Source organism: Python bivittatus, unplaced genomic scaffold (assembly GCF_059951505.1).
Source record: "Python bivittatus isolate LINGU-HERP-01145 unplaced genomic scaffold, Pbiv_v1 ctg000340_np1212, whole genome shotgun sequence".
Classification (NCBI taxonomy): domain Eukaryota; kingdom Metazoa; phylum Chordata; class Lepidosauria; order Squamata; family Pythonidae; genus Python; species Python bivittatus.
This window is the reverse complement of record NW_028277056.1, coordinates 17,556,425-17,686,381: the sequence shown is the minus strand read 5'-3', so window position 1 is coordinate 17,686,381 and position 129,957 is coordinate 17,556,425. Positions and strand designations below refer to the sequence as shown.

At 38.2% G+C, this 129,957-nt stretch overlaps 2 protein-coding genes across 2 annotated transcripts; both read left to right on the top strand.

Annotated features, from left to right (window-relative positions):
- The first annotated feature begins 13,635 nt into the window (after nt 1-13,635).
- Nucleotides 13,636-100,537, top strand: CWF19L2 (CWF19 like cell cycle control factor 2). Its single transcript, XM_088140635.1, has 18 exons — nt 13,636-13,756; nt 29,208-29,318; nt 38,843-38,950; nt 40,237-40,356; nt 44,700-44,819; nt 45,848-45,935; nt 47,151-47,266; nt 49,348-50,021; nt 51,847-51,943; nt 52,293-52,382; nt 63,847-63,972; nt 64,830-64,967; nt 78,436-78,648; nt 79,594-79,710; nt 92,315-92,470; nt 93,417-93,497; nt 99,551-99,652; nt 100,276-100,537. The coding sequence occupies exons 1-18, from the start codon at nt 13,673-13,675 to the stop codon at nt 100,414-100,416; spliced, it is 2,682 nt and encodes an 893-aa protein (XP_087996761.1). The 5' UTR covers nt 13,636-13,672; the 3' UTR covers nt 100,417-100,537.
- A 23,918-nt stretch (nt 100,538-124,455) lies between these two features.
- LOC148216052 (vitelline membrane outer layer protein 1-like) lies at nt 124,456-126,256 on the top strand. The gene is made up of 3 exons (XM_088140634.1): nt 124,456-124,677; nt 125,192-125,286; nt 125,890-126,256. The coding sequence occupies exons 1-3, from the start codon at nt 124,507-124,509 to the stop codon at nt 126,179-126,181; spliced, it is 558 nt and encodes a 185-aa protein (XP_087996760.1). The 5' UTR covers nt 124,456-124,506; the 3' UTR covers nt 126,182-126,256.
- Nucleotides 126,257-129,957: the final 3,701 nt, after the last annotated feature.

The following is a 129,957-nucleotide window of genomic DNA, read 5'->3' as shown; positions in this document are numbered from 1 at the left end:
TTTTAAAAAAAAAATCTCTGCTCAGAACAGGTGTAGAAGTGTTGATCAACAGGATATCTGGAAAAAGAAATGTAAGGAGCATTTCCCCACTCAAAAGCACCCCATATAATATAACTGTTCCTAACCACTGAAATTATATGGGTAAAGGTGGATGAGGTAGGAACTAGCAGTCTCCACATCAAAGATGACCATTACAGAAAGAACCCCCACTTGGCTTCAAGGCTGCCAAGTACCTCATCAATATGGGTGGAAGAAAGAACCTTGAGTTTAAACATATGGGAATTAAAGTCTTTGATGTCTTTGCATTAGCAGTAGGCAAACAATTGATTTATAAGACTTTATTCTTCTATACATAAACATCTTAAATTATCAGAACCCCATCTGAGAATTTTCAGACAAGTCAAGCCAAGGAATTAAGCTAAGCTGTGGAGATCTGTGATTTATGTCTGAGCCCAGGTCAGGATGTCTGACAGATACTAACAAAGATATAGGATATACTACTTGCTGACTCCAGTCTTCCAAGTGATAGTATCTTCCAAGATAAGACCATATTTTCATTAGGTAAGCTGGTATAAAATGCTGATGAAAACTGCCTTGTGTTGTCCTTCTAGTCTGGTAATGTCTACTTTGTGTCCTAGCACAGATCTTCCTCATCACTTCCCTGATTCTATCTAAGCAGAGATTCACCCTGGAATATTCTGCTTTACCACTGAATCTCAGGTAAGTATGCACTGGATTGATCCCTTAAGGGATTGTAATTAGAGCAGAAAATCTAGTTAAAGCAAAACAAAAACCACTTATAAAACCTAAAGATTGTCTCAGTAGATAAATGTTCCAGGTATATTATGGAGAGACAGTTAACTTTAATCTTTCCTATAAAATATCTTTCTAGAATAGAGGCTTTTTTTTTTTTAAATTAAACACCTGACCTTAATCAGAGCTGTTAACATTATTCCCTATTAATGATTGGCTATGCCTGAAGCCATCTGGAGTGTGAAATTTTAATCCATCTGTTTAAATGTTATAGTGAAAGTGTTGTATGTGTGAGGTCTCTGAATTGTGAAGATGTTGGCCTTACTTTATTACGTGTATCAATGTGCCTGAGAAATACACATATTTCTCTCAAATGGTTTGACTCATGAAAGGAAGGATGTCCATGCCCCCCCCCCCTTCTCCTGGAGATTTTAAACATGGCGTCTCACATGGTGAAAATAACTAACCTTAGAAATAGGGAGTTGAGGGGCCCATCTTGCTATTTCTCAGCTCTTGACATAATGTAAGCTGAATTCAAAAATTGTACACAAAGGAAACTGTGCTGTTGGTTTTTTTACATCTCACACAAGTGCAAAGATGGAACAAATCACAGCTGGCAGAATTTTCTCTTTGGTACAACTCTTAATAGTACAGAAGATTCTTTTGACAACCTTATGAGAGAGACATGAGGTGAGAAATTTAAGGATCTCCAGCTGTTGAGAACTTCAACTCCCAGCAGCCTCAGCCACTGTAACCAATAGTGAGAGATACTGGGAGTTGTGATTCTGGGATGTGATATCTGGGATAAAGCCAGATCATGGATTCTGCAGTAAACACAATGACTATATTGGGTCTTCTCAATGTTGTATACATCATCCCTGTCCATCAAATAGTTTCTTTCATAGGGGAGGGGTCACTTGGTGTCCTAACTTTCATCTCTGTTTTGCTGCTATGTGCATAAAAGAGTTAAAGATGGAATAACCAAAGTCCCTTTGGGACTATCAATGTAATTATGCACAGTATATTTCCAATAACTCTGGAAAGTTCTGTGATGTGTGTAGATATAGATATAGAATATGTAGATTGTTGATATTAAGTCCTCTGTTTGTTGTTCATTTCTCTATTCCTTACTGTTCTACCTGTTTTTTGCTTTGTTTTACCAGTCAACTGTTTTGATGTTTGCTGATGTTTAATAAAGAAACCCTAAGCTATATATACATTTGCAAGCTGAATGGAGTGTTGTTTCTGCTTGCTCTGATCTGGATACAGGAATTGACTGGGTGTGTGCTGGGTTCAGACTAAGCTGGAAATTACCCACTGTAATTTTCTAGCACTCATCAAATTAATATGTATGGCAGGCTTGAGAATATCTGGATCTTACCACAAAATGATTCTTACAAATAGCAATATGAAAAGAGTGGGGGGGAGAATGTCAATGAGTGTATACAGGTAGGTCTCATTGTGACAGGAAGTAGGTACAAAATGCTGATTGGAGAGATTTTGCTAGCTTTTCTATGCCAGGAGCTAACATGTCCCCATCCCCCCTAAGCTAGTTTTAATGTCCCCATCCTTGGGGAAGATACTTTGAGAAAGAACATACTCAGTTTCATCGCACAAGTGAAACTGACATTTTTCTAAGGTTGTGGTGCTCAAGAGTAATGGAAGTGAGGCTGAAATACACGTTGGAATTTATTCTACACAGTCCTTACATTTGTAAAGATCTCTGTATATATCTGTATGTATAATGCATCATCTTGCCACCAAGGGACTCAGATTCAAGTCAGCCTCATCTGTAGATACTCACTGGGTCACTTCGAGCCAGTTACTCTTTCTCAGCATGATTGACCTCACAGGGTTGTTGTGGGGAAAGGAATGCTATGTATGCGGTCTTGAGCTTCTCAAGCAGTGTTTCTCAACCCTGGGAAGTTTAAGTTGTGTGGACTTCAACTTCATGCTGGCTGGGGAATTCTGGGAGTTGAAGTCCACACAACTTAAACTTCCCAGGGTTGAGAAACACTGTCCTAGAGGATAGTTGGGATGCAAATCTATAAAGTAAATACAAACTGAATAAGTCACTAAAATTTAGAGGCAGAATTCCTTTTCAAGCCTTGGAGTAGTAGAAACAAATTTTTGGCTTTTCTTTTGGCTTTGGGGGAAGGGTATGTTAAGGAGTAACATGAGTGCTTAGCTTAGGATTCCAGATCCTAATCAAGGCACCATCTGACTCCCAAACAGCTCAGTTCAGCTTTCTTTCTTATTTATTTAACAAATTTACATTGCTGCTGATCTATCCAAGGAATTCTGAGTGGCAAACAAAGATAAGACATAACCAAACTATGCCAATCCAAATCAAAAGAAAATGGGTGGACCCCCCCCCCCATAATGACATTATTAACATATCAAACAAAACCCCACCCATGCCAGAGTGCCATTTTCTTACCAACACAATTGTGCATTCCTCTGTCTTTCAGTCTTCTGTGTTTTTATTTGGAAATGGCTGTATTCCTACACACTGGTTAGTGGGATCTTCAATCTGAAGGTGGGGCAGGAGTAGTGGGGCCCCAATTTCACTTGCCCATTGATGTGTCACTCTGAGCTTTCTGAGCCTGTAGGACTATAACATGAAGGCATTCTTCAGAAGATACTGTCACACAAAATCAGTCATTGGGAGGAGAAGCTGGATGATTCTGGGCTGAATGGGAGCAAATGATGAATGTTAACATTCAAGGGGCTGGTTGTATCCTTATAAAGCCCTTCAGGTCATGGGGCCAAGATACTTGAAGGACCATCTCTCTGATTCTCTTTAGCTGCCCTATTAGACCTGCAAGAAGAAGTATGCTTTGGGTTGGCTGTGTTCTTTGATATTTGTTATTGTTGTGGTTTTTCTTTTTAATTGTATGCTCCCCAGAGTCACTGAGAGTCAGGCAGCCTGAAACAGAGTGAATGAGTGAGTGAGTGAATGAAAGAATGTCATTCTTTGGAGGCATGCCTTTTCAGTGGCAACGCCCACCCTCTGGCACACTTGAGCATCTGAAATTAGACTGGTCCTCCCTTGCTAAACATCTGGAAAAACCAGGCTATTTGCCCAGGCAAAGTCCATTGGAGTTGAGCGGCCAATAAATTTAAATGAATGAATGAATGAATGAATGAATGAATGAATGAATGAATGTTAGTGTGGCTGGTTATTTTTGGGGTTCTAGGCTGCCATTCCTTTTTGATTATTATTATTATTATTTTTTGCTTATTTATATTGTTGAATTTTATATATTGCTCACCCCTCAAAGTCACTTTGGTGAGAGGGGTGGCTATATCCTACTCCAACATATGGGACGTTAGGACTTATTCAAAGGTTCCACTGTGGTGTTCCAGGCCTAAGTTTCTTTTTTACAATCACTATTTACAAGACTCCCCTCAGGAAGCAGTTTGCACATTACAGAGGCACGTTTTGCTAACCCATCCCATGCAGCTCAGCTGACAGCACCTCCTGCAAGGGGGAAAAAAAAAACGTAGTTCAGGAAACCCTTTACAATCACTGTGGAATAGATATACATTTTCATTGTTTTCCTTTATGCTATTGTTGCACAAGTTGTCATAGGCCTGAATCTGTTACTTTAGTCAAGGTGTACAATAGTCCCACTTCTATCTCTGAAAAGGATCAAAAGTACTCAGTGGAGAAATGGATGGTTTGGAAAAGCAAGGAGATATAAATAACTGAATGAGAGGCAGCTGGTTTTCAGCCATATGGAGTGCCAATTTCTGTACTGTTTCTCTCCACATCACCTTCCTGGCTTATGAGGTATGACATGTATGTTCTCCGAATGCTTTCTGAAGTACAGTGTTAAGATTCAGGCTGAGAACTCATGCAGAGACATCCAGAATTTACCCAGTAAACTCCAGCTTTTCCTGTCATTTTCTTAAACAGACCTCAAGCTCCCAAAATAATTAAAAAAAACAAACTTTTCACTTTTGCCACGTTGGTGAAATCTTGCTTTTCTTTTCCTCCCAGACATTAAATAATATCTCCCACCAATCCCCCCCCTTTTTTTACAATGGCCTTTTCTGTTAAAAAAATGTGTGTGCAGTTGCTCATTGTGGAAATCGCCAGTGGCTCACGCTGTTTCTATCAGGGAGTGCATTAAAACTCTTGCTAAATGGGAAATGGTGACTCACTTTGCAAAGGTTAATGCCTTCCTGCTGGAGTTCATGTCATCTGAGACCATTGTCTTTTATTAACATGATCATTTCCCCCAGCTACCAGGGAGGATGATAGAACAAAGGTGAGAAAACATAATCTGCTTGTAAATGTGAAGCTAAACTTAGATAAGATTTTCAAAGTAGATAACTGGAATAGTGCCCTTTTCTGTTCTTCATTTTTTTAAACTGCTTTCTCTAAGGGAACTACTGGAATGGTCTCTAGGGCATTTTTCTTCTAAAATGAAATAAAGGACTTTACTTTCTTACCTCCTGAAGACTTCTTTAAGGAATGCCTTGGGTGATCATTTCATTGTTATTCATGATCAGGTTTCTCTTAAATAACAATTCCTGCCCTAATTTTATTTTATTAAAACCTCAGTAGATGAGTTGGACTGGGATTGGACACTTTCACTCACAGTGTTTATTACAGGGCATGGCATTGAAGGAATGGTGTTACTTTTATAGTTAGGAAGGGCGGATTTCTGGGGAAGAAATGGTGAACTGAAGACAATGGTAAACTGTGGCGGAATGAAGAACCGACAAATAGACCGTCTCTTCGTAATTCTTTTCTGGACAAGAAGAGGACTTGAGATTGCCCACAAGTGCTCCAGATAGTTGCTCCTCATGAGGAGACTGCAAGACAGCAGTCTCCCATGAGTTTAGAGCTCTGGCGGACAAGGGAATAACCATCTTGCTGAAATCACAGTCGGCACCTTCAAAAAGGACACTGGGTTCACATACTCTTTTTCTATCACTTTAGGAAATTGCTTGTTAATTGCTTTTCAGCTATTAGGAACCTTTGGTTTGACATGTTTTACAGCACTGGGTGAGTTTCCTTCAATCCTTAGTGAAAGAAGTTGTAAGTACAAGTTTACTTAATTTTTTTTCTTTTGGAATAAACAGCAAAAGGGTGATTAGAACTTTGATTTTGGAAAGTTACAAATGGACTAAGGATCTAGAAAGATTTGAAATAAAATGTTAGAATTAATTGTAAGAATCCTTTCTGTGGGAAAATGTTTTTGTTTTGATTTTTTTTAAAAATGATAGTATGAGACTTTGAAGATTGGACACTAAAGGGAACTAGAAGGAACTAAAGATTACAATTAAAGGAGAAGAACACTTAAATTTGACTTACTAATACGGAATGAAGCAAAATATTTTAACATTGGACATACTGAATGATATTTATTTAAAAGATGTTATGAAAGAGGAACAAGTTATATCTGACAAGATTGAGACTGATTTGAAAGTGGATTTAAAAATGACAGGCTACAAGAATGATATGGAAAAAGATGCTATACTGGACATACAAAAGAAGCCAGATGATGTCTTAATAATTAAAATGAATATACAAATAACAAACTAAGACAGTGACCTGGATAATTTTCCTATATTGGATTTACAAAAGAGGCTTGTTAAAGCTTTGAAGAATTTTGTGAAAAGGGACAAAGAAAAAATGAAAAGAAATCAAGTTCTAGGACATTATTTGAAGGGACTAAAGATTAAGATTGTTAAAAGTAAAAGTAAGGAATATAAAGTTGGTTTATTTGATCAATGTTAAAATAGATATGTTGTAATCTCTGATAACTCTTAATGGACTTTTGCTGATATCAGGATTGAAATGATGAGGCTTTAAGGATTTGTTCATAGATAAGAGATGGATATGGAAAGAAGAGATCATTTGTTTTATTTTAAGAGAAGGTGATAGATTACTAAAATTGTTTATACTTGTGATGAAGGGAGAAGTAATTTCTTTATATATTTCTTTTCTTTTTCTTTACTATATTATTTTTTGTTTCTTCTCTATTTTTCTTTCTATTTTTTTCTGCACTTTCTATTTTTTCTTTTTCTTTGATTTTTTTAGCTTGTATTAATTTTTATCTTTTTAATTGTAATTTTTAATAAAATTACTATAAATAAAGGAAGGGCGTAGCAAGAATAGCATTTGGCTACAGTGGAATCAATGATTGAATAATATCAATTAGACTTTGGGACATCCCTTTAATATGAAGATCATTGAAGTTTATGCTCCAACTTTTTTTTTTTTTTGGTGCCTTCAAATCATTGTTGACTCCTGGCAACTGGCTGGACTAGTCCCTGCAGTTTTTTTTTCAAGCTTTTGGAAGTGGTTTGCCATTGCCTCCTTCCTAGGGCTGAGAGAGAGGGACTGGCCCAAGGTCACCCAGCTGGCTTTGTGCCTAAGGCAGAACTAGAACTTACGATCTCCTGGTTTCTAGCCCGGTGTTTTGACCACTACACCAAACTGACTCTCTTTATGCTCCAACTACCAATGCAGAAAAAGAGGAGGTTAATGAATGTAATTGGATTATATGGCTTAGGAAATGAAAATGAAGCAGGCAAATGACTTATTAATTTCTGCCAATCCAAAAATGTTTTCACAGCTCATACAGTCTTCAAACAACCAAAATGATGCCTATATATATGGACATCACTAGATGGAGTACATAGAAATAAAATTGACTATATTATTGCTAAAAGGAAGTGGTGGAGCTCAGTGATAGCATCAGAGTCATAGCCAGGTTCTGACTATGGAACAAATCACAAACTGCTTATTTGCAAGTTCCAAGTTAAGCTAAAGCAGCAGCAGTAGAAGCCAACCAGTTTCCATGATATGATCTTGAGTATATATAGGCAGTCCTCATTTACTGACTGCAATTGGGACCAGCAACTCCATCGCTAAACAACGTGGTCGTAAAGTGAAAAGTCACATGACCGTGCCCGACTTACAACATCAGTTCATCAGTTCCAGCTGTGGTTGTTAAGTGAATCACTGCAGGTTATTAAGTGTGATGTCACATGACTGCGACTTGCAACTTCCTTCACAGCCTCCTTCCATTGACTTGACTTGTCGGAAGGAGGCTGTGAAGGTCGCAAATGGCAATCGTGACCGCAGGACACTGCAACCATTGTAAATGTGCGGTGGTTGCCAAGCACCCAAATTGTGATCCTGCAACTGCAGGGACAATGTGACAGCCTCAAATTTGAGGACTGGTCATAAGTCTCAGCTTTTTCAGAGCTGTTGTAAATTTGAATGGTCACTGAACAAGTGGTTGGTGAGGACTACCTGTACACACTGTTTTCAAGGAGAACATCAGGAATTACTTCGAAGTCTTTGAACTTCATTGATAGAGAACTAGAGGAACTGTGGAATGAAATGAAAAAAGTTAGGGATAAACATGGAAAGAGACTGCCAGATATGAAGAAACTGGAGGTCAGAACAAATTGTGGAAATTGCCAAGAAGAAAAGCTAAAGCAAAGAAAGGCAAAATCTCAGGAAGGAACTTAACAAAGAGTTTCAGAGAGCTATTAGAAGAGACAAGAAGTAATATTATAACATCTATAAAGACTTTGAAGATGCAAACAAACATGGAAAAAAACAGGAAAGTCTTTCAAAAGATGGCTGGTGTGGGTCTTCTGGGCTGTGTGGCCGTGGTCTTGAAGTCTTGTTTCCTAACGTTTCGCCAGCACCTGTGACCGGCATCTTCAGAGTGCAGGAGCACAGACAGGAGCTTTCAAAAGATCTTTAAACTCAGAAGGTTCCAATCTCGAATTGGAATGCTAAAGAATGCCATTGGTCAGATAGTAACTGATTCAAAGAAAATCAAACAAAGATGGAAGAAGTATACTGAAATCTAACACAGATTAAAATCTTAAATGGAAAAAGAGATGCTAGATGTTCAAACTGTCTTTAGAAAAAGCTGAGGAATACGAAACATGATTGCTGATGCGTGCTGGATAATTGAGAAAGCCAAAGAATACTAAAAGAAGTCAGTATGTGCTTTATAAATTATAGAAAGCCTTTGATTGTGTTGATCATGTTAAGCTGTGGAATGTGCTTACAAAAATGTGATTCCATCAAACCTCATATTTAGATGTGCATTCTGTGCTCTATTTTGAATTCCAGACTCAAAAGGAGCATCCCCCTCAATTCTCTAATTTAAAATTCAAGATAAAAATTCTGAAACCCACAGAATATATCATCTTTGAAAATTGATTTTTTCCTTGGATTGGGTTTCCAATCCAAACCCTAGATTGACACTGTGCCCAGTCCATTTGTCATCACAAATGCAGGGGAGTCTGTTCTAATTTTGTGATAGCCCAAGGGAACATTAATCCCAAGGAACTGTAGAGGATTTCCAAAATGGAAGGTTGATATGGGTAAATATTGTAAAAATGTTCTCTACATAGAAATAAATTCAGCATTTGTGTACACATCATGCTGTAATCTGCTTTTGAATTATTGACCCTGCAAAATCACATTTATTTTCTTCTCCAGAGTGTGCATGTATGAAATAAATCTTCTTTAGCATCTCAATTTACACAGCTGAGTGATGAGGTTTGGGAAATTTGCCTTTTCTTATGTAGAATTGTATTGCTTGCTCGTGAACAGATAAGTGTTTATGGGGTATGTGTCTCTTTGAACGCTATGTTTCATAACATTTCAGCTTGGTATCCTCCTTGACATTTCCTTGTGACACTTGTCTTCTCTCCAAACATCTTCAAAATTATAAAATGATAAATTCAACATTTTGGTTTAAATGGGTATTTAAAAGCTGAGTAACTCATCGACTCTGCTAAGTGCAAGGAGGTCCCAGAAGTTGGAACAGATAGTTGAGTGAAAGGACGAAGTAACACCTCCTCCATTATTTATACAGAATCTGATTATTTTAATCTTCTTTTGACACTGGAAATGAACCAGTGTCTTCACTGTACTTATAGGCAGTAAGCTTTCTTAGGATGCAGGGCAATTATTTAGTAGAAACAACTCAGTAATCCAACATCTCCCTGTTATTCCTGCTCCCAAAGGGGGAAACTAAAAATATCAGATTGATGGAATGGAATGAGTTGGATTGGAATGGAATATTTTGGGAGGACATATCTGGCTGGATAAAATCCTGATTCAACGCAGCATTTTGTAGCAAAGTCTATTTGTAATTTCAATTTGGGAGGGGCATTTTGAGGCAGTGCTTTTGGTGTTAATCACATTTTGCCGTTAGCTGTAATAAGTTATATTTACCTATCACAAAATGGCTACCATGATGGGTGTGGCAATCACAAGTTGCTGACTTACAAGACGGCAAACTGGTGATGTTGCTTTACTGGACACATTATTGGAAATACAGCTAATGTTTGGCGTTGGGGTTTCATTTTTCATTCATTTTTTCATTTTTTTCAAGGACAATGGTATTATTGTACTCTGTAATATTAACACATTAACGTCTTAATATCACAAATCTGTATTTTCTGGATTTAGAAGTCCAGAAAAGATGGAAATAAGTCTGTTTAAATTTATTTTGGTAAGTCATTAAGGATTAACTATAAAAACAATTCATAAATGATTCTACACAACTATAAAACTGCATTATATTAATCAAAGTCTCTCTGGATTATATTACGAGGTTGTAATTAAATTTGTACATGACTATCTCTAGTGGCAAGCTCATTTAGTTACTCATTTTGGTTATAGGTTTTTGAGGAAATTGGAAAATTACAGAGCAGTCTTTAATAATTAATGCTAGTATAATTTTATTGTCCACTTTCCCCAGGTCTTAACACAAGAAATTAATTCAGTTTTTGTTGTTTGCTAGGGTTAGGGTTAGGATTAGATCATCCCTGTCTACACAAAAAGAAGAGATGCATATTCAATATTTCTGTTTAAAATTGTGCATCTCATTTTAAGATTATAAATTAATCAAATCATGCAATTTTTTCAGATTTATTCTTTTTTTATAAGATGTTGATCACTGAGGTTTGATTGATCAATTATTTGCCATCAAGTCTCTGTCAATTCTTAATGACCACATAGATAGATTTTCTCCATGATGATCTGCCCCTAACCTGATCTTTCAGGACTTCCAATAGTACACCCATTGGATTTCTTTTATCTGACTGTTGTCTTGGTTGTGGCTCTTCCTCCTGATCCTAAAGGTTATTCCTACTGCCCATTACACCTTGCTGCTGGTCGCCTTCTTCTTCTCTTTCTGTCCACCTTTCCCAGAATTAGACCCTTCTCCAGAGAGCTAGGCCTTTGCATAATATGTCCAAAGTAGAATAATTTGAGTCTGGTCATTTATGTCCCAAGTGAGAACTCTGGGTTGATTTGTTTGATGATCCATTGGTTTGTTTTCTTGGCTGTCTACGGTATTCTCAAGGGTCTTTTCTAACACCAAAATTCAAAAGTGTCAGTATTCTTCCTATCCTATCAAGCCCAACTTTCGCTTTCAGAGTGTCACAGGGAAAACCATGGCTTGCACTATTCTGAACTTTGTAGGTATAGACACATCATGGCATCTGAATATTTTTCCCAAGGCCTTCTAGCCTGCAACATATTTCTTGACTGCTTGTTTCTTTATAGTTGATGGTTGATCCTAAAAAGCAGAAACTATCTACCACTTCAATATATTCATTGCCAATTCTAAGGCTGGTTGCTGTACCTGTTGTCGTTAGTTTGCTCTTCTTTATATTTAATTTTAGTCCCACTTTCTTCACTGTGCTCTTTGACTTTTATTACTAGAGCTTGCAGATTCTTTGCATTTTCAGCTGTCAGAGTAGTGTCATCAGCATAGTGCAAGTTACTGATGTTTCTTCCTCTAATTTTAAAACACTCATCTTCTTCCAGTCCAGCTTCCCTTAATATATATATATATTCAGCATAGAGATTGAATAAATAAGGAGAGATTACACAGCCTTGTCTCACTCCTTCGCTGACCCAGAGGCAATCTGTTTCACCATTTTCTCTCCAGACTATGGCTTCCTGTTCTGTGTATAGATTTCGCATGACAGCAGAAAGATGTTCTGGGATTCCCATTTTCCTAAGGACATTCAATAATCTGACATGGTTGACACAATTAAAGGGCTTTCTGTACTCAATTAAGCATATATTCACTTTTTTTTTTTTTGGTATTCCTTGGACTTTTCCAAGACCAGTTTGACAGCTCTTAGAGGCAGGCCAAGTCAAGGAACAGAAACAATTGGGAATTCTCTTTATTGTTGTTACAGTATAATAACAGAATCTTGAAAGCCTCTCAGAGCTTCCCTCTGTTTATTACTTATGTCCAACAAAATCAAGGTGGGGTTATTTTGAGTTTCTTTCTCATGCTTTCTTCTTTCCAAACTGTTATCTCCTTCCTTAATATTTGGTTCCTCCTCTCCCCATTCCTAGAGTTAGATCTACATTCCATCATACAGCTCGAATATCTGGCATTTCCCTTTCTATGTAGAGCTGTAATCTGCGTTAGATGATCCTAAATATTATTTTGCTAGCATGTGAAATTAAGGATATGATGCAACAGTTTGAAATAATTGCATAGTGTACTATGACTGGATTCATACATTGCACTAAAATAGTTGTTTCTTAAACAACATTTACTCAGTAAATCACAATGAGCTGATGCGCACAACAAACTATTGAAGAAATCACAATGAGTAGTTCACACAACCAATGGTTTACAAACCACAATAGCTGGATTGGCCCAAAGCCCAAATTAAACAAGCCAGTTATGGATTAGTGTATTACACAAATCCAGCCATTATGAGAATACATAAATAGTACTGAAGAGCTATTTTCATGATAGTTAAGAATTCTAGTCTAGAACCCAGTTGGATTTTAGTCTAGCCCTTCCTGAGTGATGCCAGCTGATGCCAACACAGAATTATGGTTGTTCCAGTTTAAGACAATTTTAGTTATCCCGTCACAGTCGTAATTATTAACATTCATAGCCTTCCACTCTTTGTTCTCTCGAACCAAAACTATTTATCAAAATTCAGTCCTAGTTCCTTCTTTTAGATCAGGATTCCTCAACCTTGGCAACTTTAAGATGGGTGGACTTCAACTCCCAGAATTCCCCAGCCAGCAAGGCTGGCTGGGGAATTCTGAGAGTCGAAGTCCACCAGTTGCCAAGGTTGAAGAACCCTGTTTTAGATGAAGATAAATGCAGCCACTCCACTTGGTTTCTTGTGTGCTGAGCTGTTTGTTTTTGCTTCACTTCTTTAAAGACATGTTGTGTTCTCAGTTGGACTCCAGTGCAGATTTTTGCATTTAAAAAAATGTTTATCCAACAGAGTAGCGTTAACCTAAATTCCCCTTTTTCTCCCCAAAGAGGCAAGTTGTTCTGTATGACGGAGAAGAGTTTTCTGAATGCTGTTAGTCTAAACCGGCGTTTCTCAACCTCAGCGGCTTGAAGATGTATGGACTCCAACTTCCAGAATTCCCCAGCTGCTGGCTGGGGAATTCTGGGAGTTGGAGTCCACACATCTTCAAGCCGCTGAGGTTAAGAAACACTGGTTTACTCAGTCAGAACTACTCAGCTCAAATACTTTTCCGGACAAGGAAAAAAAAAAAAAGGCTAGTTCATGCTGCAACGTCTATGTGAACCAGAAGCTTTAAAAAGGCTGCCCACCAAATCACATATTACCTAGAGATAATGAAAACCACTTCCATACTACTCCCTACAACACATTATGGCCGCCTACATCAGGCTACCACGAATAAAGATGAACCGGGCGAGAGACTTTAGAATAGCAACATTTTCAGCATTCTCCACAGCGGCCAAGAAGCTGAAACCGCGGCCACGCACGCGCGGAAAAGGAAGGCGGGGGCAGTCAATAATAAATTCCATTCTTTACGACTCCGCGCTACGCAGGCGTACTAGCGAAAGTTTACTCTGCTTTACGACAGCAACTCCTTTCCCCCCCCCCAACAATCATGGCGTCCGGGTTTGAAAGCGAGCGGGTCTTAACGGCGCGTAAGGAAGAGAGGCGTCGCCAGCGCGAGGCGCTGCTGCAGCAGGTGAACCACCGGCTCGGCTTGTCGCTCGGCGTCTGGGGCCGCTTGCCTCCTTGGGGAGTCGTGCGTCTCTGAGCTTTAAACCCCAGATTTGGGGCTCGCCTTCTCTGTTGTCTCTTTAGGACGGGACCGAGCCCTCCCGTCTAGACCCCTCAGCTCTCGGCTGCAAGCGTCGCCATGAAAATAGACCTTTCGTTTTGAAGGACTGGCCCTTATGGCAGATCAGTCGCCCGGTGTAATAATAGGGCTTCTTTATCTTGCTCGGACGTTTCCGGGAATTCTGGGAAATGAGGCCGTGGAACTCCGGGAGAGATGCTCCCGTAAGCTGCAGTCACTGGCAGTTTTGGGGTCGGGGGGCAGAGAGACCCCGAGATAATGCCCACTTATTTATTAGTTGTAGACTACCCTGTACCCAACTCCTCTGAGTGGTGCACAAAGTAAAGTAATTAAAATAAACCCACTGTTACTTTATTCTCAGGCATCTTCATAAGGAAGTATGTTTGCCTTTGTGAATATTTATCCTCCTGTATATTCTTATTTACGTGTATGTTCTATCGCTGGGCTTTTGTGATGTCTTTGGAAATGGAGAGAAATGGTCTTGTATGAAGTCCCTTTCCAATTGTAGGCAGAGTATTAATGTGGAATAATTGAATCATTCGGAGTGGGTATCATAATATGTCTACCATTTTTGTGTGTGTGCGCGCGCGCTCCTGGCCTCCTTTATCTAATAGGTAGATGTAAGTTTTAAGGTAGATGTAAGTCCAAACAGCTGTATCAGTTGAGTTGGACAGGGAGCAGGGAGACTCAGGTACAAGTTCACCCTCAGCCATAGATGCTTATTAGGTGACTCATCCCAACCTACCTTACAGGGTTATTGTTGTGAAGAAAAATGGGAAGAGGGAGTTATAAGGCCTTGAATTATGAACAAAAGGTAGGATAAGAAATCTTATCAATCAGTAAATCATTTTCTTCTTTAGTCCTTGATGGTCTTAGAGCCAGGGGAAAGAATGGACAAGTCCTTCCTGATGTACATATAGAAGTGTGTTACTTGCAAGTCAGGTGGTGCCCTCAGATGGAAAAAGATCCAAAGAAATGATTACATTCAGAATTTGTGAGCTTCTTTATTAACAGCCACATCATCAAACTCCTGCAACATACTTACTCACAAGCTGCAAGATTCTTGGTAAGATTGAAAATTAGGGGAGGCAGAACCTATGCTTTAACTTCACAACATTCGTTTGGCAAGGACTGTGTCAAGTTAAAAAAATAAGCTGGATTTTATAAGAAAGTGTATGTCAGGATTATCCCATAAATGCTATGTTGCCCAACAATCAATATGAGGCTTGGTAAAAAACTGAAAAGAAGAATGCACTCATGGAAACTTGGGAATAATTAATTCAGGCAGCCATGGGATACAATCCTTCAATTTTTTTTGGCAATATATAACTATTTATGCAAGGAGATTGTTTTCTGTGCTGGTTTCCCACCAGTAGTGTGGGAAAAGTTCTACAAATTACAAGCATAGTGTGGGCATTTTATGGTTCCTGCTCTTACATTTGGAGATGTGAAACAGTACTGTAGTGCATTTATTTATTGCAGACCACTCCAATCCCAAAGGATTCTGGGCAGTTCACAAAAAGCAGAAATAAAGACAGTGAAATAGTATAAAAATAAAGATTCAAAACCAAAGTAAGATTACAGACATGCCTCTGGTGGTGTCCAGAATGAACTCAGGCCAAAAATATGCTGGAAAAGTCAATTTTTAGAATCTTGTGGAAAGCAAGAAAGAACAGAACCCAGTATGCCTCTGGGGAAAGCATGTTCCATAGCATGGGGCCTAACATCTGAGAAGGCCTGCTGCATCACTCTTTAATGCTTACATTAATCTCTCTATATTGAATGAATAGCACAGAACTTCCAATATTCTTGCTGATAAATAGCAATCCTGCTCTTGCAGATGATATGTCATTTGGGCTGTGGTGCTGGAGAAAAATGTTGACAGTACCTTGGAGAGCAAGAAGAACCAATAATTAATGAGGCAAAACCAGACAGTTCACTGGATGTGCTAATAAAGCTAAAGTTTAAATATTTTGACATGTAATGAGGAAGATTTGGAGAGTTTGGAGAATACACTGATGCTTGAAAAATCAAAGGCAATAGAAAAAGAGGGTGTAAGAAGACAAAATAGCTAAGTAGTATTACTTATATGAGCTTGAGATTACAAGAACTCAGTTATGGACAGAAAATCCTTGCAAACTGTTGCCAATCTGATCACAAAGAATCAGAAGTGACTGAACAATAGTGACAAAATTATCGTTAAACAACTAGCGGACCTGAAACTTTACTTTCCATTTATATTTATATATTTATGTTTATATATATTATCTTCTGTCCCTTTGTACTGCTCAGAATAGCTATAGTAATTTTATATTTTACATCCTTAATGTAGAAGTCAGATAAACTTTCATATTTAATGATGGAAAGAAGTAATTTATTATTTATTCAGGAATATAGTTACTTTGCATGGGAAAAGCTTGGAATTATTCTTGATTAGTTAAGGGCCTCCAGGAACTATTTTCATGTGTGTTATATAATACTATAAGGCTGAAGTATTAAAGATTTATATAATGTTCAGAAAACTGTTGAATTCTGTGAATTTTGTGGGAGTTGGAAGGAAAAACCTGAACACCTCAAGTAAAGACTGATGTGCTATAAAAGGAAGTAAGGGTATTGCAGTAAGAGGCCTTCTAAGCTAATAATGAAAATCAGAAAAATGATGGCTAATAAAGTCCACAGCCTACATTTTTATCTCATATTCAGAATACGGTAAGTAAAGAAGATGATTTGAATCTTGAGTATAGAAATACAAATATGATTTAATAGGAATAATGGATGTTTAGTAGGATAGACGCCATATTCGGACTGTCTGGGCTGTGAGAAGACACTGCTTATACATACATTCAGTTGAGCTGCCCTGAGAAAACATCTCCCCAGTTCCTGCTTCCAAGTTGCCTTGTCACCTATGGATATACGAGATGAGTTAGAGGGGTGGATGGAGAGGCTAGGAGGGAATTTGACCATTCGATTCAGTTGTCTTTTTGGGAGGCTAAGAGGTCTGACATCTGTTGTTTTTCTATTTCTGTTTGCAAATCGCATTCATGTACCTCAAATTTGTTAGAGTTTGGGATAGAAGTAGAAGTAAATGTAGGAATTGATTTATTTACAGCTTCAGCGACAGAAGGAATTTCTCAGTTTTTGGCTGTTTAGCTGATTTAGAAGGTAGTTGCAGTCCAGGGCTGGCTCCATGGCATTTCTTCCTTTTGCCCATCCTACTCAGGGAAATTAACTCACCCAGCCTGTGATTTCTTCTCCTTTCCTTCCTTTCTGCCTTCCCTGCTGGTTTTCTGCATTCTTTCTTCTAGCCAGTGGGCTATTAGTTGTTTGGATAGTTAACCTTCTGTGTTATATGAACAGCAATTAATGGCCAAAGGCAGGGAAGACAAGTAAGTTGGATTTAACCAATTGCCATATTGCTCTATCCCATTATTTTGGAATATAATGATTGAAGGATACAGTTTGTTCAAAAAGAATAGAAACCATTGAAAGGAGATAAAGATATCAGTAATTGAAGTGAAGTAATTTGAAAATATTGTAACACATCTTGGAGTTCAGTTAAATGGAAGAATGAATAAGAGCAAATGTTGACTGTTGTCACTGGTATAGTCATGGAGACGATGTGAATAATGGTTTTAAGAAGCAAATTACGGTTTTTCAAAGAGGTATGTAGTGATTGTGTGTGTGTGTGTGTGTGTGCCTTCAAGTCAGTGTTGATTCCTATTGACTGCTTGGACAAGTCTCTACAGTTTTCTTGGTAAGATTTCGGAAGTGGTTTGCCTTTGCCTCCTTCCTAGGGCTGAGGGAGAGTGACTGGCCCAAGGTCACCTAGCTGGCTTTGTACCTAAAGTAGGATTAGAACTCACAGTCTTTCAGGTCCTTAACCACTACACCAAACTGGCTTTCTCAGTAATAGTGATAGAGGACTTTAATTACATTGACCTCAGTTATGAGACAAATTGTCAGGCTGGCAGTTCCAGGAAATCCCTGACTTATCTTGCTGACAAATTTCTGCTTCAATAGATGAGAAACACACAGGAGGATTTTTAATCTGACTGATCAGTAGAGAAGATTTAATCAAGGAAGTGAAAGTAACCAGAACATTAAGGGAAAGTAACTGTATAGTGTTGGAATTCTTGATTTTAGGAGAAACTAAAGCTAAGTGTAGTTAAACTTTTAAAAAAGTGAATTTAATAAACTCAGAGAGCAGCGATAAACAGGATTCCATGCCAGTAAAAGCTAATGGGAAAAGGTGTTCATGATTCTGATGAGAAAAAAATCAGAGATCAGTAGGAAAAAACAATGTGACTATCTTAAAAGTTCAGTGAAGATCTGAAAACCTAAGAAAAGGACACATAGGAAATGTGAAAAGAATCAGATAAGGATGTATACATGCAAGTAGTCTGGAACTACAGCAGTAGTGTCTGGAAAACTGAAGTTCAGAATAAGTGAGGTTGGCAAAAAATGCAAAATACAATAAAAAGGGCTTCTTCAGATATGTTTAAAATAAGCAATGAAGGAAGAATTAATATATCAGCTGCTCAATGAACAGAGCAATATGCTAATAAAGAACCCAGTCCTAGATCACGGGGTCCTTCAGACAGTCACTCAAGCCCTGGTCACCTCAGGGCTTGATACTGCAATGCGCTCTACATGGGCTGCCCTTTAAGACTACACAGAGACTTCAGCTGGGCCAGAATGTAGCAGCGCGGGTAGTGTTGGGCATGTCTCCAGATGCCCATGTAACATCTCATCTTCACAAACTGTACTTGTTGCCAGTTTGCTTCTGGGTGTGATTCAAGGTGCCAGTTATGACCTATAAAGCCCTACATGGCATAGGGCCTAGTTACTTCTTCATCATCATCATCATCATCATCATCATCATCATCATCATCTTTCTTTCGGTCATTGACCAATAAAAATAGATACAATAAAACAGACAACAATATTACCCCTTTCATCAATAACTACTAGCGACCATTTGTGGGCGAAGCTTACACATTATGTAGCAAAATTTTGCAACTTTTAAAGAAATAGATCTGTTTTGATTATTTAACAAATAATGCAAGTAAAAATTATTTGAATGCCCGGGGAATTTAAATAAAAGAGGGGTAATCAGCTGAAAGCGAATGTCCCTATAATACTGACAATACAAAAGAACATGGACTGTGGTTTCAGTGGCACCTGTACCACACGGGCAGTATCGAATATTATAAGGGATTTTCCTGTATTTTCCTTCTAAAACAGCTGTAGGGAGAGCATTAAATCGAGCTAAGGATAAAGCTCTCCTGAATTTTGGGACTGTAATATGATACAAGTATGAGACTGGTTTGCTCACTAGAATTTGGTTATTTGCAATTATATTATGGGTAAAAACAGCAGTTTCTGCTTGGCCTTCTGTATCTAAGATCCTTTGCCTTAGTAGTGACCTGGCTCAGTCAAACTCTAAAGTCAAAATGGCATCGTTGGAAAACCCATAGAGACTCAGTTTCTTGTGGATAGCTGTTTTCCAGGTCGTCTCAAAGTTATCTTCCAGTATTAGATGGGTCAGTCCACTGGGGTGGCCTGGTTACTTGAGAAACTGCTTGTCTCCCATAGTATCTGCCTAGCCAGTCTGATCTGGCAGGGTTGGAGTACTCCAGGTTCCATCAATTAAACAATGCCATCTCTTGTGGACCCCGCAAGTACACTGTCTCTGTAGCTGTATCTGGTCTCTGGAATAACGTTCCTGCTGAGATTCAAACAGCCCCCACCCTACTGATATTTCAAAGATTTGGCTCTTTACCCAGGCCTTGGGCTAGGATGATTGATGCCTCTTTCCTTTGTTTCCATCCAGGTTTGTTTTCTCTGCCAACGTTGTTTTTTTGTTTTGTGGTGTTTTTGTGCTTTTTTTTTAATATATAAACTTTCTTAAAATTCTACAGATAAAATAAGCATAAAAAACCCACAATACATAAACATATACAAAAATATAAACCTACAAATACAAAACTAAATATCTAACTTAAACCCCCCCCCCCCGATATACTGTAGTCCACTTCTGCCCTTGACTTTCCTCATGGATCCATTAACCATTGCTTATTATTGTGTAGCTGTAGTCACTATTTAAATTTTCTGTTACCTCTCCTTATTTAATCTATAAAGCCCTTTATCTTCAAGCTATTTTCTCTACTTTTGCAATATAATCCATAAACAGACTCCACTCTTTAATAAAAGCCTCTGTAGATTTCTTTCTCACTAGGTTTTTGTGCTTTTTGTATTGTTCTTTGTTTTTAGATGTTTTTAACAATTTGTAAACCACCCAGAGTTGCTGGGAGTTGGGCAGAATATAAATTTAATAAATAATAATAATAATAATTATTATTATTATTATTATTATTATTATTATTATTATTAACAAAGAAAAATCATAACTTCTGGGTCCTATTTTTGCATTTTCTTTTCTGGGAACCTCTAGGGCCAGATGAATTGCATTGTAAGGTAGTGAAAGAATTTTCTGAAGATCTGGCCATACTGAAGTTCCAGATACTGGAAAACAACATGTATTGTCTCTGTCTTGAAAAAAAGAAAAAGGAATAAATGAACTACAAACTAGTCAGTCTGACAGCAATATCTATGCAGCTTCTAGAACAATCCATAAAAGGATTGATCTGTAAGCACCTTCAAAACATTGTGTTGGTTATCAGAAGTGAATATGAGATTGTCAACAGAGAAGATTTGCTAGACAAACTTGATTTCATTTAATTGACTGTGGGAATTCTATGATATATCTTGATTTCAGTAGTTAGACCACTATGCTTCACTTGTTTTATTAAAGACTTTGATAAAGGATTGAAGAGAATGGTTATCAGATTTACATATGACATACAATGTGGTGGGATAGTTAATGATCTTGATAAAAGAAAAGGGCTGTAAATAACAGTGAAATTTGAGAGAAATACAAAGTTCTTCCTATAGAAAACAGAAACCAAATACACAGGTATATGATGGAGGATATCTGGTTTAGTAACAATACCAAAAAGATCTTGGAATAGCACATTACGAGGTGATGTGAGCCAGTCTTGTGATGTAACTGCAAAACAAAATCCATACAGAAATCCAGTTTTAGCTTATACCAATCAACATACAGTTTCCAAATCCACTTTATTTTGCATTTCTCAGACCTCACCTCAAGTCTTATATTCAGTTCTAAACTCCACACTTTTAAGAAGTATTCAGGAAAACCAGAACACGCTCAGAGAAGGTCAAGAAAGACGAACAGTGTATTAGAAACTAAGCATTATGAAGAGGGATTGAAAAAATTGAGAATAGTCTTAAGAAGTCTCAAGAGGAGAAGTCTGAAGGCGAATATAATAACACTCTTCCAGTTCCTTTAAGGATGAAGCAAGGAAAAATGTCAAGACGTGTTATTTGTTGTTCTAGAGCGCAGGACAAGGAATACTGGATTCAAGTTAGAGGAAGCAAAATTCTGATTGTTAGGACAATCTTCCTTTTTTCTTTTAATTGAGTTATAACTATGTTTTCACTTACTTGATGCGTATCCAAGTACATGCCATTCAGTGATGCTTCTCACTGTGGTTTTTTTGTAGCTGATGAAAAAGACTGTTGGGGAAACCTCACACTCAAGGGTTAGAATAGTTTTGTAACCCAGGATGCAGTTCTTCCTTTACAACTTGATTACAACATATATTGACTTTGGGACTTGAGGAAAGAATTATGGGCTAATAGATATATGCTACTATACTTTGGAATCAGTAATCAGTAATCATCCAACATGAACCAGAAATGAGTAAGTCATTAATTAAGTCATTTCTCAAATTAGCCTCAAATCAGTCCAGATCTAACCTCTAGACAGTTGCTAACATCGCCTGATAAATTTGTTCTTGAAAGTTACTGTATTCAGGAAAGGAAAATGAAAAGGTTTTACTCTAATCCAGTTGTTTCCATGTAGCCAAATATTGAAGTTCCTTTTCTTTGGAAACATGATCCAAATCCTTCCCCTTGGGAAAGGATAATGTTGGTTGGGTAAACTGTAAGTAGTTCAGAATTGTACTGATACTATTGATTCATGAACCATTACCATTTGTCAATAACCTATCAAGCAAGCCTTGTATGAACAGAACCACACAAATTTTAGCTAATATTTTAATGTTAATGCTAAGTAAATGTTAATGTTAGGTGTTAATATTAATAAATAAAAGTATGTTCTTCATGGTTTACTAGCTTTTTTTAAGTTAACGGATTACATAGATTACCAGCAAACAACTCTAAAAAATAATTCACTTCCTACACAAGGTGATTCTATGACCTATATGTTTGTTTATCTTCTCATTAAATTAGAATATATATTCAAAAATTAATCAGCACTCAGGCTGAACACCAAATATTTACCCTCTGAAAAAAGGAAAAAGAAATCTAAAATTATGCACTGAAGTTCATTTGCATAGTTTTGCATTAAATTAAAAAAAGGCTTTAAGAAAAGGTGATCCTATTATTGAAATATTTTTGAAAGTTTTAGGTGCTATCTATAATCTTTCAAGATATCTTTATAGTAAAATACATAGGTATATGTAATATATTTATGGTTGTAGATATTGTAATAGGATATATTGCCCTATTTGTTAATTTCAAACCTAGCTTGTGTTGAAAAAGATGAAACTTTGTTCACTATTCTAAATTCACTAGTCCAGTCTTAGATATCTCAGTATTTTGGCATGTAACTTCAAATGGGTTAAATGGCTCATTCCTAAGAAAGTCTGTTTAAGATTGCAGTCTTAATCAAATGATTTGGGTAGCACTGAAGAATGGGAATAGAATAAGAACTGTATGTTATCAGTTTGTGTTCATTTTGTGATGTCCCATTTTTACCATTCCATCAGTTGAAGCTAATGAAATTAAGTACAGGTAGTGCTCATTATCTACAGGTCTATTACCCTTAATTTTATGTGTCTACAGTGGCTAAAAAGAGAGCAGATCTTGGTATCTGAAATAAAATTTGTATCTGGGGGTTTGGTTTTTTGTGCGTGTGGGGTTACTTTATGCAAAACGGTGGAGAGGCTTTTGTGCATGTGAAATATTTGCTTTTTCAAGGTCTTATTATCTGGAGTTTCGTTATTCCCAGTTGTTGGGCTGGAATGGAAACTCTGTGAATAATGTATAGGGAAATGTATCATCAGAATATCATGATCTGAACTGAGGATGCCTATCTTCAGCAAATGTCTTACAACTCACATAACATATAGGTGCAACTGCAGCACTGTTTGGCTATTATGGTAGTATATGAAACAAAAACTGCTTAGATGTTTAATGTACTTTTCCATTTATCTTCCATCTGATAAATGGAAGAGTATATTGGGCCAAATATTGAAGGATATTGCTAAATGCAGGGCAAGATGTTTTGTTATTATACTTACGAATTCCCTCAGTGCTGACTGCCTGAGGGAATTATCGAAAACCTATTTAGAACAGGGTCTCTGTTCTTATGTAGAGAGTATCGAAATATGTGAAAAGGAGAGTGACAAGACCTACTTGTGTTCTGCTCACTGGTTTGTGACAGTCATCAAAATATAAGCTAGTTTAGGAGAACTACAAGTTCCAGGATATTTTTTGAAAAGAGTGGTGGTGCCTGAGGGAATGTCAGAGGTGCATCTGTTGGAGCATCTTTTTGTGGCAGAACTAGTATTTATTTCATTTAGATTTGTATATTTATTTTATAGAAAGTTATTTCATTTATTTATCAATCACATTTGTTTATATCTATATATTTATATCTTATATCTCTCTATATCTATATCTATAATTTTATTAAGAATTTTGATTATTATAGTAAAATCTAGTATAAGTTAAACTTAAAGAAAAGAGAATAGAAAGGAGTAAAAAGTGCAAGAAGGAAAGAAGAAAGAAAAAAGTAAGAATATAATAAAGAAAAGGAATATATAAAGAAGTGACTTTCAGCCTTCATCATAAGTATAAACAAATTTTGTGACTCTTCACCCCCCTCTAAGGTTACAAATGTTTATCTCTTCATCCCATATCCCATCCCTTATCTATAAACAAATCCATAAAACATCATCTTTTAAGTCCTGGTGTCAGCAGAAAGTCCATCAAGGGTTGCCAGAAATAACAATATACGTTGTTTTAACCTTGATCAAATAAACCAACTTTATATTTCTTCCTTTTACTTCTAACAGTCTTAATCTTTGGTTCATTCAAATATTGTTTTAAGATTTGATTTCATTTCTTCTTTGTCTCATCACACAGAGTTCTCCAAGGATTTAACAAACCTCTTTTGTAAATCCAATAGGAAAAAATTATCCAGGTCACTCTCTTGGTTGTCATTTGTATTTCCCTTTTAAATTTTAAAACTTCAGCCAGTTTCTTTTGTAGATCCAGTGAAACATCCTTTTCTAAGTCATTCTCTTAGCCTGTCAATTGTAAATCCCCTTTTGATAACATCTCTATCTTGTCAGGTAAAATTTGTTCTATGTCTGTCATTTCTTTAATAACATCTTTTGGACATCATTACTGACACTGTTGACATTGTGGCTACTGTTTTCTGCTTCCTTTCTTCAAAAGTCTCCTTCAATATTTTCATTGTTAGAACGTTTTGCAACATTTTACAGGCTTGTAAATCTTTCCTCTACGTAAAATCTTTAGTCCCCTCTAGTGTCCAGTTTTTGAAATCATGAGCTTACTTATCTTTGTTTTGTCTTGTAAAAACCAAAATAGGATCTATTTCCCATGAGAAGCTGTTTGTTCTTTATAATTAATTCCAAAATCTTATTGTAAAATTTTCAATATTCCAATTTTATCTGGACCCTTAGTCCAGATAACTTTCTAACTTTATAAAATCAAAATCTTATTTATCTTTTTGCTGTTTATTTCATATTTTTTAAATTCTTACGTTTATGATTAAAAATTTCTTTCATTCAGGATTGAAGGCAGATGCACTTCATGTTTTCTGACTTGTCATTCTGAAGGTCTCTAGTAGCTTAGAAGTAGTTAATGAGCAATTTCTGAAAATGATCAGAAAGTGAGGTTTGTGAACTTAGTGTCCTTTAAAAGTCTCCACTGTGGATTGATGACTCCCCATCAATCAATGAATTTTGAATGCTCCTAAGTCTTGTGACTCACAGCTGAATTGATTCGATCACATTTGATTACCATTCTTTGGTAACAGAGGTTAAAAACAGGTTTCTCTTTGAAGTGACATTAAAACTTTATTGCCTGTAGAAAAGGAAAAGGTTATTTTACCATATATATTTTGCATATATTTTAAATAATATCTTTATAGATTTACTGGTCATACTCCTAAGTAATATAGTTAGAAATGTAGCTTTACAACTTATTTGGATTTATTTATATCAGTTCAGTTTAAATCGCTATTCAAGAAGCCTCCTAGTTCTTTTATGTTATGAAGTTTAACACTTCTTTTTTAAAACCAGTGTGAATGAACAGTTAGAATATTGTCAAATGAACAATAGAAAATAAAATATGTTAGGCTTTTTATTATCAAAATGTATTAACCTGTTTCCATTGAAGTTAGAGTAGTTTGTTTCTGGAATTTAGTGTAAATATTATTGAAAGAGAAAAAGAAAAGTGGGAGAAGGCTTTCCCTTCCTGTAGAGATTTGGGAGTGGAGGAAGAGATGGTATATTTAAATGAATGGGTACAGATAATTTCCTGTCCAGCGTCAGGTGAAAAACATTACCTATGTTTTTGAGGTCTTTTGGGCAGGCTTTAAGCTTGCAGAGAGGTACACTAACACCTACTCAACTGAGCCTGGTGCATAAGGTTTTAGGGCTGAGTAGTATTCTGAATTTGCTTCCAAAAAGGAACTTCAGAGTGCATAGGGCCATGGACACAGCACCTGTTTGCAGCTCTTTAAAGCAGACACATCTTTCCTTGGGATCACACGATCACAGAAAAAGATGCAGCTCTGTTAAGAAATGCTGACAGGTGGTATATTCATGTCCCTTCATGCTCCAAAACACCTTTTTGGATTTGAACACAGTCCTTTAAGATATGCATTTATGAATAAAGAGTCTTGCATTATATCCTGATATTTGTTTTCAGTGCCAGAAATGAACAGCACAAATGATCCTTCCACAAAAAAAGCATTGTGAAGCGGACAGTTTTCCCTGATTTCCTCTTTAGCAGATCATCCAGAGATCTGCTGCTAAACCCAAATATATATTCTGTCAAGCTGTTACCTATGTGATCTGATATCAACTAATACATAGATTCATAGCTAGAAAATGTGAAATATGACTAATTTATAATAAAAGGAGTAATCCAATGTGTTTTTTTAGTAAGAGCTGGATATGGTGCTGTACTCCTTCTGTAATGACTGCTGTAGCTGATGTTTTGAAATGGATAATTCAAGAGTTTGGATTCATTGACTCAGTGAAATATAGCCCATTATTGTGTTGGCATGAAATTTTAAGAAGCAGGATAGCTTCCTTCTGACTGTTCCTCTTGATATGTGAGCATATTTAGATTTGAGCATCTTATTAAACATTCCTCATGTGCCCGGGACAATAGAACTTAAAGGCATTGTCTGTAATATAAAGTGAAGTTACTGGAAGGTAGATACTAATCTATAAAGGCAAAAGGAAAGTCAGTGGGTATTTCTGTGGTTTTAGACAGTGCTAAAAAATCTGGATCAGAACAAAATGTTTGTTCTGCACAAGAGTTGAAAAATGTGCAACAATTAGGCTTGGTTTTGTACCATAACCAACAAAATACTGTGCTGATATCAGGATTTAATTATAAAATACAGAAGCAAAGAAATGAGTAAGGTCTGTGAGACTGCATTGGGCAAATGAATTAAGAGGTCACTGATCTTTGTTTCTACTTTGAAAGGAAAAGTAATAAACTAAATGTAGTAACTAAACATTTAGGATGAGGAAAGTGTAATGTATGTGTTAGAAGTTGTAAATATCTCTGATATGCTATTTAGAAATGTGATTACTCTTAGGTAAATGAAATTTGGAATACAGGTAATCCTTGTTTAATGACTGCCTCATTTAGCAACCATTTGCAGTTACAATGGTGATGAAAAATTAACCTTGCAACCAATCCTCGCAATTATGACCTTTGCAGGTCTATAAAGCAAAGGGGAACCAAAGTAAGTTCATAAGCACAGTCGTGGTTTCACTTTGCCAGTCCCAATTGTGGTTGCTAAATGAGGACCATCTGTATAAAGAATAATTTTTCAGTGCTGCAGCTAACTTAATGGGAATGAAGGGAATTGTTTACTATGCCTGTCCACTACCTACAATATGACAATATATTCTTTATTTCTTCATCTAACTATTTCAAGAAAAGGCTTGGATTTTATTATTCCAGAAATATGCTGCAATGCTAAAAATCTACATTCAGAAATTACGTTACCCATTTGTGTTTCATTTACAAGGAAAGATAATTGTACACAATTCTGTGTGATTAATGTTCATTTACTTATAAATGTATATGCTGCTTTTCATTAAAAGAAGCAGTTTATTTTGAAACATTAACAAACATATGAAATAGTAAAATAGAAACTAATTAATTAGTTGTTAGTTATGTTTTCTAGTTAGGTAACAGCATCTAGCCAACCTTGTCTGATCTCAGAAAGATAAATAGGGATTTGGATAAGAGATTCTCAGAAAATTCCAGGACTGTAGCCTGGATTGGGAAGTAAAAAAAAGAAAGAAAGAAACAACCTGGAAAAAGATGTAGGAAAACCAATTCTATAATGTTTCTAAGAAAAGTATACAGATCATCATCATCATCATCATCATCATTTATTTATTTATTTATTTAAATTTATTGGCCACCCACCTCCAGTGGACTCTGGGCAGCGTACAAAACTAGAAAAACACAAAAACAGTTAAAAACATTAAATCAAATAGCCCAGATTAAAATAATCTAATAAACAACAAATTTAACAGAACAAAATACATCCATGATCCATGATACATCCATGAAGTTACCAGGAATTGAGCTCAACCTGAAAAACTTTAATTTGTAGGGCAGTTGTGAAAAACCAAATAGAGAAAATCAAGGAAAGGCCTAAACTTTCCAATTTACCAGATGTCACATGTTATGTTAGGTTTGTTTGCTTATTTTTGTGTCTTCAAGTCAGTTTTTGACTCCTGGTGAGTGCCTGGACTAGACCCTGCAATTTTCTTGGCAAGGTTTTTCAGAAATGGTTTGCCATTGCCTCCTTCCTAGGACTGGGAGAGAGAGACTGGCCCAAAGTCCCCCAGCGGGCTTTATGCTTAAGGCAGGTCTAGAAGTGATAGTCTCCCATTTTCTAGCCAGTGCCTTAACCAGTACATTAGGCTGGCTCTATACTTGTTTATTACTGATTTCCTTTTGGGAGGGAAGAGAAAACAGTGTTTGAGCAACTATATATGAGTAGCATTTATTTTAGTCCCAAATCTTGATATGGTGATATGTACAAAGCTGGGTATCTTTTATCGTAAGTCCTGAGAATATTTTAGTAGGGTTGTGTAAAGCATCAGAAAGTGGCATTTGCAAAGCGTGTTGCACAAGTGAAGCATTTCCAGCCCTATCCTCTGGGGTGCTTAGCTCCACTGAAGCTTTGCTTCACTGGGAAGACAGAAGGGTTGTCTGTGCATGCACATGTGTGCATGGGTAGGGCTTTGCGAAGTATCCATTTCATGTGCTTTGCACAGCCCTTATGTGTACTTGCTATAGGAAGATTGTTATGCAAAATAATCAGAATGTTTTAAATTGAGAATAAAACAGACCCATTTGGGAAAGTTCCAATGGCATGTTTTAAACCTGATAAGCCACTGTTTTCTAGACTGTATAGGGAGGCTAAAGCAATTAGAACCATGTAAAAACATACAATAACAAGTAGTTTAGGAGGCATACAAGTTATTAAATAAATAAATATATAGTAAAAAGAAAAAAAAAAGTATGCCATTCTAGGATTCCAAGCAATGGAATCCCACAATGTTTAAAAATATATTTGAGGAAGTTAGCCTTGACTTGTGAAGATTTAGATTTCAGTAAACTTGTTCTTTAATAAATGGAATGATTTGCTGTAGGTTTTGGAATTTGATTTTCTTTTCCTTAAGTATTCATATGCATATTATACTTTTCAGATCTTATAATAGCTTTTGGTAGCATTAAGCTCACTATAATTCTTTTTCTTTTAAAAATCTGCTGGTCCCATGCTTCATTGATTTGGCAAAATCAAGTATCTCTGAGACAATGGAGTATTACTGATTTATTCCAGATTGAGTATCTTACTGAACAGCTAAGTATTTTTTTATATACATACTTGTAATTTGTTGAATTATCCACATCCTTTTTTCCATTTTAGGCAAAAGCTAATTATGAAAAAGATGAAAAACGCAAGGAACTGAAGCGATTGCGAGGGGAAGATACATGGATGCTGAATGATGTGAACGAGCGTTTAGAAGAACTGGAAAAGGTAATGCTTGTAATGTTAATTAATAAACATTTGCAATGGGCAGTACATTAATGGTTGTGGGAAAGCCAAATTTTAAAAGACACTGCTGACTTTGCTGTGTTTTTATTAAAAAATTTTAATTTGTGATTATACCAAAAATGTGTCAACTTGTTCCCATTCCAGTTATGCATTCAGATTAAAACTACAATATAAAAATACTGTTAAAAAGCATATTAAGTATTACATGATCCTGAAATGACTGTACTGTTAGTGCCATCACTGAAAATGCTTTTCATTCATCATCTTCCTGTGATCAGGAAAAAAAAAATCCTCTGAAGTAAAACAAGAATCCAGGAGAAGCAGCTGTTAAGTAGTTTAAATACATGCTCTGTAAAACTTCAGGCTCTAATTTAATGAATTTATAGAGAAAGTGAATGGGACAAGTGCTTCAAAATATAATAATAGGCAGTACAAGCCAAATTCAATCTAAGTTCCAGGATACCAATTTTCTTCTGGGTTGACAAAAATTAAATAGTTTTTAGAAAGAGAATTTGAATATCTTATGTTTAAAAAAAAATTCTTGAATATAAAGGCAAAAAGAAGAAATAACTGAAATGTTGAACTTGTGTTCAGCATGGATAATAATAATATAATTATTACATGTCTTTATCAAGGCATGGTACAAAACACCCCTCGCCCCCGATGATTACAAATAACCCAAATAAAATTGGCTTAGAACCCAGTAAACAAATAATAACACTAAAGGATCAACACAATACATCTGAAACAATGAGCTGGGCATATGACAGAGCATATGTATCTAATGATTTGAAAAAGGTATTAATCTGCACCAGTCAGCTAGGTGGAACAACCAGACCCTCCTCTTAACCATTAATTAAATTAAAAAGATTTTTAAACCCCTTTTAAAGCCTATCAAATTTCTATAGAGATGAAAGGAAGAAGAATCACTGGCCAGGTCCCTAAAGGCCTGGAACCTGGAGACTGACCTGGGAGTGAGAAACTGAAAGAAGGTCCTGCTTAGAGGAATGTAAAGAATGAAAAAAGGGTAGATGGTTATTAGGAAGTTTGTGATTGGATTCTCTAAGCACAAGCACCAGTAGGGAGCCAGTGAAGAGCCCTGCACTATACTAAGATATGAGAATAAGATGAAAGGATTAGAACAGCCAAGGTGCACTGTTTTGGAGTAAGGTCAGAGGATGGAGAGAGAAATTAGAAACTATTAGAATAATATAAGCATGAGACAAAGACATACACCAGTAACATCTCCTCTGCAAGGAAGCCCTGGTTCCTATGAACATTCATCAAGCTGTGGCTAAGAGTGGCAGTTGTGGCTAGGAGGGCCTTTGTGCAACTTCAAGTTGTATTGTCAGTTGTTCCCATTCCTAGATCGGGAGGATTTACTCTCAGTCACCTATGGCCTGACCACCTCCAGAATGGATTACTGTAATGCGCTCTACATGGGGTTACCCTTGAAGAGCATCCGGAAACTATAGCTGGTGCAAAATGCAATGGTGTGGACAGTTATGTGCGCTCCTTGATCATTGCACATTACACCTCTGCTCCATGAGCAACATTGATTGCTAGTTTGCTTCCAGTTTCAATTCAGGGTGCTGGTAATGACCTATAAAGGCCTCTGTGGCATGGGTCTAGGTTATTTGAGCGACTGCCTCTCCCTGGTTAAATTTACCCGTCCCATCAGGGCTGGCAGGAGAGGCATATTACTGGTCCCGTTTACCAAGGAATGTTATCTGAAAGGAGAGCTATTTCTGCCATGGGCTCTGCTCTTTGGAACTTAATTCCCGGTGAGGTTAGACCGGCCACAATCCTGTTGGCCTTTTGGAAGGCTCTCAAGACATGATCTTGTTATTGTGCCTGAGGATCCAGTGGTAATATGGAGCCTGTTAATTTGTTGTACTGTTAGTCATTGTATTGATTGCACTCTCCCACAAATTAAGTTTTAACTGGTTTTTAATTGGTTTTTAATGGTTTTTATTTTGGTTGTTTATTTCTAACTATTGTTTTTAAGTCTGTCAGCCTTCCAGAGTCTTGCGTGTGAGATGGCTAGCTATATAAATTGAATAAATAAAATTAAATAAAAATAAGTGAAATTAGTGTTCCTAGATGTATAATCAAAAACAAGGTGCACAGTCAAGACCACAGCACAGCTGGTAGAGAAAATTGGGGCAATTCAAGAATGCTTGAAGATAAGGAAAACTCTGTAGAGGACATACAGTCAGAATGAAGCACAACAATCTCAGCTTTGTCTGAATTCAGCTTAAGGTGGTGGAAAGTGCTAGTAAGACATTCTGAAACAGATAACCATGCATTAACATTAAGGACCTCAAAAGACTGAAGAATTTGAATATCATTAGCCTCTTGGAAGTATTATATAGGAAGTTTGTTATTGTAGTATATTTTAATTAATTAAATATTTATCTACTTTAATTAACACTTATTCTGTTTTTGCTGTAAACTGCCGAGAGTCACTCTGTGGTGAGATGGGCAGTGACAAATTTGAAATATAAATACATAAGTAAAAAATAACAATGTTATTGGAAGCCCTGATCATGAATCAAGACACCCAAGGAGCAGTGTAAAGGGCAACCAAAATAGGATCCAAGAGTAATACCTGAGGAACACCTACTACAAAGGGAAATATCCAGGAATGAAATCCACCATGTACAGTGGGGCAAAAAAGTATTTAGTCAGCCACCAATTGTGCAAGTTCTCCCACTTAAAAAGATGAGAGAGGCCTGTAATTTTCATCATAGGTATACCTCAACTATGAGAGACAAAATGGGGGAAAAAATCCAGAAAATCACATTGTCTGATTTTTAAAGAATGTATTTGCAAATCATGGTGGAAAATAACTATTTGGTCAATATCAAAAGTTCATCTCAATACTTTGTTATATATCCTTTGTTGGCAATGACAGAGGTCAAACATTTTCTGTAAGTCTTCACAAGGTTTTCACACACTATTGCTGGTATTTTGGCCCATTCCTCCATGCAGATCTCCTCTAGAACAGTGATGTTTTGGGGCTGTCGCTGGGCAACACAGACTTTCAACTCCCTCCAAAGGTTTTCCATGGGGTTGAGATCTGGAGACTGGCTAGGCCACTCCAGAACCTTGAAATGCTTCTTACAAAGCCACTCCTTCGTTGCCCGGGCGGTGTGTTTGGGATCATTGTCATGCTGAAAGACCCAGCCACATTTCATCTTCAATGCCCTTGCTGATGGAAGGAGATGTTCACTCAAAATCTCACAATACATGACCCCATTCATTCTTTCCTTTACACGGATCAGTCGTCCTGGTCCCTTTGCAGAAAAAGAGCCCCAAAGCATGATGTTTCCACCCCCATGCTTCACAGTAGGTATGGTGTTCTTTGGATGCAACTCAGCATTCTCTCTCCTCCAAACACGACGAGTTGAGTTTAGACCAAAACGCTCTACTTTGGTTTCATCTGACCATATGACATTCTCCCAATCCTCTTCTGGATCATCCAAATGCTCTCTAGCAAACTTCAGACGGGCCCAGACATGTACTGGCTTAAGCAGAGGGACACATCTGGCACTGCAGGATTTGAGTCCCTGGCAGCATAGTGTGTTACTGATGGTAGCCTTTGTTACTTTGGTCCCAGCTCTCTGCAGGTCATTCACTAGGTCCCCCCGTGTGGTTCTGGGATTTTTGCTCACCGTTCTTGTGATCATTTTGACCCCACGGGTGAGATCTTGCGTGGAGCCCCAGATCAAGGGAGATTATCAGTGGTCTTATATGTCTTCCATTTTCTAATTATTGCTCCCACAGTTGATTTCTTCACACCAAGCTGCTTGCCTATTGCAGATTCAGTCTTCCCAGCCTGGTGCAGGTCTACAATTTTGTTTCTGGTGTCCTTCAACAGCTCTTTGGTCTTGGCCATAGTGGAGTTTGGGGTGTGACTGTTTGAGGTTGTGGACAGGTGTCTTTTATACTGATAACAAGGTCAAACAGGTGCCATTACTATAGGTAACGAGTGGAGGACAGAGGAGCCTCTTAAAGAAGTAGTTACAGGTCTGTGAGAGCCAGACATCTTGCTTGTTTGTAGGTGACCAAATACTTATTTTCCACCATGATTTGCAAATAAATTCTTTAAAAATCAGACAATGTGATTTTCTGGGTTTTTCCCCCCCATTTTGTCTCTCATAGTTGAGGTATACCTATGATGAAAATTACAGGCCTCTCTCATCTTTTTAAGTGGGAGAACTTGCACAATTGGTGGCTGACTAAATACTTTTTTGCCCCACTGTACTATCCCCAAAAAACAAAAAGACAAAATAGACTTAAACCAATCGTGTACACCTCCAAAGATGCCCAGGAACTGTAACCTGGACAACAGTATCTGATAGTCAAGTTGTCAGATGTTGCCGTCAGATCCAAAAGACCCAGCACTAGTGTAAGGCACTGGGACTTGGCCACCAGACTGTCATTCAGAATTTGAGTAAGTGCCATCTTATTTGATTTGCCTGTTCAAAATCCTGATTTTACTGCAGGACAAAGTCTCAGGGCAACTCTTTCATGGACTTTAGACAAAAAAAAAAAAAAAAAAAGGAAGCAGAGACATTGGCTGGTAATGAGCAAAAAGGTGATCCAATGGGGTTTCTTTGCAAGCGAACTTAAAAAAGTCTGGAATTGAAAAAACAGTTCACCAACCTTTTAACATAAGACAAGAAAAAGAGGAGGATAAAGATGAGGATGGGAAGTATTATAAAGGGAGCTCTCCACAAATTGTTGAATGTCATTCTCTAAGACAGAGATAAATTCAGAAGCAGAATGTGTGGAAGTTAGAGAGGGTGATGGAGGAAAAGGATGAACAATATTCACCACTATAATAGAGAAAAATTCTGTCAAGCACTCAGCTGAAAAAGAGGAGTAGAAAACTATCTATCTCTGTGTCTGTCTTTATCACAAATGCTTCTGCGCTGCTTCAGTCATATGTCTTAGCTTACAGCATAACATTGAATACGTTACAATGAATCAAAATTGAGGACAATTATATTGTTATATAATTGTCCCCAATTGTTACATAACATTCCCCAGTTCAGTGGCGGTTGGTGCTAATAAAGAATGAAAAGTGGAGAAAAGCAGCTGAAAGGTCCTGAGCAGGGAATGAAGGTAGCTTGAAAGAAAACCTGTTGTAGGTAGTGAAGTAATTATCCGGAGCTTTTCGGTGTGTGCTTACAGCAACCCTCTTCCTCCCTAGGACTGCAGACAATCATGGTTGTGGTATCCTAGTTCTCAGTGCATATATGCAGGCAGGAGCAACCTGATCCAAAGCAATCTTGGTAATAGGAAGGAATAAACAGTTCAATTCAGTAATTGTCAGTGAAAGACTCCACAGAAGCGGAAGAAGCAGGATGAGATACATTTGCCAAAACAAGATTACATTGACTTCTCCTTTTAGCTAAGGTCATTATGAAGGAATTATTTCCTCCTTCCCATTGTATTCCTTGTTGGACTTGATTTGCTGTTCAGGATGACGTATAATGCCCTCCTGAATAACTGGTTCTGAAAATAGTGCTTTATTTAAATCTATATACTACTAAAACTCTTGTGTCTGTAACCTTCAACTGGGCAAAACAGTGCATCATAGAGCAACAATTTTTGAACCAAGGTACCTCAAATGAGCAACTTATAGAGTGCGTCCAAAATCTGGGAACCATTACTCCCACGGGATTGCAATTTGGGAAATTTGTGGCTGCTTCAGCACTGCTGCACTGCTGCGCCACCTTGGTCAGCCCAGGTCATGTGATTGTCATGGGCATATCCCTTACCCCTTTCCTGCCTCTCCCTGTCCCTGCACCCATTTGGCTGGGGGAAGGAAGGAAGGAAGGAAGGAAGGAAGGAAGGAAGGAAGGAAGGAAGGAAGGAAGGAAGGAAGGAAGGAAGGTTGGTTTCAAATGCTCCCTGCCATCTTTCCACAAGGAAGGTCAATGGGGAAGCCAGCAGGAAGTTGAAACTCACTCCCACTCCCACTGCTTTTTTGCCTGCCTGTGGTCATTCTGTTTCTCTGTTTAGGTAAAGAAATATCTCTGAAACATGAACCCAATGGGTTACAGGTTGTCTAGTAGACATTAAAACATTCAGTTCAATTGAATATAATACAATAGAGCCGAAGTTCAAATAAAATAGGGCACAGTCCTGGATTTCAGTGATACTTACAAAGAGTATGACAGGAGCCTTTTATCCCATCCTTTCATCTATGTGGGACTCATTTTGACTAAGTCCCTCTCTGAGAGAATGTGGCTCCTATTTTAAAATGCCTGTGTGTGTGTATGTGTGTGTATTCATTCCTATTTTCCTTTGCTCTGTTAATGTACATAGAGACAGTTTATCTGATAGAAAATTTCATAGGACAATCAAGTCCAACCCCTGCTTAGTGCAGAAATTTAGTCAAAGTATCCTTGATAGATAACATCAAACATCCACTGAAGAGAAACAGACTGCTTCTCTGGTTAACAAATTCCACTGTTCAACTGCTCTGGCCAAGAAGGCTCCATTTTACTTTATATGTTATTCATAATTTCCATCCATTCTGAAGAAGGACTTTTCCACAGCAGCAAAGCAAAGTATAGCAAGCAATAATCAGCTCCACCATCATCACAACATCAAATGGAGGCTTTGGCCCTACTCACCCCAAGTATATTTATAAGCATCAAGCCAATTGCTTCAAGATGTGTGGCCTTGTCAGAACAACTGTCAGCAAGCTTGTCTCACAAACAGAAAGAGTTCACACCTGCTACAGTTCCGGAATCCAAGGGGAAAAAAAAGATAAGCTGAACTTAACTACTTCAGTAGGGCAAGCCTTTCCTTCAGTAGCAACCAAACCATTGCTGGCTTTGGTACTAGTGCCATCACTGATGCTTCTTTCAATGATACAGGCTAGAAATTTCTCAATTCAGCATTCCCTTCCAGAGGTGCAGTTCATCAAATCCATACTGGAGGGCACAATTAGGGATCATTCCCACTCATTGTGTTTATCCTGAAATTCACCCATTTCCCAAACTTCAGAAGGTAGAAACAAGTACTCACCGAGTATACCTCATTGTGAGAGCCAGTTTGGTGTAGTGGTTAAGGTACCAGGCTAGAAACGAGAAGGCCATGAAGTCTAATACTACCTTAGCCACAAAGCCAGCTGGGTGACCTTGGGCCAGTCCCTCTCTGTCAATCTTAGGAAGAAGGCAGTGTCAAGCCTCTCCTAGTTTTTAACCTGATGTCTTAACCACTACACCAAACTGGCTCCTAATGTAAAGATAATATCCCCTCCCAAATCATCAATCTTCCTCTTCCTCCTCCATCATCGTCATCGTCGTCATCCTGAATTTTTGTATTCCACATATAGACTCAGGACACTTCACGGCATCATAAAATACAATCAAAGTTCAGGCCTAGGTTTGAGATGGAGATATCTTTGGTTGCTCTCTTGGATTGCCTGCATTATGACCTGGATTTATTTGTCTATATAAAATTATATGGCCACCTATCTCTTGATTATTTGTTCTTGTTAGATTTTATCTTTCTCTTTTAAAATTTAATAAAGTTATGATAAAAAAATAAAATTATATGGCCACCTATCTCAGGCAAATAACTGAGTGGCTATCAATACAAAACCAAAATAAAGCAACAAAAATACAATTAAAAGCAAACATAATAAATATATAAGGAATCAGGAATCTCATAAACAACTCTTAATCCCAAACACACACATATCAGGCTCCGTTCACAACTGGCCCTAACAGCTAAGAGAAAAGCCAACTTTTCATAGCCTTCTGGAATGTCAACAGGGTTGAGGCCATCCAGATCTTGGGGAGGCTGTTCCATTCTGGTCTTATTAGACCTCTCAGTGGCTTTTAACACCATTTACAGTATCCTCTTGGACCACCTGTAAGAGTTGGGGATAGCAGGCATTGTTTTACAATGGTTCTGTTCCTTCCTCAGTGAGTGGTTCTAATCGGTGCTGGTGGGGGAAGAGAAGTTGGCTTGGTGGCCCCTGACTTGTGGGTAGCTTTAGAGATGGACCACGTCTCCCCTAGTTTTTATCATCTATACAAAGCTGTTGAGAGAGGTCATTTGACAGTTCAAGTTTAATATCAATATGCTGAAGATACCTAATTGTACATTGGTATGCTGAATCATGAGGGAGATGGTGTCATTCTTTCCTGGTACCTAGAGGCTGTTTGGGTCTAAACCAGAGTTGCTACTGATGCTGCCAAAGTTACTCCTTGATGGGCAAGTACTACCTTTCAGGGAGCAGGCCTGCAGCTTGGGGGACTTTCTGGACTTAAAGCTCCTGCTGGATCAACAGGTGGAAGCCATGGCTAGGGTGGCCTGTGCCCAGCTTTACCAGGTCTACCTGGCTCAAGAGAACCTGAGTACTTGTAATTCATGCCCTTATCACCACCCAGTTGGACTACTGCAGTGTGCTCTACTTGGGGGCTACTCATAAAGAGTATTTGGAAACTACATTTGGTCCAGAAGCATTCGTCTGCATACTTTTTGGCTCCTGGTGTTGGGAGCGTATAACACCATGATGGAGTATAGAATATGGGGTAAATCAATACCCAGTCAAATCAGATCATCACTTAGTCTCACATACAGAGAAGGTACCTACAGTGATTGAGTTTGTGGTTATCTCTTTGGCCATTGGTCAGTGCGCTTAATCGATGATGGTGATGTCAAATGAAGAAGAGACATGTTGCTTAATCAACTAAAATTTCCAGTTAAACCAAGTTTGTTATTGTAGAATACATTTTTCGTATGTATGTTTCTAATGCATGCTTAGTGCCTTTCTATCCAGAAGCTTTGGATGTTATACAGTGGTACCTCGGGATACAAACTTAATGCGTTCCGTGACTCTGGACGTATCCCGAGTTGGTCGTAACCCGACGCAAATTTCCCCATAGGGTTCAATGTAAATCCGGTTAATCCGTTCCGCCCTCCAAATTTGGTCGCACCCTGAAGCAAATTTTCCCATAAGGTTCAATGTAATTACCGTTAATCCGTTCTGGTGTCCGCGGACCACGTGTCAGGAGTGGGAGAATGGCTGGGCGCCGCGCAGCGCAGCGGGAAAAAGGCCAGGCGCCGCGCAGCACAGCGGGAAAAAGGCCGGGTGCGGCGCGACGTGGCGGGAGAACGGCCGGGCGTGCCGCGGCGGGAAAACGGCCGCGGACCACGTGTCAGGGGTGGAAAAATGGCCGAGGACCATGTGTCAGGGTGGAAAAATGACCGTATCCCGAGGTGGAGTTTGCACATTGAGGTAAATTTTTGCGGCCGGAGCTGGTTGTAACCCGAAAAGTTCGTTAGTAGAGGCGTTCATATCCCGAGGTACCATTGTATATTATAAAATAAGCCATTAAGAAAAGTATCCTGGGACATTTTCAGCAGGGTAGTGGGAGATGTTTTGCAGTTTAAAAACAACAAAATATAGTGTGTCTTCCACATTCTAGTTATGTGGCCTGTCACAGTGATACAAATGTTTCTTTTTGTAGGAACATTCTGTTACAAAGAAGAAGCAGCATTCAAAAAAACATAAAAAAGAAAAGAAGAGGAAAAAGACTAAAAGAGAAAAAAAAGATGATTCATCTGATACCAGCTCTGTAAGTTTTATAATCCAAGTCACCAGTTGGTATAAAGCTATTTGTCACCTATATTAGTGATGGTACTTAGTTTTACATGTATCCTGGATATTTGATTTATAATTGCTGGTACGCTATAGCGTCAACCTATTTTTAAAAAATGGTAAGGATGCAAAGGTGACCATTAGGTCAGAGGAAGAATAACTCCACCTCTATTAAAATGTGGACTGAACAGCTAGTGATTATTGCAGCAAGCTAGCATTCATTTTTCCATATATTTGATGTAATATGGTAGAAACCACGTGCTAGAAAGAGCCAGATTTCAGCTGCTAGGCCTTATCTCATAGTGCTATATACATTTAGCATGGGTAATAATGAATCATTAGACACAATATTCAGAATATTGGGTTGCTTGGAAGACTAAATATGAACTTGTTTATCTAGCTGTTGCTTCCATTGAGGCTGTTCCATTGTCTGTAATATGTGTCAGCAATGCTATTTAGACTTCACTCTATATTATTACTGGATATGCTCTGCACAATTTTACAAATTCAGTTTAAGATTCTCCAATGGTAGAAAAACTCCCAATCTTCCACAATATAGTAACATCCAGATAATATTGGATTTCAAGTCCCTGATACTCAGTTGGATTAGTTGCAAAGCAGTGTTTTATATCTGGTGGCTGTGTGCTTTTTCTTAAACTATAGAGTTGCATCTGCCTATGAGAAGGGTTGTTTATTTCAATTGAAGTGAATGTCATTAACAATACTGTTGCCTGCACTTTGCTTGGGTTTTTCTTCTAAACATGTTATTATGCATAGACTATATTGGTGCGTCACAAAATTCCCACAAATTTTACAACCCTCAGAGGTCTGCCAATCATATGACTTCTAGCTGTGAAAATTTGTTGGTTTTAAGTGGTCATCTGTAACAGGATGACTGCAAAAGTAATTTCTTTGAAAAGTCTTTTGAGAGTTAACAACTTGTCCTTTTATGTAGTGCTATATTGTTAATAACAGTACCCAAGGGAACAAATTGGTGGCCTATTTTCAATGGGGAAAAGTGACTATAATAAATATCAGATGTACATAGTTACTTTTTATCTGAATGCCCGAGTCTTATAAATACATTTAAAAAGCTGCAACCTCCAATAATGGATATAATTTATTCTCTCTTTCTGGATCTCTTATTCATATAGAAAAGGAAATCAAGTTTTTTAAAATGACCTTTACATTGTTTCATTGACCTTTAAAGGCCTTTACAATCCTCTAAAACACATTTGATTATTTGAAAACATGTGTTCTTAGGGTTCTTCAGAAGAATGGGTGGAAGCTCCTGTTGCACAGCCTTCTAGCACTGAGGAGTCTTGGAAGGTGAAGAAAGAACCATCTGAAGAAGGGACAGTGGAAAACTCTATGTCAGTTCAGGTAAGCACCCTGAACAGGAGGAGGCATCTTTTTTGCGGACAAGAACTGTGCTTAACATTTTGGGGAAAAAGAGGTCTACAGTCAAGAGGGAAATGGCAAACTTGTTGGAGGGCCAGGATTTCTTGTTTTTCCTGGGACTGGAAAGGTTCTTTTAAACGATGTTAACCCTACTTTAAGATTTATCCTTTAGCTTTTGTGTGATCATGCCTCAAGAGATTCAGTTGCCCCCAACCCTGCTGACATTTCAGAAAGCTTTAAAAATTTGGCTGTTTTCCCGGGTACGGAGGTTGAGAGGTTAATTGGATCTGTGAGACTGATGTGTCATCTGCTGAGGATTTATGCTGGCCTTGATTGTCACTATGTATATGTATTATTACTTATTATATTTGAGTTTTTAACTTTATGTTAGCTTCTCAGAATTGCCATTGTGATCCAGTGATGATCATATAAATTGATTAAAATAAACAAAGAAATAAGAGACAGGTAATCATTCCACTGATTTTTCATAATTGTGATTGAAGGTTCAATGTCATTGCAAACAAAACTCACCAGTCCAGGGGCAGAAAGTTTCAATGGTCCGTGGGGTAATTGGCTTTTAAGTCTAGAGCCTGCTGATCCTGATGTTCTGAAGGTAGTTGGTAGATTTCCAGAAGTTCTAATCTTCTAAATCAGGAAGTGGTTCAGAGTATTCTGAACATTGGCACATTCTGGAAAAAAAAAAAGAATGTTCCAGGAAACACCAGGAAATTCTATCCCTGGGACACTGATTTCTCTAGTTCTGGCTATGTGCAGTCTTGGACCTTAGATTGTGTTAATCAATTATGTGCCATCAAGGAGTGACCACATAGATAGATTTTCTCCATTATGATATGCCCTAACCTGGTCCTCAGATCTTCCAATGGTGCACCCATTGCCGTTGTAACTGAATCCATCCACCTTGCTGCTGGTCATCCTCTTATTCTCTTTCCTTCCACCTTTCCCAGCATTAGAGCCTTCTCGAGAGAGCTAGATTTTTGCATGATATGTCTGAAGTAGGATAATCTGGATCTAATTATTTGTGCCTCGAGTGAGAACTTTGGGCTGATTTATTCAATGATCCATTTGTCTGTTTTCTTGGTCATCAGTGGTATTCTCAGGAGTCTTCTCCAACACCAAGTTCAAAAGCATCAATACTCTTTCTATTCCTCTTCTTCAAAGTCCAATTTTTGCTTCCATAGAATGTCACAGGGAATACTATGACTCACACTATTCTGAACTTTGTAGACACATCATGGCATTTGAATATCTTTTCCAAGGACTTCATGGCAGCTGTAGTAAGTGTTAGTGTGTATATATTTCTTGACTGCTTATTCCTTTACTGTTGATGGTTGATCCTAAAAGTCAGAAGCTATCTACCACTTCATTGTCTTCATTGTCAGTTATAATTAGTTTGGGTAACTCCTCCTGAAAAGGTTAGGTTATGAATTGCATTAGTCTTCAAGTTACCACAGCTCGTTCAGCGACCATTCAAATTACGACTGCGCTGAAAGAGGGTGACTTATGACTGTTCTGCAAAGTTGCGGCCGTTGCAGCGTTCCCATGGTTATGTCATCGCAGTCCGGGCACACAGGTGCCTGGCTCATGATTACTACATTGCAGTGAGTCATGGTCATGTGATTGCCTTGATGACACAAGCAAAGTCAATGGGGAAGCCAGCAGGGAAGGTCGCAAATCACTCCCTAAGTCGGTTCTGCCACGTTTTCTCCTGAGGACCCCCACTATGGAGCACGAGCACCTGCACCCACACTCCATACCGTGCACCTACCCCCAGCACTCCCAGTGTGCCCATGCTCCCCAACGCCTATCTGCAGTCTTCATTGACCCACCCATGCTTGCCAACGTCCACCCACAGCCCCCACCAGCCTGCCTGCTCTCTCAAGTGCCAGCCTGTGGCCCCCGCCAGCCCACTAGGGCCTGCCCTCGGCCCTTGCTGGCCTGCCTGCACTCCCTAGAGCCTGCCTGCAGCACCCACCCCGTGTGGCACCCCCCACTCCTCACCTTGGACTCCTACCTCTTCTTGCTTAATGACCCTCATAGTCCTGGGGTTACATGGCAACCAGGACTGCTGGGAGTGCTGTTGCTAAGCAATGCAGTCACATGACATCAACCACATCATCATCCCAACTGCCATTGTCACCTGAGGACTACCTGTATTTCCTATAGTTTTATTTTCCTGTAGTGTTTTGTTTTATTTTTTGACAGAAAAGGTTGTGGAAAATATGTGTGATAGTGTCTGGGTGAAAATGAAAACAAAACCCCTATTAAATTAAGAAAATGCAAGCGCTTCACCAAAATTTGGAATGAGCCAGTTTGATTTCTGAATATTCCAGTTTAAATTGTTTGAGCATGAAAGTGGCAGTACTTTTCCAATGTTGTGGGTCATGAGTGCACTGCCTTTAAGTCCCATCATGCTGTCTTGATTTTATTTAAGTCACACTTCACTGTAAATGTCTAACTAGCCACTGACCATTCTTGCCAGAGAGGCTTTTAGAGTGTAAAGACTGTAACAGCCACTATGTAGGACAGACAGGCAGAAGACTAGCAGAGCGCATCCATGAACACCAACTAGCAGTCAGAAGACATGATGAAAACTCCTTAATCTTACATGGGCAGACTCAACCATAGTTTCAACTAGGAAACTGTTAACATCCTAGACTAATCTAAATCTAAAAATGCTAAGGAATTCCTGGAAGCTTGGCATTCAGACAAATCAGCCATTAATAGACACATACAGATAAACCACATTTACACACCATTCAAAAGAGACAATAAAAAAGCTAAGAAGAAAACAAAAAGACCAGAGCACATCCTCTCCAACAGTCAACACCCAGAGAAGCAGGGATTAACATCAGACAAACAATAAAACAGAAAACAATACCCTAATCAGGAACTACCTAGGAGAAAACCACATCCCTATCAACACTGGCAGGACAAGCTACTGTATGTAAACAGGGAGCAAACCCCCCTCACTTACACTGATGATGTTACTAGTTGGGTAATTAAATGTCTGCAAGCAAACAACCAAGCTCAGAGAGCACCAAGCTCAGAGAGGCTTTTATTTTGGCACAGATTCAGCGCAGAGGCAGATTTTTAAAAACTATATTTTATTTCTGGCTCCTTTCCAGGAGTGATTTGGGGTTAGTAACAATTCTTAAATATTGTCTCAGTAAAATCAGCTGTAAACATCCATTAATATACATTGTGTACCAACCATTTCTTTATTAGTTTTTATGTTTAAAAAGTACTTTTGACAAAACATTTTTATAGGGCTTTTGGGAAAATTTAAGGCTGACTGTTTTCCTGTAAAAGAAATATTCCTCACAGTTGCTGGGTCAGTGTTGAGTCCTGTGTGCTTGAATGCCCTTGCAGGGTTTCTGAAGGCAAGTGTACATGTATTGTTTAGCCAAAAATTTAAGTAGATTGAGCTCATTTCGTTGTGTTGCATGAATTGTTAATATTATAATGCTTTGATGCTTATTGTGGATTATGGTTGCCAACTATTTTAATGCATTTGGAAATGGGAATTATTAATTATAATAATGGGGGCAGTGTTGATGCTCAAACATTGCCTAAATGCATACTGGGTGGCTTTCCCTCTTCATCACAAACAAATCTGTTAATTATTCTCTCCCTCTGGGTCAGTAATATTTTTTTGCTTATTTTGTGCTGCAGACCCTATTGTATAGCAGACAGCATCCCCAATTCATTTTATTTTTTCCTTTGGTTCTGAAATTGTTCTTCTTGAAAGGCTTTCAGCATGGCCCTTGACAAGCAAATACAATTCAGAGTATCCAAATTTGGCCACAAATAAATATGTACATTCATTGAACCCACTTAATGGTTCATCTGACAGCTTGAGTAGCTAAATGTTGTAAAAGATACATAGTGCACCTGACCTGTGATGCCCGATTGCATAAAGCAGATAAATGAAATGGTGTGCAATGAGTACCACCAATATTCCAGCATTTGTGTAAAATTGTTAAAATATGATATTCTTAACGAATAAATAAGTTCCTAATTTTCATATACGTTTGCATATATTCCTATTCCCCCACGATCCATTGTCATTACTTAAAATGCATTCTTTAAAACTTACATATGGAATATAAAAAATGATGGATTGGCCAGGCTTATGAATTGCTGTAAGTTCTTTAAATGAAATTATTCTCTTTTTAATCTCTTCAAAACACCTATCAACTTTCTTTATTCCATACCCTGTAATTTCCTTTTTTTTCTGTCATTAACATAAGCTGTTACTGAATGTGGATCTCTTTTAATAAGAAAAAGAGTTGTTGTTTTCATAGAGGGATGAGTGGATGACCTTAGATTTTATGTCTGTGAAAACACTGTCTTCAGCATCACTGAAGGCTGAAAAGCAGAAGGAAAAAATATTGGAGCAACAGAAAGCCCAGGAAAATGAACAGGTAGGTTTGGTTATTAATTGTGTAAAAGATTGTGAGAAACTGGCCAACGGCCAAAATGTGTATTTCTTCAGTTATCAGATATTAATTTGGAGATTTAATTCTCCCGAGAGCCAATCCAAGTTTCCAAGCTTTATTTATTATATATGTATAGCCATTGGCTATTCCATCCAGCAGTAATAAGTATCCCGTTTGTCTAGTTGATTCTTGCCAAGGAATGAAAATAAAATCCGAGGAACAAATGAAGCCTTACTTTTAGTGATGTATATGCTTAAGAAAAAGAGATTTATTTTTAATATAAATAAAAGTCACACTGAATACATTTCTTTACAAACAAAATGTGTGGACCTTCACTGAATTTTAATTAGATCACTTTGGCAGGTAACAATTGGCTTCCTGGTTTGTTTGTTTTTTAAACTGAAATGCCTGAATTTTTTTTTGTTGGCTACAGGGCTAGGGTTGAATTGTGGTCTCTTACTTTAATTGTATTTTAATTTTTCATCATATTAATGGGTGGAATGGCTTATGGCTACACATATATAATAAATAAAACTTTTCTGTTAATGTTTTCCTGTTAATAATTGACTTACCGCTATTGCCAACAAACTGTTTTTCTGCTATTTTTGACTTGATGTGGTTCTCTCAAACTTCTATATTTTACTTATTAGCCAAAATAAGTTAACTTTTTAGTAAAAGGATGATGAATAAGTTTATTATCAAGTTCTTGCTAATGTGATGAAAACAGTGGTGGAATTTATTTGTTAATTAAAGCCCAAGAACTGAAGGGCTAAACTCTCCATTTTACTTGAGTTGATGAATTTGATATGTGTAAATTCATTTGGATGCTTTTTCAATCACACTTTTCAAAAAATTAAAGCACAAAATTAAGTAAATACAGAAAAGATAGAATACGTAGCTCTGACATTTGTTCAAAATGACCATAGAGGTAAAGTAGGTTTGATGAGGCATAAAGGATCGTTCCATGAAGCTGTTGACTTTGTAACTTTTTGCTTTTTTAAACTGCTGAATAGTTGCTGCTTTCAGAAAGGGAGCTGAACCCATATTGGAAAGATGGTGGTACAGGCTTACCACCAGATGAAATATCAACATCAGTGAAAGGTAACATCTTCCTATAAACTTTGACAATCTCTTTTTCTAGAATGGCTGTCTTTCTCTTTTTGTAATCCTTCATTAATGTGTTAATGTTAAAAGAAAATAAAATGAATATTTGCTGGTAATGATACCTTCATTAAAATTGTAGCACATAGCTTTACGTAATATTTTAAATCATTTCTTTTCTTGTAATCTTAAGAGGCCTGACCTTCAGTTTCTGTAACAGAATTCTTCATTCTGAACTAATTAAAAAAAACCAACCCCCCCCCCCCACACAACTGATTGTACTAAGACATGATGAATTGTTGTCATCTCATTTGGTCTGTTACATTCCATTATACCAATTGCAGCTTTAAAATATTCAGAGACTGAACTTTGTGAATCCCATTTTAAGTGAAGTAAATTAAGGATGCTATTGGGGCAGAATATTATTTATGTAACCCTTTTTCATGTCTCTCCTCTCTCCTGTAGGCTATTTGGTCTCCTTATGGAAAGAGCAAACACAAGTGTGTGTGTGTGTGTGTGTGTGTGTGCGTCCACGCACGCGTGCGCATGTGTGCACGCACAGGACTATTTATAAAATTATGCAAACTCTGTTGTGTGCTAAATGGTAAAGATATTTGCTGAATTGCATATAGTGATGCAGAATGGAATAGAATTTAATAAAAAAAAGCCTAACATCACAATGTTTACAGCTCAAGTTACTTAAATGTCAGTATGTCGAAAGAAAGAAATACTGTAATTGCATGTGAGAGTTGAATTTTATGTCTTTAAATGTGCTTCTAAATAAAAATTTAGTAGAATATGAAAGGACCTTAAGATTTATTTTATCACAACTACTTTCCACAGTGAGTTATTTCTTGTGCATTCCCACTACATATGCCTAGTTTTTCAAGTAGAAACAGAATAATTTTTTTTCCCTGTGGTTATTCACTGAATATGCTACAAGAGTGATTGGTTTGAAGCTACAGAATCTGTTACTTCCGCTTGCTCTCTGGCATCTTCAAGAGAGGACTAATTTTTAAAGATAATTAGGTGGGCTGTGGTTTTGAAATGCATATAAGAATATGAACGCAAATGGGAGAATTGTGTCATTGTTAAGAATATTTTTGACTGGGCTAACATATGCCGTAACTGAAACACAGCGTATGCTGTTAGCACTAAGGCAATTGTATTAAATTGTAGTATATAAATACTGTATTTACTGTCATTATTCTGTAGTAACAGCAGTAGAAGATGGTGGATTAAGCTGGCTAAAGAAATCCTACCAGAGAATGAAGGAGCAATCCAAGACAGAAAAACGGGACTTGGAAGAAATTGTAGCTGAAAGATACGGGGTGAGTACTGAAAGGATGACAGTGAAAATATTTGTGCAGTGGAAAAAATGAAGCTTCTCAATAAAGTATCAATAAATTAACGTCTTAAATAAAACATAGACTAATACAGATAGTCCTTGTTATCTGGGATGGTCACATTGTTGCCTCACAAATATCAAAATCACAAAGAACGAGACCTTTAAAAATGTACTTTATGCATGCCTAAAAGCCCATCTACTTTTTTGCACACGGATAGAGTAACAAAAAAGTGGCCTAGACCAGTGTTGTCCAAACTTGGCCACTTTAAGATGAGTGGATTTCAACTCCCAGAATTCCCCAGCCAGCCATGCTGGCTGGGGAATTCTGGGAGTTGAAGTCCACTCATCTTAAAGTGGCCAAGTTTGGACAACACTGGCCAAGACCATGGGTGCACAAAAACCCTTTGCAAACATACGAAGGTCTGGTCTTTGTTTAGCTACCACGGATGTGCAGAACTGCGGGGAACAGGTCTGTGGGCCTCCTGTATAATGAGTTTGGCGATAGATATAAAATAACTATAATTCTATTCATGTGTATAAATACAATTTAGAAGTACAAGTACTTTATTTTTATAGTGTATAGCTTGTGTTGAAGAGTATTTTTTAAATTGGTTTAAATTTTAACACCCTTCCTCCTTGAAATCCAACAGGCCCTTATCCTCCTAGCCTTCCAAATACCTTGAAGATCTGGCTTTTCCCCTAATCATTGGGGCAGTGTGAGGCTGGAGACCAATGAAATTCTTTGTGGATGTGGGTGGGGGTGTTGCTTTTGGAGGCGCCTGCAGTTTTTGTGCTGTTTTTGTGCTTTTTCTTATTTTTATTGTAAGCCGCCCAGGATTATGGTGCATAAAATGGGAGGCTATATAAACCAAATAAATAAATAACATTTCATGGTGCAATCCCTTGTTTTCTAATTCTATCAAAAATTGATAAATATAGCTGATTTTTCTAACAGAAGTTATGCATAACCCTGGAGAATTGCTTTAGGAAGGGAAGAAGAGGCTTTCTGGGCCCAAACTGCACATGTTGACCATTATGTCTAAATTGCTTCTTCCAACTCATATAAGTGCACCAATTTGAAAATCAGTGCTAACTTTGTTCTAGTAGAAATAATTTACAGATTTGGCTCCAATTAATCAAATATACACTGGAGAAGAAAGAGAAAACGAACCCTGTGGAGTGTCCTTTGAAGTTTTCATAATGAAATTAGTGGAAATAAATGTTCTCACCCTGAGTGAATATGCGTAGGATGTATGGAGAAGTGTGTCATTTAATGGAGAAAAGGTTGGGTTTTGCTGCCAATATATCAATATGGGCTAATAGATTTAGTTTGCATTGGCTTGACAGCCTTGGATTCAGATGGCTCAGGGCTTGATATCCCCTCTCCAGCTATTTCTGCCTGTCTTTTAAGATCTGGCAGGAGTGACGTGTTCCAGGTCCCACTGATAAAAAACAATATAATTTGATGAGACCTTGTAGATGGGCCATTTTTGTGGCCACCCTTCCCCTTTGGAATAGTGTTCTCCTTGAATGGCTGAACCTACTGGCTTTTAGGAAACTGTGGAATACTTGGCTTTTTCAGCAGGCCCTGGGGCAGGCTGTTTTCTGAACTTGTAGCTGAGGTTGGATATTTAATTTGGGGGTTGGGGGTGTTTTCCATGACATGGTGTTTAATCTTGCTGTTACTATGGTGTTTCCTCTTCCATTTTTAACAGGTGATTATTAATTATTTTATGTTACCTAGAGTTACTTTGACGATTGAGCCAGCTCTTAAATTGATTGATAAATAAATAAATTCCTGTTCAGCTATGAAGCTCACTAGGAAAAATCTGCAAAGGACTAGTAGTTTGAAAAATAAAAAGAGTGATTGGAACCCTGAATTTCTTGGAGGGAACATTTGGGTAAAAATGGAATTTTTCATGAGTTATTACCAGGTTTGTGAAACTCATAGCAATTTCAAATGATGTTCATTTCAAAGTTAACATTACAGTTTTTCTTTCATGTGTTTATCTTAACAGTATTTTCTTTATACGAAAATAATGTGCTTTTTCATCTGTCTTGTAGTCAGTAGAGCTATTTCAGTCAAAGTTAAAAGAAGCTGAGACAGCTGCAGTCCAAAAAGAAAATGTTGGTAGAAGAGACTGGCAAAAATACAAATATTCAGAAAGCAAATGTACTTTGAGGGAGGGCAAAGAGAAGCAGGAGGAAAACAACCCAGAAAAGTTTTCATATAAAGAACAACCTAAAGAGAAGCATAGTAAAGTATATTCTGAGGAACAGAGAAATTACAAAGGAAATGGACTGACAGAGACTAAAGAATCAAGGCCAAGTAATAAAGAATCTACAGTAGCAGACTTGACGTATAGAACCAGAAAAGATCCTCATCCATTAAAACATTATGAGAAACCTTTTTCAAGCTCTCTGAAAGCTGCATTTCTGAAACCTAACAATGAGGGTGATGAAGGAGGCAGACAACAGAGAACCCCATCCCAATTATTGACTCCTAGTGGCATGAGCTGTGGTTTCCGGAAACCTGTAGATGATGCTGATGTGATCCCAAGATGGCGCAAAGCACAACCTAAGGGTGAAATTGGAAAAGCAACCCTAAATGAAAAACCATCCAAAGCTAATATGACTGTTACCAGCAGGGAGGAAGAGCCAAGAGAGAAAGGGGAAGAGATCTCAGAAACTGCAATGGAAACAAAGGAGCCATTGGAGAGTAAAACATCATGTTTCGGGTATTTAAATATCTTATTGTTTTGAAGGAGAGAATGGTCTTATAGTTGTATGGCTGCTTTATCACATTTTGAATTTATCTAAAATACATATACTTTAAGACCTGCTTGGAATTTTGGAATCATAGTATGGGCATTCTCATAAAATGGCAACCATGGACAATTTGAATGTTTAAAAAATGGTTACCATTTTTTTTTTAAATAGAAGACAAGCTGGAGAAATTGCTCCCCAGCATAATTTTTAGTTCCAAGAAGGTTGGCTTGCTTCCTTACATCCCAATAAGGGTCCCTAAACCTTTATTTCACTTTAAAAAATTGGGTATGTATATTGATGTTTGGACACATTTTCAAAGAAAGCAGTAAGTTGCAGCCACCTTCTATTTTTATTTTCACAGAATGTATATAGTTCCATGTGGGTCTCAGAGGCATCCTAGAGGCTGGTGCTGTGTTTTGCATCATGCCAAATTATTATTCATTAAAAGACTTGAAAAAAATATCAGCTGATCCAGGGAGCCTGGTGAAGCTAAGGGAGGTGTTTTTGAATATAATGGCACCATTTTGCCTTACCCTTGTTTTAAAAGTATAGGTAGCCATTATTATCTGCAGTCTTATCTGTGGTTCTACATATGTGCAGTTGATATGTGGGGATCAAAAATTAGTAAGCAGTTAAAGATTTCCATCTATCTGCTTAATGACTGTGGGTGATTACGACCACAGTGGAAGCGAGGTCGTAAGTCCATCGCAATCCTATGGGGTCTTGCTTAATGACTGCATCGCATAGTGATGGAGTTGCTGGTCCCAATTGTGGTTGTTAAGTGAGGACTACCTGTAATAGACTCTGAACTGGAAGTTCCTATAGATACACTTATCCACTACATATGATTTTATAACACTACACAAATAAAGAACATGTGGGGCAATTCCATAATAATTCATGGATGACTAAATGCAAGGAAACAGTTTACATTATTAAGAACATATAAACTCCAGTTTCTTTCTATAAGATGTATATCATACAATGTCAGAGTGCATTTTCAAGAGAAGATTTTTTTAAAAAAAATATTGGTTTAATTTCAAGAATTAGTTTGTCCTTGATTTAACTGGAAGTATCACACATTGCCATCATATCATTCTGCGAGATCTGCTGACTGGAGCATATAACTCAACAGGGGTCAGAAACACTCTTCATTTTCCCGGTAATATGCAGAGTATTTTGTTTTAGTAAGTTTTCAGTTTTAGTTTTTGCTATGGTTTCGTGATAAATCTTGAATGTTGTGCTGTTCCCTATTAAAATATACAGTACTCAAACTATGAGTGACCAGGTTATGTAAGTAGAGAATAATTTTCTTGTCATTCAGATGTCAAGCTACAGCTTCCTCATCTCTGAGTATTGATCACACTAGCTGGTCCTGATAGCATTTGCATTCCATGACCTCTAGAAGACTACAGTTTTCCCATGTCTCTCATGGAATATAGTTTGTAGAATAAAGAAGATGGAGCACTGCACAAATGTAACATGCTTGCATATTTCTTGAGGCTATGGCAGAGGTCATGTAAACTTTAAAAGTTAGCATCAAAACTAGGAGAACTATAATTTGGGATTTTAAGTAATAAAAATTCTTAACAAATTTTAAAGTGTTTTAAAATATATTTAAAAGTGCATGCAGTCTGATGTAAAATGCTCAGGGCCTGAACTGCAGTTTCTGAATGAACCTCCCTATAGGACTGTTGTAAGCCACTTTCTCCCAGCCAAGTTTTCCAACTGAGACAATGAATTGCATTTTCTCCTATTTGCCATGCGTAATGCCCTGTGTCTGTATTTGACCAGATCTGTTTCAGAGGATGAGAATCTGCACATTCTCAGTGATGAGGAAATGAACAAACTGGGAGCCAGGATTGTAAAAGCAGAATTGATGGGGAACAAGGTGTGTGAGACAAGAATATTGATTTAATTAGATTTTAGACTAATTGTTCAAATATTTTCATAGCCCTGGAGTCATAAAATAATTAAATCTATTTGTGAAAATATTCTATTACTATCTTCAGAAGCGACTTCTAAAGCTTGTCTTCATAATTTTAAATTGATTTACTGTTGATAAACATTGATCAGCTGTAATCAAGAGCTTTGGGTAGTTATAATGAAGCTTCTGTTTATGTGGCATCAGTAATTATTTTATAGGCAATGTTTGAAAAATTATTCATAGAATATTTTAGTGGAAAATGCATTTTATGTTTTTAAAAAGTTACGCTGTACAATATTTGTTCTGTTTGAAGGATTTAGCTGCAAAACTTCAGTCTCAGCTTGATAAGGCACGCAAACTAAAAAACCATGGAGCACAAGCTAAAGCAAGAGAATCTGATGTGGTAAGGGCTATGCATTATCTTGCATTTGTTTTGGATTAATGCTTTTGGAAACAAAAGATCTAATGACAGGTGTGCAACACCTAAAGCTGTTACACTGTTAAATATAGTTCCTAGCGTTGGCAGAGAATACCTACAAAACAATGAGAAATTATGGTGTGTGGTAAAATATTATCCTATGAAGGCAAGCTGTGAAAAGACACTGTTCAGTACATCAGATACTTAGAATTGTGGCATATTGGGTAACTTTAAATAATATACACATAGAATTGCTTATCTCTTGTATTTTGGAATACATATTGTTAGTTTGCCATCACTGGAGTCTACATACAAGAATGTTTTTTCTGATTTTGGTACACTGTAGTCTTTGACACTAATCTCCTTTTAAGGTGCATGGACTTTTTGTTTGTCTTAAGCTTTCTACAACATTTTGAGGCCATATTTCTACCAAAGATCTTGGTTAGTTAGATCTTGAGAAAATAGAGAGGAAGAACAGATTGGTAGTTCTCACAATGTAATCATTGGTTGTATGCAGTGGGAATATGAAAAGAAAATGGCTCCACAGCAGCTATGAAGGGGCTGACGCTTTATGAACTTGTTCATAAATGAGCTTGGAGTTTGGGTAGCTAGTAGAATTGTTGACAGAATCAAATCATTTCAAAGCAAAACAAAAGGAAACAGTGAAGTTAAAACTAAAGGAAACAGAGAAGAGTTCCAAAAGGGGAAAAAAAGAATATCTAGACTATGATGAAAATGGCAACGTGATTCAGTGCAAGAAGGCGTCAAGTGATGCATTTTAGGGCAAAAAATCCTAACATTCCGTATATGCTGATGGTTTTTTTTGCTGGTGGTAACTCCTAAAGAAAGATTTTGCTGGAAATAGCATTATGCTTTGCAATGTGTCACCTTCCCCCCCACACAACATTTAAAATAACAGTGAGTAAGGTTTTTGGTAAAAACCTATTTGTAACAAGGTGTGATTGCAAAGAGGTGGTGATGAGAAACTTGTTTAAAAAAAAAACATTTTGAATTTCTATGAGATTTGTTCCAGCCATATTTCTTTTCTAGGCAAGATGTTGGGACTTGTACTGACTCCAGGGGTTTCTGGATGGTTTGATGATGCCGATGAATTTCAGGCTGGCTTCAGATCTAAGACCTAAGTAGGACTGTGCTCATCTTAAAGGAATAATTTATGTTAGGACTAGATAAAGGAAATAAGTTTGCATTAATATCATTGATCATATTCTTTTTGTTAGAACAGATATTAGAAAAAGGCTTTGGATTTCAATATTAACTCTGTGCTGATGATGTTTGGCTTTATTGGTCTGTACTAATTATAGCCAATGAACCTCTTTCAATCAGAGTCTGATGTAAGTAGTAAACTGCATGAGATGGAGACAAAACAGAGGAGTTATTGTTCAGTCAAAAGATAGATAAGGGAATATGTCTCCAACATACAGTATACTGTTGGAGTTCACTCTCCCTAAATAAACAGATTTGCAGTCTGAGTATGCTTCTGTAGTTGGCATAAACCTAGATAAAGAGGTTTCAGTAATGGGCAAAGGCATAGTAAGGTTAGTAAACCACAAGCATCCATTCCTGTTCATCTTAGGATATTTGGATAAGTTAATAAGAAATCATATGTCTGAAATAATATATTTCCGTGACAAATGGAATTCAACCCAGTCTTACACAGATTGACATCTTCTGGAATTTAAATATCGTTGACCTTCAACTCTCAGCGTCCTTCCCTAAAACTGGAATTCCACGAGCTGTTCATCCATATTCAGAGTTCAGTATCATGCTGTTGGTGTTCACATTTAATATTAATAATGCAAAAGTTCTGAATGTTTAAATAAATGAAGAATAGTTAAATCAAATAAAAAAGAAGCTTTTTATCTCCCAATACATTTCAGAATTCTAATATGAAAACTTCCCTGTTGAGGTATAAGTTAACTCATTTTTTAGAACTAGCTAGTTTAATTAAATGAATTACATTGTTCAACAGTGCTGTCTTTCATATCAGCATGCAAGTAACAAAAGCAGATCTCTTGACTCCAGTGTAATTGTTCCAGACGGTACATTAATAATTATGTATGAGTTGTAAAGTGGAAATTAACTGAGTGAAAATCTAAAAAGGAAGGGTTTCTGAAGAATTCAAATTGAATACGAAGAGTATCTTTATATTTTCACATTTGAATGCATATATGCATTCTTATTTGTTAACAGCAGTAAAGTACGTATTTGGAAATAAGTGCATTTAGCAATGGACATTCTTAATAGACACTTAAGAACATAGTCACTTTGAGATCTTAAGAAAATTAGTGAATGCACTGTGCCAGTGACAGTATTTTTTAAAGATTTTTGTAAGATTGTGGTTATGTATGAGATGTTTAGAAGAGAAGTATATTCTTTTAATTCTTTTGTATTCTAGTATATACAGAAACATTTGGTAATTTATTTAGACTGTAAATGTTTTACTGATTTAGTTATCTATAGAATGTTACTGACAAATAATTACAAAATCCAATAACTGCAGGTAAGGTATGAGGTTGGATGACAGTTTCAGAATAATTTCTGCTCATTTTCTCTTCTGCTGTTCACATGAATTAGTGGTTCTTTTTTTTTTTTTTTCAGAAGGAGCATCAGTACATTAAGCCAAAAAAATAAAAAAGAAAAGAAAAAATGTGCCATTAAATATATTTATTTGAATTTTGGGAATGTAATCTGGGAAGCTAGTAATTATGAAAAGAAGGACCTGGACTGTGGTTTGACCACCTCTGGCCTAAATTAAAAAAAATAATAGTCTACCAATATGAATTAATTATGTTTACCAAATTACTTTGAATTTTATGCATACCTTCATGAGAGTAGGTTGAAGTGAATATAGTTATAAATTTATATAATTGCCATCTTAAGTACATAACTCTGGGCAGCAAACTATACATACAAAGGCAATATTTATTTATTTTTCAAATTTATATATGCCACCCATCTCACTGTATAAGTGACTCTAGGCAGTGTTACAAGTAAAAAACTATAAAATTTTAGGAAAAATATACAAGTTAAAACTACAAAAGGTTAAAATTAAACTAAAAAAGTTAAAACTACAGGGCAAACTAAAAAGGCGGAGAAAGCTTCCTCAGACTACCAGTCACCCCCAGTGCTGCGAACCCCCTTTGGGTCTCAGTGCAAGTTGGCAGAGCCAGGTCTCAATACCCTTTCAGAAGGTCAACAGAGTGAGGGCCAAACTTACCTCAGGGGGACAAGATATTCCAGAGGGCAGGAGCCATGTCAGAAAAGACTCTTCTTCTGGACCCCGCCAGTTGAAACTCTCTAGGTGACGGGGTCTATAACATACCCTTCCTGCCAGACTGGGTGGGACAGGTCACTGCAATGGGGCGAGACAGTTCCTCAGGTAACCTGGGCCCATGCCATGAAGGGCTTTAAAGGTCATAACCAACAAGTTGAATTGGACCCAGAAGCAGACCGGCACCCAATGCAGCTCGCGCAGCAGAGGTGTTACATGTGCAGTCCTAGAGACACCCATAACTGCCCGTGCCACCGCATTCTGCACCAGCTGTAGCTTTTCAAAAGTAGCCCCATGTAGAGCGTGTTCCAGTAGTCCATATGGGAGGTGACCAGGGCATGAGTGACTGAGAGAAGTGCCTCCCAATCCAGGAAAGGGCACAACTGGCACATCACATGGAGTTAGCAAAGGCCTCCCTAGCCACAGTTACCACCTGTTCCTCAGGCAGGACTCATGAGTCCAGGAGGATCCCCAGATTGTGCACTGTATCTGAGTGTAACACCATCCAGAACCAAAGATGGTAAGACCCCAGGTACGGAAGAGCCCTGAACCCACAGCCACTTTGTCTTGCCGAGGTTCAGTTGAAGCCTGTTGTTCCCCATCCAGACCCCCACAGCCTCCAGGCACCGCAAAAGAACATCCACAGCATCGCTTAATTCACCTGGGATGGAGACGTATAATTGAGTATCGATTATACATCATATAAAAATCCACAACCCATTAAAATAATACAGTCCAAGGAAAAAATGAGTAAGAATTGAGGTACCACATGACAATTCGATCACACACACACACTGGGCTTCCCTAACATCCTGGCCCTAGCCTTTGGGTGAATATAATGAGGCTTTCTACACTTGTTTAAGATTAAGCAGTCAGGCACCTTTATGCTCGGACTAAGCAGATAAACTGGTTAGGTTTAACTGTAGTTAAGATCAATGCTGCAATAAAACCTGTATAGTTAAAAAGGGAAGAGCTCTGTGTTTCTGTACCAATTTCCAGGCTTTTAAACTTGCTAAAATATCACCCTGGTATGTTTATCAGTTATATGCATTCAGTATCCCACACCAATTAGTTAGATTTCAACTGTTCTACTTTTAGAAGCTACAAATGCAGCAGATACAATATTGAGTATTTTTTTCATTTAAGGCAATAATTACTGTGGTTTATGTTGAATGTTCTTTTCATATTGGAAGGAAGTGACAGAAACTACTTCAAAGTTAAGCATATTGCAAGGTACTCAAAGTTGGTTCAGGCAAGACAGAGGTGCACATTAAATATATGCCTCAAATTGAAAACTAAGCAATAAAGTAGAAACATTAGGCAAGAAAGCACCAGCCTATTAGAAAGCCATCAAATTTCATGGGTTGCCAAATGATTTCTCAAAAAGAAACAGATAAGAATTTGAATTTCTATGAATTTTGGTCCCTTCTAGAATGTTTTTAGGCCTAAATCATCTTAAGTAAACTATGAGATGGGATGATTTATGGCACTTCAAAGAACAGTTTTAATTGTTCTTCACTCAAAAGGCATTTCAGATTTAAAAAGATACATGAAACAGTAGAAGTCAGGGAAAATGGAGGTACGATGATCCAAAATCACCTAAAAAAGGTAAGTTTGGGAGCCAATTCTAGGTATCATGGATACCACTGGAAAATAAGTGAAGTTATTAAAGAAGAGCAAACCTTAAAGGCCTTTTGCAAACAACCAGTAAAAAGATGGCGTTCACTCATTATAAGGATACCTTATGTGCAGTTATAGCAGAGGATGCTTTTTATTACAAATAATGATACATTAAATAAATTGAACTAAAAACTCTTAATACAAATAGTATTATTTTAATATTGTAGGCAGAAATGAAGTACGGTTCATCTGTGCAAGTTGTTTTTTTCAGTGCTATTGACCAAGTTTGTCTTTCATTTCATCCCTTTAAATCTGATCTGGTTGGTATTCTGAGTAGGTATCCCCCTGCATGGGAGTAATTGGCTCGTTCAGATCACAGCTAATGAGCAGAAACTGCCAAATTATGTGAGTTCCATTAAAGCTGATGGAAAGGAGGCAAGGCCAGACTGATGTTTTGTCCAAAGATACAATAGGCATATTCTATATGAACATAGCTTTGGGGCTCATAGGAGTAGTATTAATGAGTCAGATGGAGCAAGAAAGGTTTGGCAGTGTTACTGTATAGTGAAATGCAGCAGAATACTACAGGTCAATAGTCCATCTTGAGAAGCACTGGGAGGATTTGCAACAATGTGATTCTTGTTCCACTGATAGTACATATAGATGTTACCTGTAGCAAGGAGTAAGATGGTTTTTTCGAGGCAAGGGAAAGTTTTAGGCCTGTCTTGAAAGTCGTTACACCCCCTTTCAAATTATTACCACAATAATTTGGCAAGCTATTTTTTTTCTTTTGGGCCTTTCCATGGAAAACTCTCATCAGAAATGTAGTGTGCTGATTTGATTTAAAAAGCTCCATTAACCTTGGGAGCTTCTGTGCGGATAAGCCAAAGTTAGTTTATTACTTAAAAGACATTAGTTTTTATATTGAGTGTTATCTCAAGTGGCACAGCCTATGTTGGAGAAGGTTATAAAATCCACATATGTGGCTCAGTTTCAAAATCTAAAATATGCATTAATTAAGCAAGAATTGCTTTTTCCCTTATTCAGTGTGATCCAATTAAGAGTGCTTAAATTTTGAGAAGTAATTATAAAAGAAGCTCATCAATATCACCATATGTGTAATTGGTGTTCTAAAGTTCATTAGTCAGAGATCTCCAAAATGTAAAGATTTCATAAAAGTAATTACACAGTTTAAGATGAGTAATTAAGCTATATTCCTTAAATAAAGAAGTTTGGCTTTCAGCTGTTGCATCTGGGGAATATGGATGGTCTTTCAGTTAACTGCAAGTTTGTAATATGTATGTACATAAGTGTGTTTTCCTGAAGTTGATTAGATCATTGTGTTATTTTTATACTTTTTTACCTTTGTGAGAAGTGATATTATAGGACAGTAATTTAATTTTAACTTTTTGATTTCTCTTTAATATATAAGTGAATGTACTTTACCATACTCAAGGTCTCTGCTTATAGTCCCAAAGTACTTACCTTAATTTTGGTTGTCCCATTTTGCTTCCAAAGTAAACATTTAGAATAATCCAGATTGGTATTAAGGAGAGTAATATTGTTTAAACAGACAATAGAAATGCTGTACTTTATTCTGTATGCCTTAAAGTTACTTACTTAGTTGCATAAATAGTAAGTATGCATTCAGATTTGCAATAATGTAGAGGTTAAGTCGGTTTCTGATCACTCTGGGATTCACTGAAACACACAGCATGATCAGTGTGTCTAAACATTTGCATCCAACTATACCCATTAATGCTATCTGACTTCTCTATCAAAATATTGCTATGCCTTTGTGATACTGTGTCTCGATTAATTTTGTTTAGCTTTTAGTAGAGAACTATATTTATCTTGCATCCCATTGGACTTGTGCATATGTTTTTCATTAGCTCAGCTTGTTTTATGTTTGTCTTTAAAGATCATTATTTTTCCCTTTCCTCCACTTTCTGTGACAGAGCAACTCTTAAAATTTTATTAATTACCCAATAAATATTGAAAAACAGGTCTATTTTAGTAGATAGCGACCACGTCTAGTCAGTCTGCTATCAGTTCCTTTGCTCAACTGCTCAGAGCCAATGGGTTGCTCTTCCAGTTGGACTGTGCATTGTGGAGCCTTTTCATTTTCTGATGTTAAATTATGGAACAGCCTACCTTTCTTAAGGCTGTGTAGATAAGCCCTAAGAGCATATTTTATTTAGCATGCCATCCATTGAGGGTGCTTTTTGGAGGGGACTTGTTAGATTAAAATGCAGGAATTGGAGTTTTGATAAAATGTTTTTTGTATGGCCATGTTATCTGTTAATACAGCGTCTCCATCTTGTAGTTTCAATATCATTCTCTTTTCCTTTTCTTTTTGCAGTTTGTAAGCCAGCCATTTCCCTGATTTATTTGCAAATTCAAAATTTCTTTGCTTTGCATAGTTCGATTTTATTTCCATTTCTCTTATTGTTAACATAGATAACTGTTGCTGTAAAATCTTGATTTGTTCGGAGATATTTGTATTCCCTTGAGAATTCCTGAATTATTTTTCTTTTCTTTTAATCTCATCCAAAATATTTTGTATTTTCTCTTGCCTCTTCTTCTTAAGTTCAGAGTAATATCGTATCAGATAACCCCTAATAAAAGCTTTGCTTGCATCCTAAATCATTCTTATGTCAGTACCTTTATTTAAATTATTTTCAAAAAATTCTAGGATATCTAATCTACCTGCATCTCATCAACTAGAAGATATATGTAATGTACTGCTACATAGGAACTTTCCATAATTTTATGTCTTTATTTTGGAGAGAGCGATCTTGTGTAAAGGATGTAGTTTATGTCCAAGATTAGGAAATAAAAATCTGATATAGAGCAACTGGCTATGTTCACACATTGTGCTAAGCCATAATGTTGTCTGTTTGATTTTGTTTAATGTGTTATGTAAATCCAATAATTATGTTTGATAAATCATAGCTTATGGTTTTGCATGTTACACAAACCCATAGTGGGAACCTGTTCTTTCATTTAAGAAGTGTCATATTCTGATATGTTCATTTATTTATCAATAAGCATTGGAGTATTCCAAATCATGAAATCACTCTTTTTTTGAAGATTGGAGATATTTTTGCATAGTTCCTACGATTTTCTTGATTCCTGTAATCTTCCAGGTTCTGCATTAAGCAGGGTGACATTTCTGCTGTGGCTGAGCTCAGTTGTATTACTGATACTCCATGTATTTCCAAACAAGATAATGACTGATTTTCTTCACAAATTATTTTAGATGCTACTTTGTTAATAATAATAGCAGTACTGATCCATGTATATTACATGTTCTATTATGAGGGTGTTTCACATGCATTGGTCGTAATATTTAAAAAGCAGATACTTTTTAAATGATACTTAAATTATAATACATCCCTCTCAAAATCTGGTTCTAAAAGAATAACAACACCCTATTCTGCATTCTTAAAACTAATTCTGACCAACTAGTGAGCTAAATGGGATGGCAGGACTAATCTCACCAACTTCCTTCTGGTGAATGAACATTTTCTAGCAGGACAGCTTTTTCATGAAAGTACAAGTCCCCCTCTTTGTGGCAGTGACGTTATCAAAGTACCCATGCCATATGAACATGAATTCCAAAGATGTGATCATCAAGAAATGTTGTCTTTTCCTCATCTATGTCATTTAAAAAGTGTAACTCTCTGGCTTGTGTAGATAGTATGAATTAGTTGACAAGTGAGAGGAGGGATGTTGGGAATTGTGGTTCAACAATATTTGAGGGGGGACAGATTTCCATCTCTGATTTACATATTTTTTAGACATGTTTAGGAACCTCTAATGGAAAACATCTGCCACTATTCTTGAGCATAAAATAAATAATAAAATAAGCTACTAATGTGGATAAGTCTGAAAGTAGCTTACGAAAGAGCTTCCATGAAATTTGAATGAGGCTTTTTGATCCACAGGTATTTAGGCTATAGTCATTTGTGTACTTCACTACATATTTCATTGACTTATTTCAGAGTAAATAGGTGAATTAAAGATACTAATGACTTTAATCTTTCTGTATAGAGCCACTTTAACATGACTATATGGAAAATATGTGGAAGATCATTGTCCAAAAGCAACATAGAGAGCTTTTTTGGGGGCGGTATTAGTAAAGATACTTACCAACATCTGCAAGTTATGAGGGATTTGTGGCATTACATCTTTCAAATGCTGCATGGAATTCAATTTTATATTTTGCCAATGAGAATTTCTCATAGTTTGTAAAAACAGATACTGTATATAAAATTGTAATGGGAATATCAGAGTCCTTTTACACCATGTATGAAAAATTATTGTCCAGTGGCAATGGACAATGCGTTAGTAAAATGCATTAGTAAAAATATTGTAAACATCTACAGGGCATGAGAGATTTGTAACATTTCATCTTTCAAAGGCTCCATGGAATTCAGTTGCATGACAGTGAGAAATTCTCATAGTTTGTACAAACAAATATGTGAATACTGTTGATGGGAATGTCCAAATCCTTCTTTTTTTCTTTTTTATTAGTATAAACTACTGCATTCAACAGCATGGAGACAATCCCATATCTGGAAGTAACACAAAATATTGCTTTGTAGCTGACAAAAACTATAACTTTTCTAACTTGCCTATTTAAAAGATATGCTTAATCTTTTGTGACAGAGGAGGGAGGTCATTTGCAGTTCAGAATATAGCAGGGGCAAAATATATAGATGTGCAGTTTTTTTTCACACTCTTTTATCTATTATTGCTGTGTTGGTTTTTCTGAAGAATATAATTAAGCCCTTAGAGCCTTGATACTTCCATAACTACAGAACTTTTTTTTTTTTTTTTGCTCTTAGAATTTTCAGGGGTAAGCTGTCATTTATTGATAGAACAGATGTGAGTTCAACACATTGTTTATTTGCCTGAAAATGACTTGGATAGAGATTTATTTCAGTATATATCAAAGTTGACAAAGTCAGTTTTAATGTGCCCAATTTTGATGGCATTCCCCTTATTATAGCTAATGTAATCAACTAACAGACAGTGAGCTGCTTCTTCTCTAATTACTGAGTGAGAAGTTTATATTCTGCTCTTCATTTCTGTTTCCAAAGCTTATAAGTAGAGGTACACACTTGCATTTTATGGAGGTCCCTTTTAATGAAAATAAGTTGACAGTATTTCAAGTTTTGGTTTATATGGGCACAGGCTTCCTATGATGCTTTCTTGGAAGACCAGGATAAACATATCTAAAGGATACATGCAATGAGAAAATGGATGAAGTTTACAACATCTCACCATACTTGCAGCAATGTTGAAGGATAAGGAAAGAATCCCATTCTTGCTGCTAATTTTAACAGGTGGGGTGGGAGGAAACCCTTCTTTTTCCCTTTTTAGGACTCATTATTCTTTGACTAGATTTACACATTAAGTTAACAGCCAGTTTGGTGTACCAAAGGCACCAAGTTAGAGACCGGGAGAGTGTAAATTCTAGTCCTGCCTTAGGTGTGAAGCTGGATGGATGACCTTGTCAGTCACTCTCTCTCAACCCTAAGAAGAAGGCAGTGGCAAACTACTTTAAAAATCTTGCCAAGAAAACTGCAGTTGCCAGGAATCAATATTGACTTGAAGATACGCGCATGCACGTACACACACAATGTTAACCCATGGTTAACTGTTATAATTTAGTTATCATATTAAGCCAGAACAAACGCAGCCACTATCACCATTCATTCTGTCAGGAAAAGAAACCAAACATGTACTCAATATACCGTGATAGTATATTACTGGATGTAGAAATAAGGATGGCATGGAGATAGAATTTAAGAGTTATTGGTAAAGAAATAAAAATAAAACACTAGTTGGAAAAGTGCAAATCCTTATTTTAGAAAAGAGGTTCAATTCCATTTCCAGATTCTCCAAGAAATGTTTGACCAAATTAATCCTAATGCAGATTATATCCTTTTAACCTAATCTCCACCCTACACTGAGTAGAGGGTGGTGAATCAGTTTTTTTCCCCTACAGTGAAGGCCGCATAGTAGCAGATGAACCCAAAGATCTGGCATGTATTACTGAGATTGGTTGGGCACTGATGGGGGTGAAGTCTTGGTTTTCTGTGACATCTTCCCATCAGCTCAAGGTAACATTTCATGTCAGTCACAAAAACCAGGCATATATTAGCCTGAAACCTTAAAGTGTGATGCGATTCTGTAAGATCTTTTAAAGGTTATAGGGGATCATGTAACTACGCCCATTAAATTAAAATATTTTCAAGGCTACTTATAATACCTGCAACTAGTGAGTGAAATTATACCAGACAAGTCCTTTTTATGTGTAGAGTATATATTTTGCTTGTGAAAGGATCTTAACTCTAAATTTATTTCAATAGAAAAGTTCATTTTGAATATCTGGATTTCATCAGTTTTATTTAAATAGCATGCTTAGTATATAACTGTTGTTGAGTTTTTAAATTAAGGTGCAACACCTGTTTTAGTGTTTTCTATTTTGTTAATGTTCTCTGGTTGTTTTCCATGTTAATATAGACAACAGGCTTTCAAGAAGACCGTGAAGTGATCCTGGTCAGAACTGATAAATCTGGCAGGGCATGGCCTGTTAATATTCCAGAAGAAACATTGGATCATGGAGGCAGAAGGAAGAAGAATCCAATGGTGGGTGTAATGTAATCTTCCTTCCTTCCTTCCTTCCTTCCTTCCTTCCTTCCTTCCTTCCTTCCTTCCTTCCTTCCTTCCTTCCTTCCTTCCTTCCTTCCTTCCTTCCTTCCTTCCTTCCTTCCTTCCTTCCTTCCTATTAGTACATATGTAATATTAATAATATAAGTAATTTGTATATTACTTTTTATTAGTACATATTTCCTAAACATCTTTTGTGTGAGGTGGAACTAGGGCAATAGTGACCTTGAAGTCCATATACTGTAAGAAGATTCTGAGCCATTTCTAAAATGTCATGAAACTTTCCTTTGTCTCTTTTATTATAATCTCTGTGGAATAGGAGAGTTCATATCAGCTCATCAATAAGGGGAATGAAGATTTTATCTGTTTTCCTCTAGGAACTTGCAAAACATTTCAAATCTGAAAAGGTTCAAGATTTTAAATGCCTCTGTCAAGCTTGAAACAATTTTCTTAAGCTGTTTTGGGAATGAACAAAGGGTTTGAAATGGTCAGAATTGTCCATTTCAAATAGCTATTTATAGATTCCTATTTTTTTTTGTTTTCCTTTGAAGGAATGATACATTTGTAAAAATGTTCTGAGAAAAAAAATCTATCTTTAAGGTACTTTTCTACAGTTTTGAATAGCTTTTTGCAGATGCCCATTTTGCTGATTGTACCAAATATAAAATCACAACATGACATGAGTTCTATCAGTTCATATTTATTTTGTTGAAATTGATTTTCTCTAATTTCAGATGTTGACTGTGGTAGCATAATTTCATAACATTTTTCATGGGTTTGTGTTAAAATAAGTTGGAAATCATATCAATCTTGATTTTTTTAATATTAATTTTTAGATCCCTACTCATGTGGATAAAGAAAGAGTCAGATATTTTCATGATGATGACAATTTGGATCTGAAGGATTTGATCAGGAATGAAAAGATGAGGACATCAGAGGATCACAATAAACTTTTCATGAGAATGGCATCAAAGGTAAGACTTGGAAGTCTAAATTCATATTAAAAACTGAAATAACATTTGCAATATTTTAAAAAACTTTGTTTTTTAAAAAGTATTATATCATTTCAAATATTCTAAAATGTCTTTAGACTTTTATGTTGGAATTGTAATGTTGAGGAAACTAGCTCAGTGGTGTAATATTTTAGATACAGAGCTTTCATTTAATAGATTATGTAAGGACATTTCATTTTTAAGAACAAGAATACCAATTGCTTCTTCCCTTCTGTGGCATTTATATTCCTTGTGCCCATGATTTTAACATTTTAATAGAGTTGCAGTAGAATCCTGTGCATGTTTAGTTAGAAAACATTGTGTGAAATAGAGCTTATTCCTAAGTAAGTGTCTAGACTGTTGCAGTCTATAGAGAAAGATTTAAGTGCTAAGCCTGGCTGTGGCAAAAATGAAAAAAGATGCCGGTCTGTTACAGTCACAGACCCAACAGCAGTTTTAAAGTAATAAGGATTCAAGCCTTGTTGCTGTAAAATTAGGATTGATAATATTAACTAAATTAGAGATCACAGACAGATAAATGACATTCTCATTTCATATCTGTAAGTCTTCTCAGCAGCTGTAAGGTTTGTCACAATGATGAGATATGCATTGTGATGTCACAATGCAAGCTCCACCCCTTATGTATTTGAATGCAACATCACAACACAAATACAAAAGAGATGTGTCTCAAAACACGTTTAGTCTTTGTCCACCTTTGCCTCTATGGACACATGTACTTCTACTTTCTCCTTTCTTCTTTTTTCTTTCCTGCTTTGAGCTTTGTTATTGTTGGAGCAGCTGTCATGGGCTTTTTGTGAGTCCTAATGATTTGATGAAAAATCAGTGTAAATGTCTCTATTTATGTTTTTCTCTTTTATAAGAGAACAATGTAAAGCAATTTAGGTGTCTCCTTTTGGTTACCCCAACCTAGCTTCCCAAGTGTAATTTACGACTAGATAAGCCAACCTTGGGCTCTTATCCCTTCTATTGTCCATTTATAATGATAATCAGCAGAAAAGGATGGCTCAAGATTTAAAAAGCACAACAGGGAAACTCTTTTCGTCTGCTAAATATTATGCATCTTAAATAGCTTATGTGTGCACTCTATAATGTTGGTTTAATTTGTATGTACACTGTTCTGTTCTATTTCTGAAGACTCTAACTCTAAGTGGAGTTAAGAAAAGGCTAAAAATACTGGACAACACTATTGCTCTGTCTCAGTCTGGCAGAAGTACATTTTGGTTGGTCGGACATGGCCTTCCTCCCTCCTTTGACATCATGCACTGGGTAAATTCCCTCCCATGCTGATCTGCACCTTTCTTCAGCACACCTCTCTGAATTGTGCTCTGCTCCATTTTAGAAGTCTTCAGGATCCTCTTGAACTAGCACTCCTAATGTAGATCAGAACTGCAGAGCCCATTTCAGGTCACCAGACAACATTGCTCTTTAATAAAACAATACATTTTCAACAGCCAATGTTGTATAGATCCATCTTAGGTTACCAACCATTCTACCTCTTCCCTCTAAGTTATTCTTCCTCTTCCCAGGATTCCTCCTAGTTTTTAAGATTCTATCATCCTTTTCTAACACAAGCCACCTCCCTCCCATGAGAAGATCTTATGAGAAACTAAACCAACTCCTACTCTCACGTTCTGTTTTGAGCTCTCTAGTGTGTGTTTGGGTATCTGGGCTGCCTTTGTGCCTCTGTGACAGATTCACAGACAGGCATGGCTTCCTGTTATCTGTCACAGTGTGATTTTTTTTTCTTTTTAAAAAGTCTTGTGCTGTTTCATTTGCTGTTCTGCCAAAAGCAAAGGAAATGGAAATTTAATTCTTGTTTCTTCAAGGTTTGCTGCTGTAAATCAATGGCATGAGTTCCAGGGATGATGGGGGCCACAGAAGATAATTTGGCCATATGTGGGCCACAAGTTGTCCATCCCATTTTAAAAGGAACCATAAAATCCATTTTGTTTTTATTTAAGAGGTTGGCCTGAAAAGTAATTTTTCAACTAACAAAATTTTTCACAATTTAGGAATGGATCGAATTTTACATTTAGCTCAATACTTGAAATTTTGAACTCTGTAAAAACCATTAAGCCTACTTAACACTTACAGTAGCTTAGAGAGAGAAGATGATTAACCTAAGGACTCAGAAGGCTTCTTTTTTGTATGAAGAATTGAACCCAGTTTTTTTTTTTTTTTCAGAGTAACGCCGGTATTCTATACTCTATAATTGACTTTCAATATGTATATATGATATATAACAATAGATGAAATCTGTATTTGGGTTTTAAAGCTTGAAGATACTCAGTTTAGGGATTTTTGCATCTAAAGCAATTTTCTCATTTTTATTAATGATGTGTACACAATTGACACTTAAGGATGGCTTACTCTTTCAAATCTTCATTTGGGGAAGAAATGAAAAATATATTGGTTGACATGAATGATACCTTAAAATTGCTAAAAGCCTGAAAAGAATATTTTGCTTAGATAGTGAGAAAAGCGGCCCTTCAATACAGAAAAGGATCTTCATCTTTTTTACTGAAATTCTAGCATTGGTGTATTGTTAGAAGTTCTACTGCATCTAGGAAAATACTGAAATGTAGTTTCTAATCTGGATTGGTGGAAACACTTTGAATTTGAGGGGCTTTTTAAAACTGAGTGTCACAATGAGAGACCCAGATGGGCAGGACTGAAACTTCACAGCTGTTTGATATGTTTTGGGTGATTGTGGGGTTTAAAAGATGAATACATTTATTCTAGAAAAAAATGAAGAAAACTGCACTGCTTAAAAACTGCTACTGAATTTGTGCAATGCAATTTGGGGGTTCCTAGGAGGATAAATTAAAGGGAGGGGCTGAACACATGCCATGGATCCCATGCATCCTTGGTTTCTTTTCCTTCTTTAAGACAGGAAACGTCATCAGGAAAGTCATACGGACATAAGTTTGAATATATTTGCATACAGTGTGAAAGTCAAGTAGATAGAATTTGTTTCAAAAGAAAGTTGATTTGTTACTAAGTTAGTTTATTTATAGAATTTCAGTCCTCTGGACAGCTCACAATACAAGCATAAAAACACAAAATACCGACATTGGAACAAAGCTGAGGTCCCTATAAACTATAATCCAATCAAACTATACTTGTCATAAAAACCATGTCTTCAAGGCTTTCTGAAGACTAACAGGGTTGTCCTGATCTCAGGGCAATACTGTTCCACAAGGTAGGCTCCGTGTCAGAGAAGGCACTCTTCCTGGGTCTCACTAGATGACCCTGTTTCAGAGAAGGACCTGGAGCATGCCCACCTAGTTGGATGTAGTGGGATGGGGAGGTATAATTGGGGATGGGCGGTCATACAGATTACCTGGCTCTGTGCCCAAATTGTCTCAATGGATAATTTTAAATCTACTTCCTGTTCCACAGAAATGTACAGAGATAAAGAAAGGGAAGGCACCTTGGGGAAAAATAATCTTAAGTTAATTAGTTCTAAAGAAAAGATGAAGTAGGAACAGCAAACAAGTTTGTTTGTTCTTTATTTCTCACCCCACCCCCTTAGTAGCATATTTCTAACGTTTCGTGACTAGCCAAGGCCATTTTTTGCTGTGGATCGTGAAAATCTTTAAAATGCCAAATCTCCCTAAAGGTATCAATTGGCAATTATTTCAGTTTTTCTGCTTTTAGGGGAAATTTTCTGCATTTACTTGTCTTTCCAGAAACTCTGCCATAGAATCATTTGAAAACCTTAGTTTGTAGGAGCCACTGGCCATATCCATTAGGAACTGCTGCCTGTCCAAATGGATAGATTTCCTTTGCATAATGAAGGTAAACATTTGAATGATGGACAACTTGTCCTTCAGGAAGGCTTATCTGAAATTATTTAACAACTTATTAAAAAATATTATGAAACGAAAGTAAAACATGATAATCCCTATCATCCAATTTTCTACTCTTCTATTATATATAGAACAATCTTTACCCATTTTTGGCTTTATTCCCCTTTTAAAAAATTAAAAAGCTATAGTTTTTCTTTGGGAATATCTTCCAGTGGCCCTCTTAACTACATTTTGTATGGGAATGAGATATTTCAGTACTGACAACTGAACTACTAACCTTATAAAAATAGTCTTTTCTAAGACTTCTGTAGCAAGCCCTCCAAAATAGTTGATTTTGTCAATCTATTTCTTAGCAGTAATTCAGTATCTAAGCATGCACACAGAAGTCTGATTGAAATCAATAAACTTTAAGCACATATTCTAGTCTTTTGATTATTAGTGCATTCATTTCTGCACTATACTGATTTTATATATTTGTGTGATGAATTCATTTATTAATATTGAGGTTCATTTAAAAAATTCTGATGTCCCGTGCAGAAGATGTATTCTGCTTATATTGTGGGAGAGAAGTGAAGTTAAAGTGAAATATTTTTGTTTGTTTGTATAAAAAAATCCTATAGATTTTATTATGTCCAATGCAGTATCAGCTGAACTCTTTATAAATGGTTTGGGTATATCTGTTTCCTTTCCACTGTTGGTAATTTGGATCTAGCAATTTATAGGTGATAATCATGCAAAATGATTATCTAATAATTCAGTGGCTTTATTTCAAAGGAACAATTTGTTGGTGGACATTCTACATTCAAATTCAGGTACATACTGACATGGTAGGATTTAAACTAATAAATAGATTTGCATAATGAAACCTATCTAAGCAATATTGAATTAAGATATAAATAAAGATTCTCTTCTCTTTATTAATGTGAATGAAATAACATTAAATACATTTAAACTATTTTTTTTTTTGCATTTACAATCCATTTGTCTGAATTCTTTTGTGATCACATATGCCAATAAGGTTCTGCTTTGTAAGTTTCCTGTAATATATTTGGAATGTAACATTCTTGAAATACAAATTTTACCATTGAAATTGGATGATGTCAGTGTTGCCATGGCAATTTAAAATCTCACTGATGCAGTTTATACTTTTTTTGTTCTGGCAGCTTTTCAGAGCAGCTGTAACTCTTGCATTCATGTGTAAGGGGTATCTTGAATTGGTATTGCATTAGTGTTATTACTGGAACAAATGGTAGTTCACTAGAAGAATACAAGAAAGAAAGAAAACAGCTCAGAGAAGATGATGAATAGAAAACTAGTTTTAAAAACTTGTCATAAATTTAGAGTCAAATACAGGTAGTCCTCGAGTTATGATGTCACTTTGGACTGGAATTTCTGTCACTAAGTGATGCAATTGTAAAGCTCGATATCACATGACTGCATTGCTTAGCAACAGCAATCCTGGCACACCCTGTTGCAGTCGTTAATCGAATCCCACTGGTTGTTAGCTGAGGACCAATCCCAATCCAAGCCATTCCTGGCTTGGTCCCACCCAGCCCCGAGCCTCGGTTCTTCCAAAGTAAGGGACTGCCTTCCCTTCAACTCCCTCCAACTGCTTATTCCCTCCCTCATCTCTGCCCTTTTGGCTGCCCTGCACCCTGATTTGCAGTGTGGCAAACAGCCCCAGAACCATGTGGCTCTGGGCCTGCTTGCCGTGCTGTGGCTCAGGGGCTTCTTGGCACACAGTGCCTCTGGGGCTACAAGAAGCCCCTGAGCTGCAGAGCTGCAAGAAGCTGCAGCTGCCCCTGGAAGCCCCAGCCACCCCAACAGCGCGGCATGAAGCCTCAACTGCCCCAGAAAGCCACAGTCTAGCCCTGCTGCATGAAGCCCCAGCTGCCCTTGCTGCCCTGCACTCTGAGGCCCCTGCACTTTTCCGCCCACAGCTGACCTTTGCCATCGTCTTGCTCCCGCTGCTGATGAGGTGTGTCTGGCCTGCTGCGAGGCAGCTGCTGGCCACGCAAGACCTTCTTCCCCAGGTCTTACAAGGAAACCACCACGTGTAACCTCAGGAAGAAAGCTGCACACAGCCAGTAGCTGCCTCGTGAAGGGCCAGGCCAGACGCACCTCATTAGCAGCGGAAGCAAGAAGAAGAAGGTCAGCTGGGGATGGCAGAGTACAGGAAGCCAAAAGGGCAGAGTTTTGTGGGGGAGATAGGTGGGTGGAGGGAGTTGAAACACTCCTGTGGTCCTAAGTGCAGGCAGGAGCCTGCAAGCGCCTGAATTTTAATCACATGACTGTGGGGGGCATTACAATGGCCATAATTTTGGGGACCAGGCGTAAGTACCATTCATTCAGCGCCACTGTTACTTCGAACAGTCTCTGAACGAATGATTGTTAAGTGAGAACTACCTGTACTCAAACTTATATTGTGAGATTTTAATTTATTGTAGCATTCTGTTGGCCGTTCTCTTACTATTTTGAGACACTGTTCTTTGCCAAAGTAGACATTTTGGTTGCGCGCTCGCGCTCTCTCTCCTCTCTCTCTCTCTCGTATTGATCGCCTCCTCTAGGATCATACATTTTGTGTGGGGATTAATGATAGCAGTTCCTTAAACCATTTATTGCCAGTTCACCAAAAACCCAAATAATGATTTACTGGAAATTCAGGGTGGAATTCTTCAGCTTTAGATACTCTCACAAAGTGAAATCCAGTCTATGAAAGTTTAGGCCGGGTGTCCCCAACCCTTTTAGACCAGTGAGCAGATTTCACATTTTGACAGTTGTGGGCAATTCCTCAGATACCGAAAGGCATTGTTAGAAACGCATGTTGTGCTTCAGGCTATTCCTTTGTTTGTAGCATGCTAGCTTCCCATTCATTATTTTTAATTAAAAGAACCTAAACCAATATAATGAAATAGAGCTGGGAGTTGGGCAGGCACCTAGGTACATATTGGCAAGCACATTGTCACCCTAGGCTTATTCCATAATGTTTTTCCTTTTTGCTTCTTTTTTAAGATGCTGTAGAACTGTTTGTCCTTCTCACTACAATAGACTAATGGGACTACATTCTGCTAGTCGTTTCATGTTATACATCAGTGTACTTTTAAATGGTTGATTTAAAACAACACCAGCAACAACCCTCTCCTTGTTCCATTTTCAGGAAGTGAGTCTGAGAGAGGGTCCAACCCTTTTTTGTATAAAATGTCTAGTTCAGGAAGTAACACATAGCAGAGATTGTTCTGTGAGAGGCTTATAACAGGAGATAGTCTTGCCTTCATGGTAGGAAGGCGGGGGGGGGGGGGGACTAAAACTGAAGAGCTTAATTACTTTCAGTTTTAGGGTTGCCTCTTTTATTTTGTTTTTGGAGTTTCTGGAGTTTTTTTCAGCGTTGTGTACTGTGATGTGTACATAGAATACCAAATGTAATTGCATTATTGACTGTATAAAGGCAATCCAGAGTTTTCAAAGCAGCAGGTCGCTTGGTCTGTTTGGCAGATGTAATGGCTGCAGTAGAAAATCAGTCATGGTCTGACCCTGTGGGCTTTCTCTGCACGTGTGTCATTTTGGAATTCACATATAGTTTATAATTGATGGAAGCTCCTCACTTTTGGCTTTTGAGTTGTTTGTGTCTGTTCTGAAAACAGACATGACTTCATAGACAGGTCTCAACAGGTCTGAAGTTTGCTTTATGGTGTTACCTTCTTGTTTTGATATTTCAAAATAATAAACTGTAATGGGTTAGAAAAATCAAGAAAATGAAATGTCAATTCTTGCCCCCTTGAACTATATCCTAACTGGAATGCAAAAACCTCTCTTCCTACATAATTATTTTCAAAACCCAATAAATATAGAAGAAAACAGAAGTCAACATGACATAATTAGAATCTTATTTTTGTATATGGAGGAGAAACATGAAATTTGCCTGTGAAGGGAAGTCTAAAATGTATTGATTCTGGTTTTTTTACTTGATTTATATCCTATGTGTGCGTGTGCGTGTGTGTATATTCTTATGTCTTCCCTCAGTCTTCTTTTCTCCAGGCTGAAAATCCCAAGTACTTCCAGCCTGCCCACATGGGGCATTTCCTTAAGTCTCTGTATCATCTTCATCACCCTCTTCTGAATCCATTATAGCCTGTCAATATTCTGGAAATGAGGTACACAGAATTATACGAAGTCCAGTATGGTCATATCAGTGCAGAATAGAAGGAAGTAAGGCTTCACATTTCACATGTCTGATACCATGCTTCTTCCAAGGCATCCCAGAAAGCATTAGTTCTTCTAACAGCTATCTCATAGTGCTGACTCATTGTTCATCTTGTAGTCACTGACCACACCCATGTCATTCTCTGATGTAGAGTTTCCAAGCGGTGTATCCTGCAATCTATAAAATGCTGGAAACAAGTAAACAAAACAAAATAAACAACAGCCCCTCACACAAAATTAAAACCTGGTGAAAGGGGGATGCACCAAGGTATCTTCTAATGAGCTTCCTTCAGGGCTGTTACCTATCACTACCTATCAGTATTGGTGGAGACAGGAAAGGTCTAGCCTTAGATCTCTGCATTGCGTGATCCCTGAGGGTTCTACTGTGCCTCTGGTCTTGTATATGAAACCACTGGATTTGGTCATCTCTCAATACAGGGTCAAGTATCATCAGTATGGTGATGATACCCAATTATACATCTCTACCCTATGTTGACTTAGAGATGCTGTCAAGGTTCTTTCCCAGCCTTTGGAAGCTGTGAGGGTAGGGATGGGGAGAAAACAGGTGTTGCCTCTACCTTAGCCACACTGAGTGGTGTGAGTTTTTGGGTTCCCTGACTCCAGGTACACTCTATCTTTGGCCCTGAATGTGGTTGCACTCCCCAAGATAGAACTGGTATGCGATTATGGATTTGCTTGGATTCTTAGGTCGTGCTGTAAGAACTCATGGTAGCCATGTGGAAGCTGCAGTCAATCTAGAATACATCAGCATGAGTAATTATGGGCATACCTCATTAAGTGCATTGGCTCCCTATAAGCTTCCAGGTGCAGTTTAAGATATTGACTATCACCTGTAAGGTCCTTCATGGACCTTCTGCTGGGTTATTTGAGATTGGACAGAATAAGCTTGCTTCGGGTCCCTTGTGCTAAACAGTGTCATATAGTAAGACCTAGGAGGCGTCCCTTTTCTGTTGCAGAACCTGCTCTGTGGAACAAGATTATCCTGAGGTTCAAATGGTCCTGATTCTTCTGTTCTTTCATAAAGACTTAAAAACAGGGTTCTCCCCCTGGGAATTGGGTGTGATTGTAGGATGAGGATGTGTAGAATCTTGATTGAAATCTTGATTGAGACGTGTGGGTTGATCTTGATTATTGCTATTCTTACTGTTTTTTCTATTATTCTGTTACTTTTAATTTCGTTGTACGATTTATATTGTGTTGACCTTTGCTGTTAATATTATTATGATATTATTTGGATTTTAACAGTGATTGATAGTTTTTAAAATGATAGAATATATTTAATTATTTTTGAAAGCCTTTCGAAGTTTCTCTCTACCCCTTTTTATACCAAACAGAATCAAGGCAAGGTTATCTTGAGTTTCTTTCTCATCCCCTCTTCCTTCCTAGAACTAAGTTCATGTTTCCTTAATGGTTCTTGCATTCCTCTTCAAGGGTATCTTTGTATCTCTACACAAGTAAAGTTGAAATAGTTTTATGGGTGACTCTGTTGAGATTTTTTCCCCTTTCAAAGGTAAACATAGTATTGAATTGCACAAAACCTCCACTGAGATTTGAGCCACAGCAATGTTAACAAGCTGGTGAATTTCTAGGAAACACACAATTCTTTATTTTAACCATCCTTTCCTATATATGAATGACTGTGAAGTGTACATATTTTGGAAAGATGCAAGTTTTTTTTTGTTTGAGATCAATCATTTTAAGTGAATACTGGAGAATTTGAGGGAAATATAAAGGGGTGATATCATCTAAAAGACCTGAAAAATAATACTATAAAATAACAGGTGAGCACTGGTGGGAAATAAACAGTAAATTTATAATATATTTTGTCTCAAAAATTACAGCTCTTTAAACCCACAAATCAGTGTAGACCTATTAAAACACATTTTTTCAGTTACTTTTCCATCTGCAGGATGTATTGGTAAGGCAAAAACTAATATTAGTGATAGATGAAGTGTTGAGTCTGGTGGACTTATCCTGCAACCTGCTACCTGGCTTCTACATAATCTGTGTTTTAAAACCAAGAATCAAAATTCTATGTTAAGAAAGTTTGAATTCTTTAACTTATGTGCAAACTGCCTTATAAATCAATAAACAGTGCATCTTATGCTTAGTTTGCATGATTTATTCTGGTTGTATTGAACATGGAGAGTAACACAGACATAAGTCTGGATCAGTGAGGCAGAAGAAGCCAAGCACACTTCTGTCATAAGCAGTAGATGTGGACATAGCAAGACCTCACATTACAAGGAATGTTGGATTTATCTCCAACATACCATCCTAGAAAGGATCTATCTGTATGGTTGCTAACTTGACACTGACTTGATGGCATATAATCAAACATCAAGTGATCTTGTGGCAAAAGGAAGCATTTGCAATCTGTACATATGCTGAGTAAATGTTCACTGGGGATTTTCCATTGGCACGTATTCCCCAAGGCATGTAAGATACACTCAGCTAATGGATAATGAGCCTCTGAGAATTGGTTCTGAGCCTTTGAATCCAGCACCTTTCCTATAATTGGGCTCCATTAATGCAGAAGCTTTTATCCTGTGCTTGTCCAGACTGCAATACTGTAACTTGGGAATAAGAGCATGACAACCTATTAAGCATGGTTTCTATAGAAACACAGGTAAATGGAACAGTAAGTTTTAATAAAGGTAGTTTACATTTTAAAAAAAGGAAAGCAAAAAGAATATAGGGTGGAGACGGGACATGATGCATAGTGTAGAGAAAACAGAGACATTTTCTTCCTCTTCCATAATAGAATGTCAAGTTAAAATGATGCCAGTAATTTGGACAGTCTTGAAAGGGGATTAAAGAAATTCATGAAGGATAAAATGGTTGGAGGCTATTAACTGTTATGGCTATGTGCCCCTTCATATCTATTCCTGAGATGCTCAAATAGGATATTACTGTTTTTTTTCACATCCTCATTGGGCTTCCTATAGGTATCTATTCAGCCACTGTAAAAAAGGAGGGCGTACTCTAGGCCTGTGCTTTAATCCAGCAGGGGTCTTACCGTAATAAGCAAAATACCTTTCATGTGATTGCTTTTTCACCAGATGGGTGCGAGGAATGCTTGATTCCTAGTGATTGTATTGCTGGAATATTTATGATGCTGGGGTTTGTTTTTGTTTTTTTTTAATTGCTTTAGTATACGAAAGAGAGCTACTTTGGTGCAGTGGTTAAGGCACTAAGCTAGAAACCAGGAGACCATGAGTTCTAGTCCCGCCCTAGGCACAAAGCCGCATTCTCTCCCAGCCCTTGGAAAGAGGCAGTGGCAAACCATTTCTGAAATCTTGTCACGAACACTGCAGGGACTTGTCCAGGCAGTCGCCAGGAGTCAACACTGACTCAAAGACGCAAAAAACAAACAAAAATGAAAAAGCAAAACAAAAAAACTCTTCTGAAATCTGAAAGGCACAAAGAAGTAAATAAACAGAAAAGAAAACAAAAACATAATACATACACAAGACAACTCAGATTTAAAACCTATTCTCTTTTGTATGTTATTTTAAAATAAGCTAATTTATAAGATGAGTTAATTTAAAATTCAGTCCTATGTTCATATTAATTAGTACAAGGAAAAGGTATTATAGAAACCATTCTGACCATGATATATAGTCAGGATTTTAAAATTGTTTTATATTCACTTTCAATGTCATGGTGTGTTATGCTGTCAATATATATTAAAAGATACTGACTTGTGGAACTCTAAATGACACCTGAATTAAACTTTTTAAAAATGCTGCTTGAAAAAAAAAATCAGTTTATGAAATTGTACACCTAGCTTCATAAATACTTCAGTTTACCACACTTAACAAAAATATTAACATTTCAAGGCAGTTTGTCTTTTGAAAAGCTTTCTAAAGAGCCTTTCTGTGGTTTCTATAGAAACCTCATGAAAATGTGTTCTAAAACATGCTGCAGTGTATCATGTGTTATCATGTATCATACATTCTTCTGCAACACAGTATGGACGCTCTTCCACTGACTAAATTTAATGTGTGTTTGTGTATTTTTTTTTTTTAAGATGGTGAAATTTTTATCAATAACGCTGGTTATTTTTATCAGTAACATTGGGCAAAGTTCTGCTCTAGCTAATATTTAGCTAGAGCAAAACTTTGGAAATGAAAAAGAACAAAAGGGCAAAATAAGGTAAAATGTGTTTGTATATAGCAGGGTTCCAGCCTTGTTTTGATTTGTTTTTTCACTCAGGTTTTGGTAGTTTAAGTTGGGTAGAGCACTGTGTACATTTATGTCTTAATTCTTTGGCTTTTAGTTATTATAAGCAACCTGGTAACAATTTGTAGTTTCCATCCTTTTTTATATATATATATTTTTGCTTTCCTTTATTTTCTGCCTTTTTTCTTTTTTAGCTATCTATCTTGGTACTTTAGGAAAAAGGAAACACACACTGATTTCCCAGTTGCCCCCCCCCAAAAAAAGGGGAGAGAAGGAGAATATCCGAGGTCCTAGTAGGAAATACTTTATTGAATGGATTCCTAATGTGTGAGCATAAAGTGTCCTTTATTCTATCCAATAGAATATTCCATGTGAGACTTGAGATCTACTTGCCTTTTTTGTTTGATAGTTCAAGGCACATTTACCTAGAAAATACGTCATTTGGCCAAGGCCGTGCAAAATTGTCAGCAAGTCTCTAAAACTGAGTCACATGTTTGCAGTAGTTGTGAGATGTGGCATCCCACTTGTAGCCAGAAAGCTGGGGCTGTATCCATCAGGGATATTTGTTGTACAGTACTGTGTACCGAGGTGTTTTGCCAGACACATATTCCTCTATGGAAAAGGCTGGGACAAATGACCTTAAACAGCTTTTGAATGCCTAAATTTACCTATTGTGACTTTTTCTTAACCTGTTGTTGTTCGTGGCCTGCACTATCCCTGATCTGTCCATATAATGCAGATTATAAGAACAGAGACAGGATATGGGCTTTATGCAAGGCAGCAACTCTCACTGATGAAAAGCAGGGCACCTTAATAAAAACGAAGTGTTACTTGGTTTTTATTAGTGCTGTGCAAACATTTCCAGTGGAGCTCCACAGAGTTCACTGGTTTGAAGCACACTCCTTTGAGCATGGAAGCAGTTGTACTTTCCTGAAGGTTCAATATGGCTGGTTTAGGAGTTTTCCACATGTTGTCTTTGTATGTGAGCACATGTACAGCCACCTCATGGCAATCCCGGCATTGTCTGAGCACACAAAGGTGGCTGCTTCCACACTCGAAGATGAGCACCTCACACCACTGCACTTTGTGCCACAGCCCTTTGCAAAACACTGCAACCCTAGTTTAGAGATAGCGACTTTCTGGAAGTCATCAAATAAACTTTATGATCCAAGTTTTGCCTTCTAGCTCACTTGACCTATCTTTTGCTTTAGTTTTCAGACAAAACTGATAGAGATTATTACACTCTGGATGACATGTTTGTTTCCAAAGCAGCAAAGAGGGAGGAGAGTGGAAAAGAGGAGGAAAGGCAGAGGAAACAAGCGATCCGTGAGCATCAGCGACTTGCTGCATGTATGGAAAAATGTCCTCACTGCTTTGGTAGCCCTGAACTTCCTAAACACCTAATCATTGCAATTGGTAACAAGGTAAGGGAACAATATCAGTTATTTTGACATATAAATGGAAGAAGTAAAAGAAGGCTGCTCTCTGTGCCATGATGTTATAAAATTAAAATTAAGATTGCTTCTTATGACATGAATGATTGCTTTTGAATATCCCTGGCTCTTCAATTAAGAGGAAAAAGCCACTTCAAGGATGCAGCAAATATGAATATGACTCTGCCTTGAATTATCAAGTTAATCTTTACTTCAGATTTGCTGATGACCTTGCTGCAGTGATACACAAGAGCTGAATATTTAGGTTGCATGAGGAGAGCAAATAATTAGGAGGCCAAAGCAGAGTTGAGTTGTAAGAGGAAAAGAGTCCTAGAAGAAAGGTGAAATGATAAATGGTAGAAGAAAACAAAGGCACAAAGGCAAACAAAGTCATTCAGAAATTAAAAAACAATGGATATAGTCTCTCGTCCTTACAAAACAAATTTGGAATTAGTTTCAAAGAGCTGAAAGAAACCATTTTAACCCATCACATTCAATCTTCTGCTCCTTGCAGAAATCCAGCATCCCTGGCAAATGACTGTTCAGCCTCTGCTTGAATATATTCAGTGAAGGGATTCCAGTCCAAATTAGATGGCATGGCAACCTGTGTATGTGCATGTGTGCGCACACATCTTTATCTTTTCAAACTCCATATAAAAAGAGCCTCGTAGCTGAGAAATGATGTTTGTTGCCTTGCTGTTTTTTTCTCACCCATGGATCCTGTCCTCCATGGATCCTGTCCTATAAGGATATATAAAACCCTGGGTATGGAAACTGTTTAGCAGATTCCCACTTGTAGAGTTTTTAGTTCCTTTAAAATCACACTCCCTCTAAGCAAGCTTTTATATCATGTCTTGTTTGGCTAGGATGAATCATGGAAATCATAAGGTCAGTGTACACTAACTGGATGCTCAAATGTTGCATTTTCTTTTCTAGGTATACTTATCCTTGCCGAGGTACCAGTCTCTTACTGAAGGCCATTGCCTGATCACTCCTATGCAGCATTACACTGCTGCCACACTTCTAGATGAAGACATTTGGGAAGAAATTCAGGTGAGCACAGCTTCTAGTTTAATCTGGCTTTTTATGATATGGGTTCAGTATGCCTGAACTGGTGGTGTTACTCTTTTAAAAAGGTGTTATCATTGGTTTGCAAAGTTGATGAAACTTTGTGTTAACAGAAATAGGTTGTCTTACTGAAAGCTGTCATGCTACCAGGCTTGTTTTAGATATGTACTTTACACAACAGCTGACCTGTGCTTTCTTCTGAACATCTGGGGATGGCCAGCATTTGTAATTCATATTCTATGGAGTTGTGGAATTAGTCCTTTGAATTATGAAGGTTCTGTGAGAAAATGTAGTCTTACATTCTTAGGATTAAGAGTTTGTAGTCCTCTAGGTGAGGACTACAAGTTGAGACATTTCCTGAGAGCCGTGTATAAAGTGTTCTTAGTTCTTCCAAAAGAACAGATAGAAAAAGCACAGTAAATAAAACGTGAATGTAGTCATTGTATTATGTCTGTTTTCCTCCAAAGAGATGCACTTAACAAAATGCTTCTGATAAAAAGAAAATATTTTACTGGAGTTCTTCAGACCTCTGTCAAGACGCGTTCTCTCAAAAAGAAATCACAATACATTTGCTGACAATGTCACTATTACCGAAATAAAAATATTTCAAAACTTAAATCCTTTAGTTTAAGGCCTTGGCAAAACAAGCCACAATGATAACAGTGTTAATGATGATTTGTAATAGTTATAGTTGCCAAGTCAGATATTTATTTTTATTGAATTTAAAAAATAGGTAGTTTATGTTTGGGGATAATGTTTATTTGGGAGGATTAACAGAGTTTACTAGAGGTCATTCAAACCTCTTAAGACCTTCAAAGATTTAATCTCACATAGAGGAAACTGAAATTCAGTGAAGAGCTAAATATAAATGCTGAGAAATGGTAGCAAGACACAGAATACTTTTATATTTAGTGTCACTAAACATTCCTGGGAAATTCTGAGAACATTGAAAAGATCCATCCATTCTACCAAGGAAATGTTACCACTATGACATGTTCTGGCAGATGTTTTTGATGTTTGACAGCCCTGTCCTGACTTGTTCAGTACTGTTGACAGAGGAATCAATGCAATGATAAACAGTACTGGTGATAGTGAGTCCCCTTGAAAGATTCCTCTCTTGATGTTAACCTCTCCCAGTCTGTCACCACTGACCAGCAATTGTGCCTTCCATTCTGCCACTGAACTTTGCGCAAAGCTTCTGATGTTTCTGCTGACTCCTGTTATTTCTAGGTACTTGAATATCTAGTCATGTGGCAGGGAATTGAATGCCTTCTTGTAATCAATCCAAGCTACATTCAAGTTGGTCTTCCTTCTCTTACAGTTTTCCAAAGTCATCTTGTTAATTAGGAGCTCATCTTTTGTCCCTCTGCTGTTTGGGCAGTTTCTTTTCTGCTCAGATGGAAAGAGCTTGTTTTCAACTAGATGCTGTTGGACTGCATTGACTACCACACCAGTTAGCAATCTGAAAGTTGTTGGCAAGCAGGTAATTTGTCTGTAGTTGCCTGGTGTTGCCCCTTTTGCTGGATCTGGTGGGTTTTGCCAGATGTTAACCAATCTTCAATTTTACCTAATTGCAGTATGTTGTTACATTGCTTGGCAATGAGTGGGTGCAGAGCAGTCAGATGTTTCAACCAATAACCATGCAGTTCATCTTCACCTAATGCTGACCAATTCTTGATCTTCCTTGCCCTTTTCTCCACCATTTTTGCTGTTACTATGAGATCTTTCGTTCCAGCTTCTTTTTCATTCTTATCTACTTCTTTTATCCTGCATTCTTGTTGTATGTCTTTGAGTTGTCCCATTGCTGTGCCCAGAACTTCATTGTTTCTTCTTTGTCAATTTTGACTGATTCATTGCAGTCTCTCCATTGAAGGATTGGTAGAAATGTTTCTGATTCGACTGAAATTGGAGATTCTGCAATTCGAGCTTCTTATCTGCTGATCTTCTTGGCTGTGGCTGTTATTTGTTGCTTTATTATTTCTAGTGCTTCCTTGATCTTCCTTGTTTCTAGGTGATATTTCTTGATCAGGTATTCTTTGGTCTTTTTGTTCTTCAGCTTCTTTTCTTCCATCTGTTCTAGCTTGCTTACATCTGATCTAGGCATGCTGATCTTATTTTCCAACCTGATCTTCCATTTTGGTGGTGCACTGTTTGGCTTTTTTTCTTGTTTGCAACCAAGGTATTCAGTTATAACTGCAGCCATGCTATATATCAGTTGGTTTGTTTCTTGCAGTGAGATGGTGCTTATACAGTATTGGCATCATTTAATACTTGTACTAGCTGTTTATTTGTAACAAGCTTCAATGCAGGCAACCTTAATCTGTTGTTTTTGTGCTGTTCTAGATGCTCAGTTATTCTTTGTTTCAATTCCTCTTGTTTTTTTGTTAGAGGGCTTTGTTCTTTCTGAGGAGAAGGCTGTACTCTCTGAGCTACTTCTGGCAAGGCTTCGATTTCTTTGTCCTGGGTAGACCTTTGCAGTTCTTCCAATTCTACTTCTGTGAATACTTTATTTCATATTATAAATCGACGTTGATCTGCTAGCCTCTGTTCCATTATTTCTGATTCTGGATATTGAAAAGAACTGGTGCATTCTTTTCAGATATCCTCTTTTTGTTGGACTTGATTTGTAATAGCAGATCATTATTTCTTTGTTTTCAGTCTTCATATGTTTGCGACAGGTAAACAACTTTTCTTCTAGAAGTCCTGTAGCTGCTGACCCTGGTTGCTCAGCCAACAGTCTTGAGTCCTGTAGCCCAGTTGCCACCAGATGTCCAGGAACTAGAACACTTAGCGTGGTCCTTGTTGACCCAGGCAATTAGCAATCCAGTATAGGTTTCTGTAAATTACGTCTCACCATATTGTTTATGGGAGAGCCACTCTTTATCTGGCTCCTCTGATGAGAACTGTCCAGTATGGTTGAATCTCTGGCATAGCTCTCATCCTCCTCAGAGCACGCAAGCCCCACAACCACGTCAAGGTAGTGCCTCACTTGGGGGATTATTATTATTATTATTTCCTGCCATGTGCATGTGTCTGTCTATATATCTAGATCTGTATCTATAAAACGGAAGGTAGTGAATGTACCTAATATTCCTGCCTCCTGTTTTCCCCATAGCAACAACAACAAGGTGGGTTGGGCTGAGAGAGAGTGACTGTGATTTAACCAGGCTAAATGTGGTCCCCAAGAACTTTGATTGAGGGCCCCAAATCTTCAGAACGTTACCCAAAAGGTAATGTTTTAATGTGACAGAATAGAAAATGTATTAAATACAGAGCTGAAGAATTATTATATTAACGGCAATAACTATTACTTGGATTATGGCAATGAGCACAGCAGTCAAAGACCAAGTGTGGTCATAAACCCACAAATGTTTGCTTAACTATGGTTTATTGAATGCATAAGCATTAGTTTAACTAAGGTGCATTGAATAAACCACAATTGGCTAAGTTCAGGAAGAGCCACAATGGTTCTTTTCGTAAGATGGCTTTTTGGTTTTGGTTTAACATGTTTGAACTTTGATCTCATAAAGTGTGATATTTTCCCATAGAAGCAGAACTTCTGCAAAGAGAGATGTTCATGTAACAGAACAGGCATGGGCAGGGAGGGGGGGAGGGGGCAAAGTAGGGCACATAATAAAATGTACTTCATTATACAGTCTGACTTCCTTTTACATGTAATGTTCCTATGCAAGTACAAAGGGCCAGAACTTGCATTGTGATGCCACATTTCACCATTTTGGCATCATGGTTAGGTATGTATCTCTATGAGAATAAATTCTATGTTTAGTTATCCATCCTCAGTGCAGGCAGAGCACTGAATAATCTCATAAAACTAGGAATTCTGAGCCTTTCTTTCAAATCCCTGCTCAGCCTTTGCCTCTGTGCTGTTTCAACAATGTGCCATGTTGAGAGAGAACAGAGCTGTGCTTTGCTATATGAGGAGCACTCAATGCTCGAATGTTGTAGAAACAAGTGGAACAAACCCATAATTTAGCATCAGAGAATAATATGCAGAAACGTTAATAATAAAAACCATTAGCCACCCTACCTGCCTGTGTTAGTTTGAAAAGCAACAAAATATCCTCAAAAACCTCTTATAAAAACTTCCTTGCCTACTTGCTTGAAAGGGACACATTTAGTTGGCATAGGAACTGGGCAAGTAACTACTTAATCTGGAGATAAGAAACTTATCGCTTACTGTTAATAGAGTCTGTTTTTGTCCCTTCCCCACAGACTCATCTGCAGTCACCCAGACCTGTGACTTACAAGGACCATCTTATTTATGAAATGAACACCTTTTAAAGTCACCTCTTGTACTTTGGTTGCACAACAAATTCTAATATATTGCAGACAATAAGGAAGACAGTGTATTTTTTTTTGTTTAATTGTAGACAAACAAATAGGAAAAGCACTATTAAAAAGGGTTGTCAGACATATTCTTTGGAATGCTGCCATTACTGATTTCAGTCTGAAAGATGTGAAGTTCGCAGTTCAGCCATAAACTATTGCATTCTGATCACAGCTATGGAATACAAAATCTTGGATAAGGTTAAATGAAATCTACCACCATCTAAAAGAAGGGAAGGCTAGGGTTACTGGATCTGCAGAAATCCAGAAGAACACTCGGTAGCAGGGAAGAAATACAAAATACCTTTCTTTCCTGCCATCAAATGGTCATCCAGATTTTTAAAACTCAGATCTGATAGTCCTAGTGAAGGCCTTTACCTCAAAGCTGAGCCATGTCTGTAAGAAAGCTTTCCTCTTTGCTCTAATTTGCTTTTAAATCTCTGATTCCAACACTCACGTTGTTATGCTGTGGCTTTTGTCAGTTTCCCAAGTGAGAAACTTTGCTTGTGTGACACTGAAGCTGGCAAATTGGGGGATGCAGTTTTTGTTCTTCTTACTCCTGCTGCCCCTGGGTTCCCAGATATTCTGGTCTGGGTGATTGCAGATGAGTCTGTGGGGAAGGGAGATCGATGAAAACTAAAAATTGCACTAGTAGGTCTCTGCTGGATTGACAGTACTTCTCTTTGGAAATGGCATTTTGGGAGCCAGGGTTTCTTGTTTCCAGTTTTTGTTCTTAAGTTAAAAACTATTGGCAGGAAGATCCAGTTTAAAATATTATTTTATGGCCTGTGCATATCATTATTGGGCTTTTCAGGTGAACATTGATTCCTTTGCCAAGGGATTTTAGGTTTGCTTTAAAACCAGTAACTGAAAGCATAAGAAACATGAGTGTTCAGTGTGCAAGCACATTAGTGGAATTTCATTAAAGCTGAGAGATTACTTAAAGGTCTCTTTAGCATACGTTACAGATAGAGCAAAATACCATGGTATCTAAAACTAATTTCAGTGTTTTTTACATCTAAAGGCTGGGGGGGGGAGGGTAGGTGAAAGGGAATATTATTTTCAGCAGAAAAATATGAACTGGCAATATGAGGAGAAACATAAAAGTAAGTTGAGTTGGGTACCTAAGAAATGAATGTGGTGAAACAAGAAGAGACAGGGTCAAGAATGAATGGATGATGAATAAATGTTAATTAAACACAAAGGTGTGTGACCAGTACAAAAGAAGTACACTGAGGTAGTTTGGTCATATAGAAACAATGAAGATCGAATTACAAAACATATGCATGATGGGTCAGGAGGAAGGGGAAGATGGAGATAGTCATCATTGGATGGAGTTGATGAGATTCTCAAACAAAAATGAGAAGTGTAAAGACCAAAATGCAACGTCTATATCTGGTGAAAGCAGGGATGATTTGCAAGGCTAGAAAAAGGCTGAAGAGATGTAGTGAATGGTATTGGTGTGAACCAGATTTAGTTATATTTCCTTTTCTTATTTCATGCCTTAATTCCTTTACCTTCCTATTTTTAACATCTCCGTACTTGGCATAATGAGAGCCAGTTTGGTGTAGTGGTTAAGGCATCAGGCTAGAAACCAGAAGACTGTGAGTTTTAGTCCTGCCTTAGATGTGAAGCCAGCTAGGTGACTTTGGGCCAGTCACTCTGTCTCAGCCCTAACAAGCAGGCAATAGCAAATCACTTCTGAAATCTTGCCAAGAAAACTGCAGGGCTTGTCCAGGAGTCAACACAAGGAGTCAACGCACCCCCCCCCCAAAAAACCCCACTTTGCATAACTCTGAAAGGAAAAGGATGCTGGGTATGTATGTGTCTATGTATATATTTATGACTCCTATGAAATTATTTATATTTTGGAATGAGTGAAATAATTTTAAGACTTCACTAATTCACAGTGTGTGGAATGGAGATCTTAACATTTAAGCATTGGAGAATTATCCAGTATATACTGTGTGGACACAGAACTGGTTCTACCAATAGCTAAAAATATTCCACCTTTAACCTTGGATGGGGTTGCACTTTCCCATTTAAGGGTGGTGCACAATCGTGGGGTCTTCCTGAAATCACAGCTCCTGTTCAACTTCATATAGCGCATCAGTTTCCTTTCCCAAATTGGGAGGCTCTTCAGACAGTCATTCATACCCAAGTCATCTCATGGCTTGACTATTGCAATGTGCTCAACTGGTCCAGATGCAGCAGCGCAGGCAGTGATGGGTGCGCTTAAGTATGCCCGTGTGCTTCGCAAGCTGCGCTCGTGTAATTCTGGGTGTAATTCAAGTTCTGATTATGACCTATAAAGCCCTGTGTGGCATAGGGCCTTCTTACTTAAGGGACTACCTGTCTCCCATGGTATCAGCCTGGCTGGTTCGATCTGACAGAGTTGGTGTGCTCTGGGTTCTTTCAAATAATGTCATCTATCAGGACCCTAGAAGGATGCCTTCTCTGTCATGGCACTTAGCCTCTGGAATAAAATTCCCCCAGATATCCATGTTGCTACCACTTTGCTGGCATTCTGGGAAAGCCTTAAAGTCTTGGCTGTTCTCCCAGGCCTCATGTTAGGGTGGTTGGGGTCCCTGCTGGATTGTGTGGTATCCTCCATTGGTTTTTGTTTTTTCTTTTGTAATTATTGTATTCTGTTTTTTGGCTATCACTTTTATTGTACTCCACCCAGAGTCACTTGTAGTTGGATGGGGCTTAAATCAAATCAAATTAACTAAATTAATTAAAGTGAAGTAACTACCTTTAAAAGCAAAGGCTGGAGAGCAGCAGTAGCCACCTTCCAGTTGTAACTTACGAACTCTTTTGCTTTGCCATTCTTTTGGGGGACAGAACTACAGAAGCCACACAATCTTGTCCTGTCCTTAATTAGCCTCAGTTGCAGTGGCAACTGCTATTTTCAAAAGAATTAACGGACACAAGTTTAACTTAAAGACTCAAAACCAGGGCAAAGTAATATCAAAGCATTTCAACCTCCCAAGATATTCTATAGCAGACCATAAAGTGACTGTTTTAGAAAAGCAGGACTCTTAGAGCATCATCCAGTGAGAAACTGTTGAACTTGCGTACATCAAAAGATTCAGGCAATCTCAGAAAATCTCAAAAAACACGATGGGTCATAATGGTTTTTTAACACATTGCAATTGTTAATTGATAAGGCACTGGCAGCCACATAAACCTGTATTTGCATAACCAACCTGTCTTCTCTTTCCTCCCGCCACCATTTAAATCCTACATCAGTCTAGCCACTCTGTGCATCTGATGAAGCGAGTTGCAGCTTACGAAAGCCTATGACTTTTAATATAATTAATTAGTTGGAAAAATGCTGCCAGACTCTTCCTGATTTTTTTGCCACCATAGATAAGCGTGCCTCTCTTCCTACAATATACATTAAGCGATGTCATTAAGCAAAAGTATACTTTCTCTGTTGTCCTTTGGAATAGCATCATGCCGGAAGTTCAGACTGCCCTAATCCTGCATGCTTTTACATTGTCTCTGAAAACCTGCTTTTCCCCTCAAGCTCTGTGATAGGCTGGGGTGTGCATCTGGTGTGCTATGTCTGTTCTGTTTATGGTATGTCTGTTACATTACTGTTATGTTTATTTTGGTTTTGTTTTTAGGTATCATATCTGTTTTTAATCTATACCCCACCTAGAGTCTTTGTTGAGTTGGGTAGGCTTATATATGAATGCAAGCAAGCTTACGTATCTTTAGAATGCCTCCTGCTATGACTGGTACAAACTGGAAAGCAAACCACTTCTTCCTTTTCTCAGAAATAACAATGTCACATAGGGAGGGCAGAAATACAAGGAGAAATGTTACAAAGGAAAAATATGACAGTTGGGGGTTGTAAAATTTCTACTGCATGAAATGGTCTGTTTCATTTAGGTGAACATTCATTTTTACCCAGGTTTAGAACTGGTAATAAGTATTTCTTTCCAAATTCCCATTTTTAGATGATGAGGGATAGTACCTTCCCTTTCAAATTTTCTGAAAATCTTTGGTTTAAAACAGGAAGATATAACTTTTTCTTAGCTGAGACCATGTTTAGTTTTTAAGTGGCATGCTGGAGCCACAGTCCGATAAAGAAGCAACTGGACAAGTTCAAAACCTAATGTGATTTCATTTTATTTACATTAAATTTAAAATGTAATATAGCTAGTGTGATTATTCTCTGAACATGTATTTAATAATTTCCTCTTCTGTGCATTAAAGATTACAATTTATTTTTTTCATCATGGTGCCAAATTGGGATGTTTGTATGGAATGGGTGCTGCTGCTTAGAGGATTTTAGTATGTGGTGGATGGTTGGAGGTATTATGTTTTGGACTAGATCAGTGTTTCTCAACCTTAGCAACTTTAAGATGTGTGGACCTCAACTCCCAGAATTCCCCAGCCAGCCATGCTGGCTGGGGAATTCTGGAGTTGAAGTCCACACATCTTAAAGTTGCTAAGGTTGAGAAACACTGGACTAGATGGAGGAGGACTCTTCGGGGATAGTTTCCCTACCAGACTAGGCTGGAGTGGCCTTCTATCTACCTGTGTGGTTTGTATCCCTTGCCAGGCCTTCGGGTGGCTTGGGACAGAATTGCGGACGGCACCCAGCACTCACTCCCTTACCTGGGTCGTGGCTTGAAGGACTGGTTTTGTGGGATTGGAACTGGCAGAGGCGGCTGGATTGTTGGATTGCCAAGTGCACAGATCAACTACTCCACGTTGGGTATGCTCCACACATTATGTTGCATTTGGTGACACGGCAGTGGGAAGGCGGCCAGAGGAGCCACCGACAACAGGGGAGGCCCTCTATTGTCTTACAGAGGGGATGTGTGCTGAGGATGAAGTCACTGTAGGTGAGCAGATGGGGGCTGCCTTTTTCTTTCATTGTGCACGTGTGGAGGTGGGGGATTTTGTTGTGGCAAAGGCAGAGCTGGGTCAAGGGAGTTGTGGCTACTTGGGTTCTGCAGCTGCAACTTCTATCCCCCCTCACAGTTGGTAGCCATCTTGCCTCCTTCCTGGCTTTGTAACAGCCATTTTAGTGTGGGCCACTCTCAAGTGGAAGTCATTGTGACTTAAGAGGACTTTGTGAGGATTTTGATCAGGAATTGGACTGGTCATCAAGTATGAAAAGATTGTGAATTGTAGACTGTGATTCTGCTTAACTTCCCACAGGTGAAAGCCAGGGGAGGGAGGATTTTGGATCACTGGGATTGTGAATAGCTGGGTGCCTAATCAATGAGAGGGGACTGGCTGAAGGCATTGTGTGATGGTATATGGGGGGGGGGTCCCTGGTTAGCTGGAGGTGCTGAGTGCTCAGCAGAAGGGCCTCTGGTCTTAGGGGGGCCTTGGTTGGTTGATTGTTGGTTGTGTAAGGTGGGGAGTGTGAGCCTGGGCTTGGACCAATATGGGCAGGGAAGGGGATAAGCCTCTGGAGGGATGAGGGCAGGCTACAGTATTTTGGTAGTGATGAATAGGTGGAGATATGACAGACAGGGGGTGGACTGCTCTTGGGGACCATGCCATAGGTATATTGTTCCTGTGACATGTTCCAGCTCCCAACCTCACTCCTGGGCCCTGCTTGGCAGGCCTTCAAGGCCCTGGGCTGTTGGCTGCTGCTGCTAAACACCAGGTTGGTTTGTAATAAGGCCACCCTCATCCATGACTTGATTCTGGATGAGAAAGCTGACCTGGCATGTATTATGGAAACCTGGCTGGGGTAGGGTGTGTGTGTGTTCCCTTTCTGAGATAAGCCCAGCTGGGTTTCAGGTGTGGCATCAGTCAAGACTCCAGGGTAGGAGTGGTGGTGGTGGTGGTGGTGGGGGTCATCCAAGATACCTGGGAGGCATCCAGGGGCGCTGTCCCACAGATTGCCTGGTGCGAGACCCTATTTATTAAGTTGGGCTCTAGGGATCAGTTGGAACTGTTGCTCCTATACCAGCCTCCCCACTGTGTTGCAACCTCCCTGCCTGAACTCCTTGACCTTGTGGCCAGGTTGGCAGTGGAGTTCCCCAGGCTTATGGTCTTGGGGGAGTTCAACTTGTTTCCCTGGGGGCAGGATCTGAGTTAGCTCAGGAGTTCATGGCCACCATGACAGCCTAATAATAGTATAAGGGAATTTGTAATTAATAAAAGGAAATTTTTGCCTTTATTATGTATTAATAATTATTAAGAATAAAATTATTAATTAATGTTTAATTAATAAAAGGGAATTTTTGAATTTTGTGAGGAATATGCTAGGCATATAAGGGAATTTTTAATTAATAAAGGGAATTTTTATGTGTACTTTGCTGTGAAAGTCTCCCAGCGTTGCCAGAATGTATGCTGGTGGCAACGTCAAACAGTAATGTGCTAACCATTGAATTAATTCTTAGTCTCGGCAACAAGAAAAGGTTACTGAATAATTCTGCTGTCTGGTGAATGATTCTTGAAGGTGCTAGGAGGTTGTTTAAATTGCATTTTATTGTCACTGTGACTCGGACATTCCGATGCCAGGATTTTTGGTTGACAGCCTTTAGCCTGCCTTCACAGCCTTTGCCTGGCTCTGCAGCAACCTTGAGGCTGATGAGATTTTATAAGACAAAGCAGGAATTGTGAAACAAAAGTCTGAAATAGAAGTTTGTTGTCTGTTTCCAGATTTTCTGCAAATATTTTTTCCAGTGATTTGTCTTTGCATATGTTCTAAACTTTGCCTCACTCCCTGTTTTAAAGCATGCCCTACTTAGGTTTTTGCTGTATTTTGTTTTCTTTCAACACTGCCAATAACACTGTGTTACTTTATTGGAGTACCAAGCATCCTGGCAGCCAGCATCAGGCTATTAAGTGATTTGGTTTGTCGTTGTTTCTGGTACTGCATGAAGATAAAAGGGGATCTGTCACCTTCCATCCTTGGGTTCTTTGGTCCATATCTTGTGGCAGAAGATATGCAAGTCCTAGGTTCAAACTCTGGCATCTCTAGATAATAATTCAGGTAACAAATAATTGTGTGTGGGGTGGGACCCTGCCTAAGCCTCTGGGAAGTTTTTGCCACTCAAACTATGTAATGTTTTGCTGGAAGATCTGATTTATTATAAGGCAGTTCAGACATTTGTATAAATGTTAGCAAGAGAAAAAAAGTGCAACTTTCTGTAGTTAGACTGCCATTATCAGATGTATTAGCATTTGATTCTTTTTTTAACAAAAATGTACTGCTTTTCAGTCTGTCTTTTATTCTGTATGGATGTTTTGGCCTCAGCAGCAAATGCAAAAAGTTTCATTTGCTTTGCATTGCATCTGTGGTATTACAAAAAAAATAGTTGCTTTCATATGTAAAATAAATAAAAGTTTGAAACTGCAATGCATGCTAGTATAACATGTCTCCTCTTATTTGGCTTATTTACATGGTCAAATGTGAGTTCTGTAATATAAGGTGCTGTACAATTGGCAGTGGCTCAAGAAGATACAGACTTCTTATTTTGAGGAGCTCAAGTTCTTAACACTTTATCCTCTTTATTGAATATTATTACAACATTTCAAGTTTGGGTTATAGACTCATCTTTCATTTACTGGAAATCTGGACTGTGATTTCCATCTTCTCTGTTTGTTTCTAAAAAATCCCAGTTTCCAAACACCAGTGTAGATACAAACTGATTCACTCCATAATTATTTGTGACATTCCACCCTATGTAGGAGAATGAGTGAACGTGAACAGAGGTCAAGTCTGTTACAGGAACAGGTTGGATAAACTTCTGCAGAATAGAGATGAAAGATCTAAGATTGCTTTTCTTTATGGGAATATTATTATTGTACTTAAAGGTCAATAATGCCTGATGAAAATGTCACTTTTTGACGAATTACGTAATTGGAAGGCAGAGTGGAAGAATGGTGGCATTTGAAGTCAATATAAGACAAGAGATTAACTTCTGTGTAAATGTGACTCTAGGACTTCCTGTTGTTTCTGCCTTCATTTATGTTGCCCAATAAATGAACTTCAGTACTTGACAGATAAGAAGATCCTCTGACAGTGGCATTCTGCATATAGTATAAATATTTAAAATTACCCAACATGTTCAGTTATCAGTTTATTATATCTTATTTTGCATGCAACAAGACATTAACCTATGAAAAGTATAAGACTTCTCAGTTCACTGCAGACACTTGCACAGTAATATCGCCTAATAATTTTAAGGTTGGAAACTATAGTTTTCTTGTCTCTCCCCCCCCCTCCTCCCCCCCATCCCATTCTTTCTTGTACCAGGTATTCAGAAAAACGTTGGTAAAGATGTTTGAAGCTCAAGAACTGGATTGTGTTTTTCTAGAGACAAATTTAAATATAAATAAGCAATATCACATGGTGTATGAATGTATTCCTCTTCCAAAGGAAGTGGGGGATATGGCTCCCATCTACTTCAAGGTACCTATTTTTTAACATCTCTGGTTTTCTTGGTTATGTGCTTTGATCTTTAGAACCTAAAGCAATAGCAACCCTAAAGTGAGCTGTGTGAAATTATTAGTGGTAGTATTGTATAAAATCTCCAGGTTCCTAAATGGTTTGTTTTTACAAGAAGGTTAGTCAAAACTAGTACCTGGAAAAAATCTCCTGAATCATACCAATCTAGATGTGGAGGTGGCATTATCTGCTTTGGTCTAGTAGTTTACACTTCCCAGGACTGGGAGGGAAAGGCATGAGTGAGACCCACCAGCATAAGTGGAATATGTGGTGTTATGAAATGGAAACCAAATTTTTCTAAAGATGGCTGGTTTGGATACATTTTCCCCAACATACATGTGTCATACTTTAGTGACAAGTCATGTACATAATACTAAAACTGAATGTTGAACCCACAAATACTTTGAATTTTGAAGCAATTTAAACAGCATTTAAAGGAATTAGTAAATGAAATATGGGAGTTCTTATTGACAGTGGTAACATGGCATTATGATTCCTTGGCTTGAATGTACTTTATTTCTTTTTTTGGGGTAATGGTGGTGGTGAGTGTGTATACACTTAAATAGAGTTCACATAACTGTAACAGTTATTAAGGGTCAATAGCATTTATAATTCTGTAAACTGAAAATTCTTATTTTGAAGTAATTTATGTCAGGGTGAAGTTAAACTGCAGTTCTGAAACTGTAAAATAAAAAGGGAAAGGAACAGAATAAATTTATTACCATATCAGTCTTCATTATGCTTTAATCTATGGAAATCGAATTATATAATTAATATGTATTAATGAAATTGCAGTCTTCCTTCTGATCTGACTTTTGGGGTGGGGGGAGAGGTCCAAATGGAATTCTGCTTTGTGTCATACTTTGCCATTTTGTGGATGTTCTATATATTCTTGCAATATTTTTTTCAGAAAGCTATAATGGAATCAGATGAAGAGTGGGCCATGAATAAAAAGCTGATTAATCTAGGCTCAAAAGATATTCGCAAATCGGTATGTATTCAGACTTGTCACTTGTAATGCAAAGCTGATTTCTACATGTGAATGTGGGCAATGTTTTAAAAAACAGTGTCTAGAAAAATACATTAAGTTAAATTGATGAAAAAAATGAAATCTGAATTCCAAGGTCAAATCCAACCATAGTAACACTGATACATTTCAAGGAAGCTCCAAGAGATACCAGTGTGGAAATACTTTCTAACTGTCTTGTAAGTTCTTGAAGGTATTGGCTTTATTGGCAAAATTTCAGTGTTTCAGTTCCCTTTTTATCATATCTAAAGCTGGAGTCTTATATATGTAATTACACTGTTCAGCCCCATTAAGTTCACTAAGATTTCAGTGAAAGATGCACGGGCTGCATATTTATGCAGTGACTTATGGGAACAGTTATCTCCTTGAACTGGGTTTTACTTTCACTTAGAATCTAACTTTCAGCTGGATGGTTTGTGTCCTTCAGAAGAGCTATGATGCAGAGTTGGGAAGAAAGACAATTTTATTTGTTTGTTTGTTAGATTTATATCCTGCTTCCTTCCAGGGGTTCATTGCTGCTTACATAAGGAACTTCTTCTGTTTTTATCCCCCAAGCAGCCACTCTGTAAGGTAGATTGGACCAAGAGAGAATGACTGGCCCAAAGTCACCTAGTGAGCTTCCGTGGTGGAAGGTGGACTTGAATCTAGTCCAAACATCTAAACCACTATGCAGACTGAAATCCTTAGGTATCTTATTGCCAATATTGTTCACTATGTTGGGAATTATAATTACCCTGGGTTATTAATTACCCTGGGTTAAGAACACCTGGGTTACAGACGACTCATAGTTAAGAACAGAGCCTATTGTAGCAAAATTCAAGTTAAATACACAATGATTCAAGTTAAGTATACAATGGTTTGAGTTCATTATACCATAATACTTATGTTCTGGCTTATATACAAATTCAATTTAAGGATGGACCTCGGGAACAGAATTTGTTTTTTAACTGGGGATTACCTGTACTAGTTCCATGCGAATCTCTCAACTGAAATGTCTCATCCCGTGGTTTGCACAGGCCTAGCAACTATTTATCTTGCTGCAGCTCCTAATTCATAGTTCTTTTTCAGGGCAGCTATGTATTCAGAAGTCTCCAAAATCAGTCTTCCTCTCTCTCCTCTCCCTCCCACACCCCATCAGCTATGCAGTGGCCTTGAGATTTTGAGAAAATAGGTAGAAGAAGATTCTAGATAATACAGAGAGCAGACTTTCTAGTTCAGGGGTGGGCAGCATTTTGTAATTTTGAAAGCATGTCATGGATACCTTTTCATAGGAAGAACTTGCCTATTAACAACAAGGCTGTCATAGTTGACATGCCTATCCAAAAAAACACCTGTTTATTAGGCAAATTAATGAGGTTGCTATCCAACATTGTGTTGCGAGCATAGGATGCGCTGTCTCATTCCAGCTTACCTTTATCTTTTCTTTTCTGTGCAAATAGATGCACTTTGAAAGAAATACAACCACCTTCCATTTTATTGTTATAATACTTTATGTAGGTCACAGAAACACCATTAAAAATAATACTAGAGATTGATGTTTTGCTTTGCAGTGTCCCTTTATTTATTTCTATTGTTACCTTTCATGGTAAGCAGTATTAAGCGAAGCACAGAAAAGGAGCAAGTAATAAGTGATAGAAATTAAAGGCACAAGATTAAGATGGGCACAGTGTTACCTATTCCCAATTTAGTATATAGATTCCTATTTACTGCCAACTTTTAAAAAGATTTTTGTTAACATTTTTTCCTTTGTTATTTGACTTTCTGTTGGATAAGTAATGTAATGGGTTATTTAACACTGTTCTCTTAAATCATAAAAGCATGTAGTAATGTTAGGATAATTTATTTTCATGTGTTTCAAAATCAAAAATTTCAGGGCTTAGTGCTTCTACCAAAAAACAATTTTGTTTGCTTCGTATTCCCACTTACTCTCTCTGGTTATTCTGCTATAGAGTCTGCAACATTACATTGACTATGGAAGGGTATCAAAATGAATTTTGCAAAGCAAATTTAAACTCCAGGTTTGGGAAAAAAAGTAAAGGGATGGTAACATGTCTAGCTTTGAAATACAAGCACATGCCTTTTATTTGCACACCAGTGGGAAGTGTATCTTTACAGGTGTTGGTGAATTCTTAGAACATCTTCTCCAGATTACTGACAGCACTAAGCCTGCCCTACAAGTAAATGTTGTGATATTTGCACTGTTTGACAATACAGGATGCCCTTAGAGTAAGACATCTTATATTTTTGAGATAGGTAGAGGTTTTAGTATAATTCCACAAGAATTAGTCAACCTTTATTTGCTATTAGTTTCCACTGTTTCCTCTGAAAATTTTTGTATTATAATTCTTGACAGCTTGTTTTTTTCATTTGACTGGGAAAGAAAATGTATGTGCTTCATCATTTATACTTATATTTTCTGTGGATATGAAGTTCCTTTGGTAAAATTATTATCTTCCTCCTCCATTATCGTCATTATTTTAGCTATATAGCACTGTTCCTCCCAATGGGTCACGTAATTTTTTGCTTTACAGCCGTGTTGCTTAGTACCAGAGTTGCCGGTCCCAATTATGTTTTTTAACTAGGACTACCTTTACAAACTTTGCCTTGCATGAATTGAAGGACATCTTTCCATCACAGAAGGCTCTTGATCAAGTGGAGGAATCCCCCTGATAGAGATGGCTTTGCTGAATTCCTTCTGGAGAGCTCCATTCTAGAGAGTTGCTTGACACTTCAGTATGGATTGGGGTTGGAGGAGGGTGAAGAATTGCATCATTTCCTCTTTTGACAGGAGGAAACTCTGGACCCACAATACAATATACAGTCAGGTCCAGAAATACTGGGACATCGACACAATTCTAACATCTTTGGCTCTATACACCACTACAATGGATTTGGAATGAAACAAACACAATGTGCCTTAACTGCAGACTGTCAGCTTTAATTTGAGGGTATGTACATCCAACTCAGGTGAACGGTGTAGGAATTACAACAGTTTGCATATGTCCCTCCCACTTGTTAAGAGACCAAAAGTAATGGGACACTTGGCTTCTCAGCTGTTCCATGGCCAGGCGTGTGATATTCCCTCAGTACCCCAATTACAATGTGCAGATAAAAGGCCCAGAGTTCATTTCAAGTGTGCTATTTGCATTTGGAATCTGTTGCTGTCTACTCTCAAGATGAGATCCAAAGAGCTGTCACTATCAGTGAAGCAAGCCATCATTAGGCTGAAGAAACAAAACAAACCCATCAGAAAGATAGCAAGAACATTAGGCGTGACCAAAACAACTGTTTGGAACATTCTCAAAAAGAAGGAACGCACCGGTGAGCTCAGCAACGCCAAAAGACCCGGGAGACAACGGAAAACAACTGTGGTGGATGACCGAAGAATCCTTTCCCTGGTGAAGAAAACACCCTTCACAACAGTTGGCCAGATCAAGAACACTCTCCAGGAGGTAGGTGTATGTGTGTCAAAGTCAACAATCAAAAGACGACTTCACCAGAGTGAATACAGAGGGTTCACCACAAGATGTAAACCATTGGTGAGCCTCAAAAACAGGAAGGCCAGATTAGAGTTTGCCAAATGACATCTGAAAAAGCCTTCACAGTTCTGGAACAACATCCTATGGACAGATGAGACCAAGATCAACTTGTACCAGAGTGATGGGAAGAGAAGAGTATGGAGAAAGAAAGGAACTGCTCATGATCCTAAGCATACCACCTCATCAGTGAAGCATGGTGGTGGTAGTGTCATGGCGTGGGCATGTATGGCTGCCAATGGAACTGGTTCTCTTGTATTTATTGATGATGTGACTGCTGACAAAAGCAGCAGGATGAATTCTGCAGTGTTTCGGGCAATATTATCTGCTCACATTCAGCCAAATGCTGCAGAACTCATTGGACGGCGCTTCACAGTACAGATGGACAATGACCCAAAGCATACTGCAAAAGCAACCAAAGTTTTTGAAGGGACAGAAGTGGAATGTTATGCAATGGCCAAGTCAATCACCTGACCTGAATCCCATTGAGCATGCATTTCACTTGCTGAAGACAAAACTGAAGGGAAAATGCCCCAAGAACAAGCAGGAACTGAAGACAGTTGCAGTAGAGGTCTGGCAGAGCATCATCAGGGATGAAACCCAGCGTCTGGTGATGTCTATGCGTTCCAGGCTTCAGGCTGTGATTGACTGCAACGGATTTGCAACCAAGTATTAAAAAGGGAAAGTTTGATTTATGATTACTATTTTGTCCCATTACTTTTGGTCCCTTAACAAGTGGGAGGGACATATGCAAACTGTTGTAATTCCTACACCGTTCACCTGAGTTGGATGTACATACCCTCAAATTAAAGCTGACAGTCTGCAGTTAAAGCACATTGTGTTTGTTTCATTCCAAATCCATTGTGGTGGTGTATAGAGCCAAAGATGTTAGAATTGTGTTGATGTCCCAATATTTCTGGACCTGACTGTATGTATTTTTCACCTAGTCCAGGACTCCAATTTTTAAATTACTTTTTAATTATTTACTAACCATATTCACATAAGGCCCTCTAAGTGGGCCTTACAAATCCTTATGATTGTATTACTTCTGGATTTTTGTTTGTTTTAGAATTAGTATTTCATTAAATAGTCACTTAATTGCCCTGTGATTACATTCATATAATCATGGCAAGTGGCCCAGAATGCTGTTTCTGTTATTACTCTTTATCTTTTATGACAATTTAAAACAAAGAAACAAACTTCTGCACATCAGTTTCTTTACAGTTTTAAACAGTATTAAAATATGTGTAACGAATTAATAAAACTTTGTTATAATCACAACTCAGCAATATTACACATAAGATATATAGAACTCAAAAAGAGTGCTTATACAGTATCATGTCTACATATATCCAAATTCACTAATTTTGTAGGAATGTTATGAACAATCCACTGTTATCTCAGACAGGGCTTTACCTTCTACTGCACAGAATTTGGCTACGTGTGCAATGCACATGTACGTATGTCTGTAATGGTAGTGCTAGGCTGCCTGTTTAACAGCAGGGGGGAGACATTGTAATTGACTGGACAACAATTACTAGAGACAGCAATTGTTAAGACACATCTAGCTTCTTCAGCAGTGAGCATGCTTGCTCCTCCGAGGAAATCTTACTAAACAAACCTAGCAAGGCAGATGGCAGAATATTAAAGCAGGCCCAAGAGAAAGTTCTATGCTGTTTAGGCAGTTCTAAAGCTGTAAGATAGCTGGCTTGATACTGTTGTTCAGTTTCAAAGTCCTAACATCATTAACTACTAGAAGTAGACCAGTTTGCCATTCTACATCCATAGCTCATTGTTTTAAGACTCTCTCTACTTACTTGTATTTCCTTGGTAACAAAAGCTCTGATGAGACCATGTGACAGCAATTTGTCCAATGAGGGTTTTTCCATTGTGCCTCCTGTTTTATTTGATTGTTAAGGGGATCAAGCCCGTTGGGCAAAATTTTAGCTTTAGCCAGAAACTGAAAATTACCAGCCATGCTTGAATCTCTACCCTAGGTAGATCTCCTTCTACTCACAAATTTGTACTTGTCATACATCAGGGAATCAAAAGTTTTTGCTGACCTGACTCCAGTTGGAATATAGGCCAAACTGTGCTTTATAGAAAGCTATGTACAATAAAGAACATGTAAAATCAATATTCCAAAAACATATTTTAAATCGATTTATATGTCAAGTTGTTTTTATGGACAAAAAACAAAGGTTCCCTGGCAACTCCCCCCTCCCTTCCAACTTTTCTAAAGCACCTCCCCATTTTGATCAGCTTGAGTAAATTTGGAAACCATTCAAACTTTCTCATTTAGGCTGGCCTTTGAAGGTATATCACTATTGTTTGCTTTATCTATCTTTATCCTAGGACTGTTGGATTTGCAAGCAAATCAGAAGCTAAGTAAATAATCTAGCCATTAAATTCAACATTTTGAGGACTTGGCACTGAATATGTTTGAGTGAAATCATTAATGCACTGTCTGTCTGTATTTAGGTGCCAAAAGGTTTGCCTTACTTCTCTGTAGACTTTGGCCTCCAAGATGGTTTTGCTCATGTCATTGAAGATCAGTACAAGTTCCCCTTTTACTTTGGAAAGGTATTAAAATATTCAGCTTCTGTTCCATAAGAGTTTCCTGTGTATTTTCTTAAGATGTTTGCTGTATATATTGGCCACGTGAACGCCCAGAGTCACCCGTTGGGGGAGATGGGCGGCATACAAGTTTGATAATCAATCAATCAATCAATCAATCAAGCTTGAGAATAACCTGTAGATAAAAACATTGTTTCTTGTATCTGTGATTTAATTGGTTGTTAAAGCAATTAAGCAAAGTTCTCACCATGCAAAATGAAAACTGTCAATATATATTTCCTTAAAGGAAATTACTAGTAGGATTTTTTTAAAAAAAACTAATATATTCTGTGTCTAAAAGTCTCAATAACAGGTTTATGGAATAACTCCAGATATGTTACATAGTTCTGCAGGTGATGGACTGGGAATTATTTTAGTTCAAATCTATATTCCACCCCCAGCCCCCCCGTGGCCTTTGGGAGATCTAGCTTGCATAAAACATTTTAATGTGGTAGCTAGGTAGATGACTCATCTCTTCTTAAAATGCAAAGCTAGAATGATTTTTTTCTCCTGCTTGACACTCTTTGTTTGAACAGGTGTGGGTTTTTCTGGTTAATTTAAGAAAATAATATTCTTTCCTATTTTGAAAGGAAATAATTGGTGGCATGCTAGATTTGGAGCCACGGCTTTGGAGAAAAGGACGACGAGAAAATTTTGAAGACCAGAGAAAGAAAGTGTTGCATTTTGCTCAGAAATGGAAACTGTATGACTTTACTAAAAGTAAAGAGTGAAAATATACAGCAGATGCTGATATATATTCAATCACTGGAAAGCTAATGAACCATCACAAACTATAACATTCTTTTTATAGAAGAACTCATGTTGAAAATAATAAAGATGTTTTCCACAGTGAACACTGAGTGGCAAAGTAGTATTTTAGGGAAGAGAAAAAATGGATTGAAGCTAAGATATTTGGGTTATGTACAGATCATGTTCAGATATACAATATGTAGATATGTGTTTGAAGAAAATGTGAAGTCCTTAATTTGATGGATTATGAGTGTGTTTTGTTAGCAATATTCCTGCCTTGTATTCTTTAATATTTTCCTGTTTTACATTGTATATAGTCCTAGCTTGTCTTGGCAGATAACAACGTAGTAAAGGATTTTTTAAACACTCAAAATGGTGACCTTTTTAATGCTGTACATTTAAAGTTTTAAAAAATATTCTGTTTAAATGTTGACAATTTGGGGAGATTTGGTCTGAGGCACAGTATTGCAGTTTAAAAGAAAACTGAAGTAATGTAAATTCTGCTGGAAATAATGGAGTTACTTTTGAATAAATATGTACTAACATTTAAACACAAAGGAAGACAATATTTCTAAAGCGTTGTTTCTTAAGGAAAAGTCAAGATTACGAAAGACTTATCTCTGCACTATAGAATATTTGCTGAGAATTTTGATCCCTATTTTTTCTTTAGTAAAGAAGGGGGTAATTGTTAAAGATACCTTCTTCTCCCCTTAATCATTTACAGACTGTCAGAAAGATAGTAAAACAGGTAGGGATATTTTCTAAATTCAGAAATAACCACTTCCAAAATGTTGTGAAGAAAAGTGCAGGGACACAAACCTAAAATGAAACTGAACCCCTAGAGAAATGCAGTATTTTAGGACAGAAAAAAACAAAAAACAACAAAACTTCCATATAAAGAATTCCCTTTGAACTATGTGGTATATATTTTCCCTGGTAACCTTTGCTTTCCTCTGGGAACTAAAGTTATAAGGAGAAATAGCTTGAGATCCCTTTTGAATGTGGATGGTGAAAGTACGACTGCTTAGAAAATGTATTTCCTTATTTACCCCCCCCTTTTTTTTTGCTGATACGACACACAACTAGACTATTAAAACAATTTTAAATTGTGACTACTTAAGAAACATCAGCTGCAATCTTGAACTGCCCAGCCACATGCTTTGAAGGGTCTTAATCTAATGTAATCTAATTTTGTGCCTACAGTCCTATTTAACTAAATAGGTGTACATACAGAAATTTGGGTGAACTTTTCATCTATAAACCATAATTATGTGTGCCATGTTTTATAAAAAGGAAATCAATAGAGGGTAAAGTCTTCATTAGATACTTACAGTAAGTCCCAGAATTTTCAATGCCAGTATTGCTAAGATATAAACTCACATTTTTCTCTACTCTGCTTGAACAATCTGACTCTCCAGAAAGCTGTGAAATGCAAAGCCTGATCTCTGTCACATGTGCCCCAAGCTTTTCTTCCTGTTCTCTCTGGGAAGAAAAAAGGTGAGGTTTTGGCTTAGCTGTAATGTATACAGGAGTTGAAGAACTGGTTCTCGTGAATTGGAACCTACTGGCTAAATAACAGCCCTGAACACTGGGAAGCATCATTTGTGACAAGGGCTACAAGCACAGGTAGTCCTTGGGCTACAATGGCAATTGGGGCCAGGATTGCCATCGCTAACCGATGCGGTCATAAAGTACAACCTCATGTGATTTCATTGCTTAGTGATAGCAATCCTGGGTAATCCCAGTTGCCATCATAACCCCAAGACATGCGGGTCTAAGCCGAAAAGGTGGGATTCCCAGGTAAGGAGCATGTGGGAGGGCCAGGGCAGGCCATGCACAAGGCCAAGAGAGGGCTGGGGCAGGCCACACGAGTGGCAGGAGAGCCTGGGAGGGCTAGCAGAGGCTGTGCACAGGTGGGGAGGTGTTGCAGGTGGGAGAAAAAGCAGGAATGACTTACTTGAGTGACTTGCAGCCTTCCTTGGCAATTTTCCCACTGACTTTGCTTGTGGGAAGTCGGCAGGAAAAGTCACAAATGGCGATCACATGACTGTGGCTCCCTGCCATGTCGTAGCTGTGAGCTGGGCATCCAAGTGCCCAGATCGTGATCATGAGCCCAATCACAGTGCTGTGATGGCTGAAACCTTGAGGACCAGTTGTATGTCCATTTTTTCAGTGTTGTAACCTTGAACAGTCGCTGAACTAATGGATGTAAGCCAATGACTATCCGTAGCCCCCAAAGCCTTAGGTATGGCTTTTCTAAATGTGACTGCCTTGGAAAGATCATGTTTAGGTTTTGCTCTGGCCCTCTCTGGGGAATGACTAAGTGTGGCTTAAGAAAGTTTTATACCCCTCCTGTAAAGGGAAGGGCTTGAATTAGCCAACTGGGTGTTGTAAACCAACATAAATGATGTTATATCTGTGGTTAATGGTGTCCTGTCCAGTGGCCAGATTAAAGTTTCAGGCAGTGGAATGAGTAAGTGAAAACCAAGAAAGGAACTCAGATGGCCCAGAATTCATGAATTGCTTCCTATTGTGACAGAAATCAAATATAGGGAATGAAATAAACATAAGCTGAGATGGGGACTTTGTAATAGTGATATTATAGGGAAGCGCCCATTATAGCTAATCCTGTACAGTGGTACCTCGGTTCACGAACTTAATGCATTCCACGATTCTGGTCGCAACCCGAATTGGTCGCGAACCGAATCAAACTTCCCCATAAGGTTCAATGTAAATAAGGTTAATCCGTTCTGAACCATATGTATTTTTTTTTAACCACAAAAATATGAAACAAAGTACAGTACAGTACAGTATGAAGAAAGAGAACACTAACCTTGCTTGAGGTGACACCAAAGAGCTTCACAGCAAATGTATGTCTGCGGCCGCAAACTCGCCTAGAGGAAGCCACGACCACATGTCAGAGCAGGGAAGGTGGCCGCGGGTCGTGTTCATCACCCGATGCAGAGTTCATGAACGGAAGCAAAATTTTGCAAACCGAATTGTTCATGAACAGAAGCGTTCGTGAACCGAGGTATTACTGTATATGTAAAGGGTGCTCCAGAAAACGGGAGAGCTGAATTTATGAGAGAAGGCCTCTTTTCCAGACACACAAGATTCAGAGGACACTTCAGTCAAAAGCTGGGCAAGAACTTTTTTGTCTTCCAACAACAACATTAAAAACCTCTACCTCTTAGTGACTAAATTAAATTAATTAAATTTGCTATAGCTGGCTACTTTATTAGACTCTGGGTGTCTTAGAAAATCCAGAAACAATAAAAGCAAGCATGCATAAAGACACACACAGGGCAGCCTGAATTAAATCAGCCAAAACAATAAATCCTACAGGGCTCCACAAACACCTCAATAAACCCATTAATCCCAGGTCTGGGAACAAAGCCAGGTTTTAAGGACCAGGACTATATTATGAAATTACATAAGCAAAAAATTACATTAACTGAAGGTATAACTTGATTGGGTATGTTAGATGAGAGTTGGACATTCTTGGAAAAATAAAGTACTCCAAAATATCAGCCCCAAATCATTCTATCTTGCCTGATTCAGAAGCATTGCATGCACATAAGGCAGCTTCAAAATATGTTTTTCTGGCACAACTGGGATTTTTATAAATAGATTCACTTGCCCAATACTAATTGAAAAGTGGTTCTGGGTCAGAGTATGTACTCTCTGGGACTGTCATGTAATCAGTGCATTAAATGATCATCTGAGCACAAATACATTGTGTGTTCATTTACATTAAATTTGTCCTATACATTGGCTGGAGTTTGATGACCTGAAGTTTTCCTCCTTTCTTTTTATTCATATTTATTTATTTATTTGTCATATTTCTATGGCAGCCAAGTGACTCTGGCAGCGTACAACAAAGCTAAAAGCAATGAAATGCATGTCTCTGTACTAGGGCAACTTAGTGGTAAGGAGGCTTCTTTGGGTAAAATAAGAAATTTCAAAAGATTGGAAAGATGTTATGCATTACTGGGAACAGCTTAGCTCTCTCTGGTCATTTTACGGAGTAGTAGTTTCCAGTGACCAGCTGATACCAGAGTTTTATCCTGGTGGGGAGGGGGTGATTGGTATAGGTGTTCAATGCAGCTAAGTGTCAGCAATTGAATGATCCAACAAAGGAAGCTCTTAGGATATATAGGTAGTCCTCATTTAGAGACCACAACTGGGTCCAGCAACTCGGTAGCCAAGTGACATGGTCTGTAAGTGGAAAATCACATGACCGCAATTGTGCTTACCATTTTACTTCAGCTTTCCTTCGCTTTACAACATCAGAAAGGTAAGACCCCAAACAGCTGGGTGAGCCCAAATGGCAGGGAAACTCGATGAGGAAGCTGGGTAAAAGGGCAACTCTCATAGCCCTTTCCCCCACTCCCTGGCCCCTTGGAATGCTCACCCAATGCTCGGATAATTAGCAAGAAGGGAATTCATGTTTGTATTTACATTCATTGGAGAGGAAGGGACTACAAGATAGTAAGCAGGCACACAATGGGGAATACACATCAGAAGGAATGTGCTGGCACTGGCTTTTTACCTAGTGTGCTCACAGCTCAGAGCCCCTACTTGGGAGGCGAACAAAAGCCAAAGGTGTGAAACTGATTAAAGTCTTGTCAGTTTCAGGCAGCAGCTGCCAGCTGCTAATTAAGGTCACAGAGTTAAGCTTGTTAACTTGCAGTTAGCACTTTTTAGGGATGCACTGTGGAGAAAAGCAGCCCAGGAAGAGATAGCTTGTTTAGGCAATCTCTGCTGTGGAAGGGGGAGAAAAAAAGAACAGGCCAGGCACAGGACAATGCTTACTGACTGTGATGGCAAACATATGACTCAGAGATGCTGTGAAGGTCATAAATGTAGGCATTGGTTTCAGAGTTATTTTGTTGTCACTGTCGTAACTGTGAACAGTCGCTGCCTGAGGCAATCACTAACTGAGGTCTACCTGTATGAATAAGCAGTTAACCTAACTCTAAGGAAATATTATACACTAAAACCTCAATTTTACACACACATACATTCAGTGGACTTTGGATGCAACAGACAAAATCTGAATGTGGAATATTTTTCCAAACAATGGACAAACCTCATTGATTAATCAGTCTGGAAGATGTTGGTAAATTTTACTTAAATTTAGATTTAATGGTCATTGGATTTTAACAGATACCTGTTCCTCCTGCACTCCTGGTTCATAAAATCAAGATTTCTACTGCATTGGATATTCCCAGGACCTCCTCCAACAGGTGGAGGAGCTTCAGTTCCTGTTTGTTCCTATACTGGCTTTAAGGCTATACACTGGGTGCCTTAAATGATGGCATGAATTTACATTTTGAGTTTCACTTGGACATGTTAAGTGAGTCACACTTAGTAGTTGTTCAATGTGTACCAGCTACATTTCTCTAGGATCTTAGACAGAGGTAGGAGATCTTAGACAGAAATAGGAGATCTCCTGGAGATCTTTGGGTTTAGGTCCAAGGACTTTTATGTGGAAATTCTGTACTGTATCTCTGCTATACCATCCAGTTTTTGATCAGTAAGCTTTCAGATTTCACTGCAAAGTATATATACACTGCAAAGCTTTTCAGTGAGGTATACAAACTGAATTGATCTCTACATGTAACTCTGTAAATTGAGCTCAAACATTTGGGGTCTAAAGTATGCAAAAACAAAGCAAATTTTATCCATATTTCAAAAAGTCCTGGACTTCCAAGGAAACAATGGTGGACCGAAGATGACAATGGTGGACTGAAGATAGCCATGGCAGAAAGAGGAGCTGGTAAATGGATCAGTTTCTTAGAACCCCTCTCCAGATCAAGGAGAGGTCTAGGATCACCCACACGTTTGCTCTATACAGAGGCTTGCCTGCAAAGAGACTGCAAAATAGTGATCTCTGATGGGTTTGAGAGCTCTGGGAACCGGGGGAAAATCATCTTACCTAAGCTGCAGCTCGGCGCCTTAAAACACACTGGGTTCATCCACTTCCTCTCTTAACTATCTTAGGAAATTGCTTGTTATTGATCTTTTGGATGTTAAGAATCTTCTGAAGGGCAAGTTTCATTATGCTGGGAGAGCTTCCTTCTATCCTGGATGAGAGAAGTTTCATGTAAGTTTAAGGATTAAAAAGAAAAAAATTAATTTTTGGAAAACAGCAAAAGAGGGACTAGAATGTTGATTTTGGAAAGTTAAGGGGCCAGACAGACTTGAAAGAACATTTCCTGTGGGGTGTTTAAAATTTAATAAAAGTATATATGAAGTTTTTGAAATTAACTGTAAGAAATCTTCCTGTGGGAAAGTTCTGCTGATTGGAAAATAAACATATGAGAGGACTTTGAAGGTTGAAGGTTGAACTTTGAAGGTTGACTAAAGGGAACCAGAGAAAACAAAGAATTACAATTAAAGGAGAAGAAACCTTTTAATACAATGGAGCAATATTATCTGACTATAGAAGAAATTAAGGCTGTCTAGGAACAACCTACTCAGAAATTACTTTCAAGATTGCCTGCCACTATAAAAGTGGATCTAACCGAGGCTATAGAAGAGGAACAGATTTGACTGGATAAAATAGAGACTGAGGCTGACTTGAATGTGGATTTGAAAATGGATTTTTAAAAAAGCCAGATTACAAGAGTGATCGGGACAGAATACAGGATAAAAATGTACCTCAAAGTTACATGGAAAAGCTGGTGAGAAAGTGAATATTTTGGGTTTCAACTTCTGAAGGCAGGCCATCACAAATTCAGCAGATCTTCCTGGAAAACCTTTATATGTAATTCATTCCTTACATACACAGGCACTTGGATTCCTCTCTATATAATAAGTCTCTCCTCTATATGAAATAAATCTCAGTTATTACAATATCTTCTGAAGAGACACATCAGTGCAAAATCTATAGAAACGATAAAAACAGAGCATTTCTCATTACTGGAATTCTTGGGTTGTCCTGCCCCCGAAAGATTGCTTTTTTCTTGGAGCAACTTTCTCATTTTCTTGATTGCTGTTTAAAAGCGTCTTCTGCTATTTGAACCATTTATTTCTCAGGAGACCATTACCTTGTAGTGAATTGAAATAATAGATCTTTAGGTGGTCATCTAACACCTGTAGGAATAAATGGCCCTTGATCCTGGATGCAGCTGGCTGCTGAACTGTGTGTGAAAAGCAAATGTCCTTTTTTCCCATTAAGAAAAAATACTCAAAGTAAAATTTTGAGTATGGGAATTGTAGGAACATTTTACAAGTATTGTATAAATAGCATCCTTGTTATTTGTTTGGCTGAATCCTTATATGATCACGTCTGTTCCTGTCTAAAACCAGTCTTCCCCAATTTGATTTCTTTTGGCTACACTGGGAATACAGTTCCTGTCCTGGGAATTTTAGTTCTACATATTCTGGCAAAGCCCAGACTGAGAAAGTCTGCTTAAAATCCTAACAGAGGTCAGTGGTGATTCATCACTGCACTAGGCTAAGGTTCACTCATTGTTCTAAAGGGGGGGTTGCTTTAAAGTATTGTATGAGATAAATCACAACTGGGTTGACAGAATACGCTTAGCACTATGGTTTGCAAACCACAGTGGCTAACATTGCACATAATACTCAAGCTGGGATTTTTTAAACCTTGATCAAAAAGAAAACAACAGCCACAGTGACCTACTTTCAACGTAACATTAAATCATAATGAATGGGTTCATACATCTTTCTTAGTTTATGTGGCAGTTACAGACCTACAGTAACTATATAATACATAATACCTCTAGAATAATAGATTCAGCCCTCACAGTGGCACTTATTAGGTTCACACAGCTCTGTGTGTGTGTGTGTGTATGTGTGTGTGTGTGTGTGCCTTTGAGTCAGTCTTGACTCCTGGCTAACTGCCTGGACAAGTCCCTGCAGTTTTCTTGGCAAGATTTCAGAAGTAATTTGCCATTGCCGCCTTCTTAGGGCTGAGAGAGAGAGACTGGCCCACGGTCACCCAGCTGGCTTTGTGCCTAAGGCAGGACTAGAACTCACAGTCTCCCATGTTCTAGCCTGGTGCTTTAACCACTACACCAAACTGGCCCTCTCACACAGCTTACTTAACCATTTAGTTAAATAATTAGTTGTACTAGTTAACATTGGTTAGTCCAGGGGTCAATGCCTTGAACAAACTTAGAAAATGGGTTAATTCAGGAATCAAGATAAGTGTGTTGTGGGAATGCAGCTATTGGCAGATACAAATGAGAGAGCAATACTACATTCATATCCTATTTGTGAGTCTCCCAGATGCATCTAATCGACCAGTCTGGGACCAGGATGCTGGGCAGATTTCGGGTATTTGAATCTGCATCACCCTCTCTCCCATGACAGGATAGCCCTATATGAGCAGATGCGACAATAAAGCCAATTCAATTCAAACCTTTATTGACATTACAAACCTTAAAATACAAGGTATTAGCATATCATAAGGATGACAGCAGGAAAACAATACTCAAAGAAGAGTTTGGTTACTTTTCCTTTCGAACACTTCCTCCAAGAGCTTAGCAACAATTTGGGTAATCTCAGGTAGAGCATCACAAAGCAAATACTGGCAGGATGACGCAGGATCCACATCGTTCAGAGGGTATTTGCCCTGCAACGGTCTTAGAAGCAAATCATGCCAAAGAGACACAAATAAGCAACAGTCAAAAATGATATGATAAATTGTATCTGGGCTGCCACAAAGACAGAGCCTGTCATGGATGGGAATGCATTTATACCTTCCAAGCAGCACCTTAGAAGGAAAAGCATTCACTCTAGCCAAGAAAAAGGCCCTTTGCTGGGAAGGTAACATGAGATCGTTGAAATAATGCGTCATCCTGCCCAATTGATTTTCTACACCAAGCATGGCAGGGGAGCATACACGAGGTTGGGCTGGTCTGAATTTATGGTATTCTAAGTCCAAAAGTCTCTGTTTAATAGTGCTAAATACAAAGCTTTCATCTGAAAAGTATAGGTCCTCAATTGCAATTGCAATCCCAATCTGTTTAAGCTTGGATATAATATGTCGCGACCACAGCGAGATGTAATTGTCTTTTTTGAGATATGATAGCAGACTTCGAGGAGCTGCTCTAAATAAGATTCTGAGCCAATATTTAATGGTTAATATCCAGGCTTTAGTTTCGATTAAACTTTGACCATTTCTAGGCAGATTATGGGATAAGAGACGCAATTAGGAGCCCCTAAGAGCTGCCTCAGAAAGGAAGCCTGTATACCTTCCACTTTAGCGTTAAAAGCTCTCAACCAAAGAGGGATACCATAAAATATTTGAAAGAGAGATTTGGCTTTAAATATCCTAACTGCTGCCAGTAGAAATTGATTGCCTCTTGTAAAATAGAACTGTTTGATCTGGGCGGTGGAACAATTGGCTAAATGAATTGACTTATTACGACGAGTTACCCAAGAAAGATTATAGCTAAAAGTAATGCCAAGGTATTTAAAAGTTTTGACTTGTTCAATTTCTATACTGCCCATAGACCATCTCGCCAGGCGCCATTTTATAGCAAATATTATTACCTTTGATTTGGAAAAATTAATAGTAAGTGAGTTACTTTGACAATAATTATAAAATGCCTCCAAATATCTTTGTAAGACCACCTCGAGCAGGAAAGAACTGTGGTATCATTGGCATAAAGTAACAATGGAGTAGGAAGACCGCCAAGACTGGGGGGGTGACCATTAACTAAACTAAGGGAGTGGGCCAAGTCATTCGAGAAAAGATTAAAAAGGTGAGGGGCAAGGACACAGCCCTGCTTAACTCCCTTCTGCGGAGGTATTGTCTCTGTTAAATGACCCTTAGTTGAATATTTAACTTGACAAGAGGTGTCTGTATGCAGTTTCTTTAGTAGGAACAGCAGCTTCAGGTCTATTCCTTGTTTCTTCAATTTAGACCATAGTACATCCCTTGGAATTGAGTCAAAAGCACTTTTAAGATCTATAAATGCTGCAAAAAACTTTTTCCTTCCTAAATTCAGGTATTTTTCAATTAGGAAGTAAGTGTAAGACAGTGGTCAATCACAGAATTTCCTTTGAGAAGCCTATCTGTTCAGGCCTGATTACATCATTTGTATACATCCAATCTAGTAAACGGCGTTCAAGATGTTTAGCATAAAGCTTGCCTAAAATAGATAAAAGGCTGATTGGATGAAAATTACCGGGCTGGTCAAACCCACCTTTCTTGTAAATTGGAATTATTATCGAATTGAGCCAAGTGTTCGGAATTTTGCCGTAATGATCAATGAGCATAAATAAGGAAGCCAATGGCTGGGCCCACCAATCAACATGTTTTTTGAGTAGTTCAGCTGGGAGCCCATCCAGACCAGGTGATTTCCCCATTTTTAGGTCAACAATTAATTCAATGATTTCGTCTGTGCTCACCAGAGGCCACAGTGGTAAATCTAAGGCAGTGGAATCATCTTCCTCATTGTAGGGAGCTACAGGGGTGTCATACAATGTTGAAAAATGTGCCACCCATTGCTGAGATGTAATAACAGGAGTGGCAAAAGAGGAATTATCACAGGAATTGCTCAAAGTAAGTTTCCAAAAAGATTTACTATCCTTGCATTTGATAGCCCTATACAATTGGTCCCATTTACCCTGAAAAAATATATTTTTTTTCTTAATGATAAGGTCTTGGAAGCTTTCCTTATGTTTTAAAAATTTGTTATATTTACTAAAGTCCCCAGCCTGACATAATTCTTTAAACATGCATCTCAATTTCTTTTTCTGGATATGGCATTCCAGATCGAACCAAGTGGAAGATTTTGAGACAGCTACCTCAGCAGGTTTAGCTTTTAGACTACATTTGCTAATTAAGCAAGAGAAGATAGAAAGAGCATCTTCAACCGAAGTTGAGTTAATTAGATCCACTCGCCTGCTGATAAGAACAAATGGAATGCTTAGCAAATGATTCAGTGTTGAGCAGGGAGCAGAATCTGTATATTAGAGTAGTTGTATCAATGAAAGTGGAGTGAATGATTGCAAGTCGATGTGAGAACAGAGGGAGCTGCCTGGAGAGGTTCCCTCATACCCTGAAAAGTTAAGGTAGATTTCTTTTTCAATCCAAGAAAAAATCCTGCTTCTATTATCAAAAAGGCAAGAGTAAATCTTAATGTGGATTACAATTTAGTTTCAACTATAAGACTGTAATTGGTCAGAATACATATCTCTGGAAAACCCTCTAAGTTAACAGCAACAGGGATTTGATTTGGGACTTGGAAAAAGCAAGTGCAAAAGCAAAAGTGGAGGAAGGACGATGACTCTTGGCAAGCGTCCAAGGAGCTTTGAGGAGCCAACTCTATTACCAGCTGGCAAACAAACTAAGATAGAAGATTTTTTACCTCTAATGAGGGAGCTGAGGATTTTGTTGTTGGTGGTGCGGCTGATTGTTGCGAGTTTGTGTAGTTGGAGGGTGGAGAAGTATCAGGGTTGGTGTTGGAGAAGCAAGAAGATGCCGAAGCCAGTCCTGGGGAGGGGCAATTAAAGAAGCAGCATACATTTTTCCCTAACAGGGCTTTGGAGTCAGAGAAAACTGGAAAAGGAAGTGGGAAAGAGTCAGAAGAAAAGGAAGAGCTCAATGTGCTCACCTTTGAGCAGTCTCACATTGCTCTAATTGCCCAAACAGTGAAGCATATTTTTGCAAACATAAAAGGAATTGAAACTTATCTTTCCAGTCTTATGACTGAAATGAAGAAGCTCCATACTAAAATTGCTCAATTATGTCACGATCCCCAGGTCTCTTCTCCGGCATTTAATCAAAGAGCTCAGCAGTTATGTCGAGTTCCACCTGATTGCCAGGAGAGTGAAACATCTCGGACAATTAACAGTGAACTAGAGATTTCGCTAGAGCGTGAAGACTATACCCAATCTTTGGTATTACAACCAACCAAAGTTTAACAGTGTGCACTTATAAAGGGAAAATTCCAAGTTGGAAAAACAAATTTCAGGCTAAATCCCATATTCATGTGCTTCTTCGTATTAGACCTCAATTGATTGATTTGGAATCAGTGGAACTCCTTAATCAGACTCCATGGGCACAAAGAATCATGTTAGTATTTCAGTCTGTTAGACTGCCCTTACTAATCCAAAAATATCAAAAGCACCTTTGGACAAAAGGGATTTTCTCAACACGCGTCTTTGTTAATATAACAATCAAAGCCCTATTCCCTAAGAGGCCAATGACTAAGCCAGCCAATGAAGAACTCCGAAGAGAGCAGCGGGAGTCAATGCTCCCTCAGCTGGCAGTGACTGATACGATAGACAGGTCTGCAAAAGAATTCCAACAGCCTTTAGAACCCATCGGTGAACAGTGGACTCAACCTCAGAACAGCACACTCTACAACTTTTTGAAAAACTCAATTGAAGAAGATCTTCTTTGTTCTTTTGGAACCTTACCCACTCTGGATCAACAAATGATTTTAGAAAGATTAGATTTAATAAAAAAACAGACTATAGAACGTAAGAGATGATGAAGTTTCCTGCTCTGCAGTGAACATCAAAGAGACTATGATCCTTTCTTCACTGAGTCCTTATGCGAAGCCTACCCTAATGATCCCTAAAGGCTTAAAGACCAGCCTGACTACTCCTAACCCCCAGGAGTTACTGACTGACTCAAGCTTTACAAACACGGAAGCCGTACACCCTGCCTCAAAGTCCATTCCCCAAAATGGTTGCATATTCGATGATCCTTCTAATTCTCTGAATTACATAACTGAGTTGGATTGACTAAGTACTTATATCCTCTCTGGTTCCTTGAGTTTGGACTCTTGGAATATAGCGGGGTGGAGAAACAAAATGCATGACGTGGATTTTATAAATTTTTAAACTTCTTTTGATTGTCTTCTTTTGCAGGAAACTTGGTCAGCAAACCATTTTAATTTAAATGGTTTTAGAAATTTTATTCTTCCAGCTTACAAACTTTTGAGCAAGGGCCGTCACAGGGCTGGATTAGCAATTTTAGTGAATGCTAATCTTGATGCACAGATTTTATTGTTAGATTCATGTCCCCCTATAGCTCAAGCACTTAGGTTGGTATTACCTTCTATGAATCTTATTATTGTGAATGTTTATCTACCCCAGGCTACAGAAGGTGGTGACAATAAAGCCAATACATCAATCAATCTAGTATATAGAACACATTGGCTATGTTCACACGTCTTAAATTGATTACTGAATTAATTGATTTTTGGGGTTTATAGAATACATTGCACCAGAAAAAGACTGGGTTTGCATAACACTTTAAACCACAAAAGGTTAATATAATGAAAGGTAGCATAGTGGGTGAATCTGCTAGATCTTCACCTGACTGGGTAAAGTGTGCTATGTGAATGCAATCACCATGGGAAAAATCAACTCTGCCGTATTAAGCATTTTTATTAAAGATTTTTAAAAAGGAAGATAAAAACTAATACAAACTAATCTAAGAAAATAAAAAGACATCAAAGAGAAAGATAAAAGTGGAAGAAAGGGGAAAAGAAAAAAGAAAAATAGAAAAGAAAGAAAAAAAGAAACAAAGAAGTAGCTTCCAATCTTCTTTACAGCAGCTATAAGTACACTTATAAATTTACCTCTTATTCTATAGTTACAACATAACTCTCTTCTTTCTGTAATCTATCCTGTCTGATCATCAAAACCATAAGTCATGTTCATTTTGTTCTGTTTCACCCAAAAAGTCTATAAGGGGTTTCTAGGCAGCAAAACATTGCCATATTTTTCCAAAGGATTGATGTATATGAATTTAAGACAGTCACCCTCCAAAAAAGGAACTGTAGACAGAAAAGAAGTATTACCACAGACAAAAGTCCTGTGTAATACATTACCCACTTTTCCACTTCCAGTCACTCAATCCAGCCAAAACCAAATCTGGCAATTCCACCTTCCAATAAATGTGTATAGTTTGTGTGTGTATGTATAAATGATTACTTGTGTATACATATACTTCCCAGAAGTTACTTCCCCCCCCACCAAAAAAAGTCAGGGTAAGGATAAAAACCTAAAGTAATTGAATTATAAACTACTCACTAAAATTAATTACTTGTAAAATAAGATATCCCATTTAGAAAATTATTTCAACTGCATAGAGCAACCATACTCTTTCACAAAGAAGTACATTAATATGTACGAACACAGATTCCACTCTCTACTTCCAGCAAAAGAAGGATTCAGGAAGGGGATAAGGAAAAGGAAAAAAATAAATAAAGGGGAGAACAAAACTGGATGATGATGAGGCAAGGGGAAGTAGTAACCGGATAAGATCAAAAAGGAGAATCCTGTCCAGATATTACACGAAAGGGTTAAATTCACCAGGCAAGCAGTGGTTAATTTTCTTTAAAGACTGACACATTTTTGGCAATAGTTTACGCCTTCACCCATTCACTCATTTTCAATAGTATCTTCTTTTTTCAGCAAATGTAAGGAGTTCTTGTTGCAACCCACATATAATTATTTGAGGGGGGGGGGACTTACTCTCCTGTAAAAGGCCAATCATATCCCAAATATTTGCTAACTGGGTGGAGTAGACCATTAGTTTATCCCAGCCAGTGACTGAACTGAAATAAATGCCCAAGGATAAGCTTGAAAGTGTGGAAAAGGAAGTCTACTTTCCCAAAAGATATTTGTAATGTGTGCAAAGGAAATGTCAGGAGACGCCCCTGATAAAAGAAGAGATTCAGTCTCCTACAGATTCACTGAAAGTGATGTGGGAGTTAAATTCACCTTATACTCCTCTTACTTCAAATGCTCAAAGGTATTCTATTCTTGTTCTTCTTTCAGTTATGGGTCATCCTAAGTATTAAAATAGGTATGTGAATGTGCAAATGCAACTCTGAGAATTACCGTTATGTGTAAGCAACCTCTTATTTTGCTCTCCACCCACATGATGGGGACTTTTGAAGCTACAGATCTGACAACCCTGTAGTAATTCTATTTTGAATTTCACTGCTTCCAGGTAGGGCTAACTAATTCCTTAAAGCCTAATAACTGAACATAGCAGTCACTGATCCTGCAGCATCACAACAGGGCCCTCTGCTTGGATGGAGGAAAGCTCCAGGACTAAATATCCCCTACACTTAAAAATAACTCTTTTAAATCAACAAACACAATTCATCCTGAAGGTTCAGAGCAAAGAACAATAAATTAAGAAGACAGTATAAAATAACTAAAGCATACCAAACTGAACAGCAGCCCACTTGAACTGATTCTATAAAACACATCCAAATTAATTGAGCTTCCAATGTCTTAACATGTCCTTCTGTTTTATAATTTGTATGGATCCTTCTTAGTATCTGGAATTTTTCACAGCAGTTGAAAGACCATCACATAAAATTAGCACTTACTGGAGTCCTGATGAATGCAATATTCTGTCCTCATCTCTAAAAGTATGTACAACTGTTGAGACCTATAATCACTTATCTAAGAAACTAAAATCAAGGGTTTGGAATTTGTTTTTTGCCTGAAAAAAATTAATAATACACAGCATCCTCCCAATACATTTTTTAAAAGATGCACAATGGATTGACTTGGAAGTGCACATGTGTGTTTTTGAATATCCAGAAGGATTGGCTGTAGGTTGAAGGGGAGCCGAGTGGCCAAAATCCCTTCAGATTGGTCCTCTTCTACACTGGTTGCCTGAGGACTTCTCTGGTGGCAGATTTCCTCAGTGCTTCTGACAGAACATTGCTCCAGGGCATTATAGGAAATGGTGAGTAGACATGACACTGGGAGACAGAAAGAATCAGAAAGATGGCAGCAGAAATATCAAGGCTTAGCCCCAGGAACTGAGCAATACACCAACATCCTATTGCCTTGTGGAAGAAGGGGAAACTGAGATCCATTGTTGAAATGTTCCTGCTTCTCTAGGCAGTTCTTTTTTACTTCTCCACACTCTTCTTGCTGTCTGCCAATTATTTTGGTTAGAAGTTGTCTGTGCTATATGCTGCTAACAGGCTCCTAGCTCTCTTGCCGCTTTTTATCTTGTTATTATACAAAACTGTTTCAATCTAAGTAGACTTCATCTTTAAAGCTTCAGCATATTATCTCTTCACCACCCTCTGAAAAGAATGAGCCATAAGGAATTTAAGAGTTGCAAGACTGATAAGGAAATGGTGTGCTGGCACCAGGCCGCCTTTGTAGAGCCTGTGGTTTGGAGGTCAGTCGTGGCCCACTTCAGCATGCTGAGATGCCAAACACCTTTTGCTTTCCTATGTGGTCCTCTCTCTTATTTTAAAATAAAGAAGTGTTCCCAAATAAGATATGAGGTGTAAAACATAAGATAATGGAGAATTGCAAGCTAAAGAGAGGCTGATATTGGAAATCATTCAAGAGATCTGACCAGTTTTCTGAAGCAGTGAAGCCCCACAGTGCCTGCTTTATCTGTAAATGTATAAATAAATGATTACATATGCCTCCATTGCTCTCTTTTCCAATCCAGATTAATATTTAAGGAATGGAAAATATAAGGCAACATTTCATGAACCATGGATTAAAGAAAAAAAGAATGTTGTCAGTACAATACAGTACAGTACAGTTCTACTCTTTATGCAGTTTTAATATGTTGTTTTTGTTAATGGTTTCAAGCTGCTGCTGAAACTATTTCTAGAACCTTTCAGATGTTGAGCAGATCAGAATTGTTTGAGTCTCCTTTTAAGCACTTCTCACCCCCAGCTATCTCAGGAACTGCCTTGTAAATAGTCTGGGAACCCAATAGCAACAAGAAACAGGCTGAAACACAGAGAACACAGTTAATGGCATCAATTTAGGTAAAGGATCGAAAGTATCTGCGTAGCATCAATGAGATGAGACACAAATGATTTTAAGGCCTATTATATGATCACGGGGACACGGTGGCGCAGCGGCTTAACGACGCTGAAAGTTGCCGGCCAGAAATGGTTGTCGCTTCAGCGATTCGAGTCCAGCCTTCGCGTTAAACAGGGTGAGCTCCTGTTTCCTCCCCAGTTCCTGTCAACCCAACAGGTCGAAAACTCACGTGAGTAGATAAATGGGTACTCTCACTCCGGTGGGAGGAAAAATGCTGGCGGCGCCTTGCAAAAAGGAGTTGGGAGTAGTTGCCGGTAAGCGCGAAAAACCGTGCACGCCCAAAAAGGCCGCGAAGCAACGGAAACCCTGCCTCCTGCGCTTGCCAGCTGGGCTCTGCTCTAGGAAGGAGGCTCTGGCAAGCCACTTCCGAAAAACAATTGCCTTGAAAACTGCAAGGACTCGTCCAAGCAGTCACTGCAGGGTCAGCAATGACTGAGCGCAGACAAAAAAAAAAAAAAATATGATCACGAATGACAGAGTAGGATTTTGACAAATCTCTGTAAAACAGTCTAGCAACATTAGAAAAGCTGGGAAATCAGATATCTAGACAGTTGTTTTATGACATATCTTCTTGAAGAAACAGAATGAGCAAAGGAGGGATGCAGGATGGAGAAGAATGGCTTATGGGCAGGACACAGTATGCCTACCAACACATCAGGATCAAGACAAGGGACATGGTTTATTCAACGTGCTCACAGCACACTTTTTCTTCTAACATTTATTTATTGCTGCTCTTTGCTTTGCTTCTACACATTCTGCTTCTCAGGCCCTAGAGGAATAAACCCAAGATTTAAAGAAGGCATTAATAACTGGCTCTAAAGTAATTAATTAGTGTTTAATACTGTGTAATTCATTGTCGTTCCACTTTTGCTTATGAGATTTTTATTATAATTTGTTATTATTAGGGTCAACAGTTACTGTATTGTATTTTGGATTGTAAGCACCCATTCGTCTAATAGATTCAGCAGCATACACATTTCATGAATATACAGTTATTATAAATAATAAAGTGGTGTTTGTAACTGTGGGAGGTGTCTTCCCCCAGCCAAATAAAAAGTAAAAATATTGAGTGAGAGTTAGTATCATATTGGCTTCCTGAAATTATCATTCACCATAAATGGCAAATTATGATGCTGTAAACCGTCTACAACAAAGGGCTTAAAAGTATTTCTGCTCTGTCTTGCAGGGTTGTGTGGATTGGACCAAGAACCAATAAGTGCTTGAGAGAGCTTTAAACTCTTTAGCTTTCCACATTATCTTATGCTTGTCTATAGCTGTACAATATGTCATTTTCCATCCTGAAAGATACACTAGGACACAGAGGTGCGTCAGGCACGTTTTGCAAATGCACGTGCATTTTTCCTGAATTGTTTTATAACCCCCTACTCTCTGCAGAATATTCAAAAGAATTGAATTTAGCTTCATGATGTCTTTGCCTGGATTCTGTCAGCAGTGCAGATCTGAAGATAAAACACTCTTCTTCTAAGAAACAAGCTTAATGTCAGCTCTTCAGAATTTTTTTAGAAAATAAAATCCTATTCTGGCTGGGAATTGCCTTGCCTGAAGCATTTTCTAAAAATAACACATTGTGCTCTATGAAAGGCCCCTTCCTTCACTCCTGATCTAGAGCTAAGGAACCAAATCTGGAATGGCATTGGACCTTCTGGCACTTTGTAGACACATCTTTTATAATATGATTGGCTGGCTGCTCTCACATCTCCACCTGAGGACAAATATCAGAAAGCTTTGTATATAGTGGAGAAAGAAGCTTTACCCCAACACACATTCTCAATAGTGCAGCAACTGAAGAAGGAGTAAGCTGGCTGTGGGCTTGACTGCTTTTGCCCCACATATCTTTCTGCCCCAGCAAGAATGCAAGGTAGCAGTGGACAGCTGGACTATGTTAATTCCGGAATCCTGGGATTATTGAGACTGTGCCATGGAAAATAAGGTGGTCATGCCCAAATCAGAATCATTGGTTGATATGACATAGATTCCTGAAAAACCAAAAATCTGCCAGATTCCTTCTGATTTTTGAAAATCAAAATGTATCCCTAGACCTGTAATTTTTCAGCAAGGGAATAACAAAGAGACTATATCAATACCTTCTCAACCTGATGGCCTCCAGATAGGTTGAATATCTGGAGCAGGATTTCTCAACCTTGGATCCTTAAAAAATTCTTAAAGTGTGGACTTCAACTCCCAGAATTTTCCAGCCAGCATGTGGTTGAGAAACCCTGATCTGAAGGGTTCCCATTTTGAGATATGGTGTGTTAAGAGAGGAACACTTAAGTGTAGCTAGAGAAAGAGTGAGGAAAATCTCATTGGCCATACTGGCTGGACAGTGGGGGAACACAATTCCAATACATCTGAGGAATACTTTGTTAAGCAGGGCTTCTCTTGGCAGTTCTGCAAAGTATCATGAAAGAATTGCTGGAACTCTAGTCAGTGGACTCAGATTATTTGTGTATAGTAAGTGCAGGATTGACAAGCTGTAATGTGAAAGTCATTGGTTTGCTATAGTTAGAACTGAGCACATTTCCACGTATATTGGCTTGAAGCTGAATTTTAACTTACATTTATTATTCTACTTATATTTAATATATTCTATGCATTTGATGAACTATACTGAATATTACTAAAGTCCAATCAAGTGTCTTCTGCAAATTAATACAAAGAAGCCAATCTTGCCACTTTGTAATTATTATTTTTTTCCCCATCTGAATTCCTAAAATACTTTTCAAAAATTGTCTATAATCCAATCCAGGCGTGCTGCGCTAAAAAGATGGACAAATTAGTTTCTTCATTTTTACTTTGACATGCTAACTGGGGTTTGAATGGCATCCTCCGTTTAGGATGCTTCTCCAAGAAACTATAGCATTTTATTCTGATTGGAAATGTAAAAGTTCTTCAGAATCTTTCAAACTTTATTTTGCTATTAATGGACTCTCTATTAACATAGGATAATTTTGAGGAAGCAAGACAGCATATTCTTATTTTAAACATCTAAAGAAGAAATCCTACAATCTCTAGGACAGGATTCCACGGGCTGTACGATTTGTCAGATTCCTTTCTCTCGGGTTCTTGTTCCCACCACTGCCTTTAATTCCTTCAGATATCAGAAAACGTTAACATCCAAAAACTCAAAAAGAGAGAGTAACGAGGACTGGGTAGAAGGTACAGTGAACAGGCCTCCTGGACCTCCATCTTGTTCATAATCAGTGGTAACTTTAAACTAGCCATTGGTCTGATCTATTAAAACAAACACCTTGGCATGGTTCCATTGTCTTCATCTGATGCTCACAAGTTCTCAATTTGTTGGAGCTCTCTGAGAAAAAATGGAGGACAGGAGTTTATTCTAGCATGGATTGAATAGAATACACCCCATCTCTAACCCCTAACATAGAATTCCTTCCCGTCATTTTTTAAAAGGTACCATATATAGGTACAACAGTGCCTATATATGACCACAGTGGTCATAGGAAATACATGAATTCACTAAGCTATGCATTCTGCATATGCATTCTCTTTTTCAAGGGAGTTCTTTTTTTTTTTGTTTTGCTGCTTGAATTGAGATGTCTCAGTCAATACTGTAGAAAAGATTTTGGCTAAGGAGATGCATGTGACTGGAGCCATCATTTAACCAAGCCATGTTTCAAGAGCACTGAAGGGAAGTGTGGCAGCAATCACAACTGGCACTATTTGGACAGTGCTACATTTATGTTCATAATTGATGAGAACCAATTGTTATTTGCTTTTGATTATAAAAGAATCCCAGGTGGGATGCAAAAAAAGAGACCTGCCTACAATTATTATTTTTTCTGCCTTTGAGTCAATTGACTCTTGGCAACTGCTGGACAAGCCCCTGCAGTTTTCCTGGCAAGATTTCAGAAGTGGTTTGCCATTGCCTTCTTCCTAGGGCTGAGAAAGAGGGACTGGCCCAAGGTCACCCAGCTGGCTTTGTGCCCAAGGTGGGATTAGAACTCACGGTCTCCTGGTTTCTAGCCTGGTGCTTTAACCACTGCACCAAATTGCAAAATTACCTTAGCTTTAAACCACAAAACAAGACAAACACATAGCATACAGTTCCACAGATTCAGCCCTAAACTCACTGTCAGTAGATTTGGAAAAAATGAGAATTCTCCAATTGCTTACTTGAACTGAGGGTATCCTCTATCTATATATTTTTTGAATTATGTTTATTGCCCTTTTCTACAACACACACACACACAGTGTCATAGATGCCGAATTCCAGATGGCCATCTCCATTTAAGAAATGGATTGCAGAAAAGCACAGTTGCTACATCTGGCCTGCCATAACCTAGAAGCAAAAAGTAGGTTTTTGTATCTCTTTTGCTTCCCTCCTGTGGCTATCTGGATTTTTGCAGATAACCTGGTGGCCCTAACAAACATGTATATTAATCTCAAAAGTGGTTGAGGAGTTTCAGGTTCCATTTTCCTGGATGTTTTTGAATGCAAAATAAGATTTTTTCCCCTCTCTGGTTCCTTGACAAGAGAAGAGAGGGAAGAGAGCAGGTGTTAGCAAATAGCTGGCAGCTGGTATTTTAATATGATACATGGGTTGCTAATGTCATTACCATTTAGCATAATGGTGCAGCAGAATGAATGTTGGATATGACATTTAATTGTAATGCTGATGTCATTTGCTGTCAGTTTCATAATTTGTGCTGGGACATGTATAAAGGTGGTTTTTGCAACTTTATTGCTCGCTAACGGGTCAGGCAGCATAGGGCAGGGGGGGCTCCAACTTGTATGGAATTAAAGATGCAGGAGGCATTGGGCTGTGGATTATTTTAATGCTGCTTGGGAAATGTGAGAAGATGGGACTCGTATGTAGTAGCATGTAGGTTGTAACTGTGTCTTTGTTCTCTTATTTTTTAAACGTTTGTTTTAAAACTCTCATGGAAATTCATATGCAAACTGAGGACACAAATGTTTGTATATTTCAGTGTAGACCACATCTGTAATACATACATTTCTTGCCAGCAGTTTTGGCTAACAAAAACTGATTTACACACAGTTAGACCATGGGCATTTTACTCTCAGAGAATCGTATCATTCATTTGGAGAAGGACAAATAAAATAAATAAGATAAAAATCTAAAGGAGAAGTTTGTTCTGTTTTGTGCTTACATTTTGGAAGTGAAAATTAGGTCAGTTCATATTAGAAAGGAAAATAAACTATCAGCCACTCCTATTTCTAGTTGCGAAATTTCCTTTGTTATGACATTAAATTATCCTCCTGGCCGGTTCTTTGCTTTCAGGTGCCAGAAAATTCAGGTTCCTCTGAAAAGTAGCATAGGACACGCATGTATGTCAAGTACCTGTGATGTTTGCTGCTCCTCTAGTTCAGTGTTTCTCAACCTTGGCCACTTGAAGAGGTGTGGACTTTAACTCCCAGAATTTGCCAGCTAGAGCTGAAGTCCACACCTCTTCAAGTGGCCAAGGTTGAGAAACACTGCTCTAGTTGAAGAGAAACATCTAGCAAGAGGGCAGAGATGCTAATCAGCTTAACTTTGACCAGGAAATCTCTTCCTGACAAATGAACCACATTTTGCATCATGCACAGTCTTTTAGCCACCATCCTGATTTGGTAGCACTCCTGAAACAATTATGAATTTTGCTTGCATTAGTAGAGTAACTTCAAAGAGATTGGAATTTGGAAACTCAGAAAAAAGGTCAGTTTTGAAAAAGAAGACCTGGTATAGAAATCATGCAAACTCTTGCTTTTACTCCTATCTCTTGTGGTTGGAAGAGCATACTGCTGCTCTTTCCCATTTCCAAACGCTTTTTAATGGCCCAGTGTTAGCCTGGTCTTCTGAGCATTTAAAGCACGGCGCCTTCATCAGTTATTGCTAGGAGAGCTCACTAATTGGCTGACCGCACCAAAAAGCAGGAACAGGCACATCCTTTTTTGCCTGATATCTGAGTTTCTAGAAGAAGTAGAGATGTGCATTTTTTAATGACCACTGGGAATTGGGGGACTTTGGCTTTTTAAGGAAATAACTGTCCTCCCTCCCTTACTGACACCCATGAATTATGGTGTCTCCTTGCAGAATAAGAAAGAATTCTGTTGCCTGCACATTTAACTGAGGGGCAAACTATTCTAGATGCATAAAGAGAATGCAAGCTGTGCATCGGTGGCTTATACAGTTACTCTGCAGTCATCTAAGTGGACATAAAATGTATCTAATGGTGTTTGGAGTTGTAAGCAATTATAAGAGAAAAGACTGCAACTCTCTTTTGTGCTACCTACAAGGCAGATCCTAATGGATTGCTGAATAGACAAGGGGGCATTGCCCAGTTAAGAGGGGCCAGGCGAATTACTTATTTAATCATTGCTTCTCCTTCTCTTCAGGCGCAGCTAATGGCTTACATAACACTCCCTCCTTCAATATTTTGCAACAACCTTGGGAGGAAATGTGGACTGACTGGCTCAAAGTCTCCCAGGGATTATATGATCGCAGTACTACTTTTTGGTTTTACTTATTGTTGTTGGCGTGATTACTGTTACATATATTTTAACCTTCCTACTATCTCCAGGGAGTGTCAACCTCAGAACTGCTCTGTGATTAGAGCCATGCAAAATCTCTAGTAAATAATAATACAATAAAATGAAGAATTCAATCAATGGTCTCCCCTCCTTTGAGATTAAACAGCTTTGATCTCTGCTTCTTGATTTGATTTTGGCATTGAAAGGTCAAGCATGTCATTGGGACTGGTTAAATTGTAGTTTTCTTTTCTTTCAGTACCTGAAATTTGTGCTATAGCCAGTGTAAGGGAGATAAACAGAAATGTGCTGATTAAGATAGGATTGGAGTAAGTTTGTGGCTTGCAACTTGTACAAAGTATACAACCTGTCTCTCAGCATATCTTCCCCAGTTGCACCTTGGAAACTCAGACTGATTTTACAGGAATTAAATTATTTTGCTGCATTTGAGGTATTAACCTCACTTTCTGGTTTCTAGTATCACCCAGGGCCCTTAAAACTGTAAATTCCAGAGGCTGTAATGTCTGAAGCCAGTGAGTTACGACATTTAAAACAAACCCAATTATTTGTTAACATGAAGGAACTCAGTGTGACATTACAGAAATTGATCTTACTTTACTAGGATTGAGAAACATTATTTGTTGAGGGTGGTACTGTGGACACTATATAAATGATTCCTGGTTTTTGGAGGCTGCATTTTCTGAAGACACTTGTTCAGACTGGTTTGCTTTACCATGGATCTCTCAGTCAGCACCATTCTTCTCTTGACCGTCTCCTGCTGCCTGTGGAATGCAGAAGCCCGAAGTTATAGATATGTGCTCACTGTGCCAAATGGAGGTCCCTGGGGTTCCTGGGGCTCAAGTGAGTTTTGCTCCACTGGTTATGCTCATGGCTTCTCCTTGAAGGTAAAAGCTCTTTTCAGATACTCCTTTGTTTCTGAGTATTCCCCTGAAATTAGTTCTAAAATTCAAAAAGGGAATGTTTGAGAGGACAAGGGTGTTATAGGACACTTCTGTTATTTTTCACTTTGTCTTTTAAGAAAGGCAGTCGGGAAGTGATTGTGATGCTGTTTAACCCTCTTTATTCTATAATCAAAGAAAGGCATCAGGTTTGGTGTGGAATATGGGGAGTAATTGTCAGTTCAGTTTGAGAAAGTTTTACCATTAGGTGTTAAAGACTGAATTCCAGGCAAGTTGGTATGTGTTCCTTTAGAATCCCATTAGCTGTATCCATATAATATGTCGATGCACCTGATGGTTACATCCCATCGCAGGTAAAGATTGGTCATGTTTTTTTTTTGTGGTTTAGTGTGTATTGTGAATTCTGCCTGCATGGTTTCTTTCTGGTATTATCCAAACAGAGAAAATGGATTAATTGAAAAGGCTGATCTCCAACTTTATCAAAGTCTCATTTTTTCAGGTAGAGGGGACCCAAGGGAATGGTGATGATACAGCTCTGAATGGAATCCGCTTGTACTGTAGCGATGGCAGAACAATTGAGTCTACAGTTGGACCGTGAGTAACTGACTTGCTGTATTTCATTTTCTTGTCATCAAGAATGGGAGAGGGGTTACTTAGTTCACTGCTGATCCAACCCTGAAAGCCAGTTTACTGATTTCAGAAGAGGAGGGTGCTGGACGTGTTGTTTAATAGCCTCTCTGAATGAGCAGCTGATGCTGAGACATGGATGGAGACTTTTCTGTTCCTTAGAGGTGCACAGATAGCTACTAATAGTTTGGGGTGTGTATATATGGCATATGGCTTTTGAGGCCTGTCATGGCTGTGGTTTTGCTGGTGTGAGCCAGACATAAAGCAGGATTAGGGCAAGATTGGGGCATATGAGATGTCTGTTCCAACTGTCTTTATTGCAAAGGCCCCTCTCCCAAAACAACACCTCCAATTTTTTCCCTTCAACAACAACCCAATGAGTCAGACTGGGCTGAGACTCAGCTATTGACCCAGAGTTATTGTTGAATTTTGATATCCAGAAGTAACGTTCAACCTGGCTCCACAGTCCGCCCAAGACCTTAACCGTTACACCTGAATCTCTTGGATTGCTGACAAGTGCTTAATCTAGGCACCAAAGAGATACTCATCCATTATTGTCTTTTTTGGCAGGTGGGGAACCTGGACAGAGAACCAATTTTGTCCCTCAGGCTACCTGGTTTCTTTTTCTCTGAGAGTGGAACCACCTCAAGGAAAGGGTGATGATACAGCAGCTAACAACATCCAATTCACCTGCAGTGATGGTAGTGCCCTGGTGGGCCATGGGATGCACTGGGGTAGTTTTGGGGCATGGAGCCGTCGCTGCCCCTCAGTTGGCATCTGTGGGATCCAAACAAGGGTGGAGGGTTCACAGGGCAGGGGTGATGACACAGCACTCAATGATGTGAAGCTTTTCTGCTGCTAATGGCTGATACATGTTTCTTACCTAACCCTAATTACAATTAAAAATTAACCTGAGAACAGGGTGTTTCTCCATGTATATATTGGTCTGAAGTTATTTACTTTTTTACTTTGCATCTTTTACTTCAGAGAATACGGAAATATTAAGGGAAAAATTATGCCAGGATCGTTAACAACCAAAGAAAGTTGATGCCAAAAAATGTTTTGAGTCCTTTAGGGCAGCCCTGATATGTGGAAGATGAGGTACATGGGAGGTTTTTTTTTTTTTTTTTGAACAAAACCTCCAACTAATCCATGAATCCCAATTATCACTTTTCTTTAAACGGTTACATAAAAGGATCTCTCCTCCAATCTCACGGCTTTACACTTCCTCTGAATTATCTATTTAGTTATTAGGTTTCTACTCTACACAACCTAATCAGGCTCTCGGTTGCTTACAAATTGGATAAAACACAGTTCATGAAAAACAAAACAAAAAAATGTAACCAAAACCATAAACATAATTAACAAAGTAATCTGTCCTCCAGGTCTGTCTTCAGATTCTTCTAGGTTGTTGCAGATCTGATCTGTTCTGTTGTCCTGGCCCACCCAACAGCCAAGCACAGCCTGTCCGGCCATGAGTGCTACATCAGCCCCCCCTTGCATTCCAGAAATCCTTGGTCAATGCCCAGACCCAGACCCAAAGCCCAGGTGAGGCTCTAGGGATGGCTGAAGTTGGTTTCATGCCCAGTCCTGGTGGACAGCAGGAAGAAGACATAGGCAACCATTCATACCCCTTCCAACTGAACCTTATCACTTTTGGGTCACCTACTACCCAGCTTGGGACTCAAACCCCTAGTGTTGCTCATTTACTAGACCCTGGACTTGAACTGGACTAGCACCTGCGTCCAGGCGAGCGGCTTAGGCTTTATACCCAAACCCAAGGAAAAGGGGTATTCACCAGACCAAATCCAGACCCTCACGTACACCCTGTTGAAAACAATTTCCACTGTTAGGTGTTACACCTTTGAGTCTCCAGCCATCCCCTTACCACAACTCAAGGACCTGACCTGGGCAAATTTTATCAGTGCATGCTAGTCCTGGTCATCAGGCAGCTGCAAAGTGATTAGGCTGGTAGAACCAGGTGGAGGCTGGCTGGCGGTCCCATCTGGGTTGCCAAAAACTGTTGTCTCAGCCCAAATCTGGGTTCTGGTCCCAGTGTGTTAAAGGCCCCCCGCAAAAAAACACATACACCGAGGTGGAGATTGAAGCAAACTTTATTCTCCGCAGTAAAAGGACACAAGGAGATCTCTCTCAAAGCTTGTGTTCAGTAGTCCTTTATAGGTCTTTTACCATAAACCCAACTCATTGTGGTCACAGCTTCACCTTTCCCTTATATGGGGATCTCTAACTTCTGTTTCTGCTATTTCTTATACATTATTTTGTAATGATCAGCAACTTTTAACACCTTTAGGATTACATAAACATTTCTAATGCCTAAGCTAATCTATATATTTTGTTGTTGTTGTTCAGTCGTTAAGTCATGTCCGACTCTTTGGGACCCCATGATCCATATCATGCCAGGCCTTCCTGTCCTTCACTGCCTCCTGGAGTTTGCTCAATTTCATGTTCATTGCTCCAGTGATGCTATCTGTCTATCTCATCCTCTGCTCTCCCCTTCTCCTTTTGCCTTCCATCTTTCCCAGCATCAGAGTCTTTTCCAAAGAGTCCTCTCTTTGCAATAGGTGGCCAAAGTATCTGACCTTGAGCTTCAGTATCAATCCTTCCAATGAGCAGTCAGGGTTGACTGGTTTGACCTTCTAGCAGTCCAAGGGACTCCTAAGAGTCTTCTCCAGCACTACAATTCAAAGAAATAAATTCTTCGGTGCTCAGCCTTATGGTCCAGCTCTCACAGCTATACATTACTACTGGAAAAACCATAGCTCTAATTGTGTGGATCTTTGTCAGCAAGGTGATGTCTCTGCTTTTCAATATGCTGTCTAGGTTTGCCATAGCCTTTCTCCCAAAGCAAGTGTCTTTTAATGTCATGGCTGAAGTCTCCATCTGCGGTGATCTTGGAGCCCAAAGAAATGAAGTCTGTAACTGCTTCCATTTCTACCCCTTCTATTTGCCAGGAATTGATGGGTCCAGATGCCATGATCTTAATTTTTTTAATGTTGAGTTTCAAGCCAGCTTTTGCACTCTCCTCTTTCACCCTCATCAAGAGGCTCTTTAGTTCTTCTTCACTTTCTGCCATTAGGGTGGTATCATTTGCATATCTGAGGTTGTTGATGTTTCTCCTTGCAATCTTAATTCCAGCTTGTGATTTTTCCAGCCTGGCATTTCTCATGTTGTACTCTGCATATAAGTTAAATAAGCAGGATGACAGTATATAGCCTTGTCATACTCCTTTCCCTATTTTAAACCAATCGGTTGTTCCATGACCAGTTCTAACTGTTGTTTCTTGGGACACATACAGATTTCTCAGGAGACAGGTAAGATGGTCTGGTACCCCCATTTCTTTAAGAATTTGCCACAGTTTGTTGTGATCCACACAATCAAAGGCTTTTGCATAGTCAATGAAGCAGAAGTAGATGTTTTTCTGGAACTCTTGCGCTTTCTCCATGATCCAGCAAATGTTGGCAATTTGGTCTCTAGTTCCTCTGCCTCTTTGAAACCCAGCTTGTACATCTGGTAGTTCTCAGTTCACGTACTGCTGAAGCCTAGCTTGTAGGGTTTTGAGCATAACCTTGCTAGCTTGTGAAATGAGCACATTTGTGCGGTAGTGTGAGCATTCTTTGGCATTGGCCTTCTTTGGAATTGGAATGTAAACTGACCTTTTCCAATCCCATGGCCACTGTTGCGTTTTCCAAACTTGCTGGCATATTGAGTGCAGCACTTTAACAGCATCATCTTTTAGTATTTTAAATAACTCAGCTGGAATACTGTCATCTCCACTAGCTTTGTTGTTAGCAATGCTTCCTAAGGCCCACTTGACTTCACTCTCTAGGATATCTGGCTCAAGGTCAGTGTGTAAGGTTTACTCCATTCGTCTCAGAGAAACTCTTGTGACATGTGTGTTCAGCAAAGAAATTTACTCAAGCGTAACGTAAGTAAGTACAGACAAAGTCAGGATTGGCTTGGCACATCTTACAGCACAATTTATAGTCCCCCCATTCCCATGCTTAGCTCCTGTTGCTTGGTTACAGATTACCCGCTTGGTTTGCCCAGATAGACGCCATGAGGCAGGCAGTATGAACGGCGCTGCAAGAGGCCAGAGCAGTCTACAAGAAATACGCCGATTGCAAGAGGCTTCCCGAGAGGCGGTGGAAGGTAGGAGACTGTCAGGCCTAGGCCAAGGAACTCCAGGAGACCATGCAGATCAGTTCAGCAATGTTTATTAGCTACAACCTCTAGCAAGAAATCTTCCCAGACTGAGACCTCAGTTCCCAAAGTCAGCCAGTCAAAACAGAGTGAATTCCTCAGGGAGGTGCCAGCCTCATCCTCTTATCTCTCCCTCGCCCCTCAGGAGACGAAAGAGCATGTTTCCCTCCCTGAGTCTGGCCTTCATAATTCCATTCCATCACAGAGACCAAGCGTACCTCTCAATGAAAAACCTAAAGACCCACCAAGCCTCAAAGAAACTCAGCCCACAGTTCGTGGGGCTGTTTCCCATTGCGGAGATAATTAATCCGGTGCCCGTCAGATTGACGCTCCCCAAGGCACTAGGGAAGATCCATCCGGTCTTCCACTGCAACTTGTTGAAGCCGCACCAACCGAACAACAATTGGCACAGGGAAG

Coding starts and splice junctions, on each gene's coding strand:
- CWF19L2 (XM_088140635.1), top strand. CDS start 13,673: ATGGCGTCCGGGTTTGAAAGCGAGCGGGTCTTAACGGCGCGTAAGGAA. Junction 38,951..40,236: donor ATTCATCTGATACCAGCTCT/GTAAGTTTTATA, acceptor ATGTGTTCTTAG/GGTTCTTCAGAAGAATGGGT. Junction 92,471..93,416: donor TGGCTCCCATCTACTTCAAG/GTACCTATTTTT, acceptor TATTTTTTTCAG/AAAGCTATAATGGAATCAGA.
- LOC148216052 (XM_088140634.1), top strand. CDS start 124,507: ATGGATCTCTCAGTCAGCACCATTCTTCTCTTGACCGTCTCCTGCTGC. Junction 124,678..125,191: donor CTCATGGCTTCTCCTTGAAG/GTAAAAGCTCTT, acceptor TCATTTTTTCAG/GTAGAGGGGACCCAAGGGAA. Junction 125,287..125,889: donor ATTGAGTCTACAGTTGGACC/GTGAGTAACTGA, acceptor CTTTTTTGGCAG/GTGGGGAACCTGGACAGAGA.